Source organism: Erythranthe guttata, chromosome 3 (genome assembly GCF_056151865.1).
Source record: "Erythranthe guttata isolate IM_541 chromosome 3, IM_541, whole genome shotgun sequence".
NCBI classification, from domain to species: domain Eukaryota; kingdom Viridiplantae; phylum Streptophyta; class Magnoliopsida; order Lamiales; family Phrymaceae; genus Erythranthe; species Erythranthe guttata.
This window is the reverse complement of record NC_142535.1, coordinates 11,094,895-11,239,073: the sequence shown is the minus strand read 5'-3', so window position 1 is coordinate 11,239,073 and position 144,179 is coordinate 11,094,895. Positions and strand designations below refer to the sequence as shown.

Below are 144,179 nucleotides of genomic sequence, written 5' to 3'. Positions count from 1 at the left end.
AAAGACGTTTGTTTCGAGAAATGCCACTTTTCTAGAAAGGGTGTTTCTATCCAATAGAAAATGCAGCATGATAGAACTTGAAGTAGTTCAAGAACCGCAAAGTGAAGTTCAAGCGTAAGGATAAGTAATCAAAACAATACAACAATCCACTAATATACCTCCTGAACCTTCAGTGCGTAGATCCAAAAGATCCAAAAGAGTTCGGAAAATGCCGGATAGATTATTCCTCCTCGAAAATGATGAAGATCATCTTGATCTTGGACAAGATCCAAGAACATACAATGAGGCCGTATCGGATGCGGACATGGAACATTGGCTAACTACCATGAAATCCGAAATAGACTCCATGTACTCCAACAAGGTGTGGACCTTGGTAGATCCACCTAAGGGAATAGTTCCCATAGGCTGCAAGTGGATCTATAAGAAGAAAATTGGAGTGGATGGATAGGTATTGACCTATAAAGCTAGATTGGTAGCGAAAGGATATACTCAAAGGCAAGGTGTTGACTATGAGGAAACCTTTTCACTGGTCACGATACTGTAGTCCATTAGGATTTTGATGGCCATAGTTGCGTGGTACGACTATGAGATATGGCAAATGGATGTGAAGACCACTTTCCTTAATGGAGACATTGAAGAAGAAATTAACATGGCGCAGCCGGAAGGCTTCATATCTTCTGGAAGTGAGCAAATGGTTTGCAAACTCCAGTGATCCATTTATGGATTGAAACAAGCATCCGGTAGTTGGAACATTAGGTTCGACTCAACTATCAAAGAGTTTGATTTTGAGAAGAACCCGGAGGAATCTTGTGTATACAAGAAGGTTAGTGGGAGGGCTGTGATATTTTTGGTGTTTTATGTTGATAACATTCTACTCATTGGGAATGACGTAGGAATGTTGCAACAAACGAAAGCATGGTTGTCCACACGTTTCTCAATGAAGAATTTGGGAGAAGCATCTTACGTATTAGGAATACGGATCTATAGAGATAGAACAAGAAAGATGCTTGGCTTATCCCAAAGCCTGTACATAGACACCGTTATGAAACGGTTTAGCATGGAAGAATCCAAGAAGGGATTCTTGCCAATGTCCCATGGGGTTCGTCTCTCGAAATCCATGTGTCCTCAGACACCTAGTGAAATCAAGGAGATGATGGAAGAAAAATAATGGTGGCTATATTGGGTTTTATAACCAATACAAGAAGACCCCATCAGTGGTGGCTATATTGAGTTTTGAGCCCACTTCACACAAAAATAATGGAAGTAAAAAAGTGGTCACAAGATCCTCAACTTTTTCCACAAGAGCTCTAGCAAATGGTACCTTCTTTGGGACAACAACACCGAGATTGAAAACCCTGAAAAGTGCATGGATTCCAATGTAGTCGATAATGAATCCGGTAGCCAAAACGGCAGTCAACGTGGCACATATTTATATCTCGGCCAATGTGTCATGGCCCATCAGTTTTGGCCCAACCCTTTATCAGTTTTCCTTGGGTTGGAGAGGTTAAGTCCAATAAGGAGTCCAAGACTTAGCCCAAATAGGGTTAGGCTCAAGTTCTCCAAATGTATATAGACCTAGTAGAGATTCTTAGAGGATTCTAGAATACTTTCTATAACCCTCCCTTTTGTAAATATTTTGTATTCTTTGGAGTGTTCTAGTGAACAACTCATATCCCTTAGATCAAATATATCTCCACCATCCATTGAAAAGGTGGTCTAGTATAAATAGGAGTGGGGACTTCATTTGTAACCATCCAAGAAATTCCAATAGTTCTATGTTTGTATTTTGATCTGGCTGTTGTTCGAGTTGGCTTGTATATGCTCGTGACAATGGGCGTTGTGATAAATGTTGTGAACAAATTCATCATGACAATGTTTTGTCATTTAGAACCTAAGAAAGTATTCACAAGATCATACATGAATATAAACAAAATGTACAAAATTTGCAGAATGTATAGTTAATTTTGCTTATCTCTCAGTTGTTTCCAATGTTGAGGGAAATGAGCTCCACTAAGACTTTAGTGTTCACAAGAAACTTAAGAGGCCTCTCTAAAAGGAATCTTGCACATGTGAGAAACGACAACTGTTCTAATATTCCATATACATGTTGTAACTATAACCAACACAAGAAGACTCCATCACTGAGCCTGTTGAATAGTGGCTATATTGGTGTTGAGCCCACTTGACACAAAATATAACTGAAGAAACATAGTGAATACAAGATCGTCCACTTTTTCCGCGAGAGCAGCAGCAAACTGTCCCTTATGTGGGACAACAACACCGAATTTAAAGGCCCCGAAAAGTGCATGGATTACAATTTTTGGTTCCGCCTTAAAGCTAAGACCCTAGTATGATTTCTTCATGTATTATTATGTACACAAATAGTATATATTATCATGGAGTTTTCTATAGTTCAGGAGGATTGTACTTCTCCAGCGCTAATATACTTAATCTTTTATGCACGATATTGTTAAATTTTAATCCCATCCATTGATTATCTTGTATGACCTAGTACGATCTAGAACTACACTCATGCTTTAAAAATAAATGTACAAACCCAATCACAACACATCGTACACCACCGTATACATGTTGTACTTTATATAAATTACTTAATTAACCTGATAATCTAAAATTAAATTAAATTATTGATTAATAAATATTATAATAACAGTAATTAATTAACAAAATTATACACGTCAATAAAATCTCGCAGTCCCGAACCAAAATCTCTGATCGAGATTAAGCAAAATCCCTAGTCTCTGCGTTGCTTCATCGTCTCGCTGGCAGTGAAGCACGATCGGGAGGGAGAATTGCTTTAGTAAATCGTTATTTGCTTCTCTTTTTAGTTGTTTCTTGCTCGGAGCTAGACTTGAGAAATTTGAACAATTGGTATGTTATTCCTTTTATAAAATTACGTTTCGTAATGCTAGAATTGAGAATTTTGATTTTCGATGTTAGATACAAATTTACTCTTAATCAAACAGCTTGCCAAAAGAATTAGTGTTTCCAATATTGGGTAACCTGAGGCAAGATATGTGTATGTTTGCTTATAAGTTATTGAGAGGGCAAGCGAAGAGAGAATCAATACGGGATGGAAATGGAACGAGGTTGCTAGTGTTCTGATGATGAAGCATAATCGAGGACCGAGCTCACCATTGTAAATAGCGAGGGGTAGCTATTGGGGTATTCCGAAGAGTGACCTGAATACCTATTATAATCAAAATCATGGTTTGTCACAGGGGATAAAAGCACTCTGTTGTTATTGGAGGAAATTTTAAGTGATGATTACTTCACGGTTATTTTGACATTTAAATAAATGTAGTTGGTGAATTATGGTTTCTTGATACTTCTATTTATCATATAATTTATAATTAAGGCTTTTTAAATTTGCAGACTCTTCTTGCAAGAAGTGTTTATCGTTTATCCTTTATCATTAGCTACGAGTTCCTAACTTCAAGAAAAATAGCATTTTTAAGGTTTGGAATTTACTCATTCTTAAACCAACGATAATTTGCAGAAGTGTGCACGTCTTGTCGTATTCGAATTGAGCATCTTTACTATGTACTCGATTTGATCTTCATGTATAGATCTCGATTTCTAACAATTATATATAGTTAGACGCACAATGCAATTCTACCACAAATTGAGTATACACCATTCACAACTAAGACCAAGACAATACAACAATTTAAAATATACATGCAAATTTGTCAACAAATCATTTTTAATATAACTTATTACAACAAATTCGGAAGCACTAACGCAGATACTTGTGTTAATTGTGGTTCGACGTTGTAACGAAAGTAGTACACTAATAAACTAAATAAAATCTGGAATCTAACAGCATTAATTACAGCAACAGAGTACATCTAAATAGAAATACTTGTCCAATTGCCATTTGGGAAATAGATCTCCCACTAATAAAATAAATGTTAATTATGACGCCGTAAATTGTCACCAAAAGTGGCTATTGTGACGCTTTATCTATTGAGACGCCCGAGAGCAGCGTCATGTTGGTGGCCGTGGTAATAGGTTATTGTGACGCTAGAGAGCGTCCCAATAGCTTTTCTTTTAGGACAATCTCGGGGTTCCTAGATTATGTTTCTTATGACGGTTTTCAGTATCAAGTTTTCCTATCTTCTACTACTACATTCTGTTCACATGACATTTTTCAGTGGTCACAAAAGGAATTACTATGACACATAAAAGGTCACAAATACATTGTTTATCTTGATTTATATCAATTCTAATGTCACCATCAAAAAATAAAATAACACACCAAAAACAACACAATTAAGATTTCTAAATTTCACTTACTGTTATACTATCAGAATCATTCATGCGATACAATAAATTACATACGAGGCATTCTTCCGTAAAAAAGCTTCAATTTTACAAAAACACTATTAATCAACTATTCATATATCTTGTCTTGGCTATCAAACTTGGAACCCTCAAACTTCAACTTGCCGGAATACTCCACCCCCTTCAAGTAAATCTAAGTACCTACTCATCATGTTTGACTAATACAAAAGTTAGTTTAAAAGAGAAACCCTTAAACTTACAGTTTATATAAAAAAATGAATAATATGCATTTGATTAAGTGGGTTTAATAGGAAAAAAAATATACTCATCCAGACAACTTGAAGATGAGATAAAAATTGATATTGTATGCAAGGATTTAGAATTATCATCATGTTGTATGGTCTCATTTAATTATCATAAATAAAAATGAACTCCTTAAGAAGATAATTAACCTTGAAACGAATCATGCATTAAACCGGGCACAATTATACATATCCTTCACAAAAGAAGAAACGATATATATTTGATGTAGACATACAACAAAATCAAAATTCATTAATTTCACTACTCTACGAACATGTTGGAAAAATCTTAATTGTTTGTCTCACTTTGTATCAATCAACATCTTCCTATTATCCTGTCAAATGAAACATTGCATATCAACATTAGTTCAGACATGATAAGATTCACTTATCTAAATGTATTATAATCATTGTAAAGAAACACAATAAAGACAAATACAATATTTTTGTAGAAAAAATGAAGGAAAAAGGTCATATTACGAGTATAAGTTTGACGAATCAGCTACAAGCGAAGGCCTGATTCTCTTTCGGCAAGTAACAATCTTTTATGCTTTCCTTCTCTGTTGGCAAAGTAACTAGAAGAAATATACCAAGTAAAAGCTCACACATAGAACATATATATGATACTTCAAAATTGAATAAGAAAATAAATATTTTTGAATCGAAATATCTTGGTGTATGTGATAGGAGCCTGGTAGAACCCAACAGATGAGGTGTAAGACTACATATTGCAGTTTATCCTGTTTTTTCTAGGCTCCTTCATTTGTCATAAATACGAATTCTAAATAAACAATTATAACTGTTATTAGCAATCCTAAATGACAAAATAAGAATCGTGTTTTAACCAAAAGCTTATTGAAGCTAGCATATGAAATACAACAATAGAGAAGTTGATCAAATCACTAAACGAAAGAGTTTGTAGTAAAAAAATTCGAAAAATCATCTCAAATGGATTATATATGAAAAGCAAATAAAAGTAGGAGTTATTATGAGGTAATATGAAGAATTACATATCGTCAACATAGATGATGACAAATAAAGGAGCCTAGCACAGACACAGTAAACTATAATTTGTCACGAAACAACAAGTTTTTTGCCTTTAATAAATTATGATAATAATAATTAGGTGTAAAGTACGTAGATGAGTTTCGCGTTACTTACCATAAACCATTACTTGGATTATAGCCACATCATGTTCGCAAGCAGATCAAATTCTTCTAGGATCTGATTGGTTCATGCATTTCAGAATAAGGAAAATAAAAATGTAAAGAAAAAGGAAATTAAGGATTTTTGGAATTCCAGTTGTGTTTGGTTCCTAAGTAAAATGGTTTTGTGGAAAATTATTTCCCTTACTTTTGTTTGGTTTCTAGGAAAAAAAGTGAAAATAACAATGAATTATTAAATGGAGTAATTTTATTTTCGATCAAAGACGTAAAAAGTAAAAAGAAAAAAAAAACTGTTATGTTAAAAAAATGTTATGGTAAAAAAAGGAAAAAAAAAACTATGAATATAGATCAAATTTAATAATTTATTGTTATGATGTGTGTGAGAAAGAAGAGAAATATGAGAGAGGAAAGGAAAAGGAGAGGGGCGAGAGAGAAAAGAGATAGAGAGGAGAGAGAGAAAGGAGAGAGAAGAGATAGAGAGGAGAGAGAGAGAGAAGCACACTGAGTGTGTGTGTGTGTGTGAGAGAGAGAGAGAGAGAGAGAGAAGAAGAAGAAAAAAAAAAGGAGAGAGAAAGATGAAATAGAATTACGTGGCATTTTTCTTACTTTTTTTGAGGAAAATGCATTTTCCTAGTTTTAGTGTAATTTATTTCCTATTTTTTCCTAGTAATTACATTACCTAACACTTTACCTTGCAACCAAACATGAAAATCAATTTACCTTATAATTTCACCTTTTTAATCATTATTTTCCTTGAACCAATCAGAGCCCTACTGGAAAAGAAAACCATTTGTTGCAGATTGTAAATAGTATTCTGAAGAATGAATGGAAAGCCTAGAGGTAGAGGAATTCCACACTTTGGATGGATAATTAATGATTTCATTATGGAGTAATTTTCAATTATTTGTATTTATTATGCCCTTGAAAGTTTATTTACAACAACCGTAAAAAAAGAAAAGAAAAAAAAAAAGGAAAGATGATAGAGCTTCGTGTTTAATGGGATCTTTTTCTTGTGTGTGTTAATATGAATTCATTATTACCTAATTTTCCTTCAAATCTTACCTATTCAATGTTATTTGGACATATATAAAATGAAAGAAACCACCTTAGAATTCATATTTTTATAAGTAAAAGAAATAAAAATAAATAAATAAATAAATAAGTATAAAACTATAGATATGAATATAGATATAAATTGATTGAGGTATCAAGAGAATGTAAATAAACCATGAAATAAAAGATAACAACCTTTTTTAATGAGAAAATTGAATCATGCTTTCTAGACTGTGTCCTCCAGAGCAACCTCGGTCAATTATTCACTCTCAGGTCAATTATCAGCTGCAATCTCAGTTAGTTTGGTACAGAATTGTTACACCAACAGAAGGGATGTTGTGAATTCTGAAGAAATCAACAAATTGCCTACATGCCCCAGTTCTAGATATTCACCACTTTGGTTAAAAGCTACAGCTAATTGACCTTTTGGCATTCTTCCTACAAGTACCAGATAGCTATTGCGGCCATATTCCTGCGTATAACATCCATTACTTCCATATCATAGCTCACCACAATCTCTTGGTATCCAATTGAACCATCCCTCGCCTTGAATTCCATAAGATACACTCGATTGATCGATCTGTTACCTCGATCAACACCATTCACATCTAGCAGAACCGAGTCTCCAACCATCCTTCGGTCCAGAACCAAACAGACAATCTTCAAAGTAATGCCAGGGTGCTCGGCCATGCGTACTCCCATAGAGAAAATCTTCACGGTCATCGTGCCCTCGAAAGAAGAAGACCGTGACGGTGAAGTTGACATTGCTTGCAGCTACTTTAAACATTCAACCGAAACGAAGATTGAGCGTGCCCGAGGACCCTTTTGTTCACATGCCTCAGTTAGACTCGTATGTTTAACTCGAATTGACAATCGATCCTCTAATGCTTGTTAAATGGGAGGATTGTCATAGCCACCTTCTTTCTTCCCGTACTAGTGCAAATGTCGATGTGCATGGTGGACATTGACAAGATTGCAGTTGTTGGACGGACCGATACTTGGCAAAGTTGCTCGAAATCTTCAAAGGCAACGACTATTTGATTCGGGTGGGAATTTTTGTTCCATAATGGCATCCCGTTATTTCTTGCATTTTGAACCATTAGTATTGCAGATGACGTTTCGGAAAGCTCTATCAGATGCTTTGCATGCACACCGAGTCCTTGTATGTTAACAAGAATCAAATGGGGAATGGATCTTGTGCTCTGAAAATAGATTAACAATCTAAGTTGTGTCGGTTTGACTTCTCCCAATAGTTATATGTTTGTATTCTGATCTGGATGCCGTTTGAATTGGCTTATATATGCTCGTAGCAATGGCATTGTGATGAATGTTGTAGACAAATCCATCAAAACCATGACGATAAAAGTTTGGTCATTCAGCACCTACAAAAATATTCACAAGATCATACATAAATATGTACATAATGTATAAAAATTGCTGAATATATAGTTAATTTTGGCTTACTGCTCTATCTTTTCCAATGTTGGGGAAAATGAGCTCCACTAAACCTTTAATGTTGATAAGAAAACAAAGAGTTATGACCTCTCCAAAAGGAATCTTGCACATGCGAGAAACGATAATTGTCCCGACAATCTCCCATTTACATGTTGTAACTATAACCAACACAAGAAGACCCATCACCGAGCCCCTTGAATGGTGGCTATATTGGTCTTGAGCCCACTTGACACACAATATAACGGAAGAAATAGAGTGGACACAAGATCCTCCACTTTTTCCATAAGAGCTCCAGCAAATGGTCCCTTATTTGGGACAACATCACCGAGTACGGAGGCCCCGAAAAGTGCATGGATTCCAATGTTGTCGGTAACTAACCCGGCAGCCAAAACGACAGTTAGCGTGGCACATATGTATATCTCGTCCACCGTGTACGGCCCACCTGTTTTTACCCAACCTGTTGCTAGCTAGTATCCATTGGGTTGAAGAGGTTAAGTCCAAGACATAGCCCAGATATGGTTAGGCCCAAGTTGGCCGAATGTAAATAGACTTAGTAGAGCTTCTTAGAAGATTCTCTAATACTACCTAGAACCTCCCTTTGTTGATATTTTTTAGGAATTCTTTGGAGTGTTCTAGTGAACAACTATTAACACTTAGATCAAATTGATCTCCACCATCCATTGAGGCGGTGGTCTAGCATAAATAGGAGTAGGGACTTCATTTGTAACCGTCCAATAAATTCCAAGCATTCAAGCAATACAAATACTTTCCTACAAAGCTCTCTTGTCTTTTTAACTTCTTTGTTCGTTTTCCATCACATAGCATTCACAACACATTTGGGGAGGCTGACTTAGCTATCGCGAGGGGCGAAAATGAGCTAAGGCTACACGATTCGTTGTTTAGTAAATAAATCCATGACAACCGGCTCACTTTAAGGTATATGCCGGAAAATAGAAGGGACCAACCGTATACTCACGATCACGAAACCAAATCCGCTCAATAGTACCCACTGTGAAGCAATATGAGAAGTGTCGTCGGTGTCTGATGATGATGACAACGCAATTGCCAGGGCAAGCAGGATCATCGCCGTCATGTCGTTAACAGTTGCCGCCAACATGGTGACTCGCCCGACGCCCGTGGTCAACAGCTTCAACTCGGCTAAGATCAAGGCTAAAACGGGGAATGCCGTTATGGATTGCGCGACACCCATAAAAATAAGAAATGGAACATTACTCACTACTTCTTTTAAGATTGTTTTCTTTGAGCACAAACGACATACCTACGCCTAATGCAAACGGTAGAGTAATTCTGACTAGGGCATTGCTTGGTTCCCTTTTTTCAATCTGCGGAGAGCCCTCGGATCTAGCTCAAGGCCGACCAAAAATACAAAGAATAAGAGACCAAGGTTGACAACCATATAGAGGAGTGTGAGGCTCCGCGGTGGAAAAACTACATGATGATATTTTTGGTTTCGCCCTAAAGTTGAAGCTCCTAGTATGATTCTATATCGAGTACGCTGACAATTACATAGAATTAAGAAGAAAAGGAAGATTGTATGTTTCTTATAACCAAAAAATATTTATCACACAAAGAAAAATAAAAAATTTCTAGACTAATTTAAGTACACGACTGTTAATAAAAAATTCTGACCCTAGAATAAATTGAAGTAGTTTTCTACAACTCTTTAATTAATTTCTGAGTTTATGTTTTACATATATATTTTTTGAACGAATAAAAAAATTGGTGAAAAATAATATTTTAACTAAATTAGTTATAGACCACACACGAAAAGTCTGCATAAAAAATAAATATTAGGCCTTCATGCATACCATATGATTAAGTTAAAGGTATAGTATTATGGTATAATGCAAGGTTATATGTAGTATTGCATTTCATGTTGTGAATCATTTTCATAAAACAGGTAAGTTTAAGCAAAAAATTACGAATTCTGAATATAGTATTAATTTTTTTTTAAATAATCTGAATTATTTCCAAACTTATCCAAGCATATTGAAAAAATTCCAACTAAAATATTCACTAACTACTTTGAAAAGGAAACAATCTAAAAATTTGCATTAAATAATATATTTGTTACACTTTAAAAGTTTCTAATTTGTATACCCAAATATATAATATTTAAAATATGTGTTAATTATTAGAATGAGCTATAAAAAATATCTTTAAAATTTTGAAAAGGGGAAATAAAAAACTTATAATATATCTCATGTCAAATATTTTCAAATACATAGTGTCTATTACAAATAACCTCATCACGGCATACTTATCATAAAAGGGTCCACATGAAAAAATATTTTACAAAAAATCCAAACAATGTGCACAGGTGTGTAAAAGACTAAAATACCCCACACTTTTTAATGAGCTCCAATTTATCATTTAATTCAATTTAACCTCAATTTGACCACAAATTTCACTAATTATTTAATTTTAACTACAATTTCGCTCGTCGCCGCCGTAGACCGCCGGTGTCCGACTTTGACTTTTTTTTTTTGTCTGATTTTTTCCACCGGTTCTGGCGGTCAACGCCGGTCTTCGGCGCTGTTGAATTTTGAAATAATTCAATGCCACAGAATTCAAAGTTACGCATAATTTTTTCTTTTAAAATCAGAGGAAGAGTGTCCACATAATACAATATCATATACACTTAACCAAATATCGCAAAAGGAACATGCATGACTGGATCATTTAAATTATCAAGAGTAAAGATTAGGAATTTCGGATAGATTAGGTAGATCAACTTAGAAAATTAATTTGTTTTAAACCCTTCATGCAAAGACCTTGACATTTTAACCACATTCTCTCATATGGGTCTAAATGTCTTCTTTACAATTGTTTTGAAATATCATAAGCCATTTGAGAGAAATAATCAAAGACATGGAACTGTACAGATTGAAAATCTAGAACAGGGGAGGGACCTTTGAAAATTCTTTATAAATTCCATATTGTTCTGAACACTACCAAATCTTATAAAAAATCAGAAAATTGAGTTAGGAACATACTCCAAGTTAAAATAATTCATTTGAGTAAGAAAAACTTCATGTATTGATGCATATCCTAAAATAACTCTGCATATGTACATTTATGGAAAACAATTTTCATAATAAATCCATTTCTTATCCAAATGATGCAAAAGACCTACTAAAATAACTATAAGAGAAAGACCTATGGCTCTATAAATTATCATGTAATTCTAAAAGGAAGGTATATTTAATACGGATTATCAAACAACAGGGCAGAACACAACATATAACTAACCATAAGCATTATATAGAAGTTTGGCGAAAAAGAGGTAATCATAATCCTAAATATTATTAAATGTAATGTTCTTACTAATAAGAGCACTTGAGGGGGAACACTAATAGATATCTAAGACGGTATCGAATGTCTTTAAAATTAAACTATATAAGTAAAACCACATGACTAAATTAAGAGCACACCAGATCCACACGCCTTCCATGTGAACACATCCCTCGATCCTCGAACTCGACTCCAACTTTACGACTCGTACTCGGGATTGAAAGTACCTACAAGCATATCAACACCTATATGAGTATTTTGGACTCAATGAGAATTTCCGAAGAAATACCGAATACACATAGGCAAACAAGCATATATTTATTATATGTATATCTGTATATATACGATCTCAAATCACACATATACACAATATAAACATTTCGATTTTACCTCAATCATCATTTGATTGAGGGATTTTACCAATTTACATTTACTTTCTCGGATTACCTCTTAGACCTTTTCGATTTACCTCTTAGACCTTCTTTTCATCATTTTGTAAGGAATAAGAGTGGGTCTACATAAAAGAACTATTCATCCATACATTCATTCAAGCGCTCATACAACGTGTGAGAAAAATCATTTTCTTTAGTCGGATATCCTTTGGAAAATCAAGTAAAACATTAGACAATAAGCCTTCATTTATTTGGAATCCGTTTCATAAGTGGAATCAAACCACACACTCTTCATCTCATTTTTGGGGTACCGGTCCCTCATACCCCGTGCTTATTCGATCTATGTTTTACAAAATTTCCCAACTTTAAAAATGTGCAACTGAGGTTAGTATATATATATATATATATATATTCTTCAATTCACATATTCAAAGTTAGCTTACACATAAGCATATTGTGAGAAAATCATTTTCTTTAGTCGGACATCCTCTGGAAAATCAAGTAAAACTTTAGAAAATAAGCCTTCATTTATTTGGAATCCGTTTCATAAGTGGAATCAAGCCACACACTCTTCATCTCATGTTTGGGGTACCGGTCCTTCATACCCCGTGCTTATTCGATCTAAGTTTTACAAGATTTCCCAACTTTAAAAATATGCAAGTGAGGTTAGTATATATTCTTCATTTCACATATTCAAAGTTAGCTTTCACATAAGCACACATATTTCCACATATTTCACAAAGGCACATAGTTTAGTCACAAAATCACAAAAGCAAGTAAGACACATAACAACTCAAGCAAAGAACATAGATCACATATTTTACACCCACAACAAAAGTAGCTCAAAGCATTCGGTTATTTATAATTATTATCTCCAAGTTTCATTAATTAAGGTTCAAGCCCTCTTTCTCAAGAGACTTGAAGTTTTCTTTCAAGTAACACCAAATTTCCATTTATTTCATTTCTTTCTAGATCTTCACATGCAAGATAAGATTAAGAGTTTTTAATACTCATTCTTGTAATTACTACATGCATTAGCAATTTAAACATTTTCATCAAAATATTTCGAATTATCGACAATTCATGAATCACACAAAATTACAATTTTATTAATATTGTTCTCAGTTTTTATCTTCGTATATTATCTTATTACACATAGATTGTAAACAATGGATTGCAAGCTTCCTCGACCCGAAGGGAGTACACTTACAACCACGCAGGTCGAGATATATACACATAGAAACATATACTTATACATAGCACATATAGATTATAAATGAACCATGGATCAAGTACTTTTTTCGACCACGCAGGTTTACGAAAACCATGGATCGAAGTATCCTTAAGATCACGCAGGTCTAGTATATATAAAAGTAAAATTACAATATTATTCTTAGTTCTTCAAGATTTATCATTTAAAGCATATATTCTTACATGCATGGATGATCAAAACATAAATTAAACACAAAATTTTATTTTCTTCATCCTTTAGTTTTCGGTCATCACAAGAACATTAACAAGAAATTAAAGAGAAGAAAAATACTATTGGTGTTGAAGCACTTATAGCAAGAATTCAAAATTCTCACCTTAATCTTCTTAGAAAATTTCGAAGGGTGTTATTTCCTTTCTACAAGGAGAAGAAGAAGAAATTTTAGAGAGAGAGGAAGATGAAGCTTAGCTTCTTGAAATTTTCGAAAATGAAGAAAAGGAAGAAGAGGAAGAAAACTTACTCCTTTGGCCAAGAATTTTACTCTTGAAAGAGAGATTTTGGGGCTTTCCTACACTACTAATTTCGAAAATGGAGGAGAAGAGAAAGAGATTTCGATCTTTGATCTTTTGGATGTGTGGAGAATATGAGAAAATAGATGAAGGATTGGGTTCTATTTATAGAGTTGTGGGGGGCTTGCATGATTAATGATTAAGAATGGGGAGTGGTCTTTTTGCAATTTAGGAAAACTTAGGAATTATCTAGAGGGAATTCTTTGCAATTTCATTTAACTATCCAAAAAGAAATTCAACAAGGAAAATCTTAATACACATGAGCTCACCTAGAGGAGGGTTGTACTCAAGGAAAATTTTGGTCTTGTGTTGTACCAAGGTCAAAATTGAGGGATGAATAAGAGGAATTTTCTATTTTTATTTAAGCAATATATGATTTACAATTCTTCTAACAAATGAGTTCTAGCAAAATAACTGAGTATGCTTAATCTCTAGATTAATAATTAACTGATATCATCAAAAAATCGTCCAAATTATTTCGGACTAATTTGTTCTATATGAAATTTCACCGGTTATCACATTAAACTAATAAACACACATAAGAGATAAAATCATGTTAACTAAATAGATGCTAAATAATGAAAACTTAAGTTATCGGAGACGCGGGGTGTTACAATTATGCAGCGTAATACAAGTAACAAAAGTTTTAAATCATTATGCACAAGTATATAACTTGTGTATGTGCCTTCACAAGGCGAAAAACTCAACTAAAACAATATTCAAAAGAATACAAATGAGAAGTCAAGATCTTCTCTTCTAAGAAGAAATCACAAATTAATTTCTTCGTAAACCAATTCCTAGAACCTAGAACAATATTTCTTAGCAACACTCTAGGAATACAAACCAGTATTCGATGATATTGAATACAAAACATACTCAATTATGTAGTGAGAGAATCATAAGGGAAACGAGGTGTTATAGAAAATGTTCCAACATCCGAAGCTCTGTGGTCTCAACTCTCTGCAGAAAATGTGAGAAATGAACTGAATTCTTCTCCTATTTATAGAGTCCGAGAGCTCCTTGCCCTGCACAAAATTAACACACTAGGAGAGATAATGGGTTAGTGAGATAATTAATCATGTGCTTAAATAACTACCCACTAAGTTAAAAATAACCACCCGCTAACTAATAATAATAAATTCGATTATAATATAAATAAATACATAAAATTGGTTTAAGAAAGGCAAAAAATTAAATTATATTTGACTTTAATAGTCAAATATCCAATAATCTCCCCATTTTTGACTTTATGGTCAAAACCAATTTTAAGCAACTCCCCATGCATGAAATAATTTGAACTCCGCATGCATTAAACACTTCAATTCTTCAAATTCCATATTAATATCAGATCAGATACAATACATTTAAAACAAACATATATTACACGAGTTTAAGCACATAAGAAGTTCAAAACAAATGCAAGTACAACAATCCAACAAGTAATACATCCTACAAAATCAAGTGCAGTGAAATGCACTAAAACGGAAGTGTTTCAAAAGTTCAAAATAACAGAAAATAAGATATTTTACAAAAATATAGTAGGATTTTAAAATTCAGCACTTGAATTACTGCTGGAACCAGTAATACATCCTACAAAAGCAAGTGCAGTGAAATGCAATAAAACAGAACTTTTTCAAAAGTTCAAAATAACAGTCAATAAGATATTGTACAAAAAGATAGCATGACTTTGAAATTCAGCACTTGAACCATTGCTAGAACCGAGTCCATCATCATCTCCACCTTTTTTATCAGAAAGATCTTACTCCAATATTGCAATTATTCAATATAATTAATAGCACAATTAAAAATTCAGAAGAGCAAAATAATTAATAGCCCAAATTAATAAACTTTAATCAATAACTATGATAATCAAAGTGCCAAAATTAAAAATAGAGGCCAACACTCACGATTTTAGGAAGATAGATATTAAAAATAAGGGGTAATATGCTAGGAGTCCCTCATACGAAACCTAATTTGAACTAAATGATAAGTATAAATCTAATTTTTTAATTAAATCCTTAGATTGAAATAATATATGACCCACATCCTTAATTTTTTTTAATCCCTATCTTGCTCTTATACCCTAAATCTTATAACCCGCATATTCACGTTTCTTTTCAGATCTATTTTTCCTCTTTATTCTTCTTCTCTCTCTCATTCTTTCTGTCTCGCTCTCTCTCTCTCTGGTTTTCTCTGTCTCGCTCTCTCGATTTATTTCTCTCAATCTCAAGATATCTATCTCGTTACACTCCATCCCATGATTTAAGAGGGGATGGTGGTTGTGATGATGGAATCGACATGGTGTTGGAGGAGGTGGCATGGAAGGAGGGATGGTGATGGCGGCGGCAACGGCGGCTCTGGGGGCGGCGGCGGCGGTGAGCAGCGTTGGTCATGAGGGCGGCGGCGAGGGGCGGCGCTCAGGGGCTGGGGGATGGTGTCGGTGGTGCTCGACGTTGTGGGGGGTAATGGGTGGGCCGGGGTTTCGTGGCATCTTTAGCGGCATAGTGATGTTGGCGTCACAGATCTAGGGTTTGGTGGAGGAGATCTACAGTTTAGTGGGGCAGATCTAAGATTCTTCGATTTCATGTATATAGATGTCTATGAGTATCTATGGGTGTCTATGGTGTCTGACGGCTGGGGTTCAAATGAGGAATTAGGGTTTTAAGAATACACGACTATGGATTACTACAGTTTCCTACGAGTGTCTATACATGACTACGGACTACTACGGTTTCCTACAGGTTTATATAGAAGACTACGGCTGAAAAAAATTAAAAAATCACAATCTTCAATATTATGTAGAAAAAAGGAAACATTACGAAAATGTAAAAAAAAAAAAATTGTTTTACGAAAAAAAATAATAACAAAAAGGCTAGATGCGAAAATAAAAATGTTAAATGCAGAATGAAAAAAATTATAAATGCAGTTTAAATATTACTTGGTGCATATTTAATTTTTTATATGTGGGGGCATTTTTGGAATGAAATTTATAAAGGATGTGAAACAAATGTTTAGTTAGACTTGTCTTTTAGTTCTAATAAGTTTTGTCACTAGGGACCTATATCTTAAAGCGCCTAAAAATAATTTAAAAACCGTGAAACATGAAAATCTCACTACTTGCAAGAGATACAAGTCTGTAAATCTTGGATAAATATATAATAAACTTTTTTGTCTTTTTTGAATAAAAAAAAAAATACACGGATTATCATAAATATTGGTAACATTGAGAAATGCAATTCAGGGATTTTATTCATTTTCTCACTCTTTGTTTTTCATCCTTTTATTTTATTGTGCAACAATTGATCCATTTTTTTTGTTTTTTTTTCTTTTGTTTTTTTTTTGAGAAACACTACTTTTACTTTCAAGTTTAGAATATTTACATGGAACATAATCAAGAGTTAGCTTAAAATATTCCTCAGTTACTCATACCAACTATCAAAATAGAGGAGTTTAGCTCATACTTTTGTGAAAAGATAGAGAAGCCATAGTGTTTTTTTCTTAATTGAGAAACAAGCTGTTGCACTAAGATCTTAAGAGGAACAGAAAGTCAAAGGCCAACATCCCAATCTCAGGGAGACCAATATAAACAATAATCCAAAATGAATCATGTTACAGTTATAAATGTTCTTATGAGTGTTGTAACATGGAGTAGAACATTATACATAGTGCTCATGCCAAGACATCTTCTCAGTTTAGAAAATATCTCATAGTCAAGAGTTTTAGTATATATATTTGCTAATTGATTTTCTGTAAACACATATTTCAAGCAGATAATGTTACTTTCAACTATATCACAGATAAAATGATGTTTAATATCAATATGCTTAGTCCGTGAGTGTTGAAAATGATTTTTGGAAATGCCAGTGGCACTAGAATTATCACAGTACTGTTAGAGTAGGTGACTAACAAGCCAACTTGTGGCTGTGGTCTTTCACATTTATTATGGTAATAAACGAACCTTTTTCGTATTAATGTTAAAACACCTTGGCATTCTATATCTTTGTCCCTTTGTCACAAGCATAGATATAGTCCTTATATTTATTACAAGTACTACTAATTGATCGTTAGGATCGTGAGATATTTAATAAAGTATTATAACTGTTAAACGTGTTCCTAGTCGAAGGGTTACGCCACCAATGAGGATATCGTCCTTTCCCATTAAGAGACTAGCACTTAGTGTATGTGTACTGCATCTCATCAGTAAACGGTATTATGATATCGGCATGCATAAGTGGGTGCTCGTAAGTTGACGAGTTCACTGAACTCCCTCACCCTAGAAATATCTAATTGGTTCCCAATAATCGAGTAGAGATATATGTGGTATAGTTGTACATCATTAGTCCTTATGACCTAGACATCACCGTGACTTCACTAGAGGACCAGCTGTGTCGTGACATGTCCCTGAGTTCCACCGAGGACCGCCCCAAGGGCCAGTGTTCGTGCAGTCCGAAATCTAGTGGGAGGTCTGTGCATTGTAGTCGGGGATTCGGTCGCTAGAATAGTCTTGGATGCCCTGTGTGTTCTTATAGTTTGTAATCTCTCTAAGGGCCCGTTTGATTGCACTTAATGAACCTCTTAATGAGTCCTATGCGGATTCGGTAAGCAAATTTCACGTTAAATGCGTTTGGTAATTACTTCTGAATGGGACAGAAAATCTCTTACTGATTCAGTCAAAGATATGACGCTTATTCGCTCAGCATAATATTTGAGTGGATCTTGGACTCTTTTATCCTTTAATAAAAATTTAAATTCTTGACCTACCTCATAACACGGTTATTCTATTCTCCATCTCCATAAGCAATCTTCTCTGAGCGACGGCTTTGATAGCCCACAAAAAACAATACTCATAAATTGTACGATCAGACAAGTAAGTTATATCTTTGTTCTTCATCAATCTCCCTCTCCACAAGTCATTATACTGTGTGTTTGTATTATGATATATAATTACGTTATTTAGAGCTAGAGTACAGAGGACCTTGTGCATATATAGTTATAAAAAATCTGTGATTTTTTCAATGAAGTGGAATTTAATAATTCTCGTTTGTTAACTACAAAGTGTTTTATGATTATATAGAATACAATAATATTTATATCAAACCAATAAGGAATGTATAAGTTAATTTAATGGTGGTTGTCTTTGTATCTAGTTTATTTGGATGTAATGTACTGCAAAAATAATGGAGCCGACACAAGAGAAAAATCATTACCTGTTATATTTGAGATTTCTAGATATCATCTTAATAAATCTTAAGGTTTGACTTGCAAATAGAATAGTTAATCTAAAATATTAATTTTCGAAAATATCAAAAGAAAATACAGAGGTGCTAATACTCTGTGTTACAACGTTAATGTCAACCTTTTGTTGGCAAGAATTTTTGAGAATTTTTTTAGTCATGTCGGTCATGTGGAGAATAGGTTGGGTAGTCTTGAATTTTGCATAGTGGGGTTTTTTTTTGGTGTAAAAATAATTTTTGGTAGAGAAATTTTTCATTTGAACATAGTTGAATAATCTGCCAAATATTTTCTATATAATATATGATGTGTTTATGGGTTTAATTTTTTCCCTTAGCTCTTCATATTCTTTGTTTTATTATGTGTCTGTTTCTATGACGTAATGGAAGGTGATGTTGTTTTGATTTATTTTTTCTTTTGCACATGAACATCCATGATTCTAGAAATGGAGGAATCAGATGAAAATAATAGAGTCAGATGGAATAATAACGAAGTAGATAAATGTTTCCTCGAATCGTGTATCCAAGAAGTTGCTTTAAATGGTAGAGAAGGGGGAAGTCTTAAGGCGGAATCTTGGAGCAAGATTTTGAATACTCTCAAGAATAATTATAATTTTGTGGTTTCTCCAAGACAAATGAAGAATAGATACGATTTCTTAAAACAAAAGTATCGAGCTTGGTTGCCTTTAACTATGAAAACAGGCAACATTTACAATCATGCGACCAACACCATCAACATGACAAAGGATGAGTGGATGGAGTATATAAAGGTCTAATGCTTAAGTTTTTCATTGTGTTATTTCAGTACTTTTCATTAACTATTCCACTATATTAAAAATTATTTGTTACCTAAATACAGGCGCATCCTAAAGCAAAGAGTTTAAGACTTGAACCCTTACCATATCCTAACCTTTGTAGAGCACTATTTGATGGAACCACTGCTACAGGGGTTCATTCTTGGGACCTAGTTCCCAACATCCAAATTCTGGCACTAGTTCATTTTCTTCGACTGTTCGAAATGCGGTACAAAATGACATAGAAGATATTTTGTTTGCCCCTACTATAGAGACTCAGTCTAATGATTCCAACCGTCAGTCTCGAGAAGAAAATCCTAAATATAAAAAGAAAAAAATTCAACCTTCTTCTAGTGATAATAATTTAGTAGAAGAGATGTCGGCTGCTCTGAAGTTTATGATAAAAAATAATAGCGGACCTTCAGTTACAGATTGCATTGCTAAATTGGATGAACTTGGATGGGATAAAGAAGACAGCTTATATGTTTCAGCTGTTGTAATCTTTGGTAGTTGTGCATGACATAGAGAAGCTTGGGTGGCGCTCCCTAAGGATAATGTGGGAGTTCTGAAAGCGTGGATTAAAAGAATTGGACGAAATATGGGATTTGAATTTTAACTCGCTTGCAATGGATTATTTATCAAATTTTAAGAATTTAGTAGTATTTTTTTATTTACGATTGTGGATTTATTTGAAGTTTCGTAAGTCATTATAAGCTTTTTATGCTGTTAGTTTCATTTTTTAGTAATGATAGACTTGTTTAGTTGCTACGTTTTTAATAATGATAGACTTGTTTAGTTGCTACGTTTTTAATAATGATAGACTTGTTTTACATTTACTTTGTCAATTGCTTTCGATTTATGATTCAATATTTTGCTTATAAAATGTACATACTTAAATATTGTACTGTTCATTTATTGTTGACAGGTCAAATATGGAAATTTACGAGATTATGAAATTGATGATGATCTATTGGTACACACAAATTCGACCGAAATATTTGATGCGTGTACCAAGAAACAGAGATAACAATTCAGCATTGTCGGGACATGCTTACACGTTAGAGCTATTGTCTGGATCAGACACACAGTGTATTGAACTAATGCGCATGTCCCGTGTTGCATATATTCGTTTGAGCATGCATTTTAGACAACGAGGGTGGCTACATGATAGTAAACATGTATCAGTAGAAGAAAAAATGGCAATGTTCTTGCAAATTATTGGGCATAATAAGCGTCTTCGAGTAGTGAAGCGTAGATTTCAACACTCTTCACAAAAAGTTCATGTGTATTTTCACCAAGTGTTGAGTGCAATGATGAATATGGCAAGGGAGATAATAGTACCTACAACATTTGATCCGAATCCAAATATTTCGGCAAATTTTAGGAGGTTACACCGAATTTTTAAGGTAGATATTGCATCATGTCATTTTTTTCGGTAATTATTTAATTCTCTTCTTGTTTTTGTAACTTTTTTTTAATTTAAATACAGGGAGCAGTTGGTGCACTTGATGGAACACTAGTACATGCCATTGTTCCAATTTCAAAACAAACCATGTATAGGGGTAGAGGAAAGGGAGAATGCTTTCAAAATGTTTTAGGAATATGCGACTTTAATATGATTTTTACGTTCGTTTGGGCAGACTCGGAAGGGGTAACACATGATTCAAGGGTCTTAACGGATACAATTGCTGATCCGAGAAACGGTTTTCCATGGCCTCCCGCTGGTATTACCTTAAATTCCAATTATTTATAAGTTGAATGTGGTGTTGTATTATTTTAATAATGATTACAGGTAAATACAATCTTTGTGATGCTGCATACACGCATACTAGAGGATTTATGGCTCCGTATCGTAATGTGCGATCTTGGTTAGGAAACTATCGTCGTAGGCGTGCTTTGACTAAAGAAGAAAAATTTAACCATGCTCATGCTCAATTAAGGAATGTCATTGAACGATCTTATGGAGTTCTAAAAAATAGATTTCCGATTTTAGAAAAGATGGCGCCTTTCTTGTTTGATGTGCAGAGAAATATAGTGATTGCTTGTTTTGCGGTGCATAATTTTATAAGAAAAGAGCGTATTAATGATAAAATTTTTGAAGAGCTTGATCTACCTAATATGCCTTTTGATGGTGCGAATGAGGATGGACAAGACCATGAGAATGATGGTACAACTACCGGTCCATGGGGGGGGGAAGAAGATATGCAATATATGGTGAATGTGCGCGATGAAATAGCAACCAATTTGATGCATTGAGAGATCAATTATAACTTATTGAAAGCGACTTTAATCTTCTATGTCAATTTTAGCGACTTTAATTTATTTTTATATTTTAGCTACTTTTATTTCTGAATGTTATATTTATTAATTATTGGAATTTTAAATTTTATTTATGTTAAATATTTTAAATTTATTCTATCTCAAGATGTTTAATGTCCGATAAATTTTATATTTTATTGATAAAGTATATACTGCTTAAAATTTGTGTTTATACATATACTTGTTTTTTGCCAATATTTTATTCCATTAAACTCGAGAAGAAGAATGGGGGCTAATTAAAATTTTATACATATAGGTTAATCAAATTTGATTAAAAAAAATAAAATGTCAGCACTTAAATAAGGGTCTAATAGGAAAACAACAATATTCAGATGTCACTGATATTCAGTTATCAAATGGACTTAATTGTTCAGCATTCAGCATTCAGACACAACCCTTAACTATTCAGACACACATTCAGCATTCAGCATTCAGCACTTAATCCTGTCAAACGGGCCCTAAGTCTCTGGCCAAAGCTGACTAAGTGATGATTAGAGAATTGGATTCTCTAAGTCATGCACGTAACGATTACAACACTTAGAACGATCGCACAGTTATTGATCTACTAAGGAGGTCTCGATGAACCAATGCCTCTATTTCGATCGGGACATATGAATCGAAGGGATCGTATTGTACGCTAACTATATCAAAAGGTTCTTGGAGGCACTTCATTTGTATCTAGGGAATCATGACGCGTAGTTGCTAGATGCCAATCTTGATTCGTTGGGTGATCAAGGTGAAACGAGTTTCATCTTAATCGTAACTCTAAGGGATGAGTTTTGACCACAAAGGGTTGTGGGACCACGGCTAGCTTATATCACTAGATAGGCCATAATCATTTCTAACAAACTGATTAAGTTCCTCATGCATAACATTAATAAAAAAATTATCTTTCAATGCTTCTGCGACATTATTAGGTTCAATGGAGGAAATAAAACATGATGCATCATCAACAGCACATAAGGTGGACAAAGAAGACAATTTTACCTTCTCTTTATAGTTTACTTTTTCCTTACCCCTTGTGCTAATTTTATCAAAGACATCTCCAACAACTTGTGAGGTGGGATGATTTTTTTGAATTCTGCTAGATGGCTCTTTTCCGCACACACATGTCCTTTGATCATCTGTATCATAATCAGATTTATTTATATCTGCTGAAACTGGGCAGAGTGTTGTTGGAGGTATTGTTGCGCTTGGATCAACACTTCCATTACTACTCACTGATCTTGAAGTGGACGTTGTAGCAGACTTGTCCTTGTTTGGTACATCTTCATCATTGAATATCTCATACTGTGTCATTATACAACCTGTTCTCAAAATGACCACATGATAGAACACTGAGTATAGGTCAAGTGTTGGCTCCAATACCAATTGAAAGAATTCAATGCCTCCGAATTCGTGTAAATATTATAAGTTAATATAAAATAAGAGATTTCTTTCAAACAATAAACAAAAATAATTTAGGAGTGAGTCATTGTTGAGAATCATGAATGTTACTTTTGTTGATTTTTTTTTAACATGGAGTTAATTTATGTTATATCATACCTACATAGGTTCAAATAAAATCCAAGAATAATAAAGAGTTAGCTACTCGTAATTCTTTATGATAAAAAAAAAAAGAATTAATAAAATAAATAAGAAAAATTGTGCTTGAGTTTTCGTCGATTTTCGTTCTTCGCCTTTGTTGTTGAAAATTTCGTGCTTAATGTGTAGAGATTTGTTGTTTTTATAACCTTTTCTTGATATGATTCAATTTCCGCCACTTGGCCCTAGCAGGATTTGTTCTTCGATTTTGATCATGTTGGAGTCCGAAAGTTGGGATGTTGTGTGAAATAAGAACTATAACCCTTTCAAATAAATAGTGTTAGAATTTTAAAAGATTCTAACAAATAGCTTTCCAATGCCGCTAGACTCAGGTGATATGTAGTTTGTATAAGAGATATATGCTCGAAATAGTGGAGACTGCCAAAGCTGTTACAAGATTCCCTCTTCCATTTGTATTTATTTCCTTATTTGCAACTTTTTCCTTTCTTTTGTAATCATTTTTACTTCATGGTCATCTAATTGTCGTTTTCACCTACATATAAAACACAAAATCTATTAATTAAAGCACATATATAATCAAATCTAAACAAAAAACCAATGTAAAGTAAACGTATTGAATGTAAAACCTACACTCAGCAAGTAATAAAAAAAAGGAAGATAAATAAAGCGTAGACTAAACAATACTACACTATTTGGTGTATTTATTAATTAATTAGTAATAATTTACATAATTGTCATTCAAATTTTATGTAAGCAAAAGACATTTTTGTCCATGCATAAAATGGAAGAAACTACTTATAATTCACATTTATATATATATATATATATATATATATATATATATATATATATATATATATATAGTAATAGAATATTTCTTCGTGTTGTGATTATAAATTTATTTGATATTCACTTTCCTTTTCTTTATAAATATGTTGCTTTGAATATAGGGGCTATTTCTTAAAAACCCCTCAACAAAACTTTCTATTAAAATAAATCCAATTTTTTATTCAAAATTTTACATACACTTAAATTATCTAGGATGCCCCAACTTTTACTAATACTAAAATCGAATAAAATCAAGCGAGATTTGCAAATCCGGCCAGATTGGAAATTCATAGAAATTTCTTCCAATGCCAACTAATCTGGCTCCCACTTTATCCCCCACCAATGGCGGTCGTGCTTTTGTAAAAAAAAACAATCTGTTATCTTAATATAGGGCAAATTACAGATTACCCCCTAAAGTATACCCCTTGTAACAGATACCCCCTAATGTACCATTTGTAACAAATAGATACCCCCCTCCATCCACCAAAAACCATGAAACATCTAACGGTGTTAACATAATGTGTGCAAGTACCATATTATCCTTGTTGAGGTGGCTGAAAAACCCTAAATAACGAAGGACTAAAACAAAAACCGAGCGAAAGACTACGCAGATTACTAATTTCTCTCCATTCTCTCCCAAAAAAAAAACCCTAACCTTCCTCTAAAATCCGATCTCTGGAATATCAGTATTGTTGAAGGAAATCTACGAAATGACAATGGCCATCGAGTAATCGTAGCCAATCTCTGATAGAGTAATACACAGGTTAGTGTTTGCTGTGCTATTCCATAATTTTTTATTTTAACAAAAAATTGAGTTTTATTGAAACGGTTCATTTTTTTTATGATAATGGATTTTTTATTTTGATATTTGTGGCTTTGTTTTTCTATTTTATTTGAAAAACATCCATACAAAATTATCGGGGAATTTTATTTACTCAAAAATATTGGTGGGTTAATTTGTACTCTACAGAGAAGAATCATCCCAGTTCTTTTGAGTTAAATTCTTAGCTATTTGGACTGTTAAGTTGCTATTTTATTAACTATTGATTGAGAAAATGACTATTTTATTTTTAGTGCTTAGAAAGTAGTACAGTGCTTAGAATTTGTTTTCATTAACGAGACCTTGCCTTCTCTATTTATTTTGGATTTTCTCTTATTTGATTCCCATTCTTTTTTTATTTGAAATTAAAGGAAATATGGAGGATAATTTGTTCAGACTGAGTTAATCATAGTGGAAAGATGATAAGAGAACCAGCAAGAGCTTCTTATTTGGGAGGGACTATATTAATGATGGCTGATCTAGATCCAAATAAAATGTCATGTTTTGAGATAATAAATCTTGTCAGGGATTCGGGGCATTCTTTTACAACACTGATTTGGTATTTGTTACCTCTCAAATCAATGAACAATGGGCTTCAAATGATCGATAAAGATCAGAGTGTATTGGCGATGTTCAAGTGCTATAGTGAGCTACATTTGTATGAAATTGAAATATATGTGGAAGAGATTGATATTAATGTGCCCTTGCTACAGTACATGGAACATACACAGCAAGAAGAGGCAATCTTCTGTCCCATAACATTATATACATATCCAATGGCTGAGACTGATGATCTTATTGTGGATGAGAGTGATGATGAGACTGATCCCACTTATTTGGCCGACAGTGAGAGTAGTGATGATGATGATGTTGTAGTATCTGATTTTAACTATTTTGCTGAAGATGACAGACTTAGTGTTACATGTGATCCTGTGGAAGATGACCAAGAGAAGGAAGTAAATGCAGAGCTTGAAACAGCGGGTTCAAAAGAGATAAAAAATTTTAATGGTGGGTATGAGAGTGACGTTCAAAGTGACCCGGAGATCTTGACCAGTCCCCAAGATTCCGATAATGACAACTTGACGCTGAAATTTCCTCAATTTGATGAGAAAAGAGATATGGCGAATTCAACTCCCAAAGTTGGAATTCTGTTTGTGAATGTTAAATTATTTAGAAAATCCATCAGAGAGTATGCCATTAGGTCATGGTTTTGAGCTGAATTTTTTAAAGAATGAGAGGCACCGAGTCACAACAAAGTGTAAGGAGAAAGGACATGGAGGACCCATGCAAGCCTATATGGAACATCAACAGCTTTCCAAATTAAATCACTCAGGGGTGAACCTCATATTTGTCCCAGAAAATTCAGAAATACAACAGTAGATTCCAAATATTTGGCAAATAAATATCTGCAGAATTTTGTTGATGATCCTATAATGACATTAAATGCATTCAAGAAGATGGTAAAAAGAGATTTCAAGATTTTTTCCTCGAGGATGCAGTTGTACAGAGCAAAAGCGAAGGCATTGGAAAAGATTCAAGGTAATGTAAAGCATCAATATTTTAAAATCAGAAAATATGCCAACAAGGTATTTGAAACTAACCCTGGCTCTACAGCAATTGTTAAAGTTGAAGGCCCTCCAATAAACAAAGCAATTACATTTCAAAATTTTTTTGTTATGTTTGTTGCACAAAGAGATGGTTTTATAAAGGGGTGAAGGCATATAATAGGCTTAGATGCATGTTTCCTTAAGGGTTCATATGGAGGACAGTTGATGGCAGCCATTGGAAGGGATGGGAATAATCAAACGTTCCCATTAGCTGTTGCAGTTGTTGAAGCAGAGTGCAAACAGAGTTGGAGTTGGTTTCTACAAGCTCTGATTAGTGGATTGCGTATTGAAAAGAAGAGATTGACATTTATCTCAGACAGACAGAAAGATTTAGTTGAGACTTTCAAGCAGCTAATGCCAACAACTGAGCATAGGTACTGTGTAAGACATTTATATGCCAACTTTAAGCTGAATTTCTCTGATATTGCATTAAAGGACTTGATGTGGGTTGCTGCTAGATCTTACCAAGAAGAAGAATATACAAAGAATATGAATGCTATAAGGCTGAAATCACCAGAATCATATATGTGGCTGAAAAATATTCCCCCAGAGACATAGTGCAAACACAAAATGTCACCATTTTCAAAGTGTGACATGCTGAGCAACAACTTATGTGAGTCTTTTAATAATTACATCAAAGAGGCTACGGATCAGCCTATTTTAACTATGCTTGAGTCACTTAGAAGGCAATTCATGAGTAGAATTCAAGAAAAAAATAGATTGGATTGGAAAGTACAAAGGCAGATTATGCCCCAAATACAGCAGAAGTTGGACATCAACAAGATGTCCAACAGTTAAAGCAGGTACTGGGGTTTGGGAGATTATTCAAGGATTTAGCTCATTTATCGTTGATCTTGTGCAACACAAATGCTCTTGCAGAGAGTGGGATTTAACTGGAATACCTTGTGCCCATGCAACATATGCCATGATCACAGATTATAAGCAACCAGAAGATTATGTCCACTTTTGTTACTCAGTTTCACAGTATAAGCTTGCTTATGGCTCAGTCATTTATCCAGTGGGAGACCACAATTTATGGGATATAACTGACATAGAATGCATTCAACCTCCTCCATATAAAAGACAACCTGGAAGTCCTAAAAAGGCTAGAAGAAAGGGAATTGATGAGATCAACAATGGAGGTAGAGTATGCAAGAGAGGGAGTGTGATGTCTTGCTCTAACTGTGGAGATGACACACATAATAAAAGAACTTGTAAGAAACCCCCATTAGAGAGGCCAACAGCAAAATCTGCACCAGTAAGCTATAAATTATTTTATTATTTTGTTTATTGTATTTCTTATCTTATTTTGGTTATTACAATCAATAAATTGATTACCATTTTCGCAGACTCCTAGTATTGCACCTAGAGATCTTAACAAATGCATAAATCTTAGAGGCAGAGGAAGAGGAAGGAGTCGAGGCACTACAAATGTGGTATGAGTTAAACATTTTACAATCAATTTTAGGTAGCATTACTTTCACAATATTCTTAGCTTTTCTTCATTTACTGCAGACTTCTAATATTACACCTAGGGATCCCAACGAATGCACATATTTCAAAGGCAGGGGAAGAGGAAGGAGCATAAACACTACCAATTGGGTTGGATGAGTTCAAATATTTTACTATTAATTTTAATTAGCATTAATTTTACAATATTGTGAACTTTTTGTCAACTGTTGTAGACTTCTAATGTTGCAAATAGGGGAAGAGGGAAGGGCAGGACTTTGGGAAGAGGCAGAGGCAATGGTCCATTGTGTGGAATAGGCCTTTGGAATGGGATTGGAATATCAAAAACACATACCTTTGTACCCTTGTCAAATATACCAACTGCACCTAAAAGCACATATGCAACCCTAAGTGAACCTAACATCAACAACAATGCACCTCCACCAAAGAAAATGGTAAGAACACTAGCTTATTTTACAAAACAATTATAGCTTTGATTATATTTTAATAGTACTAATGTATATCTTTAAATGTAGAAAAGTAGGTTTGGTGATATATTTGTCTCCGGTCAATCTTCTAGCAACAAATTCGTAGTAACGAGAGCTTAAAATGAGGAGCTTGAGTTTGCTAACTGGGGACAAGACTTATATATGAGCATAAGTAAGAGTTTTCGATATATTATATAAGCACAAGTTAAAAGCTCATATACTTTTTGGCAAATACAGTAGGAAATATAGTTTTTGATATGTATGCATTATATAACTTGAGACAAGTACAAGTACTGTGACTTGTCATTATTAGTTGCATACATCAAGTTACATATAAATATAGTAACTATTAAAATTACAAAGACCTTTATAACTTTCTCAGTTTATTTCTATTTGAGTAACTGAGTATGTGTAGTTTGAGCAATTTGTTTGAACTTGGCCAATTTTATTTTTGATTCTTGAGCCTTAGCCTCTAGACCTTGAATGATCATCTTTATCTCCTCATTTTTTTTGTTTTGAAATTGAGTACAACTTCTTCAAGTTTCCTGATTTTTTTATTCTTTTGGTCTAGAAATTCAAGCATTGATTGGCCAATTTGAATTCCCTTCTCACAGATTTCAAGCTCTAACCAGTACAAAAATTTGCATCCATTTGTACTCTACAATAAATTAAGTAGATGCAATTAGAGAAGTCAAGTTAGTTTGTAGGCGTACTTAGAAAAATTTTGGTACTTACATCCCAATTTTCACAACCGGCAAACTTACGACCGGGGTTTTTTTACGTCCAAGCTGTGCGAATTTGTGCGGGTCTCACGCATATCTACAATTTATACCTGCAAAATTAGACATGTAATAGTTAGAGGAGCGACATGAATCACGTGAGAAACGAGAGTTTGCCGAGTTAGAACCCCCCGACATCATGTAAAAAAAACTTAAATAAATACAGTGTAATAAATAAATTATTGTGAAAATTTAGTGTATTTTATGTGAAAAGGTATGTGCAAATACATGTGAAATTTGATGTCAAATTGTGAGTGAAATGTGCTGAAAGTTGGATAAAATGTGTGTAATAAGCTTGTTCATATATATATATAGAAAATGAAGGGGTATTTTCGTCCACAGTCCCAACGGCTATATTATTGAGCAATTATGCACCTCCACGTCAGCATTTTCAAACGGTAATATCACAGTTGGTGGTTGGAAGGGGGTATCTGTTACAAGGGGTATACTTCAGGGGTAATATGTTATTAACCCCTTTATATATGAGAGAAAGGTTTTGCCCCAAATCCTAGGCCTAATTTTGTGAAATATTTGTTGACCTAGTTCCGTTCACTGTTCACTGTGGAAGTAAGTTTTTTTTTTTTCGCTAGCTGTTTTTTCGATCATGTTTTAATAACTCCCACGTTTGCACCCATATAACCCTTTTGTCTTCTCCTTATATTTTTTCTCCGGAATATCGATGCTACACTGATACGCGTAAAACCTACGTATGAAAAACCGCAAGTGTACAGTATCGCGTTTTGTAGAATAGTGAATTCCAGATATCGATCCACAGGGAATTAAGTTCCTAAATTTACCAAGTACACCGTAATTATACTATCCTAAACTTTATCTAGACGATCGAAAGGGAGGGGGATGAAGCTAAAAAAAAATAAACAATAATATAAGCAACGGTCCGCCAGTAAAAGCGAGGAATTCCGGTGTGATGGCTTCTAGGGTAAAATCCACCAATGTACTATCGATAAAGATCTACAAATCCGAATCTAATGTCAATTCTATATTCGCTTACCCAGACACTAAAATACCCTCACCCCCGTCTCCAGTGTAGTTAGAGTCTACCCACAGGTCCGACGTCTCCGTTCAGAACCTGATATTAAGAGAGCATTTAGGTCAAGTCCTTAAGGGCTACCCGAGGTGCATCACGTCTCCGTTTCCACACCCCGAGCTATGTTTTCCTAACTTCAAACGAGAAATCCTCTCTCGAGTTCATTCCCATTTAGAATCAATTCAACTGTTGGCCAAACAATCGAAAGCATTTAATACAGGAAAACATAAAGAGAATCAAAGAACGACAAATAGATCACAGATCTGGAAATCAAAATCAATATATACAAGGTTTCATTTCCCTAAAAGAAAATGCTTAGTTCATTACAATCATAGCATCAAAATGAAGAACACGAGAAATCATAAACTAAACGTAAAGAAAAAGCTTATGAAAAACCCGAGTCGAAACCCTCGTCGAAGCTTCCCGCGAAGAACTGGCGAGAACCGAAGAGAAAATCGAAGAAGAAGTCGAAGAGTCGGTCTAAGAAGTCTTTTTGTTAAATGACACAAGGGATCTATTTATAGTATGATTTGCCTTTTAAGATATTTTTTACGCATCCCAAGGCCCATATCGCGATATGAGCGGCAATATCGGGCCATATGGTAAAATTGCAAGCTCTCTGTTTCGTTTCTCCCCATATCGCGATATGGAATGGCAAATCGCGCGATATGGCAAAAATGCAAGCTCTCTGTTTTGTTTTCTCCCATATCGCGATATGGAAGGTAATATCGCGATATGGTCGCTGCAATAACTTCAAACTCTGTTTTGACCCTTTTGTAGCCCGAATTTGACAATTTTTGCACTTCACAAAAGTTGTAGCTCTTGCAGTTGGCTTTCTAAATCCATTTGAATCAGCTCAATAGGAGGTCATATAAAGAAGTTATGCATAAAATACCGAACGCTGCCACCATCCACTTGATTGCAATTTTTGCTCTTGTTTGACTTGATTCTCGGCTTCGCTTTCAAAATCGTTTCGAATCGGCAAAAATAGCTAACAAAACCTAAAAGTATAAATAAAACAAGAAACGCAATAATATGTACAAATAACGCCGAAACTCGGACGAACGAAGACCAAAACTCGAAGATTCGATAAGCAAAAATCGTGCAAAACGAACACTTATCACACCCTCAAACTTAGATCTTTACTCGTCCCGAGTAAATCAAAACGAAACAAAAACAAAAAGGAAATAGAAACAACAAATTAAAACTAGGCCACTAACGTAGGGAAACACGATTGCATTTAGCGTATGCAACAAGCCTTTGAACCCCTGGGTACCCCCAAAGGACGAGTTGTGTCTCGTGAGGGTTTTCAGACAACACACCCACAAAGTTGCCGGATTGGTCAAAGCATTGCAATTAATTCCAAAGATAAAACGAGCTAGATAACTTAAAATCTTAGAATGGCATACGGCTTAAGGTATTCGACTTTCCTACCGACGCAATTAGTTGTTTCTACACCAAAATGAAAGATAGACTCAATAATCCATAATTAAACAATAAACACACTCATCGAGGGTTTTGAGTAGAAATGTGGGTGAAAAATAAGTTTTGATTCTGAAATTCAAAAACTCGAGTTGGGCATAAGTAGGTCTATTTATTCAAACAGAAATGACAACAACAATATTTTTGGTGATTTTCATCACAATTTTTTCCTTTTTTCATTTTTTTTAAATGGGCATAATCGTAACTCGTGCAAGGCTCGACACCACTGTGTTATCTCTCTGACCCATGTATCGAACTTTAGTCCAAGAAACCATCAAGCTTGACAACTCGAGAGACTTAGGCGACGAGGTGCACCCAACGGGTTAAGCTCGAGTCAGAAAAGCGGGGAAATCAGAGCGTGAATCACAACAACAACACATATTATTATTTTTCTCTTTTTTTTTTTTTTTTTTTTTTAACATAGAACATAAAATAAAAACGTAAAGACCATTGATAGACTTTTAGCCAACAACTGGAAATCGTGAACACATAATTCAATTCTAACTCGCCCCCCAAACCTCAAACTATTATACCCCTCACAAAAGTGCGCTCAAGCTTAATCATAAAGGATTTGAAAGGCTATCCACACAAGTTGCAAAAACGCAGTCGGAAGGTACATCTATAATTAGCCGGTTATCCATGATTTCAATTTTAAAATCAACTAACCCATCTACTAATTCATTAATTGCTTTGCTTCAATAGAATCCGGATATGCAACTTACACTCGATCTTAAATGAGATGCATGTGACAAACATAACACAATTACGGAAATCGAAATACATATATGAAACTAAATTATATGATATGCATGCAAAAGACCAAATCAAAATAAACTAAACTCACCCCCAAACTTAAATCATGCATTGCCCTCAATGCGAAAAATAAAAGAAAGGAGAAAGAAATACGCCCTGAACAGTCGTGCCGCAAATTGATCAGTGTTCTACGGTTGCGAAAGTGTTCTTTAGTTGCACGGGGTGCCATGAATTTTGGCACCGATGGCGAATTGCCGGAATTGTCTAGACTTCCCGACTTCTTACTCTTCTTTCCTTGGGGACGAGATACCGGCAAAAATCAAGAAAAATGGGTGAAATCTAGCTTTAATAAAGAAAAAAAAATGCAAAAATAACAAAAACAAATAATAACAAAATGACGAGAAATAAATAATGGGTTGCCTCCCATTCAGCGCCTGTTTTACTGTCGACGGCTCGACACGTTTTGGACGGATTATGTCCAATCCAAAACCTTGTAGATTGCGCATCCATCCGTCAGTCTTGATACATACTTTGCAATCATATCATGGACTAGATTGCAATCACGTAGTGCCCATCCCATCCCATGGAACTTCTCATTTGCTTTGGAAATCAGTCGGTAGGAGACTAGAATGGGTTGCTTGCCTACCGATCTCTCAAACTCGTATACAAGATATTCGAGCTTTGGAGTAAGCTCTACCTCGAATTTCATACTCATCTCCTCGGTCACAATCAAATCCGGAGTTACAATGTGGATAGGATTTTGTTCGTCAAGTTCCTCTACCATCATCTTCATCTCACTCTCATCACACGCAAAAGTATCTACAGAACTGGGATGAATAAGTCCCTCAAGGTGCTCAACCTCATCGTTCATACGAAAATCTGTAAATACCTCGTTGTCTTCATAAAGGATGGTCGGATGTGGTTTATGAATGTGACATCTCTGAAAATTTTCGAAAATATTTGCCAAAAAGTGGAGTTCTTCTTGTAGATAGCAGAAGTGCTCATTTGTTTGTGCAGTTCCATTTTCTGGGTTCAACCTTCGATGTCTTTCAATATCCTCCAACTCATGTTGAATGTAATCAGCTCTGGATTGAATCTTGCAAAGAGAGAGATCATAAACCGAGGCCATCGATGTATACAAATCTGCTATAAAAATAAAAAAAAATCAAAAGAAAAAAAAAATGTCTAAAGTAAAGTAAGGATAGTTGGTAACGATATTAGTAAATTCAAGATTAACTAATTCCCCGCCAACGGCGCCAAAAACTTGATGCGCGTAAAACCTACGTATGAAAAACAGCAAGTGTACAGTATCGCATTTTGTAGAATAGTGAATTCCAGATATCGATCCACAGGGAATTAAGTTCCTAAATTTACCAAGTACACCGTAATTATACTATCCTAAACTTTATCTAGACGATCGAAAGGGAGGGGGATGAAGCTAAAAAGAAAGAAACAATAATATAAGCAACGGTCCGCCAGTAAAAGCGAGGAATTCCGGTGTGATGGCTTCTAGGGTAAAATCCACCAATGTACTATCGATAAAGATCTACAAATCCGAATCTAATGTCAATTCTATATTCGCTAACCCAGACACTAAAATACCCTAACCCCCGTCTCCAGTGTAGTTAGAGTCTACCCACAGGTCCGACGTCTCCGTTCAGAACCTGATATTAAGAGAGCATTTAGGTCAAGTCCTTAAGGGCTACCCGAGGTGCATCACGTCTCCGTTTCCACACCCCGAGCTATGTTTTCCTAACTTCAAACGAGAAATCCTCTCTCGAGTTCATTCCCATTTAGAATCAATTCAACTGTTGGCCAAACAATCGAAAGCATTTAATACAGGAAAACATAAAGAGAATCAAAGAACGACAAATAGATCACAGATCTGGAAATCAAAATCAATATATACAAGGTTTCATTTCCCTAAAAGAAAATGCTTAGTTCATTACAAACATAACATCAAAATGAAGAACACGAGAAATCATAAACTAAACGTAAAGAAAAAGCTTATGAAAAACCCGAGTCGAAACCCTCGTCGAAGCTTCCCGCGAAGAACTGGCGAGAACCGAAGAGAAAACCGAAGAAGAAGTCGAAGAGTCGGTCTAAGAAGTCTTTTTGTTAAATGACACAAGGGATCTATTTATAGTATGCTTTACCTTTTAAGATATTTTTTACGCATCCCAAGGCCCATATCGCGATATGAGCGGCAATATCGGGCCATATGGTAAAATTGCAAGCTCTCTGTTTCGTTTCTCCCCATATCGCGATATGGAATGGCAAATCGCGCGATATGGCAAAAATGCAAGCTCTCTGTTTCGTTTTCTCCCATATCGCGATATGGAAGGTAATATCGCGATATGGTCGCTGCAATAACTTCAAACTCTGTTTTGACCCTTTTGTAGCCCGAATTTGACAGTTTTTGCATTTCACAAAAGTTGTAGCTCTTGCAGTTGGATTTCTAAATCCATTTGAATCAGCTCAATCGGAGGTCGTATAAAGAAGTTATGCATAAAATACCGAACGCTGCCACCATCCACTTGATTGCAATTTTTGCTCTTGTTTGACTTGATTCTCGGCTTCGCTTTCAAAATCGTTTCGAATCGGCAAAATTAGCTAACAAAACCTAAAAGTATAAATAAAACAAGAAACGCAATAATATGTACAAATAACGCCGAAACTCGGACGAACGAAGACCAAAACTCGAAGATTCGATAAGCAAAAATCGTGCAAAACGAACACTTATCACACCCTCAAACTTAGATCTTTACTCGTCCCGAGTAAATCAAAACGAAACAAAAACAAAAAGGAAATAGAAACAACAAATTAAAACTAGGCCACTAACGTAGGGAAACACGATTGCATTTAGCGTATGCAACAAGCCTTTGAACCCCTGGGTACCCCCAAAGGACGAGTTGTGTCTCGTGAAGGTTTTCAGACAACAGACCCACAAAGTTGCCGGATTGGTCAAAGCATTGCAATTAATTCCAAAGATAAAACGAGCTAGATAACTTAAAATCTTAGAATGGCATACGGCTTAAGGTATTCGACTTTCCTACCGACGCAATTAGTTGTTTCTACACCAAAATGAAAGATAGACTCAATAATCCATAATTAAACAATAAACACACTCATCGAGGGTTTTGAGTAGAAATGTGGGTGAAAAATAAGTTTTGATTCTGAAATTCAAAAACTCGAGTTGGGCATAAGTAGGTCTATTTATTCAAACAGAAATGACAACAACAATATTTTTGGTGATTTTCATCACAATTTTTTCCTTTTTTCATTTTTTTTAAATGGGCATAATCGTGACTCGTGCAAGGCTCGACACCACTGTGTTATCTCTCTGACCCATGTATCGAACTTTAGTCCAAGAAACCCCCAAGCTTGACAACTCGAGAGACTTAGGCGACGAGGTGCACCCAACGGGTTAAGCTCGAGTCAGAAAGGCGGGGAAATCAGAGCGTGAATCACAACAACACCACATATTATTATTTTTCCCTTTTTTTTTTTTTTTTTTTTTAACATAGAACATAAAATAAAAACGTAAAGACCATTGATAGAGTTTTAGCCAACAACTGGAAATCGTGAACACATAATTCAATTCTAACTCGCCCCCCAAACCTCAAACTATTATACCCCTCACAAAAGTGCGCTCAAGCTTAATCGGAAAGGATTTGAAAGGCTATCCACACAAGTTGCAAAAACGCAGTCGGAAGGTACATCTATAATTAGCCGGTTATCCATGATTTCAATTTTAAAATCAACTAACCCATCTACTAATTCATTAATTGCTTTGCTTCAATAGAATCCGGAAATGCAACTTACACTCGATCTTAAATGAGATGCATGTGACAAACATAACACAATTACGGAAATCGAAATACATAAATGAAACTAAATTATATGATATGCATGCAAAAGACCAAATCAAAATAAACTAAACTCACCCCCAAACTTAAATCATGCATTGCCCTCAATGCGAAAAATAAAAGAAAGGAGAAAGAAATACGCCCTGAACAGTCGTGCCGCAAATTGATCAGTGTTCTACGGTTGCGAAAGTGTTCTTTAGTTGCACGGGGTGCCATGAATTTTGGCACCGATGGCGAATTGCCGGAATTGTCTAGACTTCCCGACTTCTTACTCTTCTTTCCTTGGGGACGAGATACCGGCAAAAATCAAGAAAAATGGGTGAAATCTAGCTTTAATAAAGAAAAAAAAATGCAAAAATAACAAAAACAAATAATAACAAAATGACGAGAAATAAATAATGGGTTGCCTCCCATTCAGCGCCTGTTTTACTGTCGACGGCTCGACACGTTTTGGACGGATTATGTCCAATCCAAAACCTTGTAGATTGCGCATCCATCCGTCAGTCTTGATACATACTTTGCAATCATATCATGGACTAGATTGCAATCACGTAGTGCCCATCCCATCCCATGGAACTTCTCATTTGCTTTGGAAATCAGTCGGTAGGAGACTAGAATGGGTTGCTTGCCTACCGATCTCTCAAACTCGTATACAAGATATTCGAGCTTTGGAGTAAGCTCTACCTCGAATTTCATACTCATCTCCTCGGTCACAATCAAATCCGGAGTTACAATGTGGATAGGATTTTGTTCGTCAAGTTCCTCTACCATCATCTTCATCTCACTCTCATCACACGCAAAAGTATCTACAGAACTGGGATGAATAATTCCCTCAAGGTGCTCAACCTCATCGTTCATACGAAAATCTGTAAATACCTCGTTGTCTTCATAAAGGATGGTCGGATGTGGTTTATGAATGTGACATCTCTGAAAATTTTCGAAAATATTTGCCAAAAAGTGGAGTTCTTCTTGTAGATAGCAGAAGTGCTCATTTGTTTGTGCAGTTCCATTTTCTGGGTTCAACCTTCGATGTCTTTCAATATCCTCCAACTCATGTTGAATGTAATCAGCTCTGGATTGAATCTTGCAAAGAGAGAGATCATAAACCGAGGCCATCGATGTATACAAATCTGCTATAAAAATAAAAAAAAATCAAAAGAAAAAAAAAATGTCTAAAGTAAAGTAAGGATAGTTGGTAACGATATTAGTAAATTCAAGATTAACTAATTCCCCGCCAACGGCGCCAAAAACTTGATGCGCGTAAAACCTACGTATGAAAAACAGCAAGTGTACAGTATCGCATTTTGTAGAATAGTGAATTCCAGATATCGATCCACAGGGAATTAAGTTCCTAAATTTACCAAGTACACCGTAATTATACTATCCTAAACTTTATCTAGACGATCGAAAGGGAGGGGGATGAAGCTAAAAAGAAAGAAACAATAATATAAGCAACGGTCCGCCAGTAAAAGCGAGGAATTCCGGTGTGATGGCTTCTAGGGTAAAATCCACCAATGTACTATCGATAAAGATCTACAAATCCGAATCTAATGTCAATTCTATATTCGCTAACCCAGACACTAAAATACCCTAACCCCCGTCTCCAGTGTAGTTAGAGTCTACCCACAGGTCCGACGTCTCCGTTCAGAACCTGATATTAAGAGAGCATTTAGGTCAAGTCCTTAAGGGCTACCCGAGGTGCATCACGTCTCCGTTTCCACACCCCGAGCTATGTTTTCCTAACTTCAAACGAGAAATCCTCTCTCGAGTTCATTCCCATTTAGAATCAATTCAACTGTTGGCCAAACAATCGAAAGCATTTAATACAGGAAAACATAAAGAGAATCAAAGAACGACAAATAGATCACAGATCTGGAAATCAAAATCAATATATACAAGGTTTCATTTCCCTAAAAGAAAATGCTTAGTTCATTACAAACATAGCATCAAAATGAAGAACACGAGAAATCATAAACTAAACGTAAAGAAAAAGCTTATGAAAAACCCGAGTTGAAACCCTCGTCGAAGCTTCCCGCGAAGAACTGGCGAGAACCGAAGAGAAAACCGAAGAAGAAGTCGAAGAGTCGGTCTAAGAAGTCTTTTTGTTAAATGACACAAGGGATCTATTTATAGTATGCTTTGCCTTTTAAGATATTTTTTACGCATCCCAAGGCCCATATCGCGATATGAGCGGCAATATCGGGCCATATGGTAAAATTGCAAGCTCTCTGTTTCGTTTCTCCCCATATCGCGATATGGAATGGCAAATCGCGCGATATGGCAAAAATGCAAGCTCTCTGTTTTGTTTTCTCCCATATCGCGATATGGAAGGTAATATCGCGATATGGTCGCTGCAATAACTTCAAACTCTGTTTTGACCCTTTTGTAGCCCGAATTTGACAATTTTTGCACTTCACAAAAGTTGTAGCTCTTGCAGTTGGCTTTCTAAATCCATTTGAATCAGCTCAATAGGAGGTCATATAAAGAAGTTATGCATAAAATACCGAACGCTGCCACCATCCACTTGATTGCAATTTTTGCTCTTGTTTGACTTGATTCTCGGCTTCGCTTTCAAAATCGTTTCGAATCGGCAAAAATAGCTAACAAAACCTAAAAGTATAAATAAAACAAGAAACGCAATAATATGTACAAATAACGCCGAAACTCGGACGAACGAAGACCAAAACTCGAAGATTCGATAAGCAAAAATCGTGCAAAACGAACACTTATCATACACCCGGTTAACATCTCCGGGTGGCTATCCTCTTGACATGTGGCTTTTATTTATATTATAATTAATTTTATAATTGGATTTTGATTTTCTTTATAAATTAATGATTTACTAAACAAAATCCCCTATTTTATGTAAGTTAGGTTATTTTTTGAGTTTTTTTTATTCCTCCTTTCGTTCTTCGTCTTCAGAAATCAGACACCAGAGGCCAAATTAATTTTGGCGGCAAATTATTTTAATAATTTTGACGGAATTTAAAAACCCAGAAACCCAAATCAAACCCAACTTTCAAATGAAATATTTCAATAAAGTTTGATGGAATTCTGAAAACCAGAAACCCAAATCAACCCAACTTTCAAATGAAATATTTCAATAATTTTGATGGAATTCTAAAATCCAGAAACCCAAATCAACTCTACTTTCAAATGAAATATTTCAATAATTTTGATGGAATTCTAAAAACCAAAAACCCAAATTAACCCCAATTAACCCAAATTAAACCCAACTTTCAAGTGAAATAAATGCAAATATGTAATGAAAAATTCTCCCATTTAATGAGATTGTTATTGAAAAGAAGGAAGAACTCTGTTTTTGTGAAAGAGAAACAAGCAGAGAATATATGGCGAAAGAATGATAAAGAAGATGGCGTTTAGTATTGACGGGTTAAGATTTATAATTATAATTAATTAAAAAAAATTAATTAAATTAGTATAACAAAATAATTAAAACTTTAACTAGTTGCACTTGCCACATGTCAAGATGAGAATCACCCGGAGATGTTAACCGGGTGTAGCATCGATATTCCCTTTTTTTTTTCTCCCGTCATTAATCGTCTCCTGCAATTTCTCATGGTTTATGAGATTTTTGATTATTAGAATTTTGGATTTTGTTTGCTTCCCAAAGTGAAATCTAAACTTTGCTGCTGAAGAACTCAAACGTATCTCCTCACACCAGTGACATCATCATAAAATGGTATCTGCAAGAAAAAAGACTTTATTTTTCTTTCTTTTTCTTAGTTTTGATTTATTTCCTTCTGATTTTTTTGAATTGGATTTTTTCGTTTACGAAATTTTTGAAGTTGGATCTCTTATGTTCCTTTATATTTAATGTCAACTGATGAGCTTTAATCAATATGAATCCTTTTTTTTGCAAGTTGGGTTCGTGGGCACACATCAGATGCACAAATTTTATACATCAGATTTCAAAAGAATTTATTTTACGATACTTACTGTCTGACCTCAACTATGGTGTTTATTTCTTTTCTATTTTTGTGTATATTTTTAAAAAAATTGCGACGAGAAATTTTTGGGAGATTCTTATGTATTTTTTTTACCATTCAGGTGAATATTACTGAAAAGATCACTTTTCAAAATTGGAATCCAAACTGAATGAAAACGGAGGTGCTAAGTTCTTTCTCTCATTTCGATCTATTAAGTGATAGTTTCCAATTATGCTACGTTTGATCTTCTTCCTTTTCTTTCATAAGTGTTTAGTACCATATTACCACTTTCTTTTTACAAGGATGAAGATGCTTAATCGATGTATTAGAACACAAATTATCTGATCATCTTAGACGAATAACTATCAAGTTATTTGTGTGTGGTGCTGTTGAGTTTATCATTTACGTGTTGCAGAAGAATGAATGAAGAATGGACTAATATATGTTGTCTAGAGTCACAAAATACCCCATCTTTGTGGGAAGGTTGATTTTAATCGAATATTTTTCTGGTGTTTTAGCGGTGAATCTAAAATTTACTTGAATTGAAAATGGAGTAGCATTTGAATCTATGTATTTGTGTAGGAGTAGGAGCACGTTTGCTATTACTCGAGCTTTTAAAAGTATTTGGGATAAAACTTATCATGTAGATGTCCATCTCTGTTGTTTCTGTCTATCGCAAATATTTTTTCTATTTGTCAAGATGTTCGATTCAGGTTCAACTTTCATTTTTCTACACAAATTGTAATCTTTTTTTCTCCGCCTTACGTGTAATAATAGTGACACATGATTTTTTCTTTCATTTTGATCAGGGTGCACGATTGTCATTTGTTACGTCATACTAAAATGTTGATTGTCAATTTATCCTTTGCCCTTTGACAAATCTAATATTCAAGATGATTACTTGAATGTTTTTTGGTTCAACAATTAATCGAGGTACTAAGCATCTAACATGAAAAAATCAACAAATGAAGTATACTTTCTTTTTTGTAGCTTTAAATCGGTCAACTAATTTTGAAAACTGTTTTAACTACATAATTTAGACACGTAAACAAGTGTCGTGTCAAAATTTTACGATTTTTGGATAAATGTTTGATTTTTTTTTTTTTTAATATTCTAAGTAAAAACAACGGGTATATCAGATTTTCTTAAGTTGGGATTTTTCTACCATATTGATTTTCATTGAAATCATGTTATATGGTTATAGTCAATTTTAAATTTCTTATTGTCAATAATGTTTTGGTCTTATTTGCTGACTTAAGTACTTGATATGATTGGGTTAAAATATTCGCAAGTTCCTTGCTATATCATTACTCATAACATTCTCTTCGATATGCCTATTTTCATGTCATACATTTAAATTACTTTTTATTTATTTGTGGAAAAAATTCACCGTGCAACGCACGGGACAAGATACTAGTTAAAATAATTTTTAATCTACAAATGATGATTAAAGCGTGAATTTTTAATCTACAAATAATTTTAATCTACTATTGAATTTTGATTAAGCGTGACTAAAAGTAACAAAAACAATTGTAATATTGTCGATGAAACCCAATACGATTCATCAAAAGAATCCAATTAAGCGAAATAAATAACAAAAACAACTAAAAAAAACTGAAAATTAACTGATCTCTTTTACAAAACAACAAATATACAGAAAATGTATTGATTTATACAAATCGGATGATAGATTGACAATGCCAGAACAAAAACACACTACCTAAATGCCTCAATTTGAATTTTTTGTTATTGATTCCCTATTTTGTCACGTGTATACTTGGGGCATTGAGGTAGTGTGTTTTTGTTCTGCCATTGTCCATCTATCATCCGATTTGTATAAATCAATAATATTACTATTTGAGACAATAATTTTACTGTTTGGTACAATAATATTACTGTTTGGGACATCAATATTAGTAATATACTGTTTGGTATTCAATGTTACTATTTTAGACAATAATTTTGTTGTTAACACAATAATTTAGAAACAGCAAACATTAATAAAATAAAAAAAAAATAAAAAAATCAACACCGGAGACACTAATATTAATTCAAATAACTTTTTTTAAGGAAAACAAATTCAAAAAAAAAGTTCAACACCGGAGAACCGTCCGGTCAACGTCGGGATCTGGCCGGAAAAAAAATTCGGAAAAAAAAATATTTTCTGAAAAAAAAAATATTAAAATGGGTGTTAATGTGATATACTTGTTTAAATACGGGGTCAATGTGTAATATTAAGAAAGTTGGAGTATAATGATGAAATTGATAAAAAATATATTGTGGAGGGTATTTTAGGCAAAATGTAGGGGGATAGATTTATTTGGAAGACTTTTTTTGTCCCTTGTTATGTTACTTTTTGCCATTTACCGAATAATTATTGGTAGAAATTATAATTATTAATCAATTAATTTACTATATTTATTTGGATTTTAGGTATTTCATCATAGGACAAGTATTCATTTAAGTCCGGCCTACAAGGGATGATTTAGCGGTTGGAGCAAGTGAGCCTTTGTCAATTGACCCAAGTTCAAATCCTCTTGCCAACTGTCGGTAGGTGGAGCTTTTCACACGTGGTTAGCCTAGTGTGTTTTACATCTCTCATATGGTTTGCAAGCTATTATACGAGAGTGTAGCCAGTGTTTAGTATGTTTTACGTCTCTCATATGGTTTGCAAGCTATTATACGAGAGTGTAGCTAGTGTGGTTTACGTCTCTCATATTGTTTGTAACAATCTATTATATGAGAATGTAGGTTTACCCCGTGCACCTATATGAGTTGGCTGCGGGTTCGGTCATTACCAAAAAAAAAAAAAAAATCATTTATATATTTTCTTTCTTTCGTGACTTTAGAGTGTGCTTAAATTTTAAATAATATTAATTTTATATTAAATAGATTCAAAAGCTCCTAAATGAAATATCATTTGCACAATATTTTAAAATGTCAGTTGTTATTATACATGAAAAATGATAAACTCATTTTAATTGATGAATATAAGACATATGAAACTGGAAGTTGCCTCTATTAGAGCTAAATCACGTTCATTTGGAGTTAAATTCTTCTAGGAATATGTTTATTAAAAATTTGTGGAAGATAAGCAAAAATATTTATACACGGCTGGTATTACTCTTGTAATAAAATGCCAATTGAAATATTTATTATTCATTATAAATAAACAAAAAGTGATTTTTTTTTCCTCAAAAAGACTTTTTTAACATCTCAAAAAAAAAAAAAGACTTCTTCAACAAAAAAAATGACTTTCACTAAAAACAAATGCAGTTACCGATGTTTTTCTAAAAGATGAGTTTTCAATAACCTTTGACTGCAGCCACAACAATTTACAAACATTAATTTTTGGCTAAACAATATTACTATTTTAAGAGAATTAGTGAGAAGGCGAAGGTAATTTATCTATGGTATGCTTTACAGAAATTGCATCACAACAATCTAGATAAAGAAAAATAAAAATACTAAGAATTGAGACGGGAGAATATTTTCAAATAATTAAAAAGTTTTTTGCGAAAAAAGTAAAGGCAAAAAAGGTCGAAATAAAAAATTACCAAAAAGACGAACTTGTTGATTAATCCAAAGTCTTTTTTTTTATCTTCTTTTGGTGGTCTTTTTTTTGGGACTTGCTTTTTAAGGTTTGAAAATTGCTATTTACCGTTCATAACAAAAAAAACAATTTATCTCTTTAAAATCCCAAAAACTTCCAAAAAAACTCAAAAACCCCTAAACTGCAAATAGCAAAAAAGAAAAAAAACAAATTTCAAAAATTCGAAATCAAACTTGAAGAAGGGTTGTGCTTCGATTTTTTGAGGTAATTTCGACTCCTTTATGTGTAATATGCATAGGATAGGTCGATTACGGAACCAATTTCATGTTAATCAAAAGTTATGGCCATGAAAAAACGCATGAAGAATTGAAGTGCAAAGAAAAAAAAAACAATCAAACTGGCAAAGATGAAAAGGAAAAAAAAAAGTAATTAAATCAATTAATTATTTATATTACTGATAAAAGAACATTTACAATTTTTTTTTTGTTCAGATTTGTGTTGTATACTCGGTATGATTGAATCGTCCAGGACAACAATAAAATATACAAGCATCAATGCAAGTAATTAGATCTTCGAATTATAAATTATATTTATATAAATATACCAAACTTAGTATAACAGAAATGAAAATTAACACGACACGTGTAACGCACGTGCACCTATCTAGTATTTACAAAAATAGAACTCCATCTATCCCATATTATTTGTTGTTTGGGTTGTATTTTTTTATTTTGTCCCAAATTATTTGTCATTATAGCGTTCCAAAAGCATTAATTGCATTTTTTTTCAATTTTGCGGCTAATCACTCTTAATTAGACAATTGAATAATAACTAATGACAAGTGTATATTATTATTTACTATCTTATTTTTGGTATAATCTATACATATTTATTGAGTTTCTTATATGTGCACAACCACCCAAATATAATAGGGGAAGAAGGGAGTATATATTATTATTATTATTATTATTATTATTATTATTATTATTATTATTATTATTATTATTATTATTAAAAAGAATTACAAAGAGACGGTCAACATAAATTCGATATTTTCTGAAAAAACACGTGGTTGACTAAGTGGTCTAAAAAATAAATGATATGTTTGGAAAGAACAACCGATATGCTTGGTGGTCATTCTTATCAGATTACTTCGCTTATTTTCTCATACCACTCAGCTAACCACGTTTTGTTTCAAAAATTATCGAATTTCATTTCACCATTTCTTTGTAATTCTTTCTATAATAATAACAATAAATAATAATATATTTGCAATAATGAATAATACATGGAGGAATCATACTCGGACCTTCAACTTAGGGCGGATTGCGACCTTGGAATACACCGTTAGAGTTTGGCTTCTCTACATTGAAAGCCGGCATATATTAAATAGTTTTCAGGTTGGCTGGAAAGCTAAGGAACTATGTAAACTGTGTATTTATTTTCAGGCTCGACAAGTATTATATAGAGAGTAAGGAGAAAAGTGTTAGATAGATTTAGAAAGAAGAGAGATTGTGCCTGAACGGGAAATACTTATTACACAAAGATGGTGGTCTACAACAAGTGCTGTTAATAAAATATTCTTGACTAATTTAAGCATAAAACACGTGTAAACAAATATCTATGAAGTTTTTGGTAATTTTCTGACAACTCTTTAATTAATTTTTGGGTTTATGTTTTACATAACATTAATTTCACTTTGCACCCTTGAAATATACCATTTTGGCACTTTTCACCTTCAAAACAAATTAATAGCACTTTACACCCTCGAAACACAATATATCATGCATAATGCACCCCACATGAATTTTTAAAGCTAATAAGAGTAATTTAATATTTTAAGTGGTATTTAAAAATTATATTGTTTATTACAAAAAAAAAATTACTAAGAAAAAAAGAAAAAAAATCCCTCAACTATTTCATTATCAAGTTATCTGAAAATCATATTTTCTTCCAAATATTTCAACCTAATATTTCCGCCAATTACAAAAAAATATCTATCAATCGAATAATTAAGTGATAAAAGTTTCTTTGATTTTATTTTGTATGTAAATGTAATTTTTTTTCAATTATCCAATGTAATTTTTATTTTTTCGCCAATTGTGCGCTTGAATTTTTTTATTTTCAACCCTAAAATAAACAATAAAAAATGAATTAGCATTTATTATTCAATTAAGAGTGTATTGTGAATGATTTATTGTTTTTCGATGGTACAAAGTGTCATTATTATTTTTCAAGGGTGCAAAGTGCCAAAATACTCCATTTCAAGGGTGCAAAGTGGAATTAAGCGAAATATTTTTTGAATGATTAAAAAATGCGGTGAAAATGGGAATATTTTTGCTAAATTTACTTATCAAAGCACCAAAAGGCGAAATTCCTAGCCCCCAGGGCCTCCATCCCTTGGCCCGACAAGTATTTGATGAAGGGATGGATGTAAATTCATGGTGACTCAACGGCCCGTTAGGGTAGCGGACCCGGACCTGGTGCCCACAAGGAACCAACCCTCATTAAAGTTGAAATTCCCACAGTGAGGCTGTCAGGATTCGATCTAGGTCCTTGCTCAAACTTACCACCCCCGAAACCAGTTGAGTTATACTCATGCGGGCAATAAATATTACGCCTTCATACATAACTAGGGGTGCGAGTTGGAACGGAACTTTCAATTTCCGTCGGTTCCGATCCGAAAAGTTCCGATTTTGGAACAACCTTTTTCATTCCAACTTCTGAAATTCCGATTTCCGAACTTGTTCGATTTTTTTGGATTGGAATTGGAATTATGTAAAAAAAAGTTGGAATTTTCGAAACGATCTAATATCCAAAATTAATTACGAAAAAAATCCATTTTTTTCCCTGAAAAATACACCTATAAATAATACATACTAGTATTATGCCCCGTGCGTCGCACGCTGCGCAGTATTGACAAATATTAAAAACAAAAGCGCAAAATAAATACAGGTAAATAAATGATAATAAAAATATGGGTAAATGGCAAATAGGTCCATAACAAGAGCAGTTAATTAAAAAAGGGACATCTAACTTTTGTCTTGCAAATAAATCCACCTCACTCAAATGTATTCGTAAATACGGAAAACCCTTTTATATATACTAATATTACCCTTAATTCCTTGAAACCCTAATTCAACTCAAATTTCATATTTACAATCCCAATTTAGCCCAATTTCAGCAATTAACCAATTTCGACCCTTATTCCAATTTCGACCCCAATTTTGACCACGACTGTCGGTCTCCGGCGTTGAATTTTTATTTTCTTCAAAAAAATACTTTAATCAATATTACTGTCTTGGCATGCAATATTACTGTCTTCAACATTAATTTTACCGACAATATTTTAACTGTCTGAAATAGTAATATTATTGTCAAAGACAACAATTTTACTGTATTAATTAATTTTATCGTCTTGGCCTGCAATTTTTGGTATGTTCGACCGTAATATTACTGTCTCATGCAGTAATATTACTGTTTGTGACAGTAAAAGTAGTAATTTACTGTGTTGACATTCAATATTACTGTGTTAGACAATAATTTTGTTGTTCACACATCAATTTAGATAGATTTTTTTGCATTAAAAACAATCAACGTCAGAGACCGGCGGTTGACCGGCTGGAAAAAATCAACGTCAGTAATTACATAAATGTACTGTCGTTGACAGTATAATTAGAGTCAGCGACAATATTATTATTTGTTTGGCTTTTGTTTTTGTTTGATTTGTTGACAAGTCAACGCACTGTCGTTGACAGTAAAATAAGTGTAAACACAATAATATTACTGTCAACCACATCAATATTATTATTTTTTTGGATTTTTTGTTTTGTTAGAATTATTCACGGAGTAACGTAATAATATTATTGTCTATTATTGTAAGATTACTGTAAACACAATAATATTGCTGTGGTTGACGGTAATTTTACTGTTGTTATAGTAATATTACTGTCAACCACATCAATATTATTATTTTCTTTGGGTTTTTTTGTTTTCTTTGAGTTATTGACGGAGTAACGTAATAATATTACTGTCACTCACAGTAATATTAATTCTTTTTGTTTTTTATTATGTTTACATTTGTTGAACGGTCAACATATTAATATTACTCTATTACACAATAATAATGAGTTTTGATGTGTTAATATAGAGATGTATATAGCAATATTACTGTGTAAAACTATAGTATAGTTAATTTTCATTCATTTTTTTTTCTTTCTGTAACATCTTTTTTTTTCCCGTTTAAACAGTAATTTTGCTGTGATTGACAGTAATATAGTTAATATTACTGTCAATCACAGTAAAATTACTGTTTAAACGGGAAAAAAAAGATGTTACAGAAAGAAAAAAAAATGAATGAAAAAGTCAATGCCGGAAACTAGTGGCAGAAAAATCAGGAAGAAAAAAAATTGAAAAAGTCAACGCCAGAGACCGGCGTTGACCGCCGGTCAACGCTGGAAACTGGTGGCGGAAAAATCAGTAAGAGAAAAAAAAAAAGTCCACGTCGGAGACTGGCGCTCATCGGCGGTGACCGACAAAATTGTCCATAAAATGTGTTTTGGGTCAAAATTTACTAATTTGTGAATTTTGGGGTCCAATTGAGATTATATTAAATTAAAGGATAAAATTGGAGTATATTAAAGTATGATGAGCTATTTTTAAAGTAATATTAACTATATTACTGTCTAACACAATAATATTACTGTGTTAAACAGTAATATAGTTAATATGAATGTCAAGCACAACAATATTGATGTTCAAACGGGGCAAAAAGATGTTATAGAAAAAAAATTCAGTAAAAAAAAAAAAGTTAACGTCGTCGGAGACCGGCGTTGACTGCCGGTCAGCGGCGGCAGAAATAAGAAAAAAATATTGAAAGAGTCAATGCCGGAAACCAAAGGAAAAATAAATAGAGAAAAGTAAAAAGAAAAATTCAATGTTGACCGGCGGTCAACGGCGGCGACAGGCGAAATTGTAGTCAAATTTGAGTTTTGGGTCAAAAATGAATAATTTATGAAATTTGGGGTTAAATTCAGGTTAAATTAAATTAAATGATGAAATTAGAGAATATTAAAATGTGAGGGGGTATTGTAGCCTTTTATACATCTATGGACAATGTGTGGATTTTTTTATAAAAAGTCTGGACCACTTTATGAATAAATATGCCATGATAGGAGGGGCCTCGTTAAACATTTTATGAGCCTGTGAGTACCCCTAGAATTGAAGAATAAAAATTGGGAGAAACTGAGTTTCCTAACAATTCTACTAAAATTACAAGTTTAAAAAAGAAATGTAAAAAATTACAAAACTGGAAAGAAATCCTACAAATCCAAGCTTGTCTACTTCACTGCAGAGTTCACATGAAAGCCATAACACTTCACATGTATTTCTCCCTCATGTTACAACAAAACATGTTGAACTCTGCTCCTTCCATTTTTGCATTCTAATATTTTTACAACAAAAAAAGTATTGCCCATAAACCAGATACCATGTTGCAAACTTGAGAGCCCAGAAGACATTGCATCCAAGCACTCATATTTGAAATCCCCAGCCGATAGTCTCCGATACTTTTTGTTGATTCCTGTGAAGTTAAAATTTTTAGATATAAAATGTTTTAGCTCATATCTGTTAGGCTTCTCACAACTAAATTTCGGATGTGATACAATAACAACGGCTCAAGAAGTTAGTACCCCTATGAAATTTCGGATGTGATACAATAACAACAGCGCGATTCCCCTGTCATAAAAAAACATTGTAAAACACTTGAAATGTAATTTTAAAGAGAAAACATTGTTTAAAATTTAATAGATAAAAGTAATTACGATAATACAAAAACACAACTTTTAACATATTTTGTAGTATACTAACAGGTCCTTGACATTAAAATTATATTACTAAAAGTAATTAATATACATTATCATTTATTAACTTATTATATTTTTATGTTTTTTATTTACACAATTGACTATAGTTAAATCATGTTATCACTTATACTAATAAAATTCTGAAATAACGATAGTAAATAAAATCTAAGAATGTATCTAATCTCAATATTTATAATCAATCTTAGTCATGCACTTTTTTTTTTCATATTCCTAGACATATTATATTAACATTTATTTTTGATTTTATTTTATTATTTTTAAATATTCCGTATTTAACATGATATCTACAATATGAAGAGTTCACCAATTTAAAAATCAAAAGTATATTAAGTTTCTAATGCTAAGCTAAAATTAAATTTACATGAACGTTCACTGAAAAAACACTCTATTATGAGTTTTATATGAAATAAATTTTAGTAAAAGTTTAAGAAAATAAACTTCGACTTATGGATGAAATTATAATTAAAAAAAAGATAGTCATACTATTAATACAACATAATATAAATATTATTACTGAATTTATTTTAAAATAAATTTACTTTAGGTATCTTAAAACAAAGGATTTATTTAAAAAAAAAAATTTACATATATATGCTTAAAATATATCAGGATAGCTCTACAAATTTAGTTTTATACAAAATAAATTATATCCAAAATTTGAATATATAGAAATAATTACAATAAGAAGAAAATAAACTCTCACCTTAGTATAAAATAGCACATGAAAAGACATTTGATATTTAAATTATATTATTAAGCTACTTTAATTTATTATTTTCATTATTATTATTATTACACAGTTAACATTAACTAATAAATAGAATAACTTTTTTATACAAGGCATAATAGGAAGCACATAAATGTTAAGAAACAAAAAAACATCATGCTTTTAAAGAAACAAAGAATGTTATAAGTTGATGAAATATTGTACTTTTTTTGTAAAAAATCTATTATCCATGTCTTTCACCAACCTCCATAGATACAAGTTGGTTAGCTGAAGTTGGTTCTCCACTTGTGGATTCCGACTCATTTGAGAAACAAATTTAGATTAGGCAACTTGGTGTGTAATTGTTAAATATATATTGGAAAATTAGTAGCACCTCCCTCGTTTGAGAAAATCATGTGAGCTAGATCACCTCCAAATAATAATTTGGAAAAACTCCATTGCCTTAGGTATAACATTCTTATTTCCTCAAAAATTTAAATTACCCAATCTATCCTTCCAAACCCTAATCGTATTACTCCTCTCTCTCTCTCTCTCTCTCTCTCTCTCTCTTTTTTCGTCCAAATCCTTCTTCTTTCTCACCAGAGTAGGCAGTCGGAGGAAGAATTGTCGGCGCCTATATCTTCAATGCCCTCATGGCGGCGCTCCAGCGAGGCCAAAACCACCGCGGCGCGGCTGTCTGAACCAACAGCAACGCCATCTCGCAATGAGAGTTGACCTATTAATGGTGTCGGAGAAGAATGAGATCAATCTCCATGGGGATGAAATTAGACGGTGATTATGTGGTGCCGGTGGTCGGGATGGTGATGGTATGGTGTGGTGACGATGGGGAGGCAAATCTAGCGTTGTTTGGGTAAATCGAGTAGAGCACGGCACGGGCGGAGAAAATCGCGCAGATTGGATCCGTAATCGACTATGTTAAGTTTTGATTGACTATGTTCAGTAGTCGATTAAGGTTTAATCGACTGTGTTCAGTAGTCGATTAATGTTAATCGTTACGTTTTTTTAATTAATTTTTGAATTTTTTTAATTCATTTTTGAATTTTTCATTATTGATTCCCTATTTTGTCACGTGTAGTCGGACTTGGGCCATTGAGGTAGTGTGTTTTTGTTCTATCCTTGTCAATCCATCATCGGATTTGTATAAATCAATAAAACTTTTGTATATTTGTTATTTTGTAAAAAATAATTGATTTTCATTTTCTTTTTGTAGTTGTTTTTGTTATTTGTTTTGGTTGATTATATCTTGGATTCTTTTGTTGAATCGTGTTGGATTTCATTGACAACATTCTGGTTGTATTTGTTACTTTTAGTAGTCAATTTCATTATTCAACAACGATTTCAGCAGTCAGTTCGTTAATCGACTAGTCGATTAATATATAGACAGAGAAAAAAATATCAAAAATATAAAAAAAACAAAAAGAATTAAAAAAAAAATTAAAAGCGAAAATTAATTGAAAAATGGAAAACGAAAATGGGGATGTGTAGTGGGAAAAAGATAGTGTAAGTGCAATTTTGGGATTATTAAGGACGGAAAAGGAGAATGAGTTTATATCAAAGAGTGACATATGGTTGGACCTCTCCCTATTAAAGAAATTTTTTAGGGGTTTTCTCAAAGAGCCCCAAAATATATATAGCTAACTCCTGATTGAATTTTCTTTAATCCGAGTGGTGCTTTGGTCGTGTAGTCTAACGCCGCCACACGTTGGATGGTTAATTGATGATTTCATTATTGAGTAATTCTCAATTATGTGAATTCATTATTCCCTTGAAAGTTATTTACTACAAATCGTAAAAAAAAAAAAAAAAAAAAAAAAGATAAAAGAGCTTCGTACCTGTTTAATGGGATTTTTTTTCTTCTTCTGTGTTAATATTACTTTATTATTACTAATCAATATTACCTAATTGTCCTTCAAATCTTACCTATTCAAAGGAAACTTTTGGACATATATGAAATGGAAGAAACCACCTTAGAATTCATACTTTTATAAGTAAGAAAAAAAAAATAAGTATAGATGTATAGATATATAGATATATCTTGATTGAGGTATCATGAGAATGTAAATAAAACCATCAAATAAAACATAACAATCTTTTTTAAAGAGAAAATTGAAAGTTGTTTTCTAGGATGTGTCCACCAGAGCAACCTTTACTTTGTTTATACAATTATTCACTCTCAGGTCAATTATCAGCTGCAACCTCAGTCAATTTGGTGCAGAATTGTCGCACCATCAGAACGGATGCTGTGAATTCTGAAGAAATCAACAAGTTGCCCACTGCAGTTCTGGATATTTACCACTCTAGTTAAAAGTTGCAGCTAATTGACCTTCTGGCATTCTGCCTATAGGTACCAGATTGCTACTGCGTTCATGCATGTCGTATAACCCCCACTGCCAGCGTAGCATTTCTCAACACGCACTCTTGGTATCGAATTGAACCATCCCTCGCCTTAAATTCCGCAAGAAAAATTCGATCCGTCGATATGTTACTCCGATCAACACCATCAAAATCTAGCTGAACCGAGTCTCCAACTACCCTCTGGTCCACGACAAAACGGTCAATGATCAAAGTAATGCCAGGGTGCTCGGCCATGCGTACTCCATAGAAAAAATCTTCACGGTCGTCGTGCACTCCAAAGAAAAAAGCCGTGACGGTGAAGTTGGCATTGCTCGCATCTACTTGGGGTGTTCCATTGAGGCCCCGGTCGATGGAGATCCCAACCAACGCGTGCTCGAGTATCTTTTTGTTCACATGCCTCAACTCGGCCCGTACGATCAACACGAATTGTCTGTCGATCCTCTAATGCTTGTGGAAATGGAGGATTATCATAGCCACCTTCTTTCTTGCCGCAATGGGGAAAATGTCGATGCGTATGGTGGACACTGTCGAGATTTCGGTTGATGGACAGATGGACCAAGACTTGGCAGAGTTGCTTGAAATCCTCAAAGGCGGCGACTATTTGATTCGGGACGAAACTCTTGTTCCAGAATGGCATCCTCTTCTTTCATGCCCGGTGAGCCATTAATATTGCATATGACGTTTCATAAAGGTCCATCAGATGCATTGCATACACATTGAGTCCTTGTATGTCAACTCCAGTGCCGCGTGAAGACTCCATGAGATTAGTCAAACTGGGAATGTTTCGTGTCCTCTGAAAACAGATTAACAGTCTCAGTTGCGTGTTGGTTTGACTTGTCACAATAGTTCTATGTTTGAATTCTAATCAGGCCGCCGTTCTAGCTCGCTTGTATATGCTCGTGATAATGGGCGTTGTAATAAATATTGTGAACAAATTCATCAAATCCATGACGGCAAAAGTTTGGTCATTTATAACCTACAAAAATATTCACAAGATCATACATGAGCATATACAAAATGTACAAAAATTGCTAAAATAATTAATTTTGCTTACCACTCTGTCTTTTCCAATGTTGAGGGCAATGAGATCCACTAAACCTTTAGTGTTCATAAGAAAACCAAGAGTTATGGCCTCTCTAAAGGAATCTTGACATGCGAGAAACGGCAACATCCTGACACTTTTCCCGATACATGGTGTAACTATAGCCAACACAAGAAAACCACATCACTGAGCCCCTTGAATGGTGGCTATATTGGGTTTTGAGCCCACTCGACACAAAAAATAATGGAAGAAACGGATTGGTCACAAGATCCTCAACTTTTTCCACAAGAGCTCGAGCAAATGGTACCATCTTTGGGACAACAAGACCGAGTTCGAAGACCCGAAAAAGTGCATGGATTCCACTGTTGTCGGTAACTAACCCGGCAGCCAAAACGACAGTCACCGTGGCACATATTTATATCTCGGCCACCGTGTCATGGCCCATCAGTATTGGCCCAACCCTTTATCAGTTTTACTTGGGTTACAGAGGTTAAGTCCAATAACGAGTCCAAAACTTAGCCCAAATAGGGTTAGGCTCAAGTTGTCCAAATGTATCTAGATCTAGTAAATATTCTTCGAGGATTCTAGAATACTTTCTATAACCCTCCCTTTGTAAATAGTTTGTAGGAATTCTTTGGAGTGTTCTAGTGAACGACTCATATCCCTTAGATCAAATAGATCTCCACCATCCATTGAAAAGGTGGTCTAGTACAAACAGGAGTGGGGACTTCATTTGTAACCATCCAAGAAATTCCAATAATTCTATGTTTGTATCTGATCTGGCTGCCGCTCGAGCTGGCTAGTATATGCCCGTGACAATGGGCGTTGGGATAAATGCTCGAGCTGGCTAGTATATGCTCGTCACATTCAAGCCGTTTTCACGGAAGGTTCTAGTAACATCCGCCAAGAGATTTTTTCTGTCCGATGTGCAAAGCTCAAGCCTCACACCCTGTCATCACACAAGAATATTCTCTTTCATTTAGACAACCTCAATACAATAAAATAAAATAAAATAAAAATAAGGAAAACACCGAATAATTACCTCGGATGCCCTCCTCTCGATTGCAGCAAGAAGACATAGAATCACACGCTGCTTTTCAGCTTCCGAACGAATTGGTGATCCATCCATGTGTTTAATGAAGAATTCCTATTTAAAGAAAAAAGAAAAAAGAAAAAAAAATCAGCCATTTATGCACATTTTTCACTTCTTACATCATATGAAGTATGATCAACAAATATATGATAAATGAGTTTATTGCAATTAGTACCCCTGTGTTATATCTATATACCAAAAAACTACCCCATATTATTTTATTGACAAAAAAACCCCTGGGATTTTTTTTAGCAATTAGTAACCCTTGTTTAGGGGGTTGTGTGCTAAAACAAATTCAACGACAAGGGAGTTTTTGCCAATAAAATAACATAAGGTAGTTTTTTAGCAATTCAACATAACAAAGGGGGGCCGAGTGCAATTGACCCGTATTTATTATATACATATATATACCATGGTTGCTCTATCTCCTGACGTGTCGACGGTGGCATGAAAAACAACATACTGCATGTCGGTCAACGTACAAACCATGTTTGGTCATTCAGAACCTAAGAGAATATTCACAAGATCATACATGAATATATACAAAATGTACAAAATTTGCAGAATATATAGTTAATTTTGCTTACCGCTCTGCTGTTTCCAATATTGAGGGAAATGAGCTCCACTAAACCTTTAGTGTTCATAAGAAAATCAAGAGTTATTGCCTCTCTAAAAAGAATCTTGCACATGCGAGAAACGATAACTGTCCTGACAATCTTCCCGATACATGCTGTAACTATAACCAACACAAGAAGACTCCATCACTGAGCCCCTTGAATGGTGGCTATATTAGTCTTAAGCCCACTTGACACAATATATAACGGAAGAAATAGAGTGGACACACGACCCTCCACTTTTTCGACAAGAGCTGCAGCAAATGGTCCCTCCTTTGGGACAACAACACCGGGTTCGAAGGCTTCGAAAAGTGCATGGGTTACAATTTCTGGTTCCGCCCTAAAGCTAAAGTTCCTAGCATGATTCCTCCATGTATTAGTATGTAAAAAATAGTATATATTATCATAGAGTTTTCTAGGGTTCGAGAGGATTGTACTTCTCCGATGGTAATATGTTTACTCTTGTATGCACGGAATAGTTAAATTTTAATCCCATCCATTGATTATCTTGTATGACCTAGTACTACGATCTAGTACGACACTCGGGCTTTAAAAATAAATGTACGACCACAATGAAAACTCATCCTACACCATTGTACACATGTTGTACTTTATATAAATTACTTAATTAACCTGATAATCTAAAATTGAATTAAAATCATTGATTAAGAAATATTATAATAATATTAATTAATTAAAAAAATATACACGTCAATAATATCTCGCATGTGATCTTTCCCAAACAAAAATCTCTAATCGAAATTAAGCAAAACCCCTAGTCTCTGTGTTGCTTCGTTGTCTCGCTGGCAGGGGAGCACGGACGGGAGGGAGAATTGCTTTAGTAATTCGTTATTTCCATCTCTTTTTAGTTGTTTCTTACTCGTCGCTAGACTTGAGAAATTTCAACAAGTGATTTGTTGTTCCTTTTATAGAATTCCGTTGCTTATTGATAGAATTGAGAATTTTGATTTTCCATGTTAGATACAAATTTACTCTTAATGAAACAGCTAGCCAAAAGAATTAATGTTTCCAATACTGTGTAAATTGAGCCAAGATATGTGGATGTGTGCTTATCAGTTATATATAACTGCAAGCGAAGAGAGAATCGATACGGGATGTGAATGGAAGGAGGTTGCTGGTGTTCTAATGATGAAGCAAAATCAAGGATCAAGCTCACCATTGTAAAGAGCGAGGGGTAGCTATGGGGTATTCCGAAGCTATGCCGTATTCCGAAGAGTGACCTGAATACCTATTATAATGAAAATCATGGTTTGTCTCAAATTTATTCATAATGGAATAAAATAAAAAAACATAGAAAATTTATTAGCAGTTACATTTCATTAGGGAACATCAATGGATTTGATAGGTATATTATTCTTTTCAATTTTGACACTTTCTTCTCTGAAAACCTCTTTTTATTTTCACTGGAAACTATAGGGGCTAGAAGCACTGTGTTGTTATTGGAGGAAATTTTAAGTGATGACTACTTCAAGATTATTTTGACTTTTAAATAAATGTAGTTGCTGAAGTATAGTTTCTTGGTACTTCTATTTATCATATAACTTATAATCATGGCTTTCCAAATTTGCAGATTCTTCTTGCAAGAAGTGTTATCGTTTATCATTTATCATTGAACTCGTGACAGTGCTATTTAGACAAGCTACGAGTTCCTAACTTCAAGAAAAATAACATTTTTAATGTTTGGAATTGACTCATTCATAAACCAACGATAATTTGCAAAAGTGTGCACGTCTTGTCGCTTTCAAATTGAGCATCTTTACTTTGTATTCGATTTTATCTTCATGTATAGATCTCGATTTCTAACAAATATATATAGTCAGACACACAATGCAATTCTACAACAAATTGAGTATACTCCATTCACAACTAAGACCAAGACAATTTAACCATTTAAAATATATATGCAAATTTGTCGTCAAATCATTTCTAATAGAACTTATGACAAGAAATTCGGAAGCCGTAACGCAAATATTTCTGTTAATTGTTCTTTGACACTGTAACAAAAGTAGTACAACAATAAACTAAATAAAATATTGAATCTAGCAACATTAGTTACAACAACAGAATACATCTACATAGAAAGACTTGTCCAATTGCCATTTGAAAAAGAAATCTCCCTTTATAAGTACTACTTAAACCGACATGCATTTTTTTTTGTGACTAAAAATTGAAACAGTACATCTTCTGGATCTTCAAAGATTCAATCTGTTTTTGGGGATTATGAGTTTCCTGGAGCTCTTATAAATTTGTTTTAACTCACCTGAGAAGAGTGAAAACCACTAACCAATGATGAAGGCCTGATATATTCCCCCTATTCATATGAGCACATAACTTAAAAAATTCAAGTCTCAACATCGCAGTGCAACCTAAACAGAGGTGACAAAAGGGATACTGTGATTATACTCATCACGCATGCAAGGGTGAAAGATACGACATTAAAGTGGAGCGTGGAGACTTTTTACACAAGCCCAAAAATAACCGCGTTATCATTCGAGCATTAAAACAAACACATAATGTGCATTCAACTTGCCAACTAGCATTACAGACGATGAAGTACTCAAATCGATTCGAGCACATTGAATTTCCAAGGCACCATCATGGCCGTTTATGGTTTCACTCTTACCCAACGCGGTAACTCGGCTTTCAAGCCATGAATCTTGTAGAACGATCCAATTCTTACTCTCAAAAAATATGCTCGAAGAAGAGACGGTGAGAGAGGCCTGATTTGTCGGCATAAAGAAGATACGGAGAGAGAGAAGGGTTTACAATGGTTGATGTAAAGACACAATTCATTGGCCGGAAGAAGACACCGTCGGAGAGGGAGACGCGTTTACAGTTGTTGGTTGATGAAGGCAGAATAGATTAGAGATTATTTGATGGACCCCCATATGGAAAATGTTTTGAACTAACCACCAAGGATATTACATCATGGTGTATATCCCTTCCATTTTGATATTAATTTGACATACCCATTTTCTCACTTGGAATACCTATTACACCCCTCAATTATAGCATTTACGTACATACCCTTGCAGGTATCTTTTCAACCACAACTGTCTTTCCCCATATCTCATTTCACGTTTGTCTCTCTCAGTCAACTCCCACTATCTCTTCGTCTTTCTCTTTCGTCGGATATTCATGCTCTTTACCCACAGCCCCTCCGCCCGACCACCGCCGCTACCCCTCCGCCTTGCGCCGCAATCTCCGCCGCTCAATTGGCATCGCAGGCCTTCTTTGAATCCGGTGGCCTAGAATTACATCGCGGGTTGTTTATTTTATATTCGAAAAAATCATACTCATCTAGAGGGTGGTAATTTGGTCCTGGGATGTACATTTCACCAAACCCCATAGATACAAATAGATTAACTGAAGCTGGTTGTCCACCTTGTGGATTACGTCTGATTTGAGAAACAAATTTAGATGGGGGCAACCTTGGTGTATGTGGTAGGGGCCTTGATAGAACCCAACATATGAGGTGTGGGACTACATACTGCAGTTTATCATATTTTTCTAGGCTCCTTCATTTGTCATAAATACGAATTCTAAATAAACGATTATAAATTTTATTAGCAATCTAAAATGACCAAATCAGAATCGTGTTTTAACCAAAAGCTTATTGAAGCTAGCATATGAAATACAACAATAGAGAAGTTGATTAAATAACTAAATAAAAGAGTTTGTAGTGAAAAATTCAAAAAATCCACTCAAATGGATTCTATATGAAAAGCAAATAAAAGTAGGAGTTATTTATGAGGTAAAATAAAAATTACACAACACAATACAATAAAGATGATGACAAATGAAGGAGCCTAGCACAGACACAGTAAATTATAATTTGTCAGGAAACAACAAGTTTTTTGCATTTAATTAATTATGATAAACATAATTAGGTACAAAGTACGTAGATGAGTTTCGCGTTACTCACCATAAACCATTACTTGGACTATAGCCACATCATTCTCGCAAGCAGTATCAAATTCTTCTATTTGACAAGAAAACATTTGTTGCACATTCGTAAATAGTGTTCTAAAGAATGAATGGGAAGCCTGGAGGTAGAGGATTTCCACACTTTGGATGGATAATTAATGATTTCATTATGGAGTAATTTTCAATTATGTGTATTCATTATTCCCTTCAAAATTTTATTTAACACGGCCGTTAAAAAAAAAAAAAAAAGTGCTTCGTGTTTAATGGCATTTTTTTTGTTGTGTGTGTTAATATTAATTCATTATTACTAATCAGTATTACCTAATTGTCCTTCAAATCTTACATATTCAAAATTATTTGGACATATATAAAATGGAAGAAACCACCCTAGAATTCATATTTTTATAAGTAAAAACATATTAAAAAAAAACAATTAGTATAAAACTATAGATATAGATTGATTGAGGTATCAAGAGAATGTAAATAAACTATGAAATAAAACATAACAACTTTTTTTAATGAGAAAATTGAATCATGCTTTCTAGATTGTGTCCGTGAGAGCAACCTCAGTCAATTATTCACTCTCAGGTCAATTATCAGCTGCAACCTCAGCCAGTTTGGTACAGAATTGTTACACCATCAGAACGGATGTTGTGAATTCTGAAGAAATCAACAAGTTACCCACTGGTCCCGGTTCTGGATATTCACCACTCTGGTTAAAAGCTGTAGTTAATTGACCTTTTGGCATTCTTCCTATAAGTACCAGATTGGTATTGCGTGTTGGGATGTGATGCTCATGAGTCAATGAAAATTCGCAAGAGGTTCTAGTTTAGCAGGTTTTAATTTTATAAACATGCTTTGATTAGATTCCTTTAAAGCTGAATAAATCTAATCTAGCAACTTACAGTTTTCGCAAGCAGATTCGTTTCTAACCCTTCAATCCTCGAAAAACTGTTGTCCAGAAATTTACAACCCTCATTCTTCACCCATATATCCGAGATGGTTCATCTGATTAATAAATCCTTCGAGCAGATTATAGTTATATAAGTTAGTAGACTACTATATAAATTTCAATTCAATCGAACAAACTATTGATTTATGGTGAATTTTTTCGCAGGACTGCTCAGAAATTTCAGGAATAATATTTTTCTCTAAAAACCTAAAGTCTTCTATTGTATATCCCGGATTAATAATTCTTCTACAAGGGTGGACTTGTACTTGAAGAAATCTAAATCTATAATCGAGAAACTTAGAGAGAAAAGAAGAAGAGAAAAATATTTTTTCTTCCAACCTGAAATAGGCGTGTGGGGTAATTTTTCTTTCTCATCAACCTAATCTCTATTATATATAGCACAAAAGGAATTAGAGTCACACATAGGGAGAATTACTTGGAAAAAAATCCCATTCCTTCTATAACTCTAAGTAGTCGAAAATTGCAGTCCAATGGGGACTTAATTTTCGGCTATATTAATTCCAATATATAATAGTGGTTGAACTTTATTTTCTCGATTAATTAGAAAATCCACTAGGCTACTATAGAGACTAAAGGAGAAAATATAAATAGGGCAACTAATAATTAATTAAATACAAACTCTTAAAAGAATTCATTTAATTAATCATTAAATAATAATTTATCTTCCACTACCAAATAATTATTGAACTACCGTTTATATTCTCAAATATTACATTCGAGCTCCGGTCGATCATTACTTAGATTCTCCCCACATTAAGATATGTTATAACCACCATATACTTTATTCACTATTAAATAAATTAAATGGTTTCTTTTCACGAGTCTTACCCGCTTAACTTATTTGAGTATGCCAGATATTAAATCCACCTGGCCGGGACTTGGCATAAATAAATCTTATAAGCCACTCAAGGGTTATTATCAATCTCATATTTCAGAGATGTGGATTTCTTTCGATAATTAATTTCCACTCATTAATTTTTAATGTCTCTAGCGAACGCATCGGGGGCCGTTTAACTCAATCTTGTAAAGTCTAATTTCCAAATTCGGACTCGAACATGGTCGAAATTGGATTCCCAAATCGATCATAAAAATACGTGCTATAGTTCGAGGACATGAATGCGCATCAAGAAACGTGCAAAAAACACTCGCTAGAAAAGATACGCACATAAGTAAAAGTACAAAAGCATGCACAAAAGTACTCACGCAAAAGTGCATTCGCAAAAAGGATCATGAAAACATAAACTAGAATCCTTGGACATAAATACAAATCTAGATACAAATAAAAAATTAGGTATCCATGAAGCAAAAATGATCAAAGAGTAACAAAAGAGTTACAATTAGGAAAATAAAATAAAATTAGAAGAGAGGATCCCTCAACATCTTTGGTAGTGTCCACGAAGTCGGGCATAACATTCTTATCCGGACTCCAAATCAACTGGTTCCGGCGGCATTAGAAAACTATTTCAGCTGGCTACAATTCCTGTCTAACGTCAAATTTAAAATTCGGACTCGAACATGGTCAAAATTGGATTCTAAAAGCGATCACGAAAATACGTACTACAGTTCGAGGACATGAATGCGCAACAAGAAACATGCACAAAAACATTCGCTAGAAAAGATACGCACATAAGTAAAAGTACAAAAGCATGCACAAAAGTAATCACGCAAAAGTGCATTCTCAAAAAGGATCAAGAAAACACACAAACTACAATCCTAAGACATTAATACAAATTAACAAACATGCACAGACACACTCGCTCAAATGGACATGCACAAACGTACATGTAGAAAAACATGCGCAAAAGTGCAATCGCAACAACGTTCTTAAAAACATTACAACAATAGGACTTTAATACGCATAACCAAACAACAGCAAAAACACTAGAAACAAAAGATACTGTGGAGTGTAGAAATAACACTCTACGTTTACATTTACGTGGATTTTTTTTAGATTAATTTATATTTCTGTTTTAATTGGTGGATTTAGTATCTTATAGGTAAAAATCGATAATTAGGTGTCGATGAAGCAAAAATTATCAGAGAGTAAGAAAATAGTTGCTATTAGGAAAATAAAATCAAAATAGAAGTGAGGATCCCTCAACCAAAGGAATCTCTCCCATTGTGACATCAAAGTAAAGATCATGAATTACGTGTACGTTAATAATCTAGGGATTAAAAGAGTAAGTAATTTACTGTCAACTAGAAATAATACAGTTTCATTTATGAATAGTGATAAAACAATTATTTCACTTTGTCCAGTTCAACACCTACCGGGTGTGCTAGCACAATAAGTCAAAACAATAACTACAAAAGTTATTTTCTGTTTACTGTGATCATGACCAATCACTTAAATATTGTGCTACAATCTTTTACAGACCATTTCCATCTAGATTGTGAACGTTTATCTTTATATTCCAAACGAACTTTCGAAATGATCTTTCTGTGCATCGTATCACACCATTTCAAATACTATTTGAATATTAGACTTATGTTTTTAATTAATTGACAGACAATCAATTAAATACATTGAATACCCTAGTGCAGATTCTCATAAAATGATAATATACTATTTTATTAATTCAATTATAAAATTATGTAGCTAAAAGCGAGACTTTTAGTCTATTATCCTAACAATCTCCCACTTAGACTCAAGGAATCGCAGCTCAACATCTCTAAACAATCCATAAACATATCTATGGGGCTATCATCCGATGTCATAGAACACATTGTATATCTAGCAGAATATGCAATCGCAGAATTGCATAAACCTCCCACTATGCGTTTTCACTTCCTTAGGAAAATAAATCTCCCACAGTGATAACATGCTAAAGAAAAATTACAATTACTCGACCATTAATTATTGAGTCGTACCAAGACTATCCGCCTAAACTAGTATATAATCTTGTATCCTTGAATACTTAAGAATATACTTTACCGCAGTCTAACATACTAGCCTCAAAATGAATTCACATTTACTAACTATGCAAGATGCAAAGAGATTTGAATATAATTATTAACTATAGCATATACAAAGCTTCCTTCACAATAAGAACTGCCTTCAACATCTCTATCGCATTACGTCTTCAAAAACACTAATTTCTCGATAGAGTGGCTCCGTGCCTGAAAGAAACAATTCATTCTTTGGAATTTGTACATGCTAAATTTGGCAAGTATTTAAATCAATATAACTTGTCCGTGACAACTTAATGTCCTATTTCATAGTTCCTATAAAATGATCCATACGACATAACTAGTTTCACTCAAGTTATCCATATTGATTTGACTCGAGAAACAATACCCTTACCTAAATAATTTCCAAATCATTTTCTAAATGGAAATTATTATTTAATACGTCTTTTAAGACATTCACCACGCTTTCGTTACAAAATGTGATATATTTAGATTCCTAATCAAAATCAAACCATCGATTCTATGATCAATCAAAATATCACATGATATGCACACTTTGCTTAAATTCATAAATGAATTTATTAAGTTTACATTATAATGCATATTACCCTAAGCTAAAATCCATTTAACTTGCATCTTTAAATGCACTCGTCAAGAGATACGAAATGTTGACATCCATCTGCCAGATTAAAACATGGCACTGATAGATTTTAAGAATTTGAATAGACTAAAGTGTGGCTACTAGTTAGAAAGTTTCCTCGTAGTCGATCCATTTCTTTCCGACAAAACCTTCTTACTTAAAGTCTAACCTTTTAAAAGGTTTTCACTTTTCTCAGTCTAATCATTTTCACTTTGGATTCTTATAGCACTAAGCCAATTTCTTGCATCTATAGAAATGAGCGTTTATTCATAGTTCTAGGAAGGAATTATATGTTTATCAAGAATCTTGTCATCACTAACATTCTATAAACATACAATCTTACGATTTCATTATGAATCCTCCCACTAGGATAAATCACCCTAAATGTAACACTAGTAACTTAAATTCCTCCCACTGGAAAGTGGCATTGTTCTTTCTATACTAGAACACAAGCAAAACACTTAACGTATTTAGGCTATACTAGAAGACTAAGATAGTCAAGTCAAACTTCCTTAAAACTTCGTCATTAGGCTATGTAGTCCAAAACATGATATTCCTTTAAGAATCCAACATTGATACAAATCAAGGTTTTCTTAACTCTAGGAATAAAAATGGACCACTATTATTTTTCTCTTACTATTCCATACAAGAGACATTTATTTCTAACTTATCTTCTATCAACCGTGTTCTCCCCAAGCATAAATGCTAACTGACTCCAGTCTCAAATACTACACCGATTGCACATTTAAATAATCTTTAATTCGACAAGAGTCATAGGACACTAACTTAGAAGATCTTAAGTTATTAAATAAATAACCGTCTCAAATGTATATATTAGAAAAATAAATAATAATCAATAAATCACTATAAATTAAATCGTCTTCAATAAGTATTAATTATTTTCGTCGCTAAATTATATTATATTGTGGTTCAATTTGGTACAAACATATCTAGGACAAATCCCTAGTTTAACCAAACAGTTGAATAACGTATACCCATAAAGTTTCGTCATATCAAATGACTTGATATATTTATCCAAATGCTTATCTGTCACGGTCTTCAATTTCTTTAATACCTCAGATGTATGTCGCATTAATTATATAAATATATCTATGTCTCGAGATATCATCAATAAATGAGATAAACTACTCAAAACTACTTTAGCCAGGGTATTTTTAGGTCCACATACTATAGAATAAAATAAATCCAAAAATTATTTGATCTTATTTACACTAGGCCCATCAACCGGGCACATGGTCATTTTACGTTACAAATAAAATTTTTAGACTGACAGTGCCTTCACTTTTCATGAACCGTAAAGGCCCATTGTAAATCAGTCTTCAAATTTTACTTAAAGTAAAATCCAACCTCTTGTAAATATCAAATGATCATGCCATGGATGCGAAATGAATATATATATATATATATATATATATATATATATATATATATATATATATATACTCAATTGAGGTTAATTAATAGATTTATCCATTGAATATAATAGTAGTGTAGGAAATAAAAGATTATCAATATATTTATTATCAATCAATGTGTCTAAATAACATTATTTATTTTCCACAATGACCAAGTCATTATTAAATAAACAAACTATTTATTTTAATCCATCCTATAAAAGAAAAATAAATTCCTTCTATTTGGAAGACACAAAATGATAATCTCTAAATATATAATCCTACTTTCGATTTGAACATAATTAAATGTCACTACTATTATAGGTGTCACGTGAGTGACAAGAAGCCTAATTACTAGCTGGCGATTAAAGGATTGACTGAATATGAATTCTAAAAGTGCCTTATTCGATATCCAGAGGAGCGTGAACTCTATTTGAATTCCCTATAATAATTTCAATAGAAAAGATAATTTTCTTATTCAATTGAAAATATTAAAATTCAATAGACTTCTTTTGGATTTAGCTGATCTCGGTTTCACACTGATCTTGGTTTCTAAGAATTCATGAACTATCAAAAGACGTATAGTCTTTCGAACACGAAGACTAACCAATAATTCAAATAAATATGCATGTATTCAAGAGCCTTTTAATATGGCTACAAATAAAAAACATAGTTCTAATTTCTCACGTTACTAAGAAAGTCAATATTATATTATTTTGTACTTGCCATGGGCTCATTGTAGTGTTTCTATATATTGAACCAAAATTCAATATATAACACCGAACCAATTAATCGTCCTAAGAAAATAAATGAAGAACTAAATTTTCTTCCAAAAATTCACTTCATTTATTAACTCACGAATTTCCTCAATTAAAATACATATTTTAAATTTCTCAATCGAAAGACAATACTTAATATATTATTCACAAGAGGTTCTAGATTAGCCGTTTTTTATTTTATAACCATGCTTTGATTAGATTCGTTTAAAGCTAAATAAATCTAATCTAGCAACTTACAGTTTTCGCGAGCAGATTCGTTTCTATCTTCGGCACACGAACGATGATCCACACCAAGCATTCAATCCTCGAAAAACTGTTGTCCAGAAATTTGCAGCCCTCTTCCTTCACCGATATCTCCGACATGGTTGATCTGATTTAGAAACTCTTCAGGCGGATTATAGTTCTATGGATTAGTAAGCTATTGTATAAATTTAAAGCCAATCCGACAAACGGTTGACTTATGGTGAATTTCTTCGCAGGACTGCTCAGAAATTTTGGGAATAATAGTTTGCTCTAAAAACCTATAGTCTTCTATTGTATATCCCGGATTAATAATTTTTCTACAAGGGTGGACTTGTACTTGAAGAAATCTAAATCTATAATCGAGAAACTTAGAGAAAATATAAGAGAAAAATATTTTTTCTTCCAACCTGAAATAGGCGTGTGGGGTAATTTTTCTTTCTCATCAACCTAATCTCTATTATATATAGCACAAAAGGATTAGAGTCACACATAGAGAGGATTACATGTAAACAAATCCCATTCCTTCTATAACTCTATATTGTCGAAAATTGCAGTCCAATGGGGACTTAATTTTCGGCTATATTAATTCCAACATATAATAGGGGTTTTTGTGCATAAGTCCCCAACCCAGCATCTTTATTATTCTAGGTTTAGGGGCTATATCTCTTTCACCAATAAGCTCATCCCTTTAAAATTTATTATAAATAAAGAAAACATTCATGTATATGCCAATATTACCCCCAACCCTTTACACCAAATTCTTAATTGTTACACCAATTTAATCAATTTTGTCCACAAAAATCCGATTTTGACCACAAAAATTCAAAATTAATTTTTTTTTTCAAAAACTTTTTTTTTTCAAAAACATTTTTTGCCGCCGTATTCTGGCGTTGAACCACGGTCAATGCCGGTCTCCATCGTTGACTTTTCGATTTTTTTTTTCTTCTTCCGGATTTTTTCGCCGGTTTCCGGCGTTCACTTTTTTTAGTTTTTTTTTTTTTACATCCACCGCTAAACATTGACCCTAATTGTGCTGTCACTGACTGTGAATTAATGTAAGTATACTGTCAATAACAGTTAATTAACATAATTGTACTGCCGTTGACAATACATTGATGTAATTGTTCTGCCGTTGACAGTAAATTAACGTAATATTATTATTTTTTATTTTTCGTTATTTTTTTTATTTTGTTTGATTGGTTGACAAGTCAACGTAATTATATTACTGTCATTGACAGTAAAATAACTGTAAACACAATAATATTACAGTCAACAACATCAATATTTATTATTTTTTTAGGTTTTTTGTTTTGTTTGAGTTATTCAAGGAGTAACGTAATAATATTGATGTCTATTATTGTAATATTACTGTAAACACAATAATATTACTTTGGTTGACGGTAATATTAGTGTGTTATAGTAATATTGTTGTCAACCACATCAATATTATTATTTTGTTTGGAATTTTTTGTTTCTTTGAGTTATTCACGGAGTAATGTAATAATATTACTGTCTATTATTGTAATATTACTATTGTTATAGTAATATTATTGTCACTCACATCAATATTAATTCTTTTGGCTTTTTATTATGTTTACATTTGTTGAACGATCAACATAGTAATATTACTCTATCAGACAATAATGATGAGTTTCGTTGTGTTAATATTACTGTGCTAGATATTAATATAGCAATATTACTGTGTTAAATTGTAGTTTAGTTAATTTTACTATGTTTCACAGTAATATAGTTAATATTACTGTCAATCACAGCAATATTGTTGTTTAAACGAAAACAAAATGTTACAAAAAGAAGAAAAAAAAAATCGAAAAAGTCAACGCCGGAGACCGGCGAAAAAATCCGGAAGAAAAAACAAATTGGAGACCGGCGTTGACTTTTTCGATTCTATTTTATTTTTCTGAAAATTCTGAAAAAAAAATCTGAGGTTGAATTCTGAAAAAAAAATTGAAAAAAAAAGTTTTGGGTCAAAATTGAATAATTTGTGAAATTTGGGGTCAAATTGATGTTAAATTAAGTAAATTATGAAATTGGAGCATATTATAGTATGAGGGGCTATTTTAGTCTTTTACAAAAATCTGGACCATGTGTGGACTTATTGGTAAAGAAGTTTTGTGTCTGCATTTCTTTATGAATAAGTACCCATTGATGGGCTTATTTGTAATGACCCCTATATAGTATTGGTTGAACTTTATTTTCTCGATTAATTAGAAAATCCATTGGGCTACAATAGGGACTAAAGGAGAAAATTTAAATCGGGCAACTAATAATTAATTAAATCCAAACACTTAAAAGAATTCATTTAATTAATCATTGAATAATTATTTATTTTCCACTACCAAATAGTTATTGAACTCCCGTTTATATTCACAAATATACGTTCGAGCTCCGGTCGATCATTACTTAGATTCTCCCCACATTAAGATATGTTATAACCACCATATAATTTAGTCACTGCTAAGTAAATTAAATGGTTTCTTTTCATGAGTCTTACCCGCTTAACTTATTTGAGTATGCCGGATACGAAATCTACCTGGCCAGGATTTGGCATAAACAAATCTTATAAGCCACTCAATGGTTATTATCAATCTCATATTTCAGAGATGTGGATTACTTTCGATAATTAATTTCCACCTATTAATTCTTAATGTCTCTACCCAATGCATCGGGGGCCATTTGACTCAATATAGGAATCTCTCCCATTATGACATCAAATTAGAGATCATCAATTAAATGTGTACGTTAATAATCTAGGGATTAAGAGAGTAAGTAATTTAGTGTAAACAAGAAATAATACAGTTTCATTTAAGAACATAGATGAAACAATTATTTCACTTTGTCCAGTTCAACACCTGCCGGGTGTGCTAGCACAATAAGTCAAACAATAACTACAAAATTTATTCTTTGTTTACTTTGATCAAGACCAATCACTTAAATATTTTGCTACAATCTTTTACTAATGGTTAGTCCATTTCTATCTAGATTGTGAATGTTTATCTTTATATTCTAAACGAGGTTTCGAAATGATCTTTCTGTACGCCGTAGCATACCATTTTGAATACTATTAGAACATTAGACTTATGTTTTTAATTAATTGACAGACAATCAATTAAATACATTGAATACCCTAGTGCAGATTATCATAAAATGATAATATACTATTTTATTAATTCAATAATAAAATTATGTAGTTAAAAACGAGACTTTTAGTCTACTATCCTAACAATTTCCCACTTAGACTCAAAGACTCGCAGCTCAACATATATAACCCATCCATAGAACATATCTCTGGGGCTATCATCCGATGAAAAAGCACACATTGTATATCTAGCAGAATATGCAATAGAAAAATAAATCTCCCATAGTGATAACATGCTATAGAAAAATTACAATTACTCGACCATTAGTTATTGAGTAGTACCAAGACTATCCGCCTAGTAAACTAGTATATAATCTTGTATCCTTGAATGCTTAAGAATATACTTTACCGCAGTCTAACATACTAGCCTCAAAATAAATTCACATTTGCTAACTATGCAAGATGCAAAGCAAGGTACCCAAAACGAATCCTGCACATGCGAAAAACGACAACTGTCCCAACAATCTTACCTTTACATGTTGTAACTATAACCAAAACAAGAAGACCCCATCACTGAGCCCCTTGAATGGTGGCTATATTGGTCTTGAGCCCACTTGACACAAAATATAACGGAAGAAACAGAGTGGACACAAGATCCTCCATTTTTCCATGAGAGCTCCAGCAAATGGTCCCTTCGTTGGGACAACATCACCGAGTACGGAGGCTCTGAAAAGTGCATGGATTCCAATTTTGTCGATAACTAACTCGGCAGCCAAAACGACAGTTAGCGTGGCACAGATGTATATCTCGTCCACCATGTCACGACCCACCAGTTTTAACCAAATCCTTTGCTAGTGTTCGTTGGGTTGAAGAAGGTTAAGTCCAAGACATAGCCCAAATATGGTTAGGCCCAAGTTGGCCAAATGTAAATAGACTTACTAGAGTTTCTTAAAGGATTCTCTAACACTTCCTAGAACCTCCCTTTGTTGATAATTTGTAGGAATTCTTTGGAGTGTTCTAGTGAACAACTATTAACCGTTAGATCAAATTGATCTCCACCATCCATTGAGGAGGTGGTCTAGCATAAATAGGAGTATGGACTTCATTTTTAAGCGTCCAAGAAATTCCAAGCATTCAAGCAATACAAATACTTTCCTACAAAGCTTTCTTGTCTTTTTAACTTCTTTGTTCGTTTTCCATCACATAGCATTCACAACACATCTGGGGAGGCTGACTTAGCTATCGCGAGGGGCGAAAAGGAGCTAAGGCTACACGATTCGTTGTTTAGTGAATAAACCCATGACAACCGGCTCACTTTAAGGAATACGCCGGAAAATAGGAGGGACCAACCGTATACTCACGATCACGAAACCAAATCCGCTCAATAGTACCCACTGTGAAGCAATAGGAGAAGTGTCGCCGGTGTCTGATGACGATGACAACGCTATTGACAGGGCAAGCAGGATCCACGCCGTCATGTCGTTAACAGTTGCCGCTGACATGGCGACTCACCCGAAGTCCGTGGTCAACAGCTTCAACTCGGTTAAGATCAGAGCTAAAACGGGGAACACCGTTATAGATTGCGCGACACCCATAAATATAAGAAATGGAACATTACTCACTACTTCTTCTGAGATTGTTTTCTTTGAGCACAAACGACATACCTACGCCTAATGCAAACGGTAGAGTAATTCCGGCTAGTGCAGTGCTTAATGCCCTTTTTTCAGTCTGTGAAGAGCCCTCGGATATAGCTCAAGGCCGACCAAAAATACAAAGAATAAGAGACCAAGGTTGACAATGGTATAGAGGAGTATTTGGCTCCGCGGTGGAAAAAGTACATAATGATATTTTTGGTTCTGCCCTAAAGTTGAATCTCCTAGTATGATTCTGTATCGAGTACGCTGACAATTACATAGAGTTAAAAAAAAATAGAGGAAGATTGTATGTTTCTTGTAACCCAGAAATATTTATCACACAAAGATGGTTTCTAAACAAAAAATTCCTAGACTAATTTAAGTACACCACTGTTAATAAAAAATTATGACCCTATAATAAATTAAAGTAATTTCCTACAACTCTTTAATTAATTTCAGGATTTATGTTTTACATATATATTTTTTGAACGAATATAAAAATTGGTGAAAAATAATGTTTTTGCTAAATTAGTTATAGACCACACATGAAAATTCTTCATAAAAAACAAATATTACGCCTTCATGCATACCATATGATTAAGTTAAAGGTATTGTATTATGGTATGGTGCAAAGTTATATGTAGTATTGTATTCCATGTTGTGAATCATTTTCATACAACAGGTAAGTTTTAAACCAAAAAGTTACGAATTCTGAATATAGTATTAATTTTTAAAAATAATCTTAATTATTTCCTAAATTATCCAAGTATATTGAACAGATTCCAACTCAATATTCACTAACTAATTTGAAAACAAACAATATAAAAATTTTCATTAATTAATATATTTCTAACAGTTTGAAAACTTCTAATTTGTATACCCATGATTATAATATTTAAAATATGTGTTAATTATTAGACTGAACTATAAAAAATATCTTTAAATTTCTCAAAAGGGGAAATAAAAAACTTATAATATATCCCATGTCAAATATTTTCAAATACATAGGGTCTATTACAAATAAGCTCATCACGGGCTACTTATCATAAAAGGGTCCACATAAAAATTTTGTTTAGAAAAAATCCAAACAATGTGCACAAATGTGTAAAATACTAAAATACCCCCCACACATTTCAATGAGCTCCAATTTCATCATTTAATTCAATTTAACCTCAATTTGACCCCAAATTTCACTAATTATTCAATTTCGCTCGTCTTTGTTTGATTTTTTCCACCAGTTCTGGCAGTCAACGCCGGTCGTCGGCGGTGTTGAATTTTGAAAGAATTCAATGCCTCTAAATATTTATATATATGTACAGATTTCGAGAAAGTACAAAGTTTGATTTCTTTTCAAAGCATATTATGTATTTGTATTAAAACCGTAATGTTTGAGTATACATAAAAAGGTTAGCATCCCTAACTTAATGGTGGTGATCCGATTGGATTCTGCTGTTAGGTTGTGGGGCGTTACATTTTGCGGTATCAGAGCGGAGGTTTAAAATCGTTTCTGAAGACAGAAGAAGGCATATGAACATACTTTGGCTGGGAAGCTTGGTTAACTCTCTTCTTATTTACCTATGTGTTTGATTTATATGTTGCATAGCAAATATCCAGAATTGTTCGGTACGCCAAATTTCGAGGGCGAAATTGTATAAGGAGGGAAGGATTGTAATGTCCAATCATCCATACATGGCCAATAATATTCATTTTGCATCAATGCATATAGTTTGAATTCATTATTCATGATGCACGATTACGTCTACTTGCTACTACACATGTGCCTTAATTGTGTTTTAATTCGTGATCGAATACTCGTCTAACAATGTGCTAATACATGACACATGTTATTTAGCTTCTGCTGTATAATTTACGATGAACTTACGTGATTTATTGTAGTGAGAAACTCAGTTTCTCGATTAAGAGGGGATCAATGTGCTAAACGGTTATATATTCGTCCTAATTCCATTTCTGCATTTTAATTACATTTTAATGTGATTAATTACATATATAGTTACTTGAAGTAACTCATATTAGACTAAAATCAAAAGTATGCAAAAGGGCGCAATTTGATTGGTTGGTTGACTAGGTTGCACAAGACCATTCTCAAATTGTTTACACTTGATTATAATGAGTAAGCATCAGCCCCCATCTTATCTCAAGCTACAAAAACGTGGAGGAACCACAACAATGCAGCAAATACAAGCCTTCCAATCACCACCCTCCATTTGGCCTTGTTGGGAATGGGTAGATAAGTGAAGACTTTGTGTTTTGGTCTTCATTTTCATCTGTCTTCTTCCAAAAACGACCAGACCTATTCCCTTAAGATTCTCTTCTTATCTCTTCACTTCCATATTCACATTAGAGAACATCAAACCATAAGAACTCATAGAGGTATAGGTAGAACAAGTTCTGCACATTTTCTAGCTGAAAATCCTATTGTTTGAAGTTTGAATTCATCTCTAATCAAGGCTTTTAGCACACCCTTTATCAGACTGATCTTTTCACCTCATACACCCTATTGAAATTGAGGTAAGTTGAAGCTTTCATTTGTTCATCATAAGAACCTAATTATGTGTGCTTTAATGTGACTTTTGCTACTGTTCTTCATGATGTTTGAATGATTGATGAGTCATAGTGATATGGAAGAATATGTTTTGAAAATGGGAGTATGGTACTTGATTGATGGTCGAGTAGGCAAGGGACGCGGGAGGAACCGGCGGACCCAACACATGGTGGCAAATACCTGAGGTCGAAAGGCCAGTATGGAAAACCCACAATTAAAGATATGAAATACGGCTAATACCTGAGGTCGAAAGGCCGGTATGGAAACCCCCGTATTATCTATTAGCCAAATATGATGAACAGGTTCCGAAAATCAAAGTCTATTGCTATCAGTCGAGTACCACACTTCAAGGGTACCCGATAAAGAGAAGGATTTCAAAGAAAAGGATCATGAATGAAGTTATATGTGATGTTGTGCATATTGAATGAATAACGTGTTATGTGATATATTGCTATTACATCAGTTTCAACTTGCTAAGCTATTAGCTCATTAGGTTCTTATGATGCAGGTAATGATATACATGTTTAGAAGTTGACCTAGCCAAGAGCGGCCAGTCAGAGATTTGTTCATATGCCATGCTTCGAGCCATTTTTGTAGCCGAGCTAAAAACTCTGGTTTCATTGTGTTAGCCGCTCTATTATGGTTTTTGTACAATGTAATTTTGTAAACAATATATATATATATATATATATATATATATATATATATATATATATATATATATATATATATATATGTACAGATTTCGAGAAAGTACAAAGTTTGATTTCTTTTCAAAGCTACGTATTTTTGTATTAAAACCATAATGTTTAAGTATATATATAAAAGGTTAGCATCCCTAACTTAATGGTGGTGATCCCAGTGGATTCTGATCTTCTTATTTTTGTCTCCGATACTACTACACACATCAGCCCACCAACAAAACCTTACTTTGTTGTATTTCTTGCAAAATCACATCAAAACATCGTGCAAATTAATCGAAGCAAGATGGTAACCAGGAAAAAATGATGAAGAAGACAACACAAACCACATACCAAATTGTCCCATTGTGCTATATTGTTTGGAGAAAAAAAACAACTACGAAGCAAAATCGCAAAAAGGCGCACAAATTTTTATTTTCAACTGTAAAAATTGTGTAGTCAACTGTAATGTTCCCATAGTGAACAATAAAATTGGGTATATTGCGATGTAAATTAAAAATTCGGTAATTAACTGTAATTTCTCACTAGTTAACTGTATTATTATTCAATTCAAGATCGAGATTTCAGGGTTTTAAAATAGAATCTCGACGACAAAACCCTTATTTCCGACGACAAAATCATAACATCTAATATCCAAGAGTAAAAAATAGACGAACACAAACATGTTTATTATTTCATCCAAAAAACGAGAAAAAGTGAAGAGGGAGAAAAGAGGGCGAAGAGAGAGAAGTATAGAAAAAAAATAGAAAGAGACAGATCAGGAGAAGAGAGAAAGAGCGAGAAGAGAGAGAGTGGGAGAAAATACGAATAGAAAGACACGTAAAAGATAGAAAATCGGAGGGAGAGAGAGAAATAAAATGACGGTTGAAAAGAGAGAAGGAGAAGAGAGAGAGAAGAGAAAGAGAAAGAGAAAAGAAGATGAAGAGAGTTACGCCGTGCAATTGAACGGAAAGGCCTACATGAATTGAAAAAGTCTAATGGAGTGTAGCATTTTATAATGTTAATTTTAGATTTCTTTACAAATGGTCAATTATTCAATGGCATTGGACTCTATTATTTTGTCTACTGAGGGGGTTCTCGTTCATTTTCTCATAATATATTAGAGTAAAATACAAAAATTCTCTCGTGTAATTCCTAAAGGTCACAAAACCGCTTGGAAAAAGTTAAGTGGCTTTTACCCCTTATAATCTATAAGTTATAAAAAAAAACCCTCGCGCTCGTCCGTGTCTTTCACGCGTTGTTTGTCTGACTCATTGTCCGATTTTTGTACGAATTTTTGTGTGAGAAGACCGAATTGGCCCCTCTACTATCTATTACTTAATCAAAAGGAAAAAATCTCTTTCCTCAACAGTCAAACGAAAACATTCCTCCCACATTCTGAAAGTAGGGTTCGATTTGGGCTTGCTCCGATGTCTTCTGATTTGTCGAACAATGCTGCAAAGACGAGAAATATGAAGATGCATATACATCAGCGATACGCAACACCTCCTTTGTGTCTATACAGATTACGGTCTTCTCTTAAAATCGTTGAATCAACAACAAAATCGTCAATAGGAAGGTTGTACGATAACTGCAAAATCTCAAGGTGCGATTTTTTCAAATGGTGCGATCTAATTCGAGCTACCTGAGAACCAATCGTGATTGCTGTCAAATATCCAGCCTGGGAAGACGTTAATCGATTAGTGCATGATGAAATTGAAGAGGAAGATGAAATAATTTCAAAGTGTGCAAGAGTGCACATACAGATTGCAAAAAAATGTGGCAACAGTTTACAAATGTTGTGGGTTATGTATGTGCACATTGTTGTTTGTTTTTGGGGTTTTTTGCAAAAACCACCCCTGTGTAATCTCGAATTGTCGAAAAAACACTCGTGTTAGAAAAATTAGCACAGAACCCCCTGTGAAAATTAGTCAAAGCCAAAAAGGACCCTGCGAGCTGGATGTGCGATACACTCGCGGTTAGCGCGACTGGGAGTCTGATTTTTGACCTAAAAAGACCTAAATACCCCTAACTCAACAATTTAAAATTGCAAATTTATCCAGGATTTTTCACATGCCAAAATGAAGTTTGTAGAATTTTCGATTCAATCCCTAACAATTTCAGAAACACCCTCTCTCCAAATTGCATAGGACCAAATTGCAATTTTCATAATTTCTTAAAACCTAATCATCTTCCTTCTCCCTCTCCTTCTTCAGATATGCTCCTTTGCAAAAAGAAAAAAAAAAGAACAAAAATTTCAGCCCGCCCCTCTCTTCATAATTCCAGCCCGTTTGCAAAAGAAAGAAAAAAAAATTGCTTTCTTCATTGAAACCCACCAGAAGACGAAGGCACTTCACATTGAAGAATTGGCAGATGGGAATTGGAAGAATTGCCCGTCCCTTCTCTGTCTCTCTAATGGTGGATCTGAAATTAAAAACATTTTGAAGTAATTGTTTGAGGTGGGGCGGCGGGTGTGTTGGCAGTGGTGGTGCGGCGGTGGAGGGCTGGGTGGAAGAATTGGGTTGGGGAGGAAGATGATGCAATCAGATGACGGCCATGTGGGTGATATTTTTTTTTCGGTTTTTTGAATTATATTATTTTATGCATTTTATTTATTTAAAATTGAAATATTATTAAAAAATATCAGGGTTAGTTTAGTAATTGCATGTAAATCATCAGCCAATTTCAGAAAAAGGGGCAATGTACTTTGTCAGACAAAACATAGGGGGGTATTTGCTAATTATTGTAACACGGGGACTTTTTTGGCTATTCGAGATTACACTGGGGGTTATGTGCAATTAGCTCTTTGTTTTTGTGATGGTACTTTTGCTGAATATTTAGAAGATTTAGAGAAACTTACAGTTATGGATGGAGTAAAGTAGTATGTATGGTAGGTTTGTCTTGTTTGTATTAAATATATGTTCCACCAGTTTGTAATGAAAATGTATATGCGTTTGTTCCAATTTTGTTTTGCTTATGTTGTTATCCCAAATCTTTGATTTGTAATAAAAATGTACTTGAGTTTGTTCCAATTTTGTTTCTCTTATGTTCTATTGCCAAATCTTGTTACTGGATAAAGAAAGAAACAACTCATTAGCTAGCAAACAACCAACAAAATCACCTTAGAAAAACATTGGCAAGATCCCTGAATTTTCACTTTTTCCATATCCGTTTGAACATCAACAACCAACACAATCCAACAGAGCAAAACACAATCATCAATAACCAACAACAAAAAATGTGCAGACGAATATATTCCGAATTACCATCAAAACAACATCACACAAACTGAGTTTTACTAATGCATTCATGAAAAGCGAAACACATGCAAAATAAGCATTCAGAATACATGAATGTTACATTTAAAAGCTTCAAAAATATCAAAAGCGTAGAGTATCAAAAGCTTCAAAAATATTAAAAATATTGTTTATAAAAAATGCTTCAAAATAAGCATGCATAAAACTGAGATATCATTACAATTTGCTTTTTGAATCTTCTAATTCTCTTCTTCTTGGAACTCTCCTTGATGTTTTGAATCACTTCAGAAATTAGAAGGTTAAATTGGCACCCTCTGTAGTTGATGAGGCCTGTCTTGGATGAACAACCCTAGTAGTTGATGAGGCCTCTCTTGGATGAGCAAAAGCATCTGTTGATGAGGCGCCCCTTGGATGAGCAAAGGCAACACTGGATGAGGCCTCTCTTGTATGAGAAAATGTAGCAGTTGATGATTCTCTTTGGATTAGCAAAAGCATCAATGATGAGGCCTTTTTTGGATCACCAAGCAGAGCTGCATTTTTTATCCCTTGGTAAACCTAAACATGAATAGAAAGTTAATTAACTGTAAACTATGTAAATTAAGCTATAAATCAAGCAAAGCTACCCTTGGTGGTGGTTTTGATGCTTGGGGTGCATTTGATGAAGCCTCAACCATTAACTCTTGAGAGGAAACTGGAGTTGTTGATGGTAGAGGTGCAAATAGCAATTTCTTAACAAATGAAAAGCTCTTGGAGTTATTGACTTCACCACCAATGACTCATGTCTTCGAGGTGCAAGAGATGCAACACGACCACTTCTTGGAGTTGTTGGAGGTGCATGAGTTATAGCAGGGCCACTTCTTAGAGATTTTGGAGCTATTGGAGGTGCAGGAGATGTAGCAAGGCCACTTCTTGGATCTCTAATAGCTCGTTGAGCTGTTTGATCGAGGTGCAAGAGAGATGCAGTAGTTGCACTTCTTGGAGCTGTTGTAGATGCAATAGTGGCATTATGCTCATTGAGTTGCTCTTCCACATTAGAGTTTCCCTATTACAACAACCAAATAATGCATCAAAATATGGCAAAAATCCACTAAGAGTGTATCTATAATAAAGAAATATATCATAGGAATACACCTTGTACAGTTTGGAGCTTTGGTGTGTTGGGTTCTTACATGTGTTTCTATTATGGCCTTATTGCATTCATTTCATACATGTATTGGTCAAACCTTTTCTGAATGTGGGCCTTTGAAGCTCATTGGGTGCTTTTCTTCTCATTCGTTTAGGTACCCCCACTTTATCTTTGGATTTGGGACTGCAAGTGGTTTTATGAAGTGTTTATGTAGTCTTTTTGTCCTGGAATAATATGTATCATGTGCTCAAATGTCCTCAAATGCATTGTTTTTTCCTACCAATCATCCACATAATCCTCTAACTTGTACCTCCTCTCAGCAATATTGCATGTCCATGCATGAGCACATGGGTAATCATTGAGTTGGAATATACCACAAGTACAACTCTTATCAGCTAATTTCACAATGTAAGTACCCATGATGTGTTCAACCTCAAACTCATCCCTCTCACACCAAGTTGGAAAAACAATTTCTTGATGTCCTTTGGAAATTGTTGATTTTCCTTAAGAAGTTTGGACACCAAGTTGGAAAAACAATTTCTTGATGTCCTTTGGAAATTGTTAATTTTCCTTAAGAACCTTTCCAAAACTCTGATTTCTTTTCGAACCAAAAATCGATAATTGATAGTGTAGCACTCGAACGATAAACCTCCTCTCGAAATTCGCTTCCGAAACCTTTAGAGTAACCTCAAGAAAGTTTTTCAAAAAATGCATAGTTTTTAATATCTAAAAGAAGATATGTTGGAGAATTGCATTTTCGCCCCATTCCAAAGTTTTCAAAATTACAAAGTGATCCTTTGCTTCCGCCAGTTTAATGATAATTCCGATAAACCGGTTCGATTAATCGCCCGATATAAAGGGGGGTGCTACAGAAATAATCAAAAATATGAAGAAATTGGCACGGGACGGCCGTCCCAGATTTACACCTAAAAATGGGACGGTCGTACCAAAACACGCTGAAGACAATTTTGGACTTTTAATCACACAAGGAAACCTAAAATCATCTACCAAGTTGGGACATCTATTTAAGCCCAAACCAAGCACGAATTAGAGGACTTTTGCCACAACCTTGGAGCGAGAGGAGCGAGAGAACGAAGAATCGAAGACGGAGAATTGACAACTCTTCATCATAATTCTTCTTTCAACTATCTTTTCTTAATCTATGAATTTTATTATTTTTATTATGTTTTTCGTTATGAGTAGCTAAGTTTTTAATCTAGGATTTTGTTGGAACCCTATGTGGGGATTGTGAACCCGTTTTCTTGAGATTATGCAATTATGATTTTATGATTATTTCTTCTACTTGTTATGATTGTTAGTGCATGAACTTGATCAATTTATGTGCTTTATCTGTGATTATTGGGATTGACTCGACAGAGCTATTTTGATAATTAGACGGTAAGTATAGAAACCTTCGAGTAGTTTTCACCGGATGAGTGTGTCAATTGCATGTGGTGTCGTAGACATACAGATATCACCTTAGGTAGCCATTTACGTGACTTGTTAGTTAATGCTTTATTAATTATTGGTTTGCATAGACATATAGTAAACCGTTTAGGAATAATAGACTCATAATACACGCGACAGCGGGTTATGAGTAAATTACTGTCTCGGGTTAATAATCATGAATCATATATTTCATAATTGAGGGGTTTTGGGTTAGCAATTCTTGCATAGGGGGAAGATTAAATCCTAGGTCCATTTTTATTGATATTTTCTCGTGTTTATTTTCTTTCATAATTAGTTTAATTGTTTGATTGATTTTATTTCACAAACTTGCGTAGGCTGGATAAAAATCATAGTTGTTAGAATTTGGTACTTAGGATTAGATAATTTGAGTATTCCCTGTGGGATCGACATCCGACTCTCACGAGTCCACTTTTACTACTTGTTTACGATACGTGCACTTGCGTGTTAGGTATTTTAGCACCCAACAAGTTTTTGGCGCCGTTGCCGGGGAATACGGCTAAATTATCTATTTATCCTAATATTAAATTTGAGCAATTTTTCTTACTTCAGCCGTTTTATTTATTTTATTTAATTATTTTCTTTGCTTATTTTATTTTTTTTATTTTTTTTAGGTACTTTTTATGCGAAGAGAGCACGACACGAGCTTGCTACCTTTTGATCCCGAAATTGAGCGAACGTTTAGGCACGCGAGGAGAAATCAACGGGTAGCTCGAAACGTTCCCGCAACAATGGAAGAAGAGATTAATCGTGGGGGCGATGACCACGGGCGTCTACCGAATGCGGCAGGAAATATCGTCAACGAGCAAAAGCAACTTCAGCTAATTAATCCACCACCTCGTCAACGAGCATTGCATGAGTACACCGTTCCGACACTCAATGGGTTTCAATCAAGCATCCAGCAGCCCCCCATTGAAGCTAACAATTTCGAAATTCGAGCGAGACTCCTTACTATGCTCCAGAACAATGGGTTATTCAGCGGATTAGCTCATGAAGATCCGCATCTCCACTTGGTCAACTTCCTCGAAACGTGTGATTCGCATAAGATGAACGGAGTGTCACCGGAAGCACTGCAGCTCCGCCTCTTCAAGCACTCTCTCCAAGGAGCCGCAAGAGAATGGCTTCAAACTCGTGCACCACACTCCATATCTTCTTGGTCCCAGCTAGCACAGCTCTTCATGAATACGTACAACTCCCCAACCAAAACTGAGAGAATCCGGAGAGAAATACAAAATTTCATACAAGAAGCCGGTGAAGCGCTATTCGAGACGTGCGAGCGGTTCAAACACATAATTCGGAGATGCCCGAATCATGGACTTCAAGAGTGGCGGCAACTTCAAATATTTTATGATGGATTGCAAGATAATTCGAGAACGGTGCTCGATTCAGCAGCTGGCGGTATGTTCATGAGCTTGACCTATGACGAAGCTTACAAACTTTTGGAGCGAATCGCAAGGAACAAATACATGCGGGCATCGGACCGATCAAATAGCGGAGCCATAAAGACGGGAGGAATTTTGGAGTTAGACGGGGTCACTGCAATCACGGCCCAGTTAGAGAAGCTATCAAAGCAAGTAGCGGCTTTGCAGACTCAGCAAGTCCATGCAGTCCAAGTTCCCGACCAGTGCGTAGAAGAAACGGAGTCTCTGAATTATGTGCATGACACCAACCGACAACAGAGGAACCCGTACTCCAACACTTATAACCCGGGATGGAAAGATCACCCTAACTTTGGGTGGGGAGGAAATCAGCAAGGACAAAGGTAAGCACCACCTCAAGGTCAACCACCTAATTATTCACGACCAGCTCCCGGATTCCAAAATACGCCTCAAGTTCCACCTCAAGGTGAAGGTGGAGACCTCGCGAATGTCTTGGCCCAATTTATGACGACTACCAAAGCATCCATTCGAAATTTGGAAACACAGATGGGTCAACTTGCAACCGAACTAAACGTAAGGCCGTCAGGAGAACTGCCGTCGAATACGGAAGATCCTCGAAAGAGCAACATCGAGCAGTGCAATGCAGTAAGTTTGCGAAATGGGAGGCAATTAGAGGAAGGTCCTAAAAAGTCCGTTGCACCACCGCCTATTGTAGAGGAGCCCAAAGAAAAGACCGAGGTCGGGCCAAGCAACACAAAGATCGCAGTAAGTGAATCTACTCCCAAGGTACCTTTCCCTCAACGTTTTCAAAACTCTAAGCTTGATATGCAATTTCAGTCATTTTTGGATTATCTTAAAAAGTTGCATGTTAATATTCCTTTTGTTGAGGCACTTAAGCATATGCCGAATTGGGTTAAGTTTATAAAGGAACTTGTATCGAAGAACATGAGGCTTCCGGAGTGTGCAGCAATCGTAGACCTCAATGAGAAAAGTAGTGCTATCCTTGCAAATAAAATTCCACCGAAGCTTAGAGACCCGGGCAGTTGTACCATTCCATGCACAATAGGTACTAGGTATTTTGGGCGGGCGTTGTGTGATCAAGAGGCGAGCGTAAATTTAATGCCTTTATCAATTTATGAGAAGTTGAATTTATGAGAGATTAAGCCCACTTCCGTGACCTTGCAGCTAGCTGATAGATCTTTTACTCACCCTTTAGGTATAGTGGAGTATGTATTGGTCAAGGTAGATAAGTTCATACTCCCTGCTGATTTTCTAGTACTAGACATAGAGGAAGATGAAAACATTCCCCTTATCTTAGGACGCCCCTTCTTAGCAACCGGTAGATCAATTATTGATGTAGGAAAGAGAGAGCTAAGAATGAGTGTGGGGGAAGAAACAGTGATCTTCATGGTGTACCGGGTGGATGAAAAGCCTATTACGGCTAATGGATGTTATCTTCTTGATGAGGTAAGTGATTCTAAACTTTTTCCTGTTAAATTACATGATTTAAATTTTTTTGTGGATAATAATGTGCATTTAGGAGAACAAAAGAAAAAGGTTGAGTTGGTTACAACACCTACTCAAAACACCATGATAAAAGACGATGTTGGCAAGCCTCATGACATCAAGAAGAATAAATTCAAGGGCATTCCTAAGCGAACCAGTCGAAAGAGGAATCAAATCAACCCATTTATTCAATACTTTCTCCAAAAGGAAGTAAGGAGATGGGTTCAAAAGCTAAGGAATTGAAGAGCAAGAACAAAGTCTGGCTGAAGACTATAAACTTAGCGCTTCTCGGGAGGCAACTTGAGATTTTCGTTTTTTTTTTTTTTATTTATTTTTCTTGTTTTATTTTGTTTATTTATTTTATAAGCATGCAAGCTAATAAATTAAACATGTTTTTAATTTTTAGGACCAAAAATCGCAAATTTGCAGCTCATACGGCCGTCCCAAAACAAGGCTTAATTTCACACGGCCGTGTGAAAAATATGGAAGCTACTGCCCAATTTTAGCAAATCGCACGGCCGTGCGGAAAACAGTTCAAAATCTCATACGGCCGTGCGAACCTCAATAGAAGCATAATAAAGGCGAGGGTGGAAGAGCAGCCCGGACATGGCCAAAACGACTTATTCAGGTGTATTATATCCTTAAACTTCGTGCTAATTACATTGAGGGCAATGTAAATTTTAAGTTTGGGGGTGGAAAATTACTTGTTTTTATGTGATTTAATTTTTTAGTTTGCATGCCTTAAGTTTTTTTTTATTTGAGTTATTTTATTTTAGTTATTTCTTTCAAAAAAAAAAATGTTTGAGATAAATGCTTCGATGAATCATGATGATGAAAGATGGTCGATGTTTAATGATGAAATTGCTTGTTTTATCTTGATTTTGATCAAATTTTGGTGAGCTTTTGATTCAAAGTGTCGTAAGAAGGAGTCATTGTTAGGAATCTCGAATTATGCGTTGCTTTGGTTGAAAGTTTTGTGTTTTAAAATTTGAGTTAATTTATGTTATATCATAGGCTATTCGGTTTTAGAACTTGTCTTATGAATTTACAAAGTGAAATATTAAATTGTTGAGCAATTTGGGAAGTGATTTGGGCCATCTTTGAACCGTTTGAGCCTTTCAAGCCTACCTTTAAATTTTTATCATTCGAACCTTGATTGAGCCTTGGAGAAACGGTGTTCTTTCTTTTAGCCAATGTATAATTTTTGAAAAATTAACCCTTGGAGTTCGTTCGAAATTTTTTTATAAGGTCCTTCTTCTTCTTCGAAAAAAAAATATATATATATGTGTGTATATATATATATATATATATATATATATATATATATATATATATATATATATATATATATATATATATATATATATATATATATATATATATATATATATATATGTGTATATATATATAATAAAAAAAAATAAAAAAAAAAAGAGAGAAAGAAAAAGAAGAAGAAGAGACTAGAAGGGGAAGTAAGGACTAGTTGTTGAATTGTTTTGAAAGCTCGATCCATTGTCTTAAGAGCAAAAGTTGAGACTTTGGAACTCTTAAGAATCGAGTTTATTAAAGTCTTTAGAGGTGAATTCATTGTTTCAAACGCCTATCTTTCAAAATTTGGCGTAATCACCTCAATTCAAGAAGCATAGCTACATATCTCCTACCTCGAACCAAAAAGCCCAACATTTGAAAGCCAAAAAGTCCCAATGATCCCAATAGCTCAATTATTTGATACTAACCGAGTAAACAAATTTGGTGAGTCTTTGGAGTTGAATATTATTATGTAAGTATAAATTTTCTCCATTTTTAGTGTACAAATATGGGATACTTGAAGCGATAGCATGGTTTGTGATTTTTAGCAATGGTGAGTGAATACGTATCTTTGAATTACGAGCTTGTAAATTTTTGAGAATTGTCATGATAATTGCAAGTTCTGAAAAAATGAAAGTTGACCATTAATCTATGTGATGAGAGGCATTTGTTGAGAGTGTTGCTGTGAGAGTTGCTAGTTTTTGCTTGAGGACAAACAAAAGATCAAGTTTGGGGGTGTGTTAAGTGTATATTTTTACAATTTATCGTACCTTTTTATTTGAGCTTTTGGTGTGATTTAACGATACTTGGTGCTTAAAAAGTTGATTTATTGTATTTTAGGTATAAATTGAAGAATTGGAAAAGTTTGGGGTCAAAACTGCAATTTTGGAGAAAATATGGGCCAAAAGTGAAATTGTAACACCCCACCTTTCCAAAACCCGAAAAAAACCAGAGACTAATATTTCTAACTCGAGAACCCTTAGGTAATATTATTGCATGATATTAATTATATGCATTACGTGAATTTAACTATGTGACTTACGTGAATAATTACGTGCGCTATTATATGTGTGAATTATATTTTCGTAAATTGAAATTCTAGAAATTTCGTGAATTACGTGACTTATATGAATAATTGCGTATCTTACTTATTTGGTAAATTATTTTTATATGTTCGAAATTTGGTAAATTATGTGGATTACATTTATATACACATATACACGTACATACATGCATGCATACATATGGGCTAATACTTGCATTATGGAGTATATTTACATATATGATATAGTTATATGTGTGTGTATCCGAGGTGTGTGTGTGTGTTGTCATGCAAGTTGGATTTAATTTAAGTAAATAAATTATGATTAATTGGGCATGCATTTACACTTGGCAAAATGCTAATCATTTTCACTCCACCCTACTAAGAAAGATGAAGAGCCACCCTTCCTCTTTCTTCTTTCAACACCTAGTCAAATTACTTGTCTTCCTCTCCCTTCTCCACCGAAACAAATCACCACCACCATCGGCCTCTACTCTCTCCACCTCACCTCCTATTTTTAAAAGAAATTCCCAAAAGAAGATGAAAGTTCCCTATTTAACACTTGCCATAGATTACTCCAGGAACACCATCAAAACCACTTGCCTCCTTACGGGAGATCACAACTCATCTCTCCTTGAAGCTCACACCATTTCATTCACAATCAAGGTAGCTTGGTTGGATTTCGGTGCTTGAAAGCCTCTCTTTCTTCAGTCATTTTCTTTCTTCGATTTTAAGGTAAGAAATTCCGATTTCTTGCTGCAATTAAATGGCATCAATAGTATTGAAATGGTTTTCTAAAATTTCTAAAAGATTGGGAGTTTTTTCGAAAATTTAGGGCTTTTTGGGGAAAAATGGAAAAGAAGTGTTTCTTGTTAAATTCTTGTTCTTGCATGCATCATCTATGTTGATAGTGGGTAGATACAACTTTAATTGGACAAAAGTATTAAAAATTTCAGATTTCAAAAAGGGGTTTTCAAGAAAGATGAGATTTTAACTTTTATAGGGTTGCATGTGTAGATCTTCAAAATTTTGGGCCGAATCTGTAATTATTGAGAAGTCAGTCCTAAATGTGTTTTCAAAACTGTTTTCCAGCATTTATTGAACAAAATTTTCGGATTTAAGGAAGTGTTGCAAGAAAAAGTGATTTTTCAACCTCTAGTGGTCTTGCATGTGTAGATCTAAGGATTTTTGGGGTAAAACATGTAATTTTAGAAATTTCTGCATAAAGTGACTTTTCAACTTCATTTTCTACAGGTAATAAAGTAAAATTTCAGATTTGTTAGGGGTTCTCATGAAAAAGTGGATTTTGAACTTTTAGTGTGGTTGCATGTGTGAATCTTGAAACTTTTGGGTCAAAACTGCAATTTCCGAAAAATCTCTCATTTCTAAAGTTTGAATCTGTTATTCCAGCAAGTATTAAGTGGAGAAAAGTTTTCTTTACAAAGGTTTTAAAGTAATTAAGGTTGTATTAGAGTTTTTGATTTTTAAAATAAAAAGGGATTTTCTAGTTTTTAATTTCAAGAAAATTCGAAAATTTGTGAAAATTTAAAATAATTTCAGAAACTGGAATTTGGGTCAGTTAGGAATTCTATGATTTAATTTGGGAATTTTGAAATTAGTTTGCTATTATTTCGAAATTTAGACATTTTGCATGTCATTTATTGTGTTTTGTGCCTTTACTTCCATGTCTTTAATTTAATATCTATGAGTGATGAGATTTGAGATCTTATACCTTTAAATGGCTGAAAAAGGTGTGGTTACTAGTGTTGGAATTTGTGAAAATGGATTATTACCTAAGTTGGTAATAATCTTATTAAATAAAAAAAAAAAATGAAAAAGGTGTACTTGTTTTACATGCATGGCCTAATATTAAATGTTGATGTTTTAATGTGTGGTTGCATGTGTGTGTGTGCTGAATATGTGTGTGTGCTGATTATGCATGTGGTGTGTGCCGTGTGTGGTTGTGTATTTATGTGTGAGGATTTGGGGATTTTGCCCAAATCATAATTATGTGGTAAATTGTGATATTTGTGCGACTTTGTGGCACTTGATTGATATTTGTGATGTTTATGTGTGGGTCATAAGCATAATTTCGAAAAGTTGCATAAAAAGGTTTTTAAATTGAAAGATTAATGGAATATCGGGTAATGAACAACTCGGATATAGTGGGCCGGTATCCAACTACGATGATGTGTGTTGTGGTTTGATTCCACTTAGTGAAAACGGGCTCGTAACAGGTTTATTACTCGGATACAGAAATTAATCTTTCACGGATCCGATAAAACGAAAATGTGTTTTTCGCGATTTTTCATAAAAAGGGCATTTTAGTCATTTTGCATAAGTACGTGATTTTGCTTGGATAATGTGTTTTCGTGAGTTATGTGATTTGACCGTTTGCCTTGTGTTGTTGTACGGAACGTGGGTAAGAATGGGTAGATAATATTATATATTATGTATAACGTATTTTTTTAAAGTTCGATATTCATCGGATTTCTTACTGAGCTTTATAGCTCATATAGATGTCCTTTAATTGCAGGTAGTAGCACTAGTAGTCATCAACCGGGATGGGTCGAGTAGCGGATCGAGGTCTTGCCCGGGGTTTTGTTGGAAGTTGTACGAGGACCTATGAACGATGCCGTATAATTTGGGTTTTCTTTTGGTGATGTAATATTAAACCGTAACATTCTCTTTTCGTACCTTTTGAACTCATTTTCCGGTATAAATCGCACTTAACTCCTATTATAATATAGTAAGTTTCGTAATTTGCTATTTTCATACCTCTTTAGTGATTTCCGAATTATTCACCAAAATAACCTTTCCAAAACTCTGATTTCTTTTCGAACCAAAAATCGATAATTGATAGTGTAGCACTCGAACGATAAACCTCCTCTCGAAATTCGCTTCCGAAACCTTTAGAGTAACCTCAAGAAAGTTTTTCAAAAAATGCATAGTTTTTAATATCTAAAAGAAGATATGTTGGAGAATTGCATTTTCGCCCCATTCCAAAGTTTTCAAAATTACAAAGTGATCCTTTGCTTCCGCCAGTTTAATGATAATTCCGATAAACCGGTTCGATTAATCGCCCGATATAAAGGGGGGTGCTACAGAAATAATCAAAAATATGAAGAAATTGGCACGGGACGGCCGTCCCAGATTTACACCTAAAAATGGGACGGCCGTGCCAAAACACGCTGAAGATAATTTTGGACTTTTAATCACACAAGGAAACCTAAAATCATCTACCAAGTTGGGACATCTATTTAAGCCCAAACCAAGCACGAATTAGAGGACTTTTGACACAACCTTGGAGCGAGAGGAGCGAGAGAACGAAGAATCGAAGACGGAGAATTGACAACTCTTCATCATAATTCTTCTTATCACCTATCTTTTCTTAATCTATGACTTTTATTACTTTTATTATGTTTTTCGTTATGAGTAGCTAAGTTTTTAATCTAGAATTTTGTTGGAACCCTATGTGGGGATTGTGAACCCGTTCTCTTGAGATTATGCAATTATGATTTTATGATTATTTCTTCTACTTGTTATGATTGTTAGTGCATGAACTTGATCAATTTATGTGCTTTATCTGTGATTATTGGGATTGACTCGACAGAGCTATTTTGATAATTAGACGGTAAGTATAAGAACCTTCGAGTAGTTTTCACCGGATGAGTGTGTCAATTGCATGTGGTGTCGTAGACATACAAATATCACCTTAGGTAGCCATTTTTTTTTTTGGAACAAGGTAGCCATTTACGAGACTTGTTAGTTAATGCTTTATTCATAATTGGTTTGCGTAGACATATAGTGAAACCGTTTAGGAATAATAGACTCATAATACACGCGACAGCCGGTTATGAGTAAATTAGTGTCTCGGGTTAATAATCATGAATCATATATTTCATAATTGAGGGGTTTGGGTGAGCAATTCTTGCATAGGGGAAGATAAAATCCTAGGTCCGTTTTTATTGATATTTTCTCGTGTTTATTTGCTTTCATAATTAGTTTAATTGTTTGGTTGATTTTATTTAACAAACTTGCGTAGGCTGGATAAAAATCATAGTTGTTAGAATTTGGTACTTAGGATTAGATAATTTGAGTATTCCTTGTGGGATCGACATCCGACTCTCACGAGTCCACTTTTACTACTTGTTTACGATACGTGCACTTGCGTGTTAGGTATTTAGCACCCAACAGCGCGCCATCGAGGGAAGGGTCCAGTAGCGAAACAAAGATTTTATCACCTGCGGGGTGAATGTACATTAAAAAAATAACGTAAAAATTTAATGACAACAATGATTGTTTTAAAAGTGGCGAGTGTAAGATTTGACTACAGGGTGGGTTAAAATTTTCAAAGTTTCGGGGACAGAGCCCTTGAGAAAAAAATATTATTTTGTTATTTTTTTTAGTTTGACAAAGCCAGAAGATATGAAAAGGAATAAAAAAGAAAAAAAAAATTATGACTTCTTTTTAATTTATTTGAATTTCAGGTGGACTAAGGTAGAAAAATTGAGTAGACTAAATAAATATAAATGTATAATATAGTGGAATGTTTTTCAATTGAGAGTGAAGTCGCAGAATTCGTAACTTTCTTATCCAACTTGTTACACTCATTTGTCATTTATCTTTATTCACTTCAATTAAAAATAATTAATTTTATTTTAAAAATAAATCTAAATAAAATATATATACATATTTAGCAATAAAGAAAATTAAAATTTGAGGGGGCCATGGCCCCTCAAGGGTCATCAGCCTCATACATTTCTCACAATTTGAAAAGTATTTATCGGAGAAAAGACCAGGTCCACACCACGTGATTTATTACTACCGAATGAGACTGGAATCTATAAATAGGAAATACAAAGGCCCCTTTGTCCTCTCCCTTCTTCAAAATGGGGCCGACCCAAGAATTTGGTTCACCACAACTTGTCATCCATTAATACAAAAGACAAGTTTAATTATGTGTGAATGAGACTCCACTCGATAAGTACAAGTTCGCTCACAACTTGTCATTTGAAAATTCTAAACAAAAGACTTCGTCAACGATTATCCTTATTTTTCAATTCTCCATAACAACATTTTCTAGTTCGAATTTGTTTGCCGGTAAAATTTGCACTTCACAGTAGAACCTGGATAAATTAATAAATTATGGTCCCAACTCGTTAAAAATCTACTAAATTATTAATTCAATAATTTAATATTTTACTATGTTAATAGGTGTAGCAGCGTGTAGCAGTAGAAATTGAAACTGATATTTTTTTGTTTTTCGCCAATTTTGTTTGAAAATTTTGCATTTCCTTACAATGTTCTCATTTTGGAATACAAAAACTCTTGATTTTTTTATTTTTGGATCCGAATTGGAATATATATGAAATTCCATAAATTGCATACTTAGTATCAATATTGTTACGCATTTGATCAGCAAAAAAAAGTCGACTTTGAAACATATTTTCCATTCCGATTTCCAAGATTTTGATTCTGAATTTTTCCATTTTTCTCCGTTACAAAATACAAATTAATTTTTTCGCATCCAAAAAAATTTGAAATATTTTCGATTTTCACCGCTTAATATGTGTACCGGAACGCAAAGCACCATGGCGTCCCAGTCCACACACGCTACATTTAAAAATAAAATAAAATAAAATAGAAGGCAGAACCAATTTTCCATTGTACAAAAATAAGATTCTCACTAGTATTAGCTTATACTAGTTATGAGTTGCGAAAGAATGTGGCAGCCCTTCTTAATAATCTTCATTCTGACACCTCTTTTCGACTCGGGAGTACTCGCCCAATACGAAGTATTCGTTTGTTCAAACAATGGGAACTACTCAAGCGAAAGCTTATACAGATCGGATCTTAACGGCGTTCTCCGTTCTCTCTCCTCAAAAATCGACAACACCGGTTTCTACAGCACCTCAGATGGTGAAGCCAGCGTAATTGCGTTGTGCCGAGCAGACGTTGAGCTCAACGCCTGCCAAGGCTGCGTCAATATAATCGCGGGTGAGATATTAACTAGATGCCCGAACCAATACCAGGCGATTATGTGGTCCCAATACTGTATGGTTCGGTACTCGAACGAGACAATATTGGGAAATCTTGCGATGCGTCCCGGAAGGATTTTGTATAATATGGCTAATTCCACAAGTCCCGACAGGTTTAAGGTGGTCCGGGATGAATTGATGGACGACGTTCGGGCGCAGGCGGCACGCGGCGGCTCTCTGCAGAGGGCGGCCGTGGGGAATCGGACGGGCCCCGATAATCAGGTGATTTTTGCAATGTTGCAGTGCACGCCGGATTTGTCGCCGGAGAATTGCACCAGCTGCTTGGTCCAGGCGGCGGGGTATATTCCGGGATATATTGATGATGCCATTGGGGTCAGGGTCTACACGCCCAGCTGCATTTATCGTTATGAAACGTCGCCGTTTTATAATATTACAAGGCTTCAAGAATCACTAGCGGTGCCGCCATCTTTAACGCCGCCGCCTATGGTACCTCCGCCTCCACCACCACCACCACCACCACCACCACCACGAGCAGGTAATCACATTTTTGTTAAATTGAGATATATCCCCAACTCCAACAGTTCCATCTAAACTTATAATTTACATTTTTTTTTATACAATATCAATCACATGAGCTCCAACAGCAATGTGTGAAAACATGTTATATTTGAACTTTTGGCTTCTCGAATTTAAGAAGCCAAATTAAAATTTAACTAATTGTGTGAAAATTAAGCAAATTTTGTTCCCTTCAACCATCAAATTGCAAAAAAAAAAAATATATATATATACTCCAACTGCCTTCAAATACAATTTCAATTCAATCAACCTCCATGTAGTAGGCATAGCATAATTCGTGGAAGCAAGAGAAAAATCATTCATTGCAAGTAGAACCAATGGGGAAGCGTGTGTAAGGCTATGGATGGCTATGCCCCCCTCAAATTTTATTTTGTTTTAATATATATATATATATATATATATATATATATATATATATATATATATATGATATATATATATATATATATATATATATATATCATATATTTCAAGTAATTGTCTAACTTATATCAAAGTTGAGACTTATTGATTTTTATGCAACATTTAAATTTTATGAATTATTTGAATGTGAAAATAGTCTAGAAAATTTTTGTAAATCAATACAAAAATATATTATTTAACTAGTGTGGGATGTGTCTAGGAGAGAGAAAGAGGGCCAATCTTGTTAGGCTTTTGTCAAGACGGGCCTGGGCAAAATAGCCCAGATCACTTGTATTAATAGATTATTGCAACCATTAGTGGTTGCAAGAAAAAATAAATTTTGATAAAAAGTTTTAGAATTATGTTAGAGAACTAAAATTACCTCTTCGGACATCTCACATTTTTGTCATGTGACCAACAAGAATTATGTTACAGAACTCAAATTACCAAACCTCAGTTTCTTGTCTTCAAAACATCGTAAAGTTGACAAATTTCAAATTAACTTTGCAGGTAAAGTTAAAGGCAAAAGAACTCGGAGCATTATCATCATTGTTGTTTCGGTTGTCGCCTTTCTAGTATTGGTTCTTGGTTTTGGCATCTTTGCCAGGACGAGAACAAAGCAGAAGACAATGGAGATCGATCCCAACAGTAAGTCTTTTTTTCTTTTTTCAAGTGTTAAGATATAAATATGTAGTTTTTACGCGTTTCTTTTAACCAAATTTAACTTCAATGTGTATCAAACTTAACTAATCATCTATTGGTGAAGTTTCAGGCGAGATCAGTTCTGTTGAATCTATACAATATGATTTTAGTAAAATTAGAGCTGCAACAAATGATTTCTCCGATGATAACAAGCTGGGCCAAGGTGGTTTCGGAGCAGTTTATAAGGTACATTACACATATACTCCTAGCACTATTATTAGTCGGGAAAAATACAGTTTTCATCTCTCAAATTTGCCCTGATTCATATTTGGTCTTCCATGTTGGCAAAAAGAAAAACACATTTGGTCCCTCATTTTCCAAAAATTCAACATTTGTAGTCATTCCCGTCGAATTTCTATTAGTACTAACAGAATCAAGCGTGTGCCAATGACTGCATTATCTGACGAACTAACAGTAAATTGATGGAAATGATAAAAAAAAATGTTAAATTATTTAAAACATGAGCGATCAAATGTGTTTTTTTATTATTAACATGAGGGACCAAATGTAAAGTTGATGCAATTATGCAAACTTGAGGGATGAAAACTGTAATTTTCCTATTATTAGTAAATGAAAACATATACTTACTTAGCTGGATTCAACGTGTTATGATTGATCTCAGGGAAAACTAGTAAATGGGCAAGAAATAGCGGTGAAAAGATTGTCGAGGGAGTCGGGTCAAGGTGTTATGGAATTCAAGAATGAGGTCTTGTTACTAGCCAAGCTTCAACACAGGAATTTGGTTAGGCTTTTGGGTTTCTCCATTGAAGGAATTGAACGCCTTCTCGTATACGAGTTTGTACCGAATGGAAGTCTAGACCAAATCTTATTTGGTAAAATATCACTTTATTTACTTACGTCGTTCTCTTTTGTCAGTGCACGATCTATGTATGCACATCGATTAATAAAATATAGCTTGATTATTTGACATGTAGATCGGACTAAATCATCGAAATTGGACTGGGATAGTCGTTATAGAAGCATAGTCGGTATTGCAAAGGGAGTTCTATACTTGCATGAAGATTCCAGGCTCATGATTATTCATCGTGATCTCAAGGCGAGCAACGTCCTCCTTGATGAAAATATGAATCCTAAAATCGCAGATTTCGGTATGGCAAAATTAGTTGTGGCCGACGCAACTATTGAAAGTACAAACAGAATCGTTGGAACCTAGTAAGTCTACCATAAATATATGTACATTATATAAATTTGAGGAACACACTCATATACATCTATATATGTTGTAGTGGATATATGGCACCAGAATATGCAAGTCACGGCCACTTCTCGGTCAAGTCAGACGTATTTAGCTTCGGTGTCATAGTCCTGGAGATCATAACTGGTCAGAGAAAGATATTTACCCAAAATGGAGAAAACTTAGGAGATCTTCTGAGTCATGTGAGTAAAACTTGTGAAGAAATTATATTAACATCCGAAAACAATAAAACTAATATATTTTTTCAATCAGGCTTGGAGAAGTTGGCACGAGGGAAGGACTACGAATATGATCAACCCGGTTTTGAGGGAAACTTGTGGTGCCCAACCGGATATGATGAGATGTATTCACATTGCTTTGTTGTGCGTTCAACAAAATGCAGCCGATAGACCAACAATGGCTTCAGTTGTTGTAATGCTCAATAGTTCCACTATAACGCTACCGATTCCAAAGGAGCCCGGATTTTACTTTTCAGGAGCGTCATTCCCTCACGATGAGTTTAACTCAAATCAATTCGAGTCCGGAACTCCGTCACAAAGCCTATTAACTCAATCTGCTGAATTTTCCAACGCATCGTCTATGAGCGACTTGTATCCACGGTAGTATGAAGAGAGTAAGTATTTAATTCATCATTGTTGTATGTGTAGGATGTTATTTTTTTATTTTTCATTTTCTATTTGTGTGCATGATGTTATAATTTATAAGCTAGCTCAAATGCATATGTGGATGCTGTGACTTGTTGAGCTAGTTATTTTTTCATATATGAGTTTTACGTGTGCTCTAGCCGGTGCAAAATGATGGGGCGTGATCCTTAGCAATGACAATCTTGTAGTGAATGGAATATTAAAGTCCCCTCGATAGTAAAATACGAAACCAATCAGTACATGCAACCCGATCTCATCTGAGAGGTCAATTTAATACTAACAGCATACCTTCTACTACACTAGAAGTGTGAATGAGCCGAGCTCACCTCTTTTGGCGAGCTCGAGCTCGAGCTCGAACTCGAGCTCAAGCTCATTTTGTTGTTTTTCTTTCTTTTTTTTTTTTAAAATATTTTTTTAATTATTATTGAAAATTATTTAAAAATATTACAAAATAAACAATAAATGGAAATTATATATATTTTTTAATATTTATATTTTATTTTTATTTATTTCTATAATATTTTATATTATTATGCATTATGTAAATAAAAGATATATATAAAAAATAAAAATAAAAATAAAAATAATTAATAAGGCTCGCGAGCCGGCTCGTGAGCTCATGAACAACTAGAAACTCGCTTGAGCTCGAAAAACTCGCGTTCGAGTACCATAATTTTTCGAGCCGGCTCATCAAGCTCACGAGTTGGCTCGGCTCGTTTACCACCCCTATTATGTACAATCTCTCGTTGATAATTTGATTCCACAGTCTGTTTTCCTCTCATATATCGCCCTTCGGTGCAGAGAATTGATGACGAAATTTTTTGACTGAGGTAATTTCTGACAAAACGATATAGATATGCAGTTGGCTCTAATCACGTCACGCGAGATATGCGGAGGTGTGATCACAAAATTGACGCCAATCATAATTGATACGTTGTTTGGGTATTATATATATACAAAGGGCAGAACACGGATAAACAGGACGAAATGGGGGTCAAGCAATTGATAAGAAAATATATGGACTTGTGTACAACAGCTCAAATACAAATTGGGCTAGGTAATTTTTCCAAATGAGAGGTTGTTCCCTCATTTTTCCATAAAAAAACATTCAATTAATCATCAACTGTAATGTCAACTTCTCATAAAAATCTTCATAGCATATCAACTATAAAAACACAACATCCACAACTTTTATCCAACAAACCAAATCGACACAACATATAAAAATTAAAAATTAAAAAAATTCTCAACCTCTTGGTGGTGATTTCTGCATATCAACAACCTTCCTCCACGACTCTCGGCTCGAGATCTCGCCCCACCACCTCTCGACGTTTTCTCTCGATGCAAAAAGCTCGTCTCTTTCACACACATTCACCAAGTAGTGTGTGTTTGGGATGTGACTAAGATCTGCAAGTGTGAACTCTTCTCCGGCCAAGTACCTACTCTCACCGAGCCTCTTTTCGTATACATCGAGAACTTTTGCAAGCTTCGCCTTGTTCTGCTTGATTAAACTCTCGTCTTGCTTGATCTTCATTCTTGGAGCAAAGGCGAGTTGAAATACGAGGACTGAGCTCGGTGGATTGAAGTTTTGGCCTTCACCTTCCAGCCATTGATCGATCGAAGCTTTTTCAAGAGGATTTGTTCCGTATAGTCCTTTGTTTCCTTTGGTTGAGTATTTCTCGCATACGTATCTAGATATGGCTCTCGATTCTGTTTTTACAGACATGAGAAGGAGAGATTAAATGGGGTCCCAATTCAAGAACCAACTTTTTTTCCCCTAATTCAAGAACTATACCATAAGAACATGAGATTATATCCAAAGGATTTACTAGCATGTTATCTACATATTCTCATTCAAGTACGGTTTTGTATCTAACAAAAAAACGACGAATTTACTTAATCTCGTAACCGACTTAATTACAAAGTTAATTCTCGAATCTAGCTCAAGTATAACAAGAAACAAATGGATAATATTTTTCTTATTTTTAATTTTGAAATTTAATTTCAAGGTCTATTCATAAGTTTACTCGACAATGTACTGTTTAAAAATCTAATGAAGAGCAAAAAATGAAGCACTTTTTTTTGTTACCAAAGAGAGTGATGCTTTCATCTTGAAACGCCGGCACTTGTCCAAATGGCTGCGCCCATAAATCAAGAACAACAACAAATTACAAAAAATAACAAAATAGAAGGGCCATTTAGCAAATAGTGAAATTAGTACCTGAATCTTGAGATAATCAGGCTTCTTATGCTCCCCTTTGGCCATGTTAACAGGCTGGAGCTGAAAAGGAACATCTTTCTCGAGGAGACAGGCCAGAACCCTCGACACGGCGGAGGAGAAAGGAGGGCCGTACACTCTCACCGGCGCCGCCGCCGCCGCCATTGCAGTTGAGAATTGGGTGGGGTTTGATTTGATTTTTATTTATTATTTTTTTTTCTTCTTTGTTTGTTCAAAGCTATTTATTTAAGTTAGGTTCTTGAATCTCGCCACTGTGTTCAATTGTCAACCAATGAGAGGTTTTGGGAAAACGTCGCTTTATCCGTTTGCTTTAAATGACGTGAAGTTACAACTTTAAAATAAGTATATTTCTTGGATAATAACAGCAACTCCAATGGTAGGTATTAAAATAAAACATCAAAACCCTTAATTGATGCTTAAAATAATACTTGGTACTTCGAAAAAACTTATATGTTCCAACCCGTAGGAATCAAATAAATTATTTTATTTTTAAAAATGTATTAAACATAAATTAATAGATATATTTGGTCCCTGTTCCATAGGAATTTGTTACAAAATTTATTCTTTTTACGTTGAAATTGCAGTTCCTAATTTCTAGGAATATTTGATACTTGATTTTATTGGGTGCATTTTTGCACCTCTAGGTAATGAAGTATCAAAAAAACTACACCTTTGATGCTTCCGTTGGAAAAGAAATTTTGAGTTTTGGGAATAAAAATGGAAGTTTTATCATTTAATATTCCATTTGATTCCCCCATTTACAAATTGATATGTGGCAATTACATATAAAATTATCAAAAAGCTTTCAATTGATAATAAAATTTGATAACCATGGTTGGAGTAGATGAGTTTTAAATATATTTTAAAATATTATCTTAAATATCAAATGAGCATTTGATAATCTAATTTTGATATTTAGCATTGGAGTTGCTCATGTTATCTACTCCAACTATGGTTATCAAAATTAATAATTAATTGGAAGTTTTTTATTACTTTTATTTGTAATTGTCACGTGTCATTTTGTGATTGGATGTTTAGATGGTTATTGTTTTGATAACTCAGTTTTCAAGATGTATTTTTACATTCAAAGAGGTAGAGTATCAAAATACTTACCCATTTTGATACTCCCATTGGAGTAATTTTTTTTAATTTTGGGATATCAAAAAGGTGGTTTATAGGTTTGATAATCCATTTAATACTCCAACTTGGAGTTGCTCCAAATAAAACTAGTTGGTTATAACTAGGGGTGTGAACGAGCCGAGCTCGCCTCTTTTGGTTGGCTCGAGCTCGGGCTCGTCGAGTTCCTCTTTTTTTGGCTCGAACTCGAGCTCGTGTCAATTTTGTCGAGCTCGAGCCCAAGCTCTTATTTTTTAATTATTATTATTTTATTATTAAAAATTATTTAAAAAAATACAAAATAAAAACTAAATTGTATTATATATATTTTTAATATTTGTATTTATTTCTATAATACTTTATATTATTATACATTATTTAAATAAAAATAATATATAAAAAAAATAATAATAATAAATAAGGCTCGCGAGCTCATGAACAACTAAAAATCGGCTCGAGCTCGGCTCGTCAGAAAGCTCGAGCTCGAGTTCGAAAGCCTCGAGTCCGAGTTCGAGCTTTTTACGAGCCGACTCGTCGAGCTCATGAGTCAGTTCGGCTCGTTTACCACCCCTAGTTAGAACTTTAAGATAAGTAAACGACGGGTAGTTGTGATTCAAAAAAAAAAAAAAAGGATAAATTATGATCACCCCTGAGATATGGTCAAATTACGAAAAACCCCCTCATGTTTGGATAATTACAACAACCACTAACTATGAATTTTCTTACACGTTTGCACCTATGAGGTGTCAAATTTAGTGGAATTTTATAGATTATGTTAAATATTCTCTAGTTTGTACCTAAATAAAAATGGGTTAATGTTAAAGAGGCCCATGACAAGGGCACTTAATTAAAAAAATGACATTCAACTTTTTTTTCTTTCAAATATTTCCAGCTCATTCAAATTTATTTGCAAATAAGGAAAACCCTTTATATATATATATATATATATATATATATATATATATATATATATATATATATATATATATATATATATATATATATATATATATATATATATATAAATTACCCTCAATTCCTTTAAACCCAAATCAACACCAATTTCATGAAGTATACCCCAATTTAGCCCTATTTCACCGATTAACCAATTTTGACCATAATTCCAATTTTCACACCAATTTTAACCCGTCACCACCGAAGACCGCCGGTCAGCCGCCGGAAACCGTCGAAGACCGCAGGTCTTCGGCATTGACTTTATTTTATTTTATTAAATTTTTAAACCTTTTTTCTAGTAGGTCAACCGTCGTTGAACGCCGCCAAGTCTCCAGCATTGACTCTTTTTTTTCTTTTTTCTTAACAAAATATTTTAATTAATATTACTGTCTTGACTGCTAAATTACTGTCTCTAGCAGTAATTTAACAGTTAATTGACTTTTTTTTCCTTAAAAAAATTATTGTAATTAATATTACTGTCTTGGCTGCTAAATTATTGTTAATGGACTTTTTTTTCTTTCTCTTTTTGTTTGAAATTTTGGTTTTTCTTAAAAAAATTATTTTAATTAATATTACTGTCTTGGCTGCTAAATTACTGTCTCCAACAGTAATTTAACTATCTGAAACAGTGGTTTAACTACATGGGACAGTAATTTTACTGTATTAATTCATTTTATCGTCTTGGCATGCAATTTTGCCGTCTTCGGCCGTAATATTACTGTCTCCGACTGTAATATTTGTCTCATGCAATAATATTGTTGTTTGGGACAGTAATATTAGTAATGTTACTATCCAGTAAATTAATATTCATTATATTACTGTCCCAAACAGTAATATTATTGTCCCAAATAGTAATTTAGTAGACAATACAGTAATATTAATTAAAATATTATTTTAAGAAAAAAAAATGAAAAAGCCGGAGACCGGCGGTCAACTGCGGTTGACTGGCAGGAAAACAAAGTTAGAAAAAAAAATGAAGAAAAAAAAAATCAACACCGGAATCTTGCCGGAATTTTTTTTTTTTTTAAATGGGGGTTAGTGTGATATGTTTGTTTAAATCCGGGGTCAATCTGTAATATTGAGGAAATTATAGTATAATGGATGGAATTGATAAAAAATATTTTATGGAGGGTATTTTAGACTAAAGACATGGGGATGAGTTTATTTGAAAGGCTTTTTTTTTTTGCACGGACCAATGTGCATTTAAGTCCATTGTCATGTCCTTCTTTGCCATTTGCACAAATAAATATAGTCCTGGGTGTTGTGATTTGGTTAGTGTTTCACATCCAATTAATTCTAGTCTTATTCCATATCTCGTGTACTTAAAAAAGTGATTTTTATGCATAAGTTCCTGACCAACCATTTTTATTATTCTAGGTTCGGGGGACATATCTCTTTCGCTAGTAAGCTCATCCCTTTAATAGTATTATAAATAAAGGAAAAATTAATGTATATGACAAAATTACCCCCAACCATTTACACCCAGTTCTTAATTGTAACTCCAATTTAATCAATTTTGACCACAAAAATCCAATTTTAACTTTGTTTTTAATTTTATTTTTTGAGAATTGTTTTTTGTCGTTGGTCTCCGGCGTTGACTTTTAGATTTCCCTTTTTTTTTCGCCGCTGGTTTTCGACGTTGAATTTTTTCGTGATTTTTCTTTCCATTTTTTTACGCCCGCCGCTAAACGTTGACTGTAGTTGTACTGTCATATAACAGTAATTATACTGTCACTGACTGTACATTAGCGTAATTATACTATCGTTGATAGTACATTAACGTAATTGTACTGTCGTTGACAGTACAATTATTGTCAAAGACAATATTATAATTTGCTTTTGGCTTTTTTATATATACTTTTTTAGTTTGATTTGTTGACAAGTCAACGTAATTATATTATTGTCGTTGACAGTAAAATAACTGTAAACACAATAATATTACTGTCAACCACATCAATATTTTTTTTTTGTTTTTTTGTTTTGTTTGAGTTGTTGACGGAGTAACGTAACAATATAACTTTCTACTATTGTAATATTACTGTAAACACAATAATATTACTGTGCTTGACTGTAATATTATTGTTGTTACAGTAATATTAATTCTTTTGCTTTTTTTTATTATGTTTACCTTTATACGGTCAACATATTAATATTACTCTATTACACAATAATAATGACTTTTATTTTGTTAATGTAATATAGTTAATATTACTGTCAACCACAACAATATTGTTGTTTAAATGGCGGCGGGGGGGGGGGAAGGGTTGGGGTGGGGTGGGGTTAAGAAATAAAATCGAAAAAGTGAATGTCGAAAACCGGCGGCAAAAATATCAGGGGAAAAAAATTCGAAAAAGTGAACGCCCGCGGAAAAATCAGGCAGGAAAAGAAAAAAAAAAGGTCAACACCGGTGACCGGCGGCGACGGACGAAGTTGTACTCAAAATTATGTTTTGGGTCAAATTGAGGTTAAATTAAATTAAATGATGAAATTGAAGCCTATTAAAATGCGATGGGCTATTTTAGTCTTTTACAAACCTCTGGACAATTTGTGGACTATCAGGACTCCTTTATGAATAAATACCCATTGATAAGCTTATTTGTAAAGTGCCATTTACAAACATACATGGGTATAGGGCTGGAAAAAAAATACCGATTACCATATACCATGGTATACCAACCAAGGATTACCGAAAAATTACCGAAAGAACGGTTACCATTGTCTACGGTACGGTATTAGTACCGTACCATTACAATATGGTACGGTATTGGTATTTTATTTCTAATACCACGGTAATACCGTACCGTACCGCAATTTACATTTTAATCCAATTAATATGTTTTTTTCGATATTATTTTTTGTAATTCTATTTTGTTACTTAGAATCTTACAAATAGCAACAATTATTTTTCCCTTAAGTTAGTGGTAGTGTATTTTTTTTTTCTTTTTTTCTACCAAGTTGAATTTTGCAATTGAACATATATGTTCTACTAAATTGTCTTTTATGTTCCCTATAGCCAACTAATTTTATTATATATGATGTATGAATATTTTATTTTTTTCCCTACATGTATGTATAGCATTGGTAAAGTATTTATTGTATGTAATAATTATTAAGTACAATCAAGTTCCTAACAAATACCTAGTTGTTCCATTAAACAACATTTACATTATTATGGCATTTGTTCTTGTTTCAATGAAGCAAATTATGTTAATTATTCCGATTATACACCGGACCTTCTTAGAAAATAAAATACAACTCATACAAGAGTAACTAGAACTATTTTTAATTGGGATATATATGTATATTTTTAACTTATTTGTTCTTTAATTTTTGATGCATCACCAAGTACGGTAGAGTACCACGTACCGATTGTACCGTACCGAAAATAACGGTATACCGAACATTGGTATACCGAACTTTTTGGTACGGTAACGGTATGAAATTTTTCAATACCGCAATGTATGGTAGGTACACGGTATTGAGCCAAATGTTTGGCAACCGTACCGAATCCACCCCTACATGGGTATGTCAAAGAGACCATTGCAAGGGCACTTAACTTAAAAAAGACATCCATCTTTTTTGTCTTTCAAATATTTCCAGATCATTCAAATTTATTTGCAAATAAGGAAAACCCTTTTATATATACCAAAATTACTCTCAATTCCTAGAAACCCAATTCAACTTCAATTTCATGATTTATACCCCAATTTAGCCAAATTTCTCATGTTAACTAATTTTGACCATAAGTCCTATTTTGACACCAATGTTGACCCGCCACCACCGGAGACCCCTCGTTAGCCGCCGGTCTCCGGCGTTGACTTTTTTCCAGTAGGTCAATAGTCGTTAACCGCTGGGTCTCCGACGTTGATTTTTTTTTCTATCTTGACTGCTAAATTACTGTCTCCAGCAGTAATTTAACTATCGAAGACAGTAATTTAACTGTTAATTGACTTCTTTTTTTTTCTTTTCTTTTGTTTGAAATTTTGTTTTTTCTTAAAAACATTATTTTAATTAATATTACTATCTTGGCTGCTAAATTACTGTCTCCAACAGTAATTTAACTGTCTAAAACAGTAATTTAACTGTATGAAACACTTAATTTTACATTCACGTTTCTTCAATTCTCAGATTTGTTTTAAATTATTTTAATTAATATTAATATCCCTATTTTTTTTGTTTTCCCTATCTTACACTTATACCCTAAACCCTATAACTTATACATTCACGTTTCTTGAATTTTCAGATTTGTTTTTCTTCTTTTTATTTTTTTCTCTCGCACATTCCTCTCCCTCTCCATCTCCTCTCTCGCGCTACCTCTCCCTCTCCATCTTCTCTCTCACGTTCTCTCTCCCTCTCCATCTTCTCTCTTACGTTCTCCCTCTCTCTCTATCGCCTTTTTCTCTCTATCTCCGTTTCTCTCATCTCTCTTTACGGTGGTGGAGGCGCGACTGCAGGGGCTGTGTGGCAGTGGCGTGTGTGTGTGTGTGGGGGGGGGGGGGTCGTGATGGAGGCGGCGACTGCAGGTGCTGTGCAGCGGCGGTGTTGAGGCGGATTTAGGGTTGGTGGGGCGGATCTAGGGTTTGGTAGAGGGCGAATCTAAGTTTTTTCGATTTTGATGTATATAGATTTTTGTGAGTGTTTGGCGGCTGGCGGCTAGGGTTTCAAAGGAGGATTTATGATTTCAAAGGAGGAATTTGGGTTTCAAGATGTATGTGGGTAACTACGGTTTCTACGAGTGTCTGCAAATGACTACGACCGGATTTTTTTTTTTTTTAAATCATAATTTTCAATATTATGTAGAACAAAAAATAGATTCTTACTGAGGAAAAAAACAAAAAGATTAATGTATTCTACGTAAAAAAATAAAATAAGAAAAATTCTAGATTCAAATTAAAAATGTTAAATAATACCATAGTGCATCATAGAATATTTTACAATCTGACTTAATTTTTGAATTTTTTAGTGGAGGGGCATTTTTGAAATGAATTTTGATAAATGGTTTGAAGAAAATTTTGATTAGATCTGTCATTTAGTTCTAATAAGGTTTGTCACCAGGGACTTATATCTTAAGACCCCTTATTAGTAATATTAATGTTCGGAAAAAAGTAATATTCATAATATTACTGTTCCAAACAGTAATATGAATGTCAGAGACAGTAATTTAGTAGTCAAGACAGTAATATTAATTAAAATAATTTTTCTAAGAAGAAAAAAAAAAGGGTTTATTAGGGAAAACCCCCTTGTTCATATTTTCTAATGAGGTAGATCCAATTTTTTTTCCCCTTTTTGAGATACACCCAATTTTGCCAACTTGGCAAAATATATTATATAATTTCCCTTTAATACCCCTGTTTTATTATTAAACAGCATTTATTTCCTTTAATACGTGATTTGAGATTTGCTGATACGTTGCCTAAAATCACGGAATAAATTTACGTGAGATCATTGGCCGTTATATCAAATCGTGTACAATATTTTTTGAAGATTCTCTTCATCGTTCCAGCGGGTTTTATCGTCATTGAAGATTTCTGCACCGTCGTGGAAATAGGATCGATTTTTGAGCGTTTGTTGTTGGACGTTGTTAAGCGGGTATGAATGCGTTATTCGTTTTTATTTTTTGCTCAATGTCCATGATTGTCTTGTACGGTGGTTAGAAATTTTTAAGAGTTGTGTTGATACTTGATTCTATTAAGTAGAACGTTTTTTAACAAAATTATTCCGTCATATATATATCGTTTTTTTTTTTGCCGATGATGTTTGTTTGGAAGAGGATTGACAGAGTTAGAAGAGGATGGTTCACGCAGATCGGACCAGAGTTGTTTTATATGAGCTTCGTAGTTGGTTTATGCAATAATCGGAATAATTGTCCGCTTTGGTCGAGTTCATGTTTTTATCCCGATCAATAGTTGGTTTATTTGTTTATAACAGCCGATTTAAGTGTGCTGGGTAGTACATTAAAATATAGTTCGTAGTCTTTTTTAATTTAGCGTATGAATTTTGCATTTTAAGTTTATTTTTGATGATATTAATGTATTATCATTCAAATGTATTTGCAGTCTATTTAATTATTTTTTAGTATTCTGCATTTTTAATTTTGTTTCATGATTTTAGGTTTTTTCGATGGCGAATTTCGTACGGATTTTGTTGAGGTTTGGTGGGTTGGTTGCTATAAAGAGGTGTTTACGATGTAATGGCTCGGTAACTTCGGTTAAGTGTTAAACCGTTGTAATACAGTAGTATACTATTATGAATACCGTATGATACTACCATTATCATTTTATTATACTATTATGAGATTATTAATGTACTAGAGTTTTTTAACTCGACATATTGGTTTGATTGTGTTATGATGTGTTTTATGTATTTTATCAAAATCCTAGATTGAAATTATGAGATTATTAATGTACTATTTTATTGGTTATGTGGAATACTTTACGTTGGTGTTGTTCTCAATGTTCTTGTCATTTCAGTGGTATATTGTTTGTAACACAATTTCATATCAATACTATAACCGTAATATACTATCACAGCAGATTAATGTACTATATTGAAATTATTAATATACTATGTGGTTGAATAATACGGGATCCATACTCTATTAACGAGATCCATAGTCGAATTAGATCAACAAGATAGTCTATTACATGATATAAGGAAAATTACCTTAATTGATTAGTATAACAAACATATTATTCAGTTTCCATATATATTATTATTTTTTCATATATATTATTATTTACCCTAATCGTTTTCATATAATAAGGAAAATTACCCTAATTGATTAGTATTTCAAACAAACATATTATTCAGTTTCCATATATATTATTATTTTTTCAATAGTCAATTAATTAAACCCATAGTCGAATTAGATACATGGGATAGTCTATTAAAAGATATGAGATAGTCTATTAATTTTAAAAAGGTAAAGTAACGGGATTTGTGGGATTTGATTGAGGGTAATTATGTAATTACGAAAAGCTTGGGCTTTTATCAAAATGGCAAATTTAAATTTGGGTCTACCCCTATTATTTGAATGTTTAAGGGGGTTATATCTAATAGACCCAAAAAAAAAAGTCAACGCCGGAGACCGACGGTTGACCGGCCGAATAAAGATTTCACAAAAAAAAAATTTCAAAAAAATAAATACAGTCAACGCCGGAATCTTGCCAGAAAAAAAGATTCATAATTTTTTTTTTTCAAAAAATTATTAATTGGGGTTAATGTGATATATTTGTTTAATTCGCGGTCAATGTGTAATATTGAGGAAGTTAGTGTATAATGGATGGAATTGATAAAAAATATATTACGGAGGGTATTTTAGACTAAAGATATGGGGATAGATTTATTTAAAAGACTGTTTTTTGTGTGGATCAATGTGCATTTAAGTCCATTGTCACGTCCCTCTTTGCCATTTGCCCAAATAAATATAGTCCTGGGTGTTGTGGTTTGGTTAGTGTTTCCCATCCAATTAATTCTAGTCTTATTCCATATCTCGTGTACTTAAAAAAGTGATTTTTATGCATAAGTCCCTCTTTGCCATTTGCCAATAAAAATATGAAATATTATTTGATAATATATTTATATTACTCCCTCCGTTCCTAAATAATTGTCACTTTTTACTTTTCACAAAGATTAAGAAACTTAATAAATATATCTTGATTATAGAAAAAATCATATAAAAATGACTAGAAACCCTTTAATATTTAATGTTTTATAAGAGAAAATTAATGAATAGAGTTTCACTAATAAGGTTAAAACAGGAAAAATGCATTTAATGCCGTGTTGGAAATATAAAGTGACAGATAATATGGAATAAAAATATTTTTAAAAAGAGACAGTTATTATGGAAGAGAGGGAGTAGTATATTACACAAACTTTGTATATTTAAATTTCACAATTAGCACCTTCAATAATAGATATTACAACACACCCCTTACAAAACAATTAGCACCTTAAATAATAGAACAAAATGAGCGTATTTTTTTCCATAAAAAAATTATTACAATTAAGCCCTCATGAAATAATATTGTTTCAATTACATGTGTAAATTGGCATTTTCTAAGGAACATTTTTATGGAATAAAAAAGATTTCATCCAAATCATCAACATTTAGAGTACGGTGTTAGAGAACAACAAATTTCAGGGCATAACCTTTGGAATTGTAAATACATGGGTGAATATTCTATGTTAGTTCCATCTTAATTCTGGGGTACGATGGTAATTTAACCTTTGAAGTTATTTTCTTTCATAATATCCTTTAGACCATCATACAAGAGATGGACACGTACTTTTAGTTTATTTTAGTTTATGGAATTAAGGATCTTTTCTAAGGCTTCGTTTGGTTGTCAAGATTAGCTAAGATTAACTAAATAGTAATACTTAGTTGATTTTTATGGCGGACCAGGAATATGAATAAGGGTGGGCTTAAATGTACGCCCCCAATTATTCTTTAGGTTCATTCACTGAAAGCAGCAGAAAACACAAAACGATGTATTGACTTTAACTAAAAACACATAAATTCAGTTTTTGGTTTTAGCTTCATTTACTGAAAGTAGTACAAGATTATGTATTGAATTTAACTATAATAACATAATTCAGTTTTTTAAAGTTAACTAAAAAAACATTTTTTTTTGAGGAAAGGAAAAGCATATTATTAAACGATATCTGCTAAAGCAGATGTGAGATTAAAGTCCTCCATAACACCATTACATTGAATCTTAGCAAGATTATGAGCTAAACAATTGCCCGACCTTTTGATAAATTGAAAGGAGCATGAATCAAAAAAATTCTCTAGAGAGATACATTCTTCCACGATTGCCCCGTATGACGATCCCTCACTGTCGGCAAGAATGCATATATAAGTTGAATGCAATCTCCTTCAAGAACAATATCCTGCTAGCCCTTTTCCTTCGCCAAGTACAACCTTTCAACGCCACGACGGCTTCACCTTCCACCGGCCTCAATTTATAAGAGATCTTCTCCACCTTCCACCCCAAACAATTCCCTACACAATCCCGAGCAGCAGCTGCTGCGGAAAAGAAATTCTTGTCCGTCGAAAAGCCTGCATCAAAGTTGAGTTTCACCGCATCGGCGGGAGGTGGCTTCCACACACTCGGATGCACATCTCGCAGTCAAGCACTAGGATAGAGTTGGGCATTATTGAAAGTACCAATATAATTCTTACACCGACTCAATATCTCGGACGGTTGAAGAGCTTGCTCTCTCGTAGCTTTCTTGTTTCGATTCTCCCATGCCTTCCATGGTATTATAACGGCCAACGTGCGTTCTTCCACCGACAATAATTTCTTCAGAACCTCGAACTAGTTCCACATAGATATATATTCTTGACTGACCAAATTAGCGAAAGAATTGCAATTCCAAACCTCTTCCATTCCTCCGCATTTTAAAATGACATGGAGCGCAGTCTCGTCCTCTACGTTGTAGCCTCTGCAAATGGGTGATAGGATAATCTTCCGTAGGAAGAGTGAAGCGTTAGTGGGCAGGGTATTAGTCAATAGTCGCCAGAGAATGTCAAAAATATTAGTGCAACTTCCTGCACGTTAGTTAAACACGAGTAGTCATGTTTGTAGCTGGTTTGTTATTTGTTTTATTTACCAAGTCAATTTGTTAGTGGTAAACATGGGAAATTAGTGAGAGAGATTTTAGGAGGTGGTTAGCTTTATTCTGTTAAGTAAGATTTACTTAGAGATTTTTATTATTTAAGAACTGTTCGTATTTTCATTTTTAGATGAATAAGAAGCAGACCTTACTCTCTCTTCAATAAATTATTTTTCTATTCCATTTGTTTTCCTAAGTTTCCATTATATAGCTTTCTTCTTTTTGTTCTATGGTATCATAGCTGGGTAAGACCAGACATTGTTTTCAATCTTCTTGTCTATCAAGTTTGTCTCGTTGGAGAAGTTTGAAAGGGTGAAACAAAAGCTTAGGTGTTGCAACGATGGAGATGGCAAATGGGGGAAATGCTCAGTACAGGAGGCAGAAACTTGTAGGAAATAACTACAAGTATTGGAGAATGTGTATGGAGGCGTATCTTCAAGGTCATGATTTGTGGGAATTAGTTGCCGGTGTTGATGCAACAATTCCTACAGATGTTCCTGAGAATGCCGAATCGCGACGAAAATGGAAGATCAAGTGCGGAAAGACTCTCTTTGCATTGAGGACATCTATCAGCAAAGAGTTAATCGACCATGTTCGTGATGTGAGTTCTCCAAAAGAGGTTTGGGAAACACTTGAAAGGTTGTTTACCAAAAAGAATACAGCAAGATTGCAATTTTTGGAGAATGAGTTGGCTATTTTGAAGCAAGGTAGCATATCAATTTTAGAATATTTCTTACGAGTCAAAAATATTTGTGCTGAAATTTCAGAAATAGACGATAGCGAGAAAATTAGTGAAGCACGGTTGCGCCGATATCTTATTCGTGGATTAAAGAAGGAGTATGGGCCTTTTATTACTTCTATTCAAGATTGGGCATATTAAAAGATATTGCCGTGTGAAGATGTCGAAAGCCAATGTTGCGTGCACAAATGAAGAACATGAACAACTCAAATGGGAGCATTGCTTTTCCGTTGAAGCAATTCAAGAAAAGCCTGCTCAAGTGGTTGCCAATGCCGAAGAGGAGTGGATCATCGATTCCGGTTGCTCTCACCATGTTACCGGAAATGATATTTTGTTCTCGGAAACTCTTGAACACCATGAGGACCGAGTAATTATTACTGCGGATAACTCAACCTATCATGTAGCCAAAGAAGGTGTTGTGATTATAGATGTTGCTGGAGACAAAAGAACTAACTGTGTCAAGTTGCACGATGTTTATCATGTTCCAGGCTTGACGAAAAATCTAGTTTCGGTACGTCAAATTACAGATACTGCAAAATATGTTTTATTTGGCCTGAAAGATGTGAAAATACTGGATAATGTGAAGAATATATCGGCTGATATTATTCTCATTGGAAAGAAGAAAGGCTCTTTGTTCGTTATGTCGGCTGGTGAAGCTTATGTGAAGAAAACAAGCTAAACCGAAAATGCGACAATTTGGCATGCTCGGTTGGGCCATATAGGCTATCAAATGTTGCAGCAAATTTATTCCAAGAATTGATAAATGGTGTCCCGACTCTGAAGAGTGTACGTGAAGATGTGATTTGTCGAGGTTGTCAATATGGCAAATCTCATCGTCTTCCTTCCCAAAGATCAACGAGTCGTCGATCTGCATCATTTGAATTAGTTCATACAGATTTGATGGGGCCATCAAGAACATCAAGCTATAGCAGACATCGATATGTTATGGTGTTGGTGGATGATCACTCAACGTTCACTTGGGTGAAATTTTTAAAAGAAAAGAGCGAAGCATTATCCAAGTTTATGGAATTTAAGGAAGCTGTCCAAAGGGATTTTGGAAAGAAGATTGGGTATTTGCGGAGTGACAACGCCGGGGAATTTATGCTAGGTGATTTCTTTCAATTTTGCAACGACAATGGCATTCTTCATCAAATGACTTGTCTAGACACTCCGCAGCAGAACGGAATTGCCGAAAGAAAGCTTGCCCATCTTGTTTCGGTGTGTCTTTCTTGGTCACATGACAAGAGTCTTCCACGGGAGCCTTGGGCAGAGGCTGTTCAATGTGTAGCTCTTTAATAAATAGGCTTCCTCCATGGCCAGATACAGAAAAATCTCCTTTTGAGATTTTATACGCTGAAAAGTCAAACGTTAATTATTTTCGGGTATTCGGTTCTACTTGTTATGTTCATATTGCTAAATCTAGTAGAACTAAAATTGACCCGAAGGCAAAGAAATGTGTATTTGTTGGTTGACTCTTATAGGAAGGGTTGGAGGTGCATGGATCCACTTACAACGAAATCTACTACTTCTAGAGATGTAGTGTTCGATGAAATATCCTCTTTACTTCATCTTCAAAAGCATGTTGCGAAAAATGTTACTCTTGATGGTGATCAAGAATATTCGGAGCCTTTATTTCCTATAGTTAATGGGGAGACACCCATTAATGGTGAAGTGGAAAATGAAATCCCAACTTCTCAAGAGAGTAATGTAGAAGAGGATAGTAGAGATCAACAAGTGATCAGAAGATCGACAAGAGAGACACGTCAACCGAATTATCTCAATGATTATGAGGTACAACTTAATCATTGCACAATTACCTCTTGTTTCTTTACTGGAGCATTCAAAGCCGAAGAGCCAACGAGATATGAAGAAGCAAAGGGTTGTCCCAACTGGGAAAGAGCTATGCTGGAAGAGTTTGAAGCTGTAGACAAAAATGAGACATGGGAGTTGGTGCCCAAACCAGAAAATTGCGGGCCGGTCACTTGCAAATGGGTTTTTCGAAAATTTAAAAAATTGGACGGGATGATTGATAGGTTTAAAGCTCGCCTAGTTGCTCGTGGATTTTTGCAAAGCTATGGAATTGATTACGAGGAGACTTTCAGCCCGGTTGCGAAAATGGTAACGGTGAGGTCCATTTTTTCGCTTGTTGCATTTAAAGATTAGAAATTGTGGCAACTTGACATAAATAATGCATTTTTATACGGAGAGTTGGATTGTGAAGTATTTATGGAACAACCTCAAGGCTTTGTTTCTAAACAATTTCCAAACCATGTTTGTCGTCTGAGGAAAGCACTTTACTGCTTAAAACAAGCGCCACGAGCCTGGTACGGTAAAGTTGCTCAATATCTCATCTTTTTTTGTTTTAAAGTTTCGGATTCAGATTCTAGTTTATTCATCATATTAGAATCAAATATACATGTGTTGGTGTTATTATATGTTGAAATAAAAAATTTGGGAGAGATTGGATGTTTTCTTGGCTTGGAAGTTGAAAAATCAGATGAAGGGTATTTTGTATGTCAAAGAGGATATGCAAAAGACTTATTAGAACGTTTTAATAAGGAGGAGTCGAAAGAAAAGGCTACTCCAATGGAGCCGAACCTCAAGTTGAAGAAAGAAGAAGGGAAGCTACTGAAGGATGCTAGAAAATTTAGACTACTTGTCGGAAGTTTGATTTACTTGACTATCACAAGGCCAGAGATTTCGTTTGCTGTGAGTGTAGTCTCTCAATTTATGCAGAATCCAAGAAATCCTCATTTGGATACTACAAAAAGAATATTGCACTATGTGAAAGGGTCTCTTGAATACGGTCTTTTGTATAAAAGATCTACTATTTTTTTGCTAAGCTATGTTTTAATATATATATATATATATATATATATATATATATATATATATATGGGGTAATGGCAAATAGGCCCATGACAAGGGCACTTAATTAAAAGAGGGACATCCAACTTTTTTGTTTTTCAAATAAATCCAGCTCATTCAAACTTATTTGCAAATAAGGAAAATCCTTTTATATATACCAAAATTACCCCCAATTCATTGGAACTCAATTCAACTCCAATTTCATGATTTACACTCCAATTTAGCCCAATTTCATCAATTAACCAATTTTAACCATAAATTTCAATTTTGAGCCCAATTTTGACCCGCCACCACCGGAGACCGCCGGCCGCCGCCGTTGACCGGCGTTGACTTGTTTTTTTTTTTTTTTTTCTTTTTGTGAATAACTTTTTTTTTCCTGATATTTTTTTTCCGGCCGGTCAACTGCCGTTGACCGCCGGGTCTCCGGTATTGACTTTTTTTTTTTTTTTTTTATAATTTTGTTTTTTCTTAAAAAAATATTTTAATTAATATTACTGTCTTGGCTGCTAAATTACTGTCTCTGGCAGTTATTTAACTGTTGGAGACAGTAATTTAACTGTTAATTGACTCTTTTTTTTTTCTTCAAAAATATTTTAATTAATATTACTGTACTCGTTGCTAAATTACTGTCTCCAGCAGTTATTTAACTGTCGGAGACAGTAATTTAACTGTTAATTGATTTTTTTATTCTTAAGAAAATATTTTTAATTAATATTACTGTATTCGTTGCTAAATTACTGTCTCCAGCAGTTATTTAACTGCCGGAGACAGTAATTTCACTGTTAATCGACTCTTTTTGTTTTAATTTTTTTCTTAAAAAAAATTATTTTAATTAATATTACTGCCTTGGATGCTAAATTACCATGTCAAACAGTAATTTAACTGTCTCGGACAATAATATTAATAATATTACTATTCGGGAAAATAATATTCATAGTATTACTGTCCCAAACAGTAATATTACTGTATGAGACAGTAATTTAGTAGACAAGATAGTAATATTAATTAAAATATTTTTTTCTAAGAAAAAAAAATTCAAAAAAAAAAAAAATCAACGTCGGAGACCGGCGGTCAACTGTGGTTGACCGGCTGGAAAAAAATTTCAGGAAAAAAAAAAGTCAACGCTGGAATCTGGCCGGAAAAAAAATATTTCAGAAAGAAAAATTATTTTCTGAAAAAAAAAAAAATTGGGGATTAGTATGATATATTTGTTTAAATCCGTGGTCAATGTGTAATATTAAGGAAGTTAGAGCATAATGAGTGGAATTGATAAGAATTATATTATGAAGGGTATTTTAGACTAAAGACATGGGGATTGGTTTAATTGATAAACTGTTTTTTTTGTGGACCAAAATCATTTAAGTCTCATGTGATGAGCCTTTTTGCCAATCACCATTTATTTTTCTCCAAAATATTATGTATATCTTATTTCTTAATCTCACACGTTTAATTTCTTATATTTTTTATTATTGAATTCTATTTCTTTTCATTGTTTTCGACTGTTGGATATTAACATATTTAACAACACGTTAACAGGTTGTATTTGATACATTTGATCTCTTTTGTATATGTGGTTGTTAACATAATCCAATCAAGTCTAGGTTTTTCTTACCTTCCAAATGCTGGCCTATTTCACGTTTATATCTTTTGGGTCTTTACAAAAAAAATATTACTATAACAACAGTAATATTACTGTCAACCACAGTAATATTATTGTGTTTACAGTAATATTACTATAACAACAGTAATATTACTGTCAACCACAGTAATATTATTGTGTTTACAGTAATATTACAATAATAGACAGTAATATTATTACGTTACTCCGTGAATAACTCAAACAAAACAAAAACCCCAAAAAAATAATAATATTGATGTTGTTGACAGTAATATTATTGTGTTTACAGTTATTTTACGTCAAAGACAGTAATATAATTACGTTGACTTGTCAACAAATCAAACAAAATAAAAAAATATAATAAAAAATAAAAAATAATAATATTACATTAATTTACTGTTAACGGCAGCACAATTACATAAATGTAATGTCAACGGCAGTACAAATACGTTAATTAACTATCATTGACAGTATAATTACGTTAATTTACTGTCAGTGACAACACAATTACGGTCAACGTTTAGCGGCGGACGTGGAAAAACAAAACAAACCAAACAAAAAAAAAACTTAAAAAAACACTAAAAAAAGTCAACGCCAGAGACCGCCGGAAACCGGCGGAAAAATCCCGAAGAAAAGAAAAAAAAAAAAAAGGCAACGCCGGAAACCGGGGAAAAAATCCGAAAGAAAAAAAAAAGTTGAAAAGTCAGCGCCGGAATCCGGCGGCAAACAAATTTTTTTTGAAAAAAAAGTTTTTGGGTCAAAATTAAGTAATTTGTGAAATTTGGGGTCAAATTGAGATTAAATTAAGTTAAGAATGAAATTGGAGCATATTAAATTATGCTCCAAAAAAAAGTCAATTGAATTTTAAATTGGATTTTTGTGGACAAAATTGATAAATTGGGGTTACAATTAAGAATTGTGTATAAATGGTTGGTGGTAATATTTGGATATACATGAATGTTTCCTTTAGTTATAATAAATATTAAAGGCATGCATATTGGTGAAAGAGATATATCCCATAAACCTAGAATACTAAACATGCTTGGTTGGGGACTTTTGCATAAAAACCCCTTGTATAAATCATGTATAATATTTTTATATTTTTTGTTTTTGTAATATATAGTTGATTTTGTATTTTTTTCGCAATTGTGATTTGTTAATTTTAGTAGCAGATTCTTAATCGACTATGCTTCACATCATAGTCGATTAATATACCTGATATAAAAAAAATTTAAAAACAAAAAAAATTAAATAATTAAATAATTTCCTTAATCGACTATGAAGCATAGTCGATTAAGGCTAATTGACTATGCTTCATAATCGATTAAGGAAAGTGATACAGAAAAGACGGGAAAAAAACGGAAAAAAAAATCGTTGAGCGCGTGAAATAGTGATGATGTGGCGGGCGGGAGCAAAGCTGGAAAATATAATGGCTGAAAATGGGTGTGGACTTTTCTCAAATGGACTAAAATATTTTGGGCCTCCCTCCATTAAAAAAATAGTGAGGGGGTTTTCTCAAAGAGCCCCTTTTGTTTAATAGTTGGAGTTCATTCTTATTTCTCGCTTATGTCAATGTACAAAGGACATCACCATAAATTTACTTGGACTAAGTTAAAAAGGGTACCGGTTACACCTTTGTTTTTTCTATATAATTTATGGGGAATTCTACGAATTTTGATTAACAATTTGAGTAATAGACTCACTTAAGTCTTCCGAGTTCGTATATTAATTAATTATTTTATGAGATTGAAATATTCCAAAAGAGCTACTCACGATTATATTTATGATTGTAATGAGGTCGATACTCCGTAGAGCACGAGATTTCAAGTCAAAACATTGTGTATAATCGCTTCAATTTTTCTTTTTTGGGAAGTTTAACTTCGTCTTTTCTTTTTCTTTCCATAATTTGTATAATAGACTATTTCATATAAATTCGGGAATTTCATAAACATGCTTATATAACGGCTTCTTTATAATTTTTGAGTTGTTGTCGTCGTAGCATCTATTTTCCTAAAGCACCGTCCATCTCATGATCGTTTATTTGTTATCATGGTAACTTCGTGACCATCAATAAAAAAATCTTCACCATCTACAATATGTTGATCTTGGGTTCGGCCTAACATAAATTGATGAGATTATCGACGGGATTGTTAATAAATTGATTTTTTTTTTAAATTTTTTATTATTGTTTCTTTATATCCCATGCATCGCACGGTTTAAATTACTAGTAATAATAATAAACGTGTTTTATTCCATTGTCATGGATGCTTTGATCAGTGTTTTGAAACTCGCACTGGACCAGCTGGTTGAATCGGTTAAATTGTAAATTATTGCCTTGTCCGGTCCGGTTTAGCCGATTGAACTGTAAAATTAGAACCTGGTCGAAAATTGGGTTTTCTTTGCCCAAAATGGTGCAGTTTTCTTTTATTAAAGAAAAACAAACAAAATGGCTAAAACAAGGTTATTTTACTGAATAATTGGAAAATAAATTAAATCAAAACAAAAAACTTTGAAATTGGAAAATATATTATCTTAGAACTTGTAGAGGAATTAATAAATTATTGCAGATAAGAGTAAATGATCTTATTACCCTTTACATGATGGTAATTGATTTGCTTCATTCCTTATTCATACATGCACTATCTGGTGATGCCTGACTTTGTTTAGCTCCTTTTTTTAATATATATTATTTTATGATGACAAAGTACATATTGGGAAAAGAATTTGAGAAACAAAATAATTTTTAGTTGCATATTGATAGGAGACAATTTATGTCCTAGAAGTTAAATCTTATTTAAAGGTGTCGAGAGAAAAATATTTAGGAAACAAATTTTAAAATTCAAAGCGTACTTATTTTTTTTTTTTTTTTGGTTTTTTTTGTATTTGAAAATCAAATCACCAACTTATATTTCATATATTACCATTTACCACTAGAGCGACAACCACCATTCGTGCCAACATTGACGATAAATGCTTGTAACGATGGTTAGGGATTTCAAAGAAAAGAGAGTCAAATTTTATAAGGATTCAAAAGATTTGGAGGATGAAGTCAGCTCACATAGAACTAATATACTCGCGAAGCTCAATTTGATGCAGGCGATGATGACTGGATTCGAAGAGGTCAGCTTGCTAAATGTTTTGCAAAATACGGCATGAATATTTGCATCTTATAATACTGGGTTGATGGTACTACTGATTATTGGATTAACAGAGAGGCGCTTAGACGGTACGAGAAAGACATAACTTGGCATTTCACTATCACTCCAGTGTTCTTTTTCTTATACATTTGTTGTATGATTGCATGGCGATCTACGTCATTCGAACATCATCAGGTAATAACTATTCATTAACACATAAATTTTGTTGTTTTAAAATTTCCTAATATATTTTCTTTCTCGTGTCTACGACAGGACAACATGCTCCATCTCATCTCTGCATAAAGGTGTGATTGAGGCTTACATGAATAATGTGAAGAATTGTCCGCAAATTTCTTAACATTTTGTGGTTATTTGTTTAGTCAATATGTAATAAAAAAAATGCAATATTTTGATCGTGATCTCTATGTCCGATAATCGTGATCTCTATGTCCGATAATGGAGAAAGTATAAATACAAGTCCTCATGTTTAAGTTCTCGGTCGTTATGGCGTATTCTTTCTCTTTATTAATGATACCATGAGTTTTGTTATTTGTTATTATAATTTTTTTCAAATATTTTGTAATTTTGTGTGTTCCAATTCATTAGGCAATCAAATAACTGTTTTGTAAATATATCCGTTCATCCAATAGTTATTTTAAATTTTCAAAACAGAACCCTCATTTGATAACTCCATAGGAGTTAAAAATTTCTATTTGATGCTTAAAAGTTTGAATACCCTATTTGATAACCGATTGGTTAGAGTTGATCTTATGATATCAAAGATTGGTTGCTTGCACTTCCATTTCTTCTCAATGTATTGAATATTCCAACCTTTAACTAATTTTTTTTTAAGTCTTCATTTTTGTATTATTGATTTATTAGAGTGATTGCCGTGTGCTATATTTTCATTTCAGCAATTGAACAATAATATTGATATATCGTACTATTTTTAGGCGATTTTTGATATAGATTCACAAATCCAAATTTAACCACAAATAAGTTCACCGTTTAACTTCTATTTCAAATAAACACACAAAAACACAAATTCCCGAAATAGCCCAATATATTTCTATTTGAGATAAGCCCAACCCACCCCCATCCCATCCCACCTCGCCCAGGTTCAGTCCGACCCGACCCAATTTTTTTTTTTTTTTGTTTTTTTTTTTGCGGCGGTGGCCCAGGTTGTCGGAGCTCGGGTTAGCTGACAGAGCATTAGTTAACTTCAACATTAGTTGACATTCCATTTTGTTTCTTTTTTTCTTTTTGTGGTGGGTTGTCGGTGCTCCGGTTAGCTGACTCAACATTAGTGAACTTCAATATTAGTTAACTCTAACATTAATTGACATCTTTTTGTTTAATTCTTTGCTCCGGCGCGGGTAGTCGGATCTCTTGTTAATTAGCTGACTCAATATTAGTTAACTTCAACATTAGTTGACATTCGACCTTTTTTTTCTTTTTCTCTGATAGCAGATCATCGGAGCTACGATTAGCTGACTTCTTCACTAAAACAGTCGGGTGTCAGCTTATCAGACCCCAAAATACCCGCCGCCGAAAAAAAGAGTTAAAAGAAAAAATAAAAATCAGATGTCAGTTAATGCAAAGTCAGCTAATGCATAGTCAGCATCAGAGCTCTCACGTTCCATTGCCGAAAAAAATACAAAATTAAAAGAAAAAAAAAATAGTTGGACGTCACCTAATGTTGAAGTCAATTAATACGTAGTCAGCTAATGCAAGCTAACTAATCAGAGCTCCAAAGACCTGCCACCGGAAAAAAAAAATGGAATGTCAACTAATGTTGCAGTTAACTAATGTTGAGTCAGCTAATCAGAGCTCCGACGACCCACCGATGGAAACAAATATTAAAACAAAAAAAAATATAAAAGAAAAAAATGAATGTCAACTAATGTCGAAGTTAACTAATGTTGAGTCAGCTAACCGGAGCTCCGACCACACAGGCTACCGCCGGAAAAAAAATGAAAAAAAAAAAGTTAAAAAAGAAAAAGAAAAATATTTAATAATAAATAAATATAAATACTAATAATCAAAATAAATAAGATAAAACAAACCCTTAATTAGAGTTTGAAAGGTAAAAAATGTATAAACTAATTATTTGCGTTTGTATCAAATAAAACTTAGAACAAATGAGTTTTACTCAAAAACATAAAAAAAAGCTTGAGTTTATCTCACTTTATGTAAGTTAGTAAGGGACTATCTCAAATAAACATTTTTTTTTCTTTTCATAAACCCTTCTGTGCAGAGAGTTTGAAGGATCCTCATCCTTATCTTCAATATTTGTACCTAAAATATGTGCAAATTATGCCCGCAACTGATTTTTTTCGAAGAAAATAACATCATCTTAATTACAATTTTTTTATAACAGATATGAAATAATGAATGAGAATGAAATTTTAGTCACATTATAGGGTTTTTTGTTTTGAAAATTTAGTCATGTTTATTATATGGGGTAATATGCAATAACCCCTTCTACATTGGAAAATATTTTAAATTAGGGGGAGTGTGAGACCCCCACCACAATCAAACCACGACTCGCTGACGGAGACTGCTCAGTCACATGTGTCAGCGCCGCCACCGGCTTCCGCTTCTCCTTGCGTATAGCATACAAAAAAAAAAGGAGAGGTAAAGGCTACTCTAGTAGATCTAACCATTGGATCGGGCTAAATTTTGGAGAAGTAGTAATTTTTATATAGAGGCTATTCTGGTAGATCTAGCAATTGGACCGAGTTGAATTGTGGATATAGTGTTAACGCCACGTCAATCTACATTCTGACTGGTGGAGATTTGAAATAAGAATTCTCTAACTACTGATTGAATTGTAAACAAAAGATGTTGTTTTATGTTACTAAAGATTCCGGGCAGCTTGATTGGATGCATTTTTTTGCTCAATCAAACTGTGGGATGTCACTGATATTTGGGAAGAATATTATGGGCATATAGTTCTATAATTTTACGGAGAAGATCAAATTTGGTGGTTCCTAACTATGGATATTAATTGTGTAAGTAGTTACGATATGGTGAAACTTTTTCGTGTTTTATTTTAATCTTCACATTGAGTGGTTTTCCCAATGTTTTGAAAACCGGACCGGACATCGAATCGGACGCACCACCGAGTCACGGTTCGACCGATTCAACCGGGGTTCGACCGGGTTTTTTACTTTTTTTTTATATATATAATTATTTATTTATTTACCTTAAATGTAATATTTTTTATATTCCTTTTCAGTATTTTCTACTTTATTATCCAACTTACTCCATTTAAAAAAAAAAAAAAAAAAGAAGGAATTTATAATATTTTTTACTCCTCTCTTCTCTCTCCTCTCTCTATCTTCTTTCTTCTTCCTCATCATTCACGCACAAGCCTCCCACCCCCTGCTCTTCTCCCCTTCTTTTCTTTTTCTTTCTTTCTTATCTCTGTGTTTATTATTTCTTCTCTCCATTTCCATACATATACTTTGTTTTCTCCACTTTAATTTTTTTCATTTTTCTCTTTATTTTCTTTTTCACCTTATTCCTCTTCTTTTCTTCAATCAATAGATATGGTAGCCACCACTTCGATTGAGCAAAATACGACCCAAATCTGCCTAGGTCTAATCACCCACAACCTTCTCCGACAAGATTCAGTCACCCACGAGCAATTTCGAACCAGATCCGGCCATGAAACATGCTTTTGAGCAAAAAATCGGTTCTTGGACTGGTTCCCGGGTTTCCCGGTTCTTACCGGTCGAAACGGGTTTGGAGTAGTTGACCCGGGTTTTTGGCTTTTTTGGGTTTTCACCTCTAACCGGACCGGACAAGGCGCCGGTTCGCGGTTGAACCGGTCGAACCGGCCGGTCCGGTCCTGTTTTCAAAACATTGGGTTTTCCACGTAATATTGCTCGTGCCATTTGTGTTACAATTGGATTTTTTGTGTTCAGGATTCATCTCGCTCTTGTCATGTGTTGATTTTTTTTTTCCCACTTTTTCTCCCTTTTCAACATCATCAACAATTATATCCAATTTTATCAACAATTTTTTTTTTTTTTTTTTTTTTTTTCTGTTGCAGCTCGCCAAGGATGTTGATAATATGTAAGAAGATAGACAAACTGCAGGCCAATTGAAAAGAATTAGGTTATAGTGATATATCATATTTGTAGGATTTTTTTCTCATGTACAGTGAGTGATGTTGATGGTTGTTTTAGTTGAATAATTTATACATGTGATTTTTTCCCATGTACCGTGATGTTGATGCTTGTTTTAGTTGAATTTATACAAGATTCAAAATATGATTTTTTTTAATGTTTATTGGATTTTTTTTCTTAAATAATAGGCGATATTTTTATATAATTTAGTACAGACAACTATATTGTACAGTATATAATCGAAAATATACAATTTTAAGTTAAAAATGTAAAAAACGGAATTATAAAGAAATAATATGACGATAGTTCACTACAGTCACATCCCTTCTTCTATGAGAAAGTATTGAATGAATGTCAGTTCTGACTCTTGTGGAGCTAGCTGTAGTAAGTAAGTAAGGAAAGTAGGTTTGCAGGAAGAGTGGTTGATCCTGTATAGTCAGAGATGAAGTACTTTCTGCGGTCAGACTCATTCCTCGATGCGCTTTGTTAGTAGTACTTTCCTGATCACAGTCAGGGAAAGGGAAGTGCCCAAAGCAAGCATCTAATCCATTATCCATCAACTTCAGTTCGAAAGAGTCGTTATAGCCTTCTTTCTTGGCCTCTGAGAGAGTTGAACTAATAGAAGAATTGGTTGAAGCTGGCCAGTTCTCTTCCTAAAGCACCAATCCCGCGTCTGATAAGCACCAATGAACCTCCTGTGGTATACTGGCGCGGGAACCTTTCTTCATTCTTCAATATCATAGCGCAGCACCAGCACTAGAGGGGGTCTCTATGAGATGTAGGAAGGGCGCCCTTGGTACGAACCTCATCAACAAAAAAAATGGGTTGGACCCACGAATTTAAGAGTGTACAAATTCACTTTCGTCATCAAAAGACGAGCTTCACTGAGACTTAGCGGCTGGTGAAATCCTCCAGGCAAGGAGGTGCCCTGGCATGTTGAGAGGCTCCTTTGGAAGATGGTGAGGATGGAGTGAAATCAAAAGAATCTGATGGATCAGAGCCAACCAGTAGTCTGCTCCTCGCGTACACAAGCATGCTCGACAGCGGCTTTAGCGTCAGAAGTTCATGCCTCCAAACCAATAGTTTTTTTCTTTTAGGCTGCGGTACCCTTGAAATAGGGTATTACATTGATCTATACCTGTGGGATCGGTCGTCTTAATCCTACTCCAGAGGTTAAATATGTGGTGTTTTCTATCTGCTCTTTCGCCTTCTCTCGTCATGCCGGCTTCAGACCCAGAATTCAAACTAGCCAACGTGCTTTTAGTGTCGAGCCCAGTCCCCTTCCTCTTCCAATTGATTGATGGAAATGGGGTTAAGGAAGGATGAGAGGAGCGCACGCCTTCGAGAGTCCAATCGGGAAGTTGAGCTTTCTTGCCATAAGCGGATGAACTACCTTCTTCAGCAACAAGGTTGGGATGCTCGGTCTAAGTCCTTGTTCTACAAACCAGAGTCTAACTCTAAGCAACATCTTTACACGCTTTCACTTGTTAACAACCGGATTCTTCAGCTAATAGAGGATGAAAGTGCTGTCTAGCATCATGTTCACCAATCAGATCTTCAACTAATAGAGGAAGAAAGTGTTGTCTAGCAACCTATTCTTCAATCTTTTAGGACTTAGCTACTTCACACCTGAGTTCAACTTCTTACCCATCAGCTTCAAAAGCAGCCTCGCCCCATTAAAAAAGCTATCAATCAGATTCCCGAAGTCAAAGTCAAGCTTGCCCACCTGGCAAGAGTGAAACTCTCTCCTTGACGTATTGATGGTTCCATCCTCTCTTAGTCTTGGCTCGGCCTCGTACTACCTTAGATCCTAACTACCTAATGCCGAGCTAAGTGCCCTCCTTTCCATCTTCGTCTTAGTAGAGCTTCCACCTCCTTACTGCACTTGCTTGGAAAGCATAGAGAGTCAATTCATTTATCTCCTGCTAGCTAGCTGACTAGGCACATTTTCACCGTAGGTGAATAGTACAGGAAGTTCAATGAAAAGACATCCGCACCGTACTATCCTGTAGTCATACTGTAGTTATATTTGACGTAGTAAAATTATCGGAATTTCTTTCAAGAATTTCTCTTTTTTAAATTTTTTTTTTAAATATAGAAAGAACAATAAAAAAATGAAAATAATAAATGCATTCTAAATAATGATATATGTTGATTTATATAAATGGGGGTATTTGCGGTACAAGAAGTGGTAGGAGAGTCTAAAAAATAATGACTTTTAGGGGTGAACTTAAGTTTTATTTTTTTTCGGTTTGAGGGGCTTATTGCTAAGTGCCTCTTGTTATATTTCTTCGTACATGTATGCACATGTGATATTTTAGAGGAATTCATTAAAAAATGCAAAAATAATTAAATATTTGTAGATTTTGTTTATAACAATATAAGTTTTCACCGCAATATTTTATAGGACTAAATACAGTTTGCATCCTTAAAGTATAAGGTTCGTAACACTTACCCTTAAATTTACAAATGTAACACTTATCCCCTTTAAATTTGGAATTGAATGGTAAAAATTTGACTTTGAATGATATGACATTTTTTCTTTCCAAAATGTCCTTCTAGCCATTAAATAAATAATGAATATGTAATAATAAAAAAATTCGACAACCTTTCAAAAACTTAATTTTATTATTTCAGTATTGTAAATTTACGAATGAGAAAAATTTAATTTTAGTTTCATTTTTATGTTTTACTTTATGTTCATCTATAGCTAATCAAAAGTGTAACAATTATTCGAACTTTAATTATGATTTTATAGTTTATCTAGTTATTTTTATTAGTATATGACTCTAATATAATAATCCCATTATTTACTTTTGAGAACCACCATTGCATTCAAAGGTTAATAAGAAATTACAATATGAACATCTAAATATTTAAATTTTTTTATTGTGAAAATTTAAATTAAAGTAACTGAAATAAATTTTCAAATCAATAATTATTATAAAACAAGTTGGACGATTAAGTCTTGAAAATAATATTTTTTTTCTTGCAAATGTTTAACGTATTATATATACATTTTTTAAATAATTGAGATTTTTATTCATATTATGTCATATAGTAATTAAAATGTGGAGTTAAACATAAATTAAAATAACATTTTTAATAATTATTGTATTTTATAAAATTTGTTTTTTAAAAGATCGTTGAAAAAATATTATTATATATGCATCTCTATATAATCGCTAGAAGGATATTTTGGTAAGAAAGAGAGCCACATTTGTAAATATTACTTTTGTAACTTTAAGGGATAAGTGTTACCAACTTTATAGTTTAAGGGTGCAAACTGCATTTAATCATATTTTATAATGTAATGATATATTTAATATATATATATATATATATATATATATATATATATATATATATATATATATATATATATATATATATATATATATATATATATATATATATAAAAGTGTGCTCAGGCATAAGGGCATCTCCTATGGAATGGGAGAGGGGTGGGGGTGGGTCGGGCTGAGGTGTTAAGTGCATAGGGGTGGGGCTGGGGTGGCTGGGGGTGAATTGAGCCTCGGCATAAGCCCTGGGATCTCACGCGCCTCTCCCACGTGAATTTCACGTTCTGCTGCTTTTGTGTTTGTTTTTTTTTTTCTTTTTCCTTCTCTTTCATCATTTTTAATTTTTTTCTTTTGTGTCTTTGTATCTTTTCTTTATTTATTTTAATTTATTTTAGTTCTTTCTTTTTTTTTTCTTTTTTTTTCTTTCTTTTTTCTTTATTTATTTTCATTTTATTATTAGTTTCTTTTATTTTACTTTAGTTTTCTCATTTTTTTCTCTAATTCGATCTTTTTAATTTAAAATAGTAATTTTATTGTAAATATTCTATTAATTATATATTAACATTCTGCGTTATTATTATTGTTATTATTAATATTATTACTACTACTACTATTATTATTATTATTATTATTATTATTATTATTATTATTATTATTATTATTATTATTATTATTATTATTATTATTATTATTATTATTATTATTATTATTATTATTATTATTATTATTATTATTATTATTATTATTATTATTATTATTATTATTATTATTATTTTATTATTAAATAAAATCAATTGAAAAAATAGGGATTATTTGAGAAAACCCCCTCATATGCTTTTTGTAGTTAGTGTAAACTCAAAAAACATTCCCGTTTTGCGATAAAACCAAATGTATTTTAAACAATATTTTTTAATATGTTTTTTTTTCTTTAATACCCTTATGCATATATGGTCGTATATTATTAATGGAATTAAATATATTTGTTCCGTATTTATTTTGCATGTTTTCTATTCCAACTTTTATTTATCTCTTTCCCAACTGCGCTCTGCCTCTTCATCTCTCTCAGTCGATCTCCGCCGACCGCCATTCTCGCAGGGCAAATCCACCGACCACTATTTTCACAAGGGAAAAACACATCTTGCTCTTATGGTGGAGCACCCCCGTGCTGTGCTGGTTCATCAAAGCCTCTCCGGACCTTACCTGGTACGCCCCGTCCGATCTCTGTAGATGCCCAACCAGCGGAGATGTCGCGGTCGCCGCCACCACCGCCTTAAAGGTAGTGTAACCCTGCACTTGTTGAATGTTAATATTAACAGCTAATTGCAAATTGTGGTTTCTGAACTTCATCAATTTATTATTTTCACTATATTAATGTGTCCATGAGTTTTGAGATTCATAGTTTTTTTTTATTCAATTAGAGATTTATAAATTTTTTATTCTATTTGATTTGAAGATCGGTGACCAATAAACAAGAATAAAATCAAAATTAATCGGTGAACAATTATATTTTTATTTCTTTAATTATTAGTAAGGAATATAATAAGCGAATTAATAAGGTGAAGAACTAAATATTGTCGAAAATTCAAATAATTTCCAAAAATATCATCAAATTTTGGATTTTTTTTTCTGGAATTTTAGAAATATAATTTATTTATTGTATTGTTTTGCTGCAATTCGTATTGTTTGGCTGCTATTTTGGTGTTGTTTTTTGCTGCTGTTTTCTGTTGGCTTTGTGGCTGTTGTTTGGCTCCTAATTTGCAGTTGGTTTTGTTGTTGTTTTTGCTGCAGTTTTCGTGTTGGTTTGCTGTTGTTTAAGATGTTAGTTTGCCATAAATAAATTATTTATGATGGTTAACAAAATAGAAGTGACAACTAGTCGAATTGTTGAATGAGCTGTTATATATGAGATTTTCAATATATTTTGTGGCTCCTTCATGTTTTAGGTCACTATTTGTTATTATACTTTTATTTTAATTTTTGTAGTGGATTAACTTATTTCGTAGTGGATTATGTTAATATTTTCGTGGATTTCGATAATTTTCGTAATGGGTTTTGACGAGATTATAGTGGATTTTAAATTCTTGTTTTGGAGACCGATTTTTAGTTAATGAATTAAATTGACACGTTCTTGTCTTCTTTTTCTTTGGTTTATGTTTTTGCACAAGCGGAGTGATGGCAGCAAGTGGGACGATGTTGGCTGATGATAAGTTTGTAGTGTTTATCACCGGGTCACTCTAACCTAATGAAAACCACGAGCAACACTCATAAATTCGGAAGTTTGTTGTGGATTTTGATAAGTTTGATGTTGATGTATAAGTGTTTTTCTATGATAGGTTTGTAGTGGATTAACCATATATTACGTTAATTTTGTAGTCGATTACTTTAACCTATAAAGTGGATTTTGATAACTTTTGTAGTGGATTTTGATAATTTTGTAATGGATTACGTTAATTTATAGTGAATTGTGTAAATTTTTATTCGATTTAGATACATTTGCATTGGATTATATATTAAAGTTGAGTACGATAATTTCATATTGATTTCTACGTTAATCGAATAGTGGTTTTCGATGAATTTATAGTGGTTTTCAATGAGTATGTAGTGGATTTTATTTTTTTGTTAAACTTGCGGTAAAAACAAAACCATTTGAAGAAAATGAAAATTGAAAAAAAAAATAAATCAAAATTAGACAAAGATCGTAAAAAGGAAAGGAAAAAAAACTAAAATGAGGTGATTAGCGGAATTTGATTATGCAACAATAATTTAATTATATTTTTATGAATATAATAGGAGTAAATGAGGTATTAACCTTAATGAGAAGTTATCCCTGATAGTAAATAAAAAATTGGATTTATATATCTAAGAAACTTGTATTAGGGGTTATCTCATATAACCCCAAAAAAATATTGATAGCATAGAACAAACCCTAGCTAGTTAATTTTGTAATTAACGACTAACACCTAATTAATTAGTCTTGATTAGCAAGTTTGAGTTTAGGTTTCTCGGTATTTATCTCCCCTATAAAACCATATCATCTCCCTCATTCACTTACTTCATCGATTTTCTTACTCATCCAGGTATGCCAAATTAATATGTCTTCTTACAAACCCTAGTTTTCGTGCTTTTCATAATTATTATTAATAAATCATTTCTTTTTGTGTTATTAAGAATAAACTGAAACAATAGTTCATAAATTAATACTTTAATGTGTTCATCAGTTAATTCATAAATTAATAGTCACAAATGTTTTATCTTTATTTCATATTTAATTTTCTGCTGAAAAAATATTTTTTGGTTTTGTTTTTTGGTTTTAATTTCTATGGTTATTATTCTCTTCAAGATAATATTGTGTTTAATTTCCATTCCAAATGTTGAACAGGGAGCTATGGCCCTTCAATTCTATACTAAGTTGATTCATCTTTTTAAAAAAATAAAAAGTTCGACTTCATCGTCCCGTTGTGGATTGCGCGACGAAAGACCACTAATTCTTCGCCACTTTAGCCATCCCAGTTATCTGAAGATTTCTATTAGTGATGGGAATTCCATAAATAAAGAGTGTAAGATAAGCGGCGAACTTCCTTCTTTCGTTAGTTGTTGCAATGGATTAGCCTTGTTGACCTTGTCCACTCCAAAACGGCATATTATCTTCAATCCGTTGAAAAACGAAAAAATTACAACGGTATATGCTCCTTATAGGGGAGGAGAAATTTGCGGCTTTTTCTTCCATCCTCATTTAAAAAAATATACAATTCTTAGCGTACAAAGCGAATATAACGGGTATGGATATGGGTATGGGTATGATTATAACCTTTATTCATTATTTGAATCAAAAAATTGGCGGAAAATTGCCGGTCCGTACAATTTTCCATGGCCACTCTATAGGAATCCAGCAATAGTGAATAATGCTCTGCATTGGTTGACAAATGATACGATCACGGTTTTTGACGTAATCACCGAAGAGTTCTCCACCAGATCTCTACCTATCGACAAAAGAGAATGTCGAATCCCGCGTCTTTTGGTGAAAGACGAAGATCGTTTGTGTTTGTGCTATGTGAATTGCGAAGAACCCGTCATGGATATATGGATTTTGGAGGATTACGCAGAGTGGTCTTGGGTTAAAAAGTACAGCATCAATCTTGATTGGGACATGTCTAAGTATCCCGTCGAAGAATCTTTCGATACGCGATGGGAACTAATGGATAAGATTAAAGTTATCAGCATCCACAACAATGAGTTGGTGTTGTATTGGAAGCATAGAGGAGTGTTCTACTATCATTTGGAGCTTAATACTTTGGAGAAATTTGATTTTAGGGTTTCCCTATTAGATAAGCTTACTTGTAATGATTTTAATAGTTTAAATGACTTTGAGGCTTATAGTGCAGTCAAGTGTGACCAGTGTCTTGTTTGATTTCATTAATAAATTTACTTTAGATTGTTTTTTGGTCGAAAAGTTTATGAACGTTGATTCTTAAGTTACTAAATTGCTTATTTTTCTTGAGAAGCAATTGTTGCACGTGCTTTAAATTTTCTTTCTTATGTCATTATTATTTTTTAATTATTAGTTATTGCTTTATTTATTTAACATTATTTTTAGGGGCTCTTTCAGAAAAATCACTCATAATATCAACTATCAATTTTTCCAATTATGTCACTGCCACCTCATCAGCAATATCAGCCCATCAGCCGTTTTTTTATATTATTATTTTATTATTACTATTATTATTTTTTATTTTTTTAAAATTTCAATTTTTTTAATTGTTTTTTAATTTGTTTCTTTTCGTTTTTTAACTTTTTTTCTCTGGTATATTAATAGACTATGATGAACCATAGCCGATTAAGGAACCGACTACTAAATCTAACAAATCACAACTACAAAAATGAAAACTCAACTATATTTTACAAAAACAAAAAATATACAAACATTATAATTGATTTATACAATTGGAATCAATAAACAAAAAATCCAAGAAAAATTAAAAATTGGAGTCAATGAACCATATTAATCGACTATGGTAAAGCATAGTCGATTAAGGAACTGAGTGCTAAAAACAATAAATGACAACTGCAAAAAAAAAAAAAAACAAAATCAACTATATTTTACAAAAACAAAAAATATACAAACATTATAATTGATTTATACACTTGGAATCAATAAACAAAAAATCCAAAAAAAATTAAAAATTGGAGTCGATTAACCTTAATTGACTACCGGACATAGTCGATTAGCTTAATCGACTATTGAACATGTACATACTCGATTAAGGTTCCAGCATGCGCGAATTTCTCTACACACGCCGTCTTCCGCCCGATCCACCAAAAACCCCTAAATCTCCCTCATCATTGTCACCACACCGCTGCCACACACAGTATTCTACCAATCCCTAACAATAATAAAATAAATAAATTAAATAATTCATAAAAAAAAACACAAATTAGCATTTCAATGTCCACCCAAAAAAACATGAACAATTCAAGGTATTTGTCAACCACTGTTGGTCACTCCATAAAATTGAAAGTTTAGACTTCATGGACTTATTTACTTTTGTAGATCTAATAAAGAAAATAATATTAAACAAATAATCTTTTTTTGTTTGGAATATTTCATTTTGAATTAAAAAAACTACGTACATCATATTTTCCTTTATGAATACATTTTTACTAAAACAATATTTATTTAATCCACCAAAAAATTAAAATATAATGCATCGTATTATAATTTAGGAATGCAATATTTTGATCGCTATACACATTTTGCCAACATATTTATTCTTTTTTTAATTTTTAAAAAACTTCCCTCCTCCCCCTGCAAAAAAAATCAAAACTTTCTCTATGTACTACCGGAAAAACGTATTCACTAAAAAACAAATAAAAATTATTTTAATTTTCAAATCCTTGTGCCGCAAAACATTAGCATTGTCATGAAGAAGCTTGTATACAAAATCCATGACGGTGCTTTTTGGAGTTGTTTCATTATTTTCGGCGGTTGGAATTTGACGGTGTATCAACCACTGGATTCCTCCCGCCGAGCTAGCTGTATCTTTTGTTGGTGATTTCGGCAATTTGAATCTTTCAATCTGTTTATGTGATCATCATTTTACTATATGCACGTATTTCGACGATGGTAGTTCTTTTCGGGGGTGTAAGTTTTTCTCTGGAGGTCAAAATTTGACCGATTATACCCACCATTGGATTTCTCTCAACGATAATTATCGCTTGGTAGTGATTGTCTTCTTTTTGTTTTTCATATTTGCCATGTGATGTGTTTCTCGTGCGCGCATTGTTTGACGACGGCTGGGGTTTCAAAGCATGATAATGTTTAATTAATAGTTATCTCTCACACGACATTAATAATATATATCAATGATATAATTAGGGATGTCAATCAAGTCATGTGAGCCGAGCTTGGGTTGACTCAAGCTCACATACCATACCTCATTACTATACTCTGAAGCTCGGCTCGTGTATTTTTTCGGGCTTCAGATTTATATCAAGCTTATATCGAACAATTACACATTTAACAATTTTGCAGTCGAATGTGTTAAAAAAAACCTTCACAACCGAAGAGAAAAATCTAGAGTATTCATGGAGAGTAAAATAAGATAAAGCTATAGTCACATTGTAAAATGAAATTCATAGTATGTTCCTTCAAACAAATGAAGTTTAATGTTGCAGATGTTTAATCTTAAGTAATTAATATAACCAAAATGCAGCAGAGTCCAAAATGAAGAAACATAAAAACAAACATTAACAATTTTAGATGTACTCCTAACTCTTTTCTAGATGTTGAGTCTCAAATAATAAATATATTATTTATTTAATTATTAACTTAATCGGTCGTGCTTTATTGGGGTTGGGGTACAGCAGGTTCAAACTCGGTTCATAAATGAATCGAGTTTAATAAAAAAAATGGTTCAAACTCATAGTTAGTTAGACTCGGCTCAAATAAAATCGAGTCGAACGATCGGGTTTTGGGTAGGCCCGGCTCAACTGCGGGTCCTAGATATGTTGAATGTTTTCATGAAATGGAACCATGTAGAAAAATATTCTAAGCATTAGATTTCTAGATAAAAAATGTAGAAAAAAAAAAATTCTCGACAAATTTTTCCTCTTTATATTTACCCTTTTTTTTTTTTAAATAAATCACAACATTATTAACCGAAATCTTGGACTCACACTTTATTGTGAACACCTAAATAAAAATATTGGGCGCTATCCAACCCTCGAAATTTAACTCGCCCCCAACAATTGAGTTATAGGTCTGCCCCTGCGCTCATATACATGCTGGTGCGTGTAAAATATTAAGAATATCTATACAATTACAAATGCCTGGTAGAATATATACACGATCTAGTTCAAGAGATGTGTCGTAGAATAGACCGTCTAGCAGCCCATATTTTGATTGGTGATTCCGATTTTTCTTTTTCTTTTTCTTTTTCTTATTCTTTTTAATTATCTTTTTCAAATCGTCAATGGTGTGTAACTATCTCAAAGCCGTCAAGACTTATTCATTGGTAACAAATTCAAAAATATATGACTAAATTATGCAACGGAATTTAATATCGGGTAAATTACAAAACCCCCCTTGAAATTATGCTCAATTATGAAAAATATCCCATTTATCCGTAGTTATCAAAATTCTTCCGAAGTTTGTATCTATCTTACAGCGAACCCCTTACAGTGTGTTTCTTTACGGAATCTTTTTCATTTCAAGGAATATTTCCCAAAAATACCTAAAACAGTCTCTTAAATATAGGTTGTCTTCGTGTACCTTCTACAATAACCTCATTTTCTTCAACATCATATTGCAATGTCACTATACATCACAGATTGCTAATATGTATCGTCATAGCATACATAGGCATTTTTTTTAAACATATGTGTTTGGCTACCTTCGATTTGTTCCATGTCTGCGGGGTAGAATCGGCATTTTTTGGGAGTATTCCTTGAAAGTAAAAAAGATTCCGTGAAAATCACACCATAAGGCGGTCGGTGTAAGATAAAAACGTATATCGGAGGATTTTGGTAATTACTGATAGGTGAGGGTGTTTTTCATAATTTAACCTAAGTTCATGGGGTGTTTCGTAATTTATCCTTTAATATAAGTGAATTTTAAAATTTAAATCGAAATAAAGAGTGGGTAAATTGGGCTGGGTTGTTTTTACCAAATTACCCTAGCAACCCGTCGCCATGCTAGGATTTAAGGATGCAACTTAGTATTTAGACAGCAGGGAAGGGGAACTCTCATACATCAGCTTTATCGACACGCCCCATTATGCCCAGTGCTCTCTATTCGCACAGGCTCATCACCTTCAGGATATCATCAGTAGTTTAGAGTGCTCTCTTCCGATTTCATTCAACAGTCAAGTCGGCCCTTGGACAACCAGTGGGAAAGGGCTTTCGGACAAGAATAGAGGGTCTATGGCGGAATCCTTGTTGAATTGTTCACGAACGCTTTCACTAGAGAAAGAGAGAAAGGCCCGTTCGGCTATGTAAAGAAGTCCCTGTAGGCTTCAACCCAGTTTTACCGTACCATACTGATTCGCTGCCGAAATATTTTTACCGAATGATTACCGTACCATACCGTACGGTATCGAAATATTTTGGTGGGGCAAGCGTACTCAATATTATAAAAATGATATTACTCTACTGTATCAAAATATTATTAATTAGTAATAATAAATAAAATTTTATGTTACTAATTTATTTATTTTGTATAAAAAGTGAACATGTACGCTAACTACAATTAATTGTACTATTTAGGTATGTCAAAAATATTTTGGATTGCTTTCATTAATGGCGATACAATTGATGTTAAAAAAAATTATGTTATTTAAGAAAGAATTTATATTAGATAAATTAGGAACATATATTTAGAATAACTATATCTTAAATATTAGTTTTGGACATTTTAAACAAGAATATATATACACCTTGAATTGGTTTGGAAAAATACCATTAAATTTAGACTTAAATAATGGATAGGGTTAACGATGCATAAAGCCTTCATTATGATAAATATTAGAACTATCACCCTTTATTATTTTTAATAAGTCATACCCCTTAATTTATGTTAATACCATAACCACCCTCGTATTTTGTGTTGGAAATGACCCTCCCACCATCTTACTAAATTAATTGATGTTTTGAAGCAGTTCACACGAATCAACCTCTTCCTAACACCGTATCTTCATCTTCTTCTCTTCTTCTCCATCTCTCTTTTCTCCTATTTTTTTTTTCTTCCATCTTCTCAACAAAAAAAGTTTGCTATGCTTAGCAACGAAGGATGGGCAGTTGTGGCAATGGGCGCCTATGTGCAACGATGACAAAGTGATATGATCCAGCCATGCATTGAAACTAGTGCCGAGCTAACCGGATTGCAAACTCTTTCAATGCAAGCCGATGAAGATGGAATGTTCAACCATGTGGTGCAGAGATGTGTTAGTTTGCTGCCAAAGATAGAGATCGATTTTGTTTATACTCCTTGTGATATTTGTCCGGATTGGAGGACGAATCCTTTTAAAGAGGGGGAGTATGATACGATCCTGACAAGCTCTAAGAAAGAATTGCAAGAAGAGAAAGCAAGTGAAATTAATGGAGTTGTTCGTGTTTGAATTGAAGAATAAAGGCTTGAATCGGGCCTTTGAAGAGTCCTTGTTTAGGAATTGGAAGAAATGGAAGAGGAGAGTTCGTTAGACAAGTCGAATTCCATTCATCCGAAATTCTCACCTAACTCTTGCAGTTTTACAATTAGGGTTATAACTCTCTCATATGATGTCCAATTCAGGTGATTCAAATTGCTATGGAAAGCCAACTGGAATTTCTGCAACTTTCATCTTTTGATCAGAGAGAGATTCGAGGGGTAAAAGTGTCGTAATTGAGAATGAAGTGAATGCACGTGTCAATTGTCTACGCGAGATTAAAAGGGTGATCGATAAGTCGACTTGAAGATCAAGTTATCTAATTTATTTATGCACGCTTTTAATTTAGGATTTATTATGTTTTTATTATTTTAGAATTCTTTATGGTTAGGATTTGCTTATTTATTTGTTTCCTTATTATAGATTAGGTAGGAGTCCATTTCCTTGTAAAAAAAAAAGTCTTTTTAGATCTTATAAGTTATAAATAGGTTGCCAATTTGGCCTTTTATTATGGACGAATTTTTAATGAATATTTGAGTATTTTGAGAGTTAATTCCTCTTCGCCGTTCTACAGCAAATTTCGGGATTTTGCAAGTGGATTCTTGTAATTTTCTTAGCGACATAATATTGGTTTCTGGTTATTTATAACCACGGGGTCAATATTCCACCTTGATAATAATGACTTCTAGATCTTTATAGCTATGGGGTCATTATTCCTTGCTTCCGCCAACTTGAATCCTTTATTTTTGGATGTTTTCGATCTTGCTTCCGCGTAAGGTACAGGGTCCCATAACAATTCTACGGGGTTCGTATCACAAAGGGTGGTGGCAAGGTAGTTAAAATCGGGATTTTACTTGAAATCGGAGAGGGGTAGTAAAATCGAAAACGTAAAATCGGATCGTAAAATCGTAAGATTTTACACGGCTTGTAAAATTAATTGCAACCCATTATATTTAATATATATATATATATATATATATATATATATATATATATATATATATATATATATATATATATATATATATATATATATATATATATATATATATCAAGGTTGTAAAAAACGGTAATCGGGTCGGAGGCGGTCAGGGACCGACTCACGATTAATCGGTGCGACGGTGATAAATCGGTGATAAATCGGAAATAAATCGATTTTTAAAATTTAATATAATATTTTTGTAAATATTATTTATAAATACTCAAAACATAGATAAAAAATATTTAAACATAGTTATATCTCCATCATGTATATATTCTAATAACATAATAAAATTTTAATAATAATAAGATCATAATACATAAATATCCTTATAAAATATAAATAAAAATGCAATTTTTTTGAATTTACATACATTATTAGCATACATCATTAGTTCTTTAACAATAATAATTAACATAAACAAAATAAAGCATAAACTCATTTTTTTTATTAAAATCCTAACTTTTATTTTGATTTATTAAAAGGAAAAAAAAAACCAATTTTTGACCGTTTTTTTGCCGATTTTTGCCACCGAAATTTGACCCGCCTTAAAGGTTTGACCGCCTCCGACCGCCTCAGACCGCCTCACAGGGAAAAAGTTGATTTTTCAAACATTTACACTAAAATCGTAAAGGTTTTGGACCGCCTCCGCCTCGGCGACCGATTAATCGGCCGCCTCGGCCGATTTTTAGAACACTGATATATATAAACTGTTAGTACTTACTACTTAAAAATCATCTCATAACACAAATAAAATAAGTCCAAACAAATATAAAACATCCAAACATTAACAAAACATGTTTTAACAAAAATTAAATATAGTCTAACATAAATTGAACATAATTAAAATCTAATGAACTAGCTTAAATCTTCAAGGATGACATTAGGATCAAGTCCATCATCACTCTCACTCTCATTATCATCAGTTTCATCTTACTCAACCATCTCCATACTTCTTTCCCTTTCTTCTTCTTCATCTTCATCTACATCTTGCTCACTAGCATCACTCTCATCAGGAGGATCACCATCATAAAAAAACCATGAGTGTCATCTTTCCCTCCCACATCTCCATCCATCTCAACAACATCATCTCCATCAGGATCAACACCTTCGCCTCTTTCTGTAATCCAATCATCATCTGAATGTACTTCTTCGACATCGATCTCAATATTTCGGAACTTTTTATCTTTCAACTTTGAATTGTACATGATGAACACTAAATCATTCATTTTCTTTCGAAGAAATTTGTTTCTTTTCTTCGTATGGACCTATAAATAAGTCATAAAGTAAATATAAAAATTAAGGATGTTTAATAAAAATATTATAAATTATAATAAAATTTAAAAAAAAAAAATTACCATCTCGAATGCACTCCAATTACGCTCTCATCCTTAAGAACTACAAGTCAGACTAAGTATCTTTATAGCGAACTTTGAAGTTCGGGAACATCATCTCCATAAGTATTCCACCAATCAGCTGAATGTTTTTTCTCCAACAATGCTCTTGCATCTTCCCTAGAAAATATGCCTTTTGCGTGGTGGAATGCATCAAGTTGTGTATGTTGGGTTTCGGGCACGCGTACGCAGCGGAAAACAAAAATTTAATGTGATTTAAACGACTTTAAAACACACAAGTACATGCCCGACAAATTAAATCAATTAATTGCGTACCTTTGCGCTTCCAGCGAAATTAAAAACAACATACATGCTAAATAATTTAACCGAATTTAAATCAATTAACATGCTCGCGTTTAAACCAAATAACATGCTTGTAATGATTTAAAACGATTACACATAATCACATAAAATCATACGAAACAAACATGAAATCATAGTTTAAACATAATTGAATCGAAACTAGGGTTTCGTGTATTTACCTCTTGAAGCGTGAGGTAGGAGCGTTTAGCACGTCGAGATTGCTACGGAAACCAATCCGTACAATCGGGGCAGCAGCGGTGTAGCGGCAGCAGCGGCGCGTGAGGTCACGGCGGCGCGTGAGTTACACACGCGGTCTTCCGGGGCGGCGCGTGGGGCAGCGTGCGTCTTCGGCTCGTGCGTTGCTCCTCGATTCTTCGATCTATAGTCTTCCTCCTCTCGGATTTCACCTCGTATGCTTCGATCTACTAAAACGTGGCACTAGACACGAAGTAGTTAGAATTAACGGAAGAAAAAGAAAGAAGAAAAGAGTACCGAAAGAGATCGGCCAAGAGATGGCCGATTCCGGCGACGGAGGAGCGGCGACGGCGCGGAGGTGGCCGCGGGAGATTGGCCGAGAGAGAGGGCTGGACGGCCGCTTAGGGTTAGGGTTTGTTGTGTGTTTGCAAGGCCTATAAATCATGTATTTATAGTCCCTTGCATAAAACCCTAGCGGGCTTAAGTTGGACCGGGCCCAACAGCTTAAGCTCGTCAGTTCCTTTGATCGCTCGTCTCTCTCAATTTAATGACCGAAAAATTGCAACGATTACATTTTCGGAATCATTATAATTTCCTCGTCATTACGAGTGCCATCTCTTATTTTCCAACTTTCCAAAAGTGGAAACCCTAGTTCAGTGGACTTTCTAAATTTGGAAACTTCCCGATTTAGAAAGTTCACTAACACGTTCGCCTATTCTTTTCCTTTTCTTATTCTCATTCGTAATTCCAAATTACGAATGTTGGATTCAATCGTATTGACTTCCAATTATGCAAAGATAAACTATTTTATCTCTGACCGTTTATTCATAGATCTCATGCGCACGAGCAGTGTGACCCTCGATGGTTCAGGTGTAAGCTAGCCGTGGGCCCACAACTCTTTGTGGTCAAAAATCGTCCCTTAGAGTTACGATTAAGATGAAGCTCGTTTCACCTTAATCACCCAACGAATCAAGATAGGCGTCTAGCAACTACGCGTCATGATTCCCTAGATACAAATGAAGTGCCTGCAAGAACCTTCAGATATAGTTAACGTACAGTACGGTCCCTTCGATTCATATGTCCCGATTGAACTAGAGGCATTGGTTCATCGAGACCTCTTTATATGTTCAATGACGGTGCGATCGTTCTCAGTGTTGTAATCCTTTCGTGCATGACTTAGAGAATCGAATTCTCTAATCATCACTTAGTCAGCTATGGCCAGAGACTTAGAATGATTACAAACTTTCAGAACACACAGGACATCCAAGACTATTCTAGCGATCGAATCCCCGACTACAATGCACAGACCTCCCACTAGATTTCGGACTGCACGAACACTGGCCCTTGGGATGGTCCTCGGTGGAACTCAGGGACAAGTCACGATACAGCTGGTCCTCTAGTGAAGTCACGGTGATGTCTAGGTCATAAGGACTAATGGTGTACAACTATACCATAGATATCTCTACTCGATTATTGGGAACCACTTAGAGATTTCTAGGGTGAGGGAGTTCAGTGAACTCGTCAACTTACGAGCACCCACTTATGCATGCCGATATCACAATACCGTTTACTGATGAGATGCAGTACACATACACTAAGTGCTAGTCTTAATGGGAAAGGCCGATATCCTCATTAGTGGCGTAACCCTTCGACTAGGAACATGTTTAACAGTTATAATACTTAAGTAAATATCTCACGATCCTAACGATCAATTACTAGTACTTGTAATAACTGTAAGGACTATATCTATGCTTGTGACAAAGGGACAAAGATATAGAATGCCAATGTGTTTTATCATTAATACGAATAAAGGTTCGTTTATTACAATAATAAATACGAAAGACCACAGCCACATGTTGGCTTGTTGGTCACCTACTCTAACAGTGTAATGATGGTGTCCCTTTCAAACCGATCCTTTACCAACTTATCAATTGAATCAAAAAGTCCATTTTTAACCTCCCTATCATTAGCATTGAAAGTTGGACGATAATGAATCCTAGTGTTTAAATAGTGGGCTGCTGCATGCAATGGCCTATGGAGTTGATTATTCACCTCTCGTCCATGATCTTCCATATAGGCTCATATCTATAAAATTTCATAAAAAAACGTAAATAAGAAAACTCAAGTCTTCACGAATAAATTAATAGATAAATTAATTAGAATTGTATGAAATTATTAATTTACCTTGATTTCACATTGTTGAAGTTATTTTGGATATTTTCTTTTGCACAATCCATTTCCTCGTACAAGAATGGCATAGCAGGTTGCTCATCTGAATCCACCAGCCGTAGTACCTTGATTAGTGGTAAGGCAGCCCTAAGACATGTCACAACATTACTCCAAAATTTATTATCCAACACAATCTTTTGAACCTTCTTGCCTTTCTCCGAACGAGCATGTGTGCTTCCCTTCCAGCTTGATGAAGAAAACATTGTAATTAAAGAACCCTTATGTTCACTAAGGCAACCCAAAGTTAAATATGCAGTTGCAAACCGAGTAACAGCTGGCCGAATCAAATATGTTCCTTTGGTGTAGTTTTTCATCGAAGAGATGAGATTTGGTCTATTGTAAATAAATGTAGTGATCTTTCTATCTTTCCTAATTGTTACTCGGTGAGTTTGCAGCTTCTTCTCGAATTCTCCAACATCAAGTCTATGCAATGGGCTGCACATGATATCCAAAATAAATTCTTCATTTTCTCCATCAACAACGATCCAGATGCATTGTATGAGGCAACATTATTAGTGATCACTTGCGCCACATTCTCTTCCCCAACCTTGTCCACAATTTTATCCAACATCTCAAACACCTTTTCAGCTGTTATGCAAAAGGAAGATGTATCGATTGACTCCAAAAAAACAGTTCCCTTAGGACTATTAACCAAGAAATTACAGATCGATCTTCTCTTTCTGTCAGTCCACCCATCCGACATGATTGTGCATCCAATCTTACTCCATTCGTCCTTGTTGACATCAAGGAAATTGTCTATTTCCTTGACCTCTTCAGTCAAAAAAGTCTTTCTAATCTCGTGGTAAGAGGCCCTTAAAACCTGGACCATGTCGAGCTATCTCCTCACATGCTCTCTCAAACTCGGGATTTCACACTATGTTGAAACGGATCCCACTCGTATAAAACCACTTTGCTATTCGCTTGCATGCGCCTTTTCACAAATCCTTCTTGAGTAGTTGATTCATAGTTGTTTGGTACGAACTTGCTTTTTCTTTCCCGTTTGAAGCATGATCCATGAATCTCGAGTGTGTTTCATTCATCGAACCCCAGGTGTCATACAATTTCCTTTTTTTCTTCTCTTTAATTTCAGCAAGAGTTGCTAGATTCTCAATCATACGGGTCTTCACATCATCTGGCACACTTAAACATGCAATAACATTTTCGTTTGTACCAGCAAGATGATTCTTCAAATGATAGACACCTCCGGAAAAAAATTTAGTACAATATTTGCACTGAGATCTCTTCGCATTATTGTCAATGTCAATGCCATGCTCCCACCCAATATCAGGTCTACTTCCACTAGACTTCTTCGAATTACTCTTCTTTTTCTTAGACACAATTGAAGAACTAGAAGTAACCCCCGACATTTTAGTAAGAATCTGAAAAATAAATAATAATGTGTAAGTAAATATTTGATTACAAAGACGGGAAATTGTCGAAATTTAATTTGAAAAACAGTTTGCCTCTGCCTTGCAAACACAGAGACAGAAGAAAGAAAAAAGAAAAGAAAAAGAAAAAAGAAAAAAAAAACACTCACCACCAACAGATACAGGAGAAAGAAAAAAGAAAAAAAAAAAGAAAAAAGAAAAAAAAACACTCACCACAAACAGAGGCAAAAGAAAGAAAAAAAAAAAAAAGGAAAAAAGGAAAAAAAGAAAAAGAAAAAAACACTCACCAGTTAGCAGCGCCGTCTCCTTCGCCGTTGCGCCGCTGTACCACTGCCTCCTTTGCTGCCACCTTCCTCACGGTCCGCCATTTCCCTTGGTAACTCACATACTCTGTTTGGTTTTCTCTTAAGAGAAGATAAATGTTTTCTTCCCGTTGACGAATGTTTTAGGGCAAAATCAAGTTGGGCCTATAAAAGTATTGATTTACTTGCTATTGGGCCGGATTTTTTTAATTAAATATTGAGTTTTTTGGGCCCAAACTCAAAATTCTAGCCCAAACTGAGACAAAATAAAATCGGCGAAATCGCATTAAAATCGCGTTTTTAACGATTTTAACGATTCGGAACTCGATTTTACCCAATTTTGAGACACCTGCGATTTTAGTCCGATCTTACTTCTTCTTAGTGTGTAAAATCTTAAAATCACACGATTTTAAGATCTAGATCTCGATTTTAATACCTTGGGTGGTGGTTCACGGCGACCATGTGCGACGGTTCGAAATCCTTCCATGGTTGATTACTCGAGAACAAAGTTTGTAAACAAGTTGATTTTTTAGATCTAAAAATCCATGATCGTACAATTTGTTGATTCGTAGATATTTATTTCCAATGAAATTTGTTTTATCAGAGTCCACAACAAAGAAGGGGTCTTTGTTGTGGCAAAAAACACAAAACAATTGTAGTCATCTACACCCAGAGTCAACTATAAAAAAAAAGGGTAGTTAACTATATTGTTCTTAGAGTCAACTGTAAAAATTGGATAGTCCACTATAATTTTTCCGAAGTCAACTATAATTTATCCGAAGTCAATTATATTTTTTTCATTAATTTACTTTATTATTTTTTAGCTTAAGATACTATGGTATTGTAAAATGGAATATCGACAATTAAAACCTAATCTTCTATGAAAATCATGATATATGGTATTCATAGAGTAGAAAATGAATTGATTTCAACGATAAAAAAACTAAGATGTAGAAGAAAATGCAAAGTAATAAGAAGAAATGAAGAAAAATAAAGAGAAAAAATGAAATAGAGAGAGACCAGAGAAATAAATGGAGAATAAAAAATGAGGGGTAAGAGAAAAATAAGGAGAAGAAAGAGAAAGAAGGAGAAACATATGACAAAAATGGCATAATAGACATTAACTTAAGGATCGGGGCTATACAATTCAGAAAATATTATATGCATTTGTTTACAAATGATCAATTATAAATTTGAGCCCAATAATATATTATTTTACCTAGTGAGAATGTTATTCCTCATTTTCCCTAATATATAACCTAAATTGGTAATTATCATTACCATATCCTATGTTACTAAATTTTGAATATACCGAATTTTTTTATAGAATAATAATAATAATAAATTTCATAATAGCAAAATATCAATATTTGTAGTATTTCGAGGGGTTTCGTATGAAACCCACCCCTAGGTAAACAGTACACCACGTGAATTACCGATGAATGAGACTTCAGAGTTGACCGACAAATATAACGTTGGTCATTTAATAAATAGAAAAAAACTGAAAAGGGATTGGAGTCGATACTAGAAGGTGCCAATATTAATTTAATATTGATGAATAAGACTGGAGTCGATAATATATAGAAGCTGCCAATATTTTAATATCGTTCGCCAATAGACTTCTTGATTAATGAACACCATGTTTGAACGGCTCTATTTATTCCAAGCCGCCAACCTAATAATAATTGATTAATTACAAAAACCCCCTGAGGTATGGTCAAATTACAAAAACACCTCTCTTGTTTGGATAATTACAACCACCCCTCAACTCTTCAAATTTAGTAGAATCTTCGAGATTATATGGAATATTATCACTTTTGCACCCGTTTTATCCCATTCAAACTCTACATTATGAAGCAAGATGATCATAATATGTGATTTTTAACTTGTATATATCAGTTTGTGTGCATTATAAACTGTATTTTTACACAAAACGATTAGAGCACATTTCACGAAATCTAGATGATTATAGTTGAGGGGTAGATGTAAAAATCATAGTTGAGGGGTAGATGTAATTATCAAAACAAGAGGGGGGTTTTGTAATTTAACCATACTTTAGGGGTGTTTGTAATTTACCCAATAATAACTGATTAATTTCAACACGGATTGTCTTTTGACTCTTGACGCGCTGCATATTATATACACAACGCTTGGATAGAAATTCCGACCACAAACAGGAATCATGAGCTTCAAGAAATGGCTGCCCTTAATTTTAATTATTCAGATGATGATCCCAATGGCAGTTTCGCAATTCGAGGAGTTCATTTGTTCAACAAACGGAAACTACACAACAGAGAGCCTGTACCGTGCGGATCTAAACGGCGTTCTCCGCTCTCTCTCCTCAAACATGAACGCCGGCGGCTTCTACAGCGCCTCCGTCGGCCGAGCCAACGTCGACGCCCTCTGCAGAGGCGACGTCCAGCTCAACCAGTGCCAGGGCTGCGTTAACATCGTGTCGCAAACGATCCTCGTCAACTGTCCGAATCAGTTCGGGGCGATTATGTGGTCCGAATT

General features: G+C 33.9%; 6 protein-coding genes, 1 long non-coding RNA gene and 3 pseudogenes across 9 annotated transcripts in view; 6 read left to right on the top strand and 4 right to left on the bottom strand.

The window, feature by feature from the left end:
• Positions 1 to 7,103: 7,103 nt before the first annotated feature.
• Positions 7,104 to 12,001, bottom strand: LOC105961501 (cation/H(+) antiporter 18-like; annotated as a pseudogene).
• Positions 12,002 to 19,447: 7,446 nt separating this feature from the next.
• LOC148771776 (L10-interacting MYB domain-containing protein-like) lies at positions 19,448 to 20,040 on the top strand. The gene is made up of 2 exons (XM_088815229.1): positions 19,448 to 19,771; positions 19,861 to 20,040. Exons 1-2 carry the CDS (start codon positions 19,448 to 19,450, stop codon positions 20,038 to 20,040), a joined length of 504 nt encoding a protein of 167 aa, XP_088671355.1.
• Positions 20,041 to 20,171: 131 nt separating this feature from the next.
• Positions 20,172 to 22,051, top strand: LOC148771775 (uncharacterized). The gene is made up of 5 exons (XM_088815228.1): positions 20,172 to 20,291; positions 20,721 to 20,768; positions 21,285 to 21,357; positions 21,436 to 21,519; positions 21,588 to 22,051. Exons 1-5 carry the CDS (start codon positions 20,172 to 20,174, stop codon positions 22,049 to 22,051), a joined length of 789 nt encoding a protein of 262 aa, XP_088671354.1.
• A 30,898-nt stretch (positions 22,052 to 52,949) lies between these two features.
• On the bottom strand, positions 52,950 to 74,789 carry LOC148771774 (cation/H(+) antiporter 18-like; annotated as a pseudogene).
• Positions 74,790 to 91,556: 16,767 nt separating this feature from the next.
• LOC105961551 (cysteine-rich receptor-like protein kinase 10) lies at positions 91,557 to 95,658 on the top strand. Of its 2 annotated transcripts, none has more exons than XM_012985778.2 (7): positions 91,557 to 92,502; positions 93,456 to 93,593; positions 93,718 to 93,833; positions 94,270 to 94,480; positions 94,583 to 94,820; positions 94,895 to 95,045; positions 95,116 to 95,658. In XM_012985778.2, exons 1-7 carry the CDS (start codon positions 91,677 to 91,679, stop codon positions 95,464 to 95,466), a joined length of 2,031 nt encoding a protein of 676 aa, XP_012841232.2. In that variant the 5' UTR covers positions 91,557 to 91,676; the 3' UTR covers positions 95,467 to 95,658. The 2 variants fall into 2 exon arrangements, with proteins under 2 accessions (XP_012841232.2, XP_012841231.2); XM_012985777.2 differs by having other exon boundaries at positions 93,712 to 93,833.
• Positions 95,659 to 96,619: 961 nt separating this feature from the next.
• On the bottom strand, positions 96,620 to 98,058 carry LOC105961555 (glutathione S-transferase PARB). The gene is made up of 3 exons (XM_012985781.2): positions 97,729 to 98,058; positions 97,597 to 97,645; positions 96,620 to 97,217 (listed from the first exon to the last, which is right to left on the bottom strand). Exons 1-3 carry the CDS (start codon positions 97,888 to 97,890, stop codon positions 96,754 to 96,756), a joined length of 675 nt encoding a protein of 224 aa, XP_012841235.2. The 5' UTR covers positions 97,891 to 98,058; the 3' UTR covers positions 96,620 to 96,753.
• Positions 98,059 to 105,062: 7,004 nt separating this feature from the next.
• Positions 105,063 to 106,144, top strand: LOC148771773 (uncharacterized). Its single transcript, XR_016030527.1, has 2 exons — positions 105,063 to 105,405; positions 105,928 to 106,144. It is a non-coding gene; the product is annotated as an uncharacterized LOC148771773 (long non-coding RNA).
• Positions 106,145 to 109,774: 3,630 nt separating this feature from the next.
• On the top strand, positions 109,775 to 110,314 carry LOC148771772 (uncharacterized). Its single transcript, XM_088815227.1, has one exon. The coding sequence runs from the start codon at positions 109,775 to 109,777 to the stop codon at positions 110,312 to 110,314; it is 540 nt and encodes a 179-aa protein (XP_088671353.1).
• A 26,523-nt stretch (positions 110,315 to 136,837) lies between these two features.
• On the bottom strand, positions 136,838 to 140,804 carry LOC105975200 (uncharacterized; annotated as a pseudogene).
• A 2,954-nt stretch (positions 140,805 to 143,758) lies between these two features.
• Positions 143,759 to 144,179, top strand: part of LOC105961552 (cysteine-rich receptor-like protein kinase 29) — a 5,563-nt gene continuing 5,142 nt past the window's right edge. Inside the window, exon 1 of one of the 2 annotated variants that reach the window (XM_088815515.1) lies at positions 143,759 to 144,179. This exon is cut by the window's right edge and continues 482 nt beyond it. In XM_088815515.1, coding sequence (XP_088671641.1) covers positions 143,848 to 144,179 — 332 coding nt within the window. In that variant the 5' untranslated portion in view covers positions 143,759 to 143,847. The other variant, XM_088815514.1, reaches the window with a different exon arrangement.

Excerpts from the sequence above, each read along its gene's own strand:
- LOC148771776 (XM_088815229.1), top strand. The coding sequence starts at position 19,448 with ATGGAGGAATCAGATGAAAATAATAGAGTCAGATGGAATAATAACGAA. Across the intron at positions 19,772-19,860 it reads AGTGGATGGAGTATATAAAG|GCGCATCCTAAAGCAAAGAG; the intron begins GTCTAATGCTTA and ends ACCTAAATACAG.
- LOC148771775 (XM_088815228.1), top strand. The coding sequence starts at position 20,172 with ATGTCGGCTGCTCTGAAGTTTATGATAAAAAATAATAGCGGACCTTCA. Across the intron at positions 20,769-21,284 it reads AAATTGATGATGATCTATTG|GGAGCAGTTGGTGCACTTGA; the intron begins GTACACACAAAT and ends ATTTAAATACAG. Across the intron at positions 21,520-21,587 it reads TTTTCCATGGCCTCCCGCTG|GTAAATACAATCTTTGTGAT; the intron begins GTATTACCTTAA and ends TAATGATTACAG.
- LOC105961551 (XM_012985777.2), top strand. The coding sequence starts at position 91,677 with ATGAGTTGCGAAAGAATGTGGCAGCCCTTCTTAATAATCTTCATTCTG. Across the intron at positions 93,834-94,269 it reads GTTTCGGAGCAGTTTATAAG|GGAAAACTAGTAAATGGGCA; the intron begins GTACATTACACA and ends GATTGATCTCAG. Across the intron at positions 95,046-95,115 it reads TAGGAGATCTTCTGAGTCAT|GCTTGGAGAAGTTGGCACGA; the intron begins GTGAGTAAAACT and ends TTTTTCAATCAG.
- LOC105961555 (XM_012985781.2), bottom strand. The coding sequence starts at position 97,890 with ATGGCGGCGGCGGCGGCGCCGGTGAGAGTGTACGGCCCTCCTTTCTCC. Across the intron at positions 97,646-97,728 it reads CTGATTATCTCAAGATTCAG|CCATTTGGACAAGTGCCGGC; the intron begins GTACTAATTTCA and ends TTATGGGCGCAG. Across the intron at positions 97,218-97,596 it reads TGAAAGCATCACTCTCTTTG|AATCGAGAGCCATATCTAGA; the intron begins GTAACAAAAAAA and ends CTGTAAAAACAG.
- LOC148771772 (XM_088815227.1), top strand. The coding sequence starts at position 109,775 with ATGGAGATGGCAAATGGGGGAAATGCTCAGTACAGGAGGCAGAAACTT.